Consider the following 102,186-nt stretch of genomic DNA (forward strand, 5'->3'; position numbering starts at 1 on the left):
AATTTAAACATGAACAACATAATCTAACACAAAGACGAATTACGTCAATTAATAAAGATAGTTCAAAGCCTACAAATGGAAATTTGATAATATTTAAGATTAATTTTTGTGATGAAAAATGATTGGATCAAAATTACAACATTTTGTGAAAACAGAAATTACATGAAACGTGTTATATCTAATAAAAAAAAGGGCAGCTGCTCTAGATTCTTTTTAATGATGAAAAATATCATCCACAACATTTATTTTATATAAAATATCCTTAGTCTTGATAGCATTTGTAACTGGTTCTTAACTTTACACAAAAATGTGAAAATGGCGCGAGTTAGGACAAAATTGATATATTTTGCTAACAAGCATGTCAGCTGTCAAAAAAAATTGGATGTCAAAAGTTTATTTCATCGCTTAGCCAACTTCACATAACGATATATAGATATTAGGAGTTTGACCTTAGATTAATCCCTTATCACTGCATTTTTAAATTAAAATTATTCATAATTTGAATAGATATATTCAATAACGACAATTATCAAAACAAGCTGCCGTCACAACATTTTATCAAAGTAAAATTATAACACCGTTAAATTATTTTAGAAGACAATCAATACAGTTTATACATTTTGCTCTAATTTTGAATTATCCATTATTTTGAATTTTTGCTTTAAAATACTGTAATCATTTTCTTGTAATTTTATTGTAAAGACGATATTTCCATGATAAAAAGGCATTTGAAAACATTGAAAAATGTAACCTTGAACTTAAAAAATTCTAGTTTTCCCCAATTATTCTGATATACCACCTTAACTTTATAAATAAACAGATAGTTGTACCTGTTGTCATTCAGCAACTCGATGAAATTAAAACAATGAAATAAATAGACATCTAGATGTGTCTCATCTAGATGTGTCTATAAAGTATAGGAATTTATCAATTGCTTCGAACCTCGAACTGTTCCGAAAAAAACAAAAGACCCTACCATCAACACCAGATTCAATAAAGGACAACCCCATCAACGTAAAACGAACAACAACCGCACAACGAGCGTACTGTCATGCACATATTGTACATTGGATGTTGGAGGTATGAACACAAGTATAGAAGTCGAACTAACGTGTAGAAACTGTAAATAAAGCATGTGCATCTTACACAAATAGATAATTTCAATGCATATAAAAAAGAAGATGTGGTATGATTGCCAATGAGACAACTGTCCACAAGAGACCAAAATAACACAGACATAAACAACTATAGGTCACCTTACGGCCTTCAACAATGAGCAAAGCCCATACCGCATAGTCAGCCGATAAGACAATGTAAAACAATTCAAACGAGAAAACTAACAGCCTTATTTTTATAAAAAAAGAAAATGAAAGAAAAACAAATATGTAACACATAAACAAACGACAACCACTGAATTACAGGCTCCTGACTTGGGACAGGCACATACATAAATAATGTGGCGGGGTTAAACATGTTAGCGGGATTCCCCTAACCTAGGACAGTGACATAACAGTACAACATAATAACGAACTTTAAAACTCAGTTGAAAAACATGTTCATTTAAGTCGAAGGGTGTGACCATAGTTTCCAGGACATGGATCCTTATTATATATTTTATAATGAAATTTGTCGGAAAAAAACCCATGCTATTCTTAAACGATGTTAACAGAAACATTATAGTATATTATGTGTATTGAGTATAATCTACACGGAAGCATTCAAAGAAAGACCTCAAAGATAAATTGCATTCATTTCGACTGTTTCAGGAGGTAGTGAAAAGTAAACATTTAGATTATATGAACTGCATATACAATTAATAAGACATTTAATGCTTTAGATTATTATCTACTCGTAATATCAATAAGTGATTTAAAATACATACAGGGTACGAGTATATATAGTAAGCAATGAATGTGGTTGTTAAATTTGATAGATGCATTTTGTGCTTCTTTGTTAAATATTTGTTTGTTTTTGTTCTAATATTGTGACACAGTGATGACTACTGTACCACTATTTTGACAATTTTACGTTTAAGGTCTGTATTGTTCACGCATCGATGTCAATATAACGGAATTTAATGCGAATGTCATACAATAGAGAGGCTTAGCGCTCCAAATGATGAAGTTGAAATCATCACTACGTAAATTTTACGGGCGCCATCACGAGTTGGTTGACCGTTATGGAAATCCGTTATACAGATGATATCGGATATGTTACTTATGTTGTAACTAAAATCCGGTTCCCTTCAGAATCATACTATTTACCGGCTTTGTCATATCTTGAGCAACACGACGAATGTTACATGTGTAGCAGGATCTGCTTACCCTTCCGGAGTATCTAAATTCACCCCAAGTTTTTGGTGGGGTTCGTGTTGTTGTTGTACCCCTATTTGTGACATTTGGTCTCGCATCGTTGTTAATATCATGGAATTTGATGCGGCTGTCATACAAAAGAGAGGCTTAGCACTATAAAACCAGGTTCCATCCACCATTTTCATTCCATTCTACATTTGAAAATGCCTGTATCAAGTCAGGAATATCACAGTTGTTGTTCATTCGTTAGATGTGTTTGAACTTTTGATTTTGTAATTTGATTAAGGACTTTCCGTTTTGAATTTTTTTCGGAGTTCGGTATTTTTGTAATTTTATACTTTTTTTCCTACTTTTTAGTTTAATATCTCTATCGAAATCAATTTAGTTTACTACCATTAGCTTTTTGTCTATGTTTTTCAAATATGAGGGTTTATTCCTCAAATTCCAACATCCTATGTTCATATGACAAATCAACTTGATACGTATAATACATTTATTTTATTGTCTTATTTCTGATGCATCATATAATTTTATCATGATAGATAATTTGGTGGGCGAAGGACCTGAAATATCAAGGCCACTTTGTTAAAAACAATAATTAAGAAATTCCTAATGCCATTGGACGTATCCGAAGAAATTGGAATTTCAATGAACCCGTTGTGTGGCTGAATGATGTCACATTCAGGTATAGCACCTTCCGTGTTGACAACGTGTATGTATGTGACATATCGTCACCTTTGTCGTCCCTTTTTGTCAGAAAATCAATATTTAATTAGTTTTGTTTTGATTAAAGTTATATAATACAACAGAATTCCTATGTTTAAAGATCAATGAACACGAGAGATGGAAGTTCATTTCTATACTTTATGTTATTCGTATCTGCGTGACGTCTATAACTCTCATTTAAAAATGCCCCAGTCATTTGACCAGTAACTTCAAACTTCTAATGTTTCGGATGATACATGATGCTAAAGCTTACTCCCCCTGTTTTATAAGGTTAAGTCAGCTTCACCTAATATGTCTGTTTGTTTTGTTCACAAATTGTTGTCAATGTAAGGGAATTGTATGCAACTGTCATACAAGGGAAAGTTCAGCTAGCTATAAAACCAGGTTCAATTCACCATTTTCTATATAAGACACTATATGCCGCTACGGAAAACCCGTGCCACAAATTATAAGCTTGGTATCTTTGATAATGTTTTACAACAATTGGTCGATGACATTGCCGTGGGTATCAACACCACTGTAGTAATCTTTTTCATTGATATGTTCATTTTCGTTGAGAATGCAATGTGCTTTTAGTATTTCTAAGTTAGATCTCAAAAGAGTTTGGTTCTAAATACTATTTATCAAATTATGGGCTACGATAGTAAACAAAAGAGAGCTTTTTACAGTTGCTTAAATATAAAAAAAAAAAGATTTGGTATGAATGCCGATTTGACAACTCTTTTCATGGGCAATATCATTGAATCTTAATGTATAGTTTTGAAATAAACAATTTTATGAAAAAAAAAAAAAAATAGAATTTCAACTTCGTATAGTGGTCCTAACTATGTTTCTCTTTTTACAATTTAAGAGATTGCATCATTTATGTGAAACAGACAAATATATGTATGAAATGATCAGATCATAATGAGAGAGTAAGCTCCTTTGGGTATTTTTCGATCTGCGAAAAAAAAAAAATTGAAAAGTTTTGTGTTTAAAACTCTTTCTCTTTAATGCGGATAGTTTCCAGTTGACACTGTCTTTGTTGATATTTCTGTGTTGGTACTAATACGTTTGACCCAGAGTGACCAATCTGCTTATTACAGGGGACAAGATTGCAACTTTTTTGTGGGGATAGGTATTGGTGAGTATCAATAGACTTAAAATATAGGTATGTGGATATCATCACATCTGTTTAAGAGCTGGACATATCAAGGAAGATGATTTTAGATTTAGATCTCTTATGAGTAAATTTGATACATGGATGTATGTTTTTAGAATGAAGGATGAGTGTATATATATTTTTTCCCACACCGCTTCCACTTTAATTTCTGCCAGACGACTGAAAACAATTCTATATATCATAGATCGAGGAAAGTCTAGACGATCTGAATATCTGACTTAAATCGTGACCAAATGTTAAAAACTACTTGATTTACTGATAAACAACACAACAAAAGCCAGAGGAGATTAAGTTCCAAAGTATCTGGCACAACATCAGATTTTACGGGAAGTTGTGTTTAATATTGTCGTCTGTTGATTATGCACATGTCCTTGTAAAAAGTAAAATAACAAAAATACCGAATTCCTAGGAAAATCAAAAGCTCACACACATCAAACTATTGCTAACAAGTGTCATGTTCCTGACTTGGTACAAATATTTTCTTATGTACAAAAATACCGAATTCCTAGGAAAATCAAAAGCTCATACACATCAAACTATTGCTAACAAGTGTCATGTTCCTGACTTGGTACAAATATTTTCTTATGAACAAAAAAAACCGAATTCCTAGGAAAATCAAAAGCTCACACACATCAAACTATTGCTAACAAGTGTCATGTTCCTGACTTGGTACAAATATTTTCTTTTGTACAAAAATACCGAATTCCTAGGAAAATCAAAAGCTCACACACATCAAACTATTGCTAACAAGTGTCAAGTTCCTGACTTGGTACAAATATTTTCTTATGTACAAAAATACCGAATTCCTAGGAAAATCAAAAGCTCACACACATCAAACTATTGCTAACAAGTGTCATGTTCCTGACTTGGTACACACATTTTCTTATGTACAAAAAATACCGAACTCATAGGAAAATCAAAAGCTGAAACCCCTCAAACTATTGCTAACAAGTGTCATGTTCCTGACTTGGTACAAACATTTTCTTATGTACAAAAAATACCGAATTCCTAGGAAAATCAAAAGCTGAAACACATCAAACTATTGCTAACAAGTGTCATGTTCCTGACTTGGTACAAATATTTTCTTATGTACAAAAATACCGAACTCATAGGAAAATTCAAAAACGGAAACTCCTTAATCAAATGGCAAAATCAAAAGCTCAAACACATCAATCGATGCTAACAAGTGTCATATTCCTGACAAGGTGCAAGCATTTTCTTATGTAGAAAATTGTGGATGAAACCTATATATAACTGCACGTCTATTTATCTGTGTCTTCTATGTTTTTTCGGCCTTGAAATGTCCTATGGAGTCTCCCGTTACTGATAATTAATATGATACATTTGGTAAAATTCTCATCTGGGCTTGCTTTGTATTGAATCACAAATATAAGCAAACATAAATGTTAAAATGAAAGAAAGAAACAAGGATATTCTTTATATTTTTTTTTTAGAATTTAACAAAAGTCATAAAAGGCCTTTGTTTTAAAGCGAAAACACATAACTGACAGATGTATTTACAATAAATTTAAAAAAAAATTATCTTTCTCTCTCTCGGTTCATGCATTCACATACTTTTCAAAATTAATTTCTCTATACATTTATGACCAGTTTGCGTTTGAACAGAATTTTATAATCTAGAAAAGGTATACAAATGTCTACCCTATTTCTTGATAACAGAAATCAATCATTCATTTTTGATACACCTAAGAACATTTTTCCAAAATCTTTCTTGTAACTCAGGTTCTTCGGCCCACGTAATGTACGTTGTCAAATCAACTAAGTCACGTAAGGAATGTGGCATATCTTTCTTCTGTATATTTTCAAGCATAATGATTATAAGAGATCCGTTGTCATCACTTAAAAACTTTCTCTGTGCAAGTCTAGTTTCAAATAAGCACCAATCGCTCGCCATCATGGTTCGAGATAATACTAATATAATTTTTCTACTTTGTGCAATACAATCGGCGATATTGTCAACAATGAGCTTCCCTACTTCGAAGTCGCGATGGTGAATGCACAATGTTTGATCGTTTTCTTCCTCCACTATTTTAAGAAACTTGGAAAAGACCCAATGTCTATCTTCGTCACTGTATACAACGAATCCAGAATACAGAGAACTGTCGCCACTATTTAGTGAAATGTATCCTTTTTGTTTGACGCGCTGTAGGTAGATCCAGTATCTAATATGCCATCTACCTTTATAAATTAAACTTACCAATATAACACTGAAGATGCCAATCAGTGATAACACTATGAACGACTGTAAGGCTGCGTTCATTTTTTCCGGGTAACACTCATAGTCGGACGGAAAATAATCTTTCAATTCAGTATGATATAATTCTGGCGGATTGATACAAAGATAATTAGCCGGATATCCTTTAAATATGTTTGGTCTTTTCAATCGCCAAGAATGAATCCACTTACGAAACCAGAGGTTCTTACAGCTGCAGAAAAAAGGATTTCCTGCCAAATCTATTGACTTAAGATTTGCCATAAAGGACTCTGGAAACGATGTATCGTTGAACACATTTATATAATTAAAGTCCAAACGCAGTGTCTTTAGTGACGATATGCTACCGAAAACGTCTGCTCCATTCCATTGTCCAATGTGATTTTTTGTCAAGTTTAACACTTCAAGTCTTTTCATTTTGCTAAAGATATCTGTTGGAATAGTTTGAAATTTACACGATTTTATCGTTATTCGTTTTAAATTTGTCAGATGCGATATCATTTCACGAAGAACACCATCGGTAAGATTAAAGTAGTTATCACTGAGGTCTATTGCTTCAAGGTTGGGAATTCCGCCAAATATTTCAGTACTGTTAAAGTATAAATACCTTGCAGATTTAAAAAAAGAAAAATGGTTCCTTGCAAATGACAATTCCTTTAAACTCTTACTTCGGAATGGAAACGCTTCTATATTATACAAACGATCACCTAAATGATTCAGATGTAGAACCTGCAATGACGGCAGATCTGCAAATGTGTCTTCTAGAATTTGCTTGACGGGATTTCTGTCTAGGACTAATACTTCTAGCTTGTCGAGACACGAAAAACGATTTTCAAAACGATTAACAAAATTTGACGTTAAATTGAAAACTTTCAAACTTGGAAAGTTACATGTTCCGGTAGAATTGAATAATGTGTAGTTGACATCAACATAGTTGTGGTGGATTCTCCATGTCTCAAGTTTCTTTAACTGACCAGGTATTACATGTTCTATATCATTATACGCCACATTTAATGAGGTCAAGTTTGGTACGTACTGTTCAAGTGCGCTCAGATTTAAAAGTTTGAAATTATTTCGGGACATTTGTAATTCAGTGATGTTGTACTTTGAAATTGTTTCATAAATGCTTATCGGTTCATTGTCCCAACCAAATGAATTAAGTTTTAAAATCGTTATATTTGGCGATTCAATATTCCCAAGGCATGCACCTAACTGTGTAAAATTAATTTGACCATTTCCACTTAAATCAAGATGACGCAGATGTATTAATTTACTGAGTGCATTATCTGTAATATTTTGTATACGATTATGTCTCAGAATAAGAACTTGTAAGTCTAAATCTTTAATTAGGTTAAATGTTTTCTTTTTCACTTCAGGTAAATTCATACCTGTATAGGTTAGACTAGTGATATAAGTTGGGAAAGCTGGGATACCGCTGTATAATGTATTTTGGCATTTAGCTTCACCCGTTGTTACGTTACAGGTGCAAAACTGTGGACATTCTATTGAAGAAGTAGTGTGAAGCATTGTAAGGGAGATCACTCCAAATAGATATACAGATATGATGATTTTCATTCTGGTCATGGTTGTAGGTTTAATATCTAAAAAAGAAAATAATGAACGTTGTTTCATGGTTGACAATAAGTTAGCTTATTTATTATATTCACCAGTTATATGGTGTTAAAGACCTAGTATGATATTTTGTTTTTAACACTTAACCTAATATACTTTGGTTTTATTTAAGATCAAATGAGGTTTTGTGTTGCCGATCGAGTTCATCATGTCAGGAACATGAAAGAAAGCCGCTTAAAAAATGGAAGTTCTAATGCAAAGTTTTTCTATTATCTTAAGGTGCATACCTTTATTGCACCCCTACTCCAAAAACACTTTTACACACAATATTTATATAAAGTGTAAAGTGATAAGAAAACACACAGAAACTAAGATTTAAACTCTCTCAGATAAAGTTGACCTAAGTTGAATTTTACTATTCTTTTTATTACCTTTTTGGTTATTATTATCCTAAAGTTTCTTCGTATTTATAGCTTATATCTCTGACTTTCATATTTTGGTTTGAATTTTCCCGATGAAGATATCATTGGGCTCTAGATACACGAAATCTATATAGGGTCGTTTCAATTGACTAGCATTGACTTATGGTTATTCAAGTCCAGTGAGATTGACGTTTGACCTAGAGAAAGTTGCAACAGAAAAAATAAAGACGTCAAAATATTTACTTTTCATCACTAAACAAGAAAGAAAAAAATCGACACCACATTGAAAATATACTGTTTTTCACATAAAATTAATTATTTCCAAGAATCTCCCTCTTTGTCAGATGTTTTTGTTGGGCGTTCCTGGTGAAGATAAATCAAGAAAAATGTAAAGGATGCTCGAAATTTATATAAAAAAGGTTTAATTTCTAGTTGATACATTTGTAAGTGTCCCTTGATTATAAAACCCCTAACGTATTTATACACCACTGGCTTTCAACATTTTGGGTTTGAGAGTTCCTGGTGAAGATGTATCAGTTCCAGAAAAGTTTCGGACGCACATAATTTACAGAGTGCTATATTCATTAACTACCACATGATCAATACTTCTTCTAGTGGACTGTTAGTCCCTCAGATTATCATCAACGTTCGGTCGTCAATGATTCTGTACGAACCTGATTTATAACGTATAATATTCCACGTTCATTATAAATTCTAGTAATTACTATGAAACCAATTTCCAAATTCCTCAGGCAAAATTGACAATAGATGAATTTAGCTTTTCCCAATGTTAATTTTTGTAATAAATAGATTCTAACGTTTGTACGTATTTATGTTTCCCCCATCATCAATTGTGTATTTTATGTAGGTTTGAAAATATGATATATTCATCCTTCGCTTTCCAAACATTATTATTGCATACATTTGTACTTAAAAGTCTTAATTTTAAACTAACTACGATAACACTATGTGTATCTCTACATGAAATGTAACATCAACCCCCGTCCCCGGGTAAACCAATATTGAACTTCTCTTACCTGAAAATGAATCTTTAAAACCGCCATTCACGAGTTATCAAAAGCATTGTAAACTGTCATTATAACCTTTACAACTGAAACATTCAATATATACATATCCCTTTAAGTATACTTCCTCATTTATCACAAGATCAATGCATTTAAAAAAGGGAAATATATCTTTTAAATACATGTTAAAAATAACTAAGCTATTTATACTCGGATAATTCAAGTTGATATAAAAGCAAACAGTTTTAACCACCTCAGATACCAAAACATTAAACTTCCCTTTGAAACTTAACACTCTCTTCAAATGATATAATACTTATACTAGTGTATTGAAGAGCAGTCGAGCAGTGTTCAGGACTGCATGTTTACTAAGATATCACAAAATATGTTCATTTGTTACACCGAATGCAGGCTCGTTATTCTGAATTTCCAGGAAGAAACCTGCAATTACGACTTATGTAAAGGGGGAGGGGTGTTATGTCACAGAACCTCTATTGGTTCGGAGCAATGTTTTGCATTATTGAAATTTCCAAAATAAATATTGACTGATGATATTGAGTGGTCTTGAAAGGGGTTGGTAGCTCTACCAGTTTAACCATTACCCATGTAGATTACTTTTGGAGTTTCTACTAAAGTTTACGCTTGATTCGGTTGATCAGTTCAAATACTTATACAAAATATTGTGTCCCCGAATTAATCAAATGTGTCCCATCTCATTAAGAACTCAAATAGTAGTAACAGATAATCTTAAACTCTCAATAATTATAGTTTATTATCATTAATCAAAATTGGTAATCAATTAATTAAAATTTACCTGATCTGTAAATGTCATATCTATAATTCTTGAATACTTCCTTATTTGCAATTTCCGTATTATTAAATGTGATAGACTGAATATGAAGGTCAGGTAGGTGTTTAGTTTAAATTAAACTAAATATAACTGTATATTGGTTTCGAAATTAAAAAAAAAAAATCATGAAATGCATTATATGAATAAGATTTGTTGGATTTTGCATCAACTTGCATATATTACATATTTGGTGATTAAGTTACTTATGTAGCATTGTAAATGAGGAAAAAACTCGTTTGTAAAACGAAATATGATGGAAAACATCATCCATACCTGGTGAAGCAAGTGATTTGATAGATAGAATGATTTTGACAATGTCTTACTGTTGAAATTGAAATTTATCTGATAAATATTTTTCTTTTAGATGGGTTTTTTGAATATTTTTATATACTGTACACGAAACGCGCGTCTGGCGCAACTTTAAAATTTGAAACCTTTTATCTATGATGAGTTTATTTACAACCACTGGGTCGATGTCAACGCTGGTGGAGTTTTTATTCCACGAGGGTATCACCAACCCAGTAGTCATCACTTCTGTGTTGACATTGATATGGTAATAAATTTAAATTAACTGTTATATTCCTTTATTACCTTAGCCGTATTTGGCACAACTTTTTGGAATTTTGGATCCTCAATGCTCTTCAACTTTGTATTTATTTGGCTTTTTAACTATTTTGATCTGAGCGTCACTGATGAGTCTTATGTAGACGAAACGCGCGTCGGGCGTTTAAAATTATAATCCTGGTACTTTTGATAACTGGTTATATAAAATTTGAATTTTGAAAATGCTATGGCTTTTCTACCTCAGGAGTAGATTACCTTAGCTGTATTTAGCAAATTTTTAGGAATGTTGGTGCTCATGCACTTCAATTCGTACTTTATTTGGCCCTTTTAACATTTTTTGATTCGAGTGTCATAGATGAGTCTTCTGTAGACAAAACGGGGGTCTGGCGCAAATATAAAATTCGAATCCTGGTATCTATGGTGAGTTTATTTACTATACTAATGATAATCAGTATGAGTTTAAGCTCTTGGATAGTTCATTATCATAAAAGTATAACTGAGGTATATCTACAATGAAAAATCAAAGTGAGATAAAAGGAGGCATAGAAGTTTTTATCTGCATATGCTCATATGCCAGTATATGTTTTTAACACTTCATGAAAGCATATAGTATTGTAATATAATCTTATTAAAGAAGAAACCTACTTGTGTAAAATATAACTGCTCACACTGAGTTGCCAGCTGCTCTGCTTTGTTATGAGAAAAATGACTATAATGGACACTACATTAGTCATATGGTCAATATCCCGGCATATTTCCGTAGTCTTGGGTCTTTAGATACCAGAAAAGTCGTCTTATTTGCTAACCGATTGCGTAGTATTAACTATTGTGACAATCACCAAGTCAGGAATATAACACATTTTTGCATTGGTTTGATGTTATTGAGCTTTTGATTTTGCCATTTGTAAAGCGACTTTCCTTTTTAATTTTCATTCAAGTTCGATATTTTTTGTTATTTTTCTATTGACTGAGTTTGGATTCGCATGGAGGGTGATGTATATGTCGTGTACAAGTTGCGATTTTGTACAGGTTATAACATAAACAAAAATATTGTACATGTTATAACTTGTATAATGCAAAAATACAAGTTATAACATGTACAAAAGTACCTCATACATGTTATAACCTGTACAAAATATTGCTAAAAATGGTTTTAACTTGTACAAAATTAAAGATTAATCTTAATGAAGTAAAATATACATTTACTCCAACTTCACCAATGCATAAAGAACAACAATAAATAGGCCAGAACACGTTTTTTTCTTTAGAGGACAATGATCACAAAGTTTCAGAAATATATGTTTCATGACTTATGTTGGCAAATTGTGTTTTCATGTAATTGGATGTTTCATGCATTCCATCATGGTTTAAATACGTGTGACACTATTTACCAAAAGTTTGCATTTCCTCAATGACAATTACATTATATACTAGTAACTAAATTCTTCCTAAAAATTTAAGAACAATGCCTAATAGTTTTGAGTAATACTCCTCCCTCTCGTTTTATAGCATACGAAGACTAAAACAATTTCTCATATGCTTACTCTGTAAAAGCAAGAGAAAGCTAAAAAAGTTACATTGGACCACGCTTCATTGTCAATATCTTTAGATTTACTCTTCAACTTTTTGGCCTTCAGCATGACTAATGAAAATTAATGACTCAATTTTTTTCATAAACTATAAGATCATTGCATGAGGCGAATGTCATTTTGATAGTTTTAAATATGTATCTTCGACTTTGGAAGCATGTATTTGTGGCCTTTGGATGTTGTCTGCTCCATGGGCGGGTTGTTATTTTTTAGACACATACCCAATTTTCATTCCCAATTTTATTTGTAGACACATCTATCTTGGCCATCCTCTTATGTCCTTATGAAGAATGAAGGTATTTTACTATTGCCCTCAAAGTGGACACTCACAATTATAATTCATCAAATAAAGATATGTCCATAGATAGTCATAAGAGAATCATAAGACATGTCCTTAGATATATCTTATAACAGGTCTTAGGAATGCTTCGTAATACCCACCCTGGACATTAACTGTTTCAAAAAAGGACAACAATGAAAATATTATTAAGGTTAATAACATCTGGTGCAATAATAGAAAGATATCCTGATTTTTGGATTTTGTACAAGTTAAAACCATTTTTAAGCAATATTTTGTACAGGTTATAATATGTACGAGGTACTTTTGTACATGTTATAACTTGTATTTTTGTATTATACAAGTTTTAACATGTACAATATTTTTGTACATGATATTTTTGTACATGTTATAACCTGTACAAAATTGCAACTTGTACACGACATATATACAACAAAACACGCTTATTCCTCATTCAAAATCCCATTTTTTGCAATTTTGCAGTTAAATAAAGCATGATATTCTACACTTTAAATAACTATTCCTCGTGCTTATTTTTAAGATTGACTACATTATCGCATTAAACGGACCCTTTTCTACATGAATGGGAAGCGTAGTTACCAATTCCTTGTTTTAGTTATGAAAAATTCTACTTCTTGAAGAATTAAACTGGTTTCAACACTAAATGCATCGAAGTTAATCTCATAAAAATGCTGAGGTCGTTGGTCGACATCTTATTTGACGAGTTTGGTAGATTGATATTTCAGCAGACTATCGGTATTCAAATGGGAACAAGTTGTGCACTTGTACTAGCCGGCTTTTTGTAGACTCATATGCAGCAAAATTTGTTTTTCCGAAAGTCAATTAAAAAAGCAACGTATTTCCGTCACTAAGAAATTACCAACATTTCAATTAAAGATCACATCTTATATATCACAGTGATTTTAACATCAGGATACTACCAAAAGTAGAATATCTGCTAAGTAACTGTCTCTTTTGAATATTCCTTAAGGTTCGGTATTTTTTTTTTAATCTATATTTTACAATTTCTTATCTTTTCCTAGACAGCTACATTTAATCTACTGTGGGTTCATTTTTTTTCGTTGGTACCAATTTTCGCGGTCTGAGGATAACTTGCATATTCGTGGATATTTAATTTGGTTGTTTTGGCAAAGTCTGTCTACATTCCTTAAGGAAATTTGTAATTTGTTGAACATTTAAATATATCGTTCCCTTGTTCCCACGAAATCAGCGAAATTGGTATCCAACAAATATCAATGAATCCACACTATATGTAGTGTTTATTACAAACTGTATCATTTCAACTTTCCAATTTACAATATCCCATTCCTCAGCAAATAAATACACCTGTTACATCAATTTAAGGTAAAAACACAATGTTGACTGCTGTTCCGCAATTTTTGTCATTTTTACCGATAATCTGTTTGTTTTGTTTACACATCGTTGTCAATATAAAGGATTTGTTTGCGACCGTCATTCGGGTGAGCGGTCTAGCTAGCTATAAAACCAGGAACACATTTTTCTGCATAAGAAATGCCTGAACAAAGTCAGGAATATGACAGTTGTTGTCCATTCGTTTGATGTGTGAAAACATTTCATTTTGCCATTTTATTAGCGACTTTTCGTTTTGAATTTCCTCGGAGGTTAGTATTTTAATGATTTTACTTTTTACGGCGTTAAGAAACAACTGTTAATACGTGCATGTTCACACTATACTGAATTCAAAGGGAATGTTCTCCTTACATAAAAACTTAGACAACAAAGTTATGAGGATGAAGCACAACAGTAACCTACACTATATAGTTTTACGATCACTATCACAAAACGGTTGACCGATACGATGTGTCTGTATCTAAATTTACTAGTAACATGTTTTTCGCGTTCTAAAAAAGATCTATAGATACCCGTACAGTCATGTGATATGTTATTTTACAGGTTTTTTTTCAGATTTTCAATAATAACAATTTGACTGAAAGTGATTTCGCATGGTGTATTGTGGATGCATGGCATCCTGGTTTCACTCCTTGTGGAGTTCATTAGATTTCCTCATTTTCATTTCTAACATTTTTTTCTGTTCCTTCTCGATTTACGAGATTTCCACATCGCTGTACTAATGTCGCCTTATTTTACCCCTTCGATGTATACGACAATAACAGTCCTTTTTTTTTTTAGTTCAAGCGGTTCCCTTCGTTTTTCATGTTATTCTAAATAATTTTCAACCAATTTAATGGATTTATGAGATAAGAACATCGGTTAATGCTTTGCCTCTAATTTGCTCTAATGTTATTTTAGAAAGAAATAGAGCTGATGGTAAGACATTTGAAAACCAAACACCGATGGTAGAGTAAAGTGATGATCTTTCTTAACAAAAAATTCTTAAAATTACGGAACAATATGTTGAAAATACCCTTGAATATAACAGATTAGGAGGATTAGTAATCTCCTTAAAATTTAAATGCAGGGATACGGATGCAACCGTATACTCAATATCATTGTACTAGAATAATTCCTTGTTTTCAATACACCTATTACATCTGAAATCATTTTGAATAAAGTAAAACTTTCAGTCATTAGATCATGACTTATGATAAAGGATATATATTTTGTTGCATGATACTGATATAAAGAGTTTCAATTGAATATTAATGTTCTAATATAACTATAGATACAAAAGAGGTACAGAAGATACCAGAGGGAGAGTCGAACTCATAAATCGAAAATAAACTGACAACGCCATGGCTAAAATGAAAATGTCAAACAGACAATTAATAGCACTCATGACATAACATAGAAAACTAAAAAATAAGTAACACGAACCCCATATATATATTTTTATACTGCACTCTGTTCTATTTGAGCAGTCAAAATTCGTTTAATGTATATTTCTATGTCATATACACACAGTCACTGACCCGATATCACTTTTCCTCATGACTATTTTAATAGAAATTGCCAAAATTATATTTAATTATTCATACGACCTCTTCAACATTTTCTTGTTTCCAATGTAAACAACGATGCGTTTTAACAACTGAAACTTGTTTCTTTTACAATTTTTGGAAAAAAGCATATTTCATATGTTTTTACATTTTGTTTACAACCTATAAATCATAATGTTATGATTATCGTTGATATTTTAGTCTATACGCAAACGAATTCGTTTACAATCGATTGTGGTTATCAACAGGTAATATACATTTCATCGTGTTGTATATTTCTCCGAGTGTATGAAATGAGGCCTTTTGGAAGGGGTTTTTTCCCCAATATTTTAATCAAATAAGTAGACAATAATAGTGCATTGACTGGACATATCAATGATATAAGGATGAGGCTTAGACACGGGGAAATGTGAGGCTGTGCCGAATCCTTATATCAGTGATATGTCAAGTCAATGCATTATAATTGTCTTTATACTGCAATCTAAAACAATACATTTTCAATTGTTGTTAAAGTGTGTTAATGTTATTTATACTGCACTCGTTCTATTTGAGCAGTCAAAATGTCAAGTCAATGCACTAATATTGTCTATTCATATATACAACTTGTCGGAAAATTTATTTTTTAAACGAAACAAGGAATCCAGTAAGTAAACCTTACGTGAATGATTAGAGCTCCTCACACCTTCCAAATCTGAATGGTGTGATTGATAAAAAACAGTTTAAGACAGATCAATTTGGAGTATGACAGTTATTATCAATTGGTTTGATGTGTTTGAGATTATTATTTTGCCGTTCGATTAGGGACTTCACTTTTTTTTATAATTTTGCTAGGAGTTCAGTAATTTTGTGATTTTACCTTTTTTGCATACCATGATACATCTTCATCAATATAACTATTAAATTATGCAAAATCGTTTTAAAAATGTAAAGTTGCTTAAACATGCATTAAGCGCATGACCTCTTAGAAATGCATACAAATCAGATGTCCGGCAGCTGGTACAACATTATTACAAATATCTAGGTATCTAAGTAAAAATTCAAAAATGAGGGTTTTAAAAGAAAAAGATAACAATTGTTGGTCACGAGGATTACCTTTATCTTATTTTTTATTCTAAAACAAATACTTCCCAAATAGATGTTTTTAACATCCAATTGTAAACTTTTTATTCAGGAACACGAATGAGAAGGAAGCACTTTGTAATTTTTGGATTTTCCAATTAAAGGACTAAAGAATCCAGATTTTCAATGAATGTCAGAAAAGATGGTCATATTTCAGAGTGTCATACCTACAATAAAATTAGTATTATATTTTTAAAGACATATCAGAGACAATAAAATATAACATGTATTTATGTAGATCTAGTAGTAAATAAACCCCAATGAGCAACGAATATAATTTTTACTTTTTACCTCGTATAATCTCGATAGCTGCAAGAAAAACATATGACAGCGTGGAATATTGACATGACAATTCTAGCTTCACAATATTTGAACAGGAAGAACTGGCGTCATATAGAAATCCTCTAAAAAGCTATAGAGCAATTATTTTGTTTAAACAGCAAATTCCAATTCAGAAATGAGCTGCATTTGAATAGAAATTTATCTTTTGCAAAAGTACTCGTATACATGTACATGTTTAACACTGATTGATTTTGGAACATTCAGATAAATTAAAAAAAAAGATGAATTTTGGTCAGTTTTGTGGATGTTCTTACAACTAAATTTCAAACAATTTTTTTTCTCTACCCGGCCAAATATGTAACAGTGACTTGACTGTTATTGTTGCTCTTCAACAATTGCGACCTATTTAAAATTCTGCATATATAATTGCATTTTGTTTTATCAAACCAAACTGTTCAACCGGTTAGAGTTTTAAACAAACTGTTGAGTCAAAATGTGAAAGTGCAAGGTAATACAATCAAACATACTTACTATATCCCATATGTTTTACGTCAACTTTAATATTGTTGTTTGACGCAATTTATTGAATGACGTCATTGTTGGCATGTGACGTCACAAACGTCGAGTTTTCATATACACGAAATGCAACTATTAAAAGCACTCAATGCAATGCAATACAATACAAAACACACACAAAACTTAAATAAACAAAATATTTTTTAAACATTAGCATGCAAATTGTAAGGTAATCAAGGTGCTTCGGATTAGAAATTGGGCAGTTCTTTTTAAGCTTTAAAACAAGACAAAAGTAGAACTGAAGGAAACCCAGGAGCTAGGGATCAAAAGCAGTTTATGTATACTCTCCTGTTGAAATATGTGATAAAGCGTATAAAACATGACAAAATCTGTAACAAATGCTGTGTCACCCTCGACCAATATCATCCCTCAGTCCTAAGTCCCTCGTGCTGATATTGGTATCTCTGGATGATACGGATTTTGGCATGTTTTATTCTCTATCTAATAGATCTACCCACAAGTGAAAAACTAAAATTCAATATCAGACATTTTTTTATCATTTGAAAAAATAAACTTCAATACAAGACATTTTATTATCATGGTAGTATAACTTCTTCAAAGGTGAGTAAAAGGAGAGGAAAGATACATTTGTATATGTCAATAAGACTGCAAATTAACAACACATTCAATCAAAAGATTAAAATAAAGGTCTATAAACAGTATTCAACAATACACAGGTGTCTATGCAATATGTCAATTTTTTTATGGAAACTTGTTATTATTATCAGACTACCAGATGGTAATTCCAGTAACAACAATATTACCTTTCAAAAATGAAAATAATATGCATTAAGATTGTCAATGAGACAACAATAGAAACTAGTATCTATGACATACCAAAGGATGAGAACGTAAGTAAACAACTTAATTTCACCATAGGGCCTTTAACAGTGAGCAAAACCAATACAAAAGAATGCTATTAAACACTTAAGGATGAGAAATCAAAAACCATTGTAAAGAGCAAAACAGCAGACTAGTTCATGCTTAAAATAATAAATAGAATATAGATAGAAACAAGTGGCAACACTGTTTCTAAGGCTCTTGATTTAGGACAAGCACATCAAGATTCTGGCATTTAAAAAGATGTGCGAGCACAAACCCTTCCCTAACCTTTAATAGTGACAGCACAACATAATAACTAACTGTAAAACCTTGTTGGAAATGAATTCATTCATATTGGATGTAAGCACAAACACATTTTCATTTATTTATATTAATTGATTGGTGAACAACATCACTTTCACCATTATTGCGCTATTTCATGGCAGTCATTTTCAATTTGTGCAGGATGTCAGTTCCCAGAGAATACCAACAACCTTCATGAATGCACTGGATTCCTGTTGCTCAGTCTATAGTTTTCTATGCTGTGTTTTGTGTACCATTGCTAGTCATTTTATCAACTTTTGTCTTTTGCAATGGCACTGTGGATTCATTTAGTTTCATGGGTACCAATTTTCGTGGATTTAGGGAAACTTACATATTCGTGGATATTTAATTTTGTGGTTTTACCAAAGTCTGCATACACACCTTCGTAAAATTTGTCATTCGTTGAACATTTAATTTCGTGGTTTGACTGTACCAACGAAATCCACAAAAATTGGTATCCCATGAATAATAATGAATCCACAGTATCGACAGTTTTTTTTTCAGTTGTGAGTTTGAATGTACCTTTGGTATCTTTCGCCTCTCTTTTATGAGAGAGATACTGGTAGTAATCAGCTTTTATTAGAAAAGGGGTTTCCTTGAAAGAAGATGCTATCGACTAAAAATCCTCTTTAACAAAAATTATCATGAAACAAAGAATAGAAAAGACATCTATGATTTTTGGTCTGTATAGTGTTGCTGGTGAATCAGAGATTTGAAATGATAAAAAATGTGGCTAAGGTGGTATGGGTGTCTTCCTCCATCTTGAATTGTAAAAAACAGAGAACCAAAGGTCCAGATTTTCTATCAAGTAAGCAAAATTTGATGCAGGAATGAAGTTTTTAAAATTGAATGTTCATTTAAAAGAATCAATTTATAAGAGTATAACTTAAAATTATTGAATACCTCTGCAAATGTTGATTATTTTTGGAGGTTTTTAATTTTTTTTTGTAATTGGCATTTTAAGGGGAAGTAACTCTTAAACTATGCATTTTCTGAAGGATTCTACATGGAATTTTCCTTTTTAGTATTTTAGCCGGGGAAAAAACATACAGTGACCCTATCTTTTCTTTTGATATTCTCAAATCATTGTCTGAAAGCTATCTTTTCCTAAAGTATTTAACAATTCTATCATTTTGTTTAGTTTCTAATAACAAAATGTTGTTTTTCCCTGTATAATCCATACAAAATGTGTCATTTTGTCACGTCCGGTAGCTTGAAAAAATGCGTGGTGACCTATCATTTTTATTATATTTTTCAACATATATCACTAGATACTACGTTTTGGCAAAGTATGAACAAATTCTATCATTTTTATTTTAGACTCCCATACCACCTTAAAAGGAGCACAGAATTGAATTGGTATTGGAACTTTTGTACATTTCAGGTTACTAGTATACTATTTATCTCAGTATCTTTGTCTTTGTTTTTCAATGTCAATGACCACATTTCTAAAATATCTTTTGTTTTGTCCACATCATCAAGTTTGAATATTCAGTATGGGTCAAAATTTGTAATAATGAAGAACTGTATGTATAATTTTATTCTTGTTCAAATTCTCTTTTGTCTGCTCTACCAACCAGTTTCTTTTTTATATTTGCATTGACATTGTGTAGTTCCTGGGATTTCCTGGCTGCAGTCTGAAACAGAAAAAATATCACTGTATGATATAATAAAGATAATATAGAAGCAAATCCTAAATTACTACAAGTGTTATCATCAAACTACTTGGTTTACTAATATAGGTTAATAAACATTGTTTGAATATGGTTGACTGGATTCATTAATTTTAATGAGTATTACTTGCCTTTGGTTGGAGATTCATAGATTTGCCCAAGTTGTAGGAAATTTATACTTATTTGAACATTTAAAATTTTTCTTTTGATTTGACATCTATGAACATTAGTATCCAAGTATAACAATGAATCCACAGTATATATTACTCTGTCATTGTTTAGTTAAACAACTTCTAACATTACTAAAAAGTTTCCAATTATCAGATCATGTGTGTTCAAATTTATCATTTCTGATTGAGTATGTTCATTATTCTAACATGACGTCCTTCAAACGCTTTGAGTACACATCCGTGGTAAAATATGAATATATTGGTTGGGCTGTTCCGATTGTACTCCCACGTCATATGATTGTTTATGAATGAAGTACACGACGTCATAGAATGATGACGTAATAATTTAAGCATTTTACGGGAAAATACATGCTGCTGATACCGAAAATCATCACAACAAGGAAACGTTAACAAACGATGCTAAAATGTGGTATAAGCCCTTTTTTTATGTACATAGAAGATATATAAAAAAAAAATATCATTAAAATTCATCCAAATCTATCTAAATATGTTATTGTAAATAGTTTGAGCATGTCACTAATTCTGTTTGCTCCGTTCTTTACCGCCAATCTAAAAGTGCGTTAATTTATGGGAACGGCAAATATTTGCCTACACCTAGAGCGCTTCGATCCAAAAGAATTGCCGTATTTGTCTTATTAGAATCGAAATAATTCATGGGGGCTTGAATATATCTAGATTTTACCACGGGTTGTCCCTTTATGCCGATATTTTACCCCTCGCTATCGCTCAGGGTAAAATATTTGTCATAAAGGGCCAACCCGTGGTAAAATCACGATATATTCAAGCCCCCATGAATTATTTCTTAATCATTGTTCCAGTTTACTGTAACAGATCTATCAATTGTTTGGGGTTATACCTGAGAGAAAACATTACTAATGGTCTTCCAGAAGTGTGATAGAAACTATCATTAAACTTAATATCAAAATGCTAGATTTTGATTCATTCATACAAGGGTGATAATACATCATATGACTTATATTCTATTACACTTCACAGACACACTTGATCAGTTATCACTTTATTTATATGTATGAGGGGGGCTAGGAGGGGTCCTGATCCCGAAATCCTGAGGTCCAAAATTTAAATAAATTTAAATCCTGACTTCCTGAAATTCAAAAAAAAGAATTCCCGGATCCTGAAAGGGTAAATCCTGAAATCCCGAGCTTAAAATCATCCAATCCCAGAGTCCTGATAAGGGTCCTATCCCCCCTGATGTGTGGTTGTTATCAACACCTCATAGTTTATTACTTTTGATTTGAAAATTTGATAACAAAATATTCAAAATAATGATTTAAATAATACATATCTGAAAGGGTGACAAGGCAGATTGTTATCCCTTGAAAAAAGGTCTTAACCTCTATTGACAAAGTTTTCTTGTTGTAACAACCTGCTCTATCATCCTCTTATCTATGTGTTATTTATAAACTGTAATTCATCAATAGTATTTCTATTTTGTACCTCTATATTCCACAGTAGGTCTACCTCCCAAGCATATGTAACAAAACTTGTGACTAGACCTTGAGTTTTGGAGCCAACTCGACCAACACGGCCAGCACGATGAATGTAGTCTGACATAAAATTAGGGAAGTCATAATTAATCACATGTTCTACCTGTGAATGGAAATAAAGTTTATATCAATATCAATAAAAAAATAATTACTGTAAATTCAGGAATTATTGCGTTTTTTATTATTTCGAAAATTGTGAAAAGGTAACAATCACAATAATTTAAACTCACATTTAAAAAAAATTTATTTGCATTAAACAGGATTTTTCTCAATATTGCAAAAATCAAAAAAGGAGTTTAGTCATAAATGAAAAAATTGCAACAATAAATGCATGCAATAATTCGCGATTTCAGAATCTAATGGATCCTGGGTAATATTTTTAAAAGTGCACATCAAAGCGTTTTGATTGGTTTAAAACGTTATAAACAATGAAAATTCAACCAATGGCCTAACGTTAGTTTCACTTTTGGGTACAAACAATGAAATTACCCATGATGCTTTAGATTCTGAAACGGCCAATTTATAAATTTACAGCAAAAGCTGTTGAAAATAACTTGATTGATTCTGCCATTGATTTACTTTCATTGTAAAATAAGGTCCTAATTAAAAATTTTGTTCCAAGATGGAAGTCTCATTTAAATGTTGGTGTAAGCTGAAAAGGTTTTAAGCAAAATACTGAAGAAGTAAAACCACACATACATCAGACAGGACGATAAACTCACCCTGACAGTGTCTAATCCTCTAGAGGCTATATCTGTACATACTAATATATCATTCTCTTCATTCTGGAATCTTTCAAATATATCTTTTCTCTCCTGTAGCATTAGAAGAGAATAATTAAAATAGCATACTGGAATGAGGGGGGATAGGAGGGGTCCTGATCCCAAAATCCTGGTCTTAAAAACATGAAATCCTGAGGTCCTGAATTTAATTAAAGTAAGTCCAGACGTCCCGAAAAATCAGAAAAAAAGAATTCCTGAATCCCGAAAGGGTCAATCCCAAAATCCCGAGCTTAAAAACACCTCATCCTGGAGTCCCTATAAAGATCCTATCCCCCCTCTGGAATGGCTAACAGTTACATAAAAACACTTTTGCAAGCCTTACTAATTCCAAACTGTCCATTCAAGTCCATGATGATGTATTTTTTGATGTTTTTGTGTTTAAGGATAGCATTTCTTTGAAACAAACAATCAAAGAAAGTATTTAATATCCTCCCCTCCCCCTCATATTACTAATTTTACAACAATTTTCAGAACACAAGGTATCTCGATAATGAGGGTACCATATACAGTTGAATTGTAAATAAGCTAACCTGAAAGGTCTTACACACAATTTTAATAAATTTGAACCCATTTACAGTGCTGCTACTGAACACATTTATGTTTTCGAAGTTAAATTAGTAAGACACAGAGTTTGTATCTAGCAACTCAATTACTTCATAATTTGAAACTGAAATGAAAATTAAGCTATAATATATATCAAGTGATTTTTTTTACATTGATGCTTTATACAGGATCTTTGAAAAACTTTTATAGACCAGCACTTCTATTATTTAAAGCAAATATGAACTTTTGAGTTCAATAAAAGAATAAATCAAGTATTTTGACTGTGAAAAAAGAATTCTTTTTTTCCAGCATTCAATTTGAAGGTACATCCAGAAAAAGCCTCAGACTTACCAAATTCATGTGTAAATTTCCTCTTCAAACACTAGTTTGATACCCCTGATGGCATTCTAATATTCCCTTATTTCTTAAGTATTTTTATTGGGTTAAGAAATACATTAAAGAATCAATTGTGATAATGTTAAACTATCAGGGCATGACAAGGAAAAACTGTACTTACATAAGGCGTCATCCTTGCATTCATAAGAACATTATCGATAGATTGTTCTTTTAAAAATCTTGACAACCAAACTGATCTAGCATGCTCGTTACAGAATATCATTGCTGGAGTGCCTTTCTTTGTTAATGTCTTTGACATTAAAACAATCTCCTCTGAAAAAAACAAAACAAGAAGTCATTTTGCTGAAGTTACTGATTTCAAAGATTAAAAAATATCTGTCAAGTAATAACAAGGTATTAATTCACCTACAGCGACAAAAGTTGAGAGTGTAGGTTATAGAAATTCATCTTGGGTGAAATTGAACATCAAGTCTATCCCTTAGCTTTCAAGAATGATTAAAATCGTGAAAAATTGTTCATTCATTTCAAGAAATTTTGGTGGTTCTTTTAATGATTGACGGGCCATAATTCTTTTTAAAACTGTTATGAGACCTTTGATTGGATAACTTTTTTTTTATTATCAATGGGACTTCTGAACATGTGCACTTGTTTCACAAGAGAAAACAACCTTTAAGTAGAGTAGAAACTGTGTATAACATGAGTTTACACAAGTTTTTTATAGGTTTATTTAACTTAATCTTTTATTTTTCTGTGGGTTGATTTTAATCCTCTAGATATTACACATTCTGGCTTTTGTATGATTTTGTATGATCTTGGGTTTTTTTTATGCATGAAACATTTTTTGATGTTACAGTTTCTTTATATTTGGCATTCTTTGAAACTTACTGCAGGTAGAATATAATGTCTAGTAATATTGCTACATTTATCATCTTGAGAAGCAATTTTTGTATATTGGGGGAAAATTATATTTTAATGGATAAATTATTTCTTAAGCCTATAGAAAATGTTTATTTTGTTGAATGTATAAATGTGTTGTTCCCCTTCACCCATGAATTTCCACAAAATTAATATCCTACGATTAACAATGCATTCACAGTATCAAATATTGTATATATATATTTACCTGCTTTTTGTGAAGGTTTCAGTCTTAAAAATTTCTGTGGAACATGTGGCATTAAGTGATGTAGAAAATCTGTTGTTACCTTTTCCATGTCTTCAATCTAAAACACAAATGGTTTTCATTAATTAGGAGTACAAATATACCTTTGAATGTTCATCGTTTTACTAAAGATCACAAAAATTTATTCCTTGACTGTTGATTCAAAAGAATGTTACTTTTCAAAACTTATTCATATGGTATATTGACTGATCAATGCACAATTATAACACTAACAGCAACAACATACAGTGGATTCTTAAGAAATAATTCATGGGGGCTTGAATATATCGTGATTTTACCACGGGTTGGCCCTTTATGACAAATATTTTACCATGAGCGATAGCGAGGGGTAATTATCGACATAAAGTGACAGACAACCCGTGGTAAAATCTAGATATATTCAAGCCCCCATGAATTATTTCGATTCTGATAGGACAAATACGGCAATTATTTTGGATCAAAGCGCTCTAGGTGATGGCATTTTTTGCCGTTCCAATAAATAAACACACAATTAAATTGACGTAAAATAACGGAACAAACTGAATAAGTGATGATGCTTAAACTATTTACAATAACATATTTGGATAATTTTAGACGAATCTAATCATTATTGTACTTATCTGTCTCATATGTATACAAAAATGACTAATATAACTCATTTTAGCATTGTTTGTTTACGTTTCCTTGTTGTGATGATTTTCCGTTTCACAAGCGTGTATTTTCCCGAAAATTGCTTATATTCTGACGTCATTGTTCTATGACGACGAGTAACTCATTCATAAAAAAACATATGACGTGGGAGAACAATCGAAACAGCCCTTACAATATATTCATATTTTACCACGAGTGTGTACTCAAAGTGTTTGAATTAAGTTTATTTTTACAAATAAACCTCCGACAAACTGATCCAATAAATTATCCTAACATTTGTCGAACAAGCTTCTTCAGAAAGCACTTACAAACCAAAGAAGACACTTGAATAAAAAACAACTTTTTCCCTGCATTAAAGTGAATTCAGAAATACTAGAAATAACATTTGTGTGTTTGAAGCAGTGACAGTGTTAAACACCAATTGACACATAACTATTGTAAATATTCCAATTTAGTAATCTTGAAATTAAAAGAATTAGACTATTTCAGACCAGTTGCTTCGCAGGGCGCAGCATTATACGACCGCAGATGTAGAACCCTGAACAGATGGGACAAGTATGGACACAACTTTTAAGTTTGATACAGCTTTAAATGTGGATTGTGATTAAAAAGTTGACACAACATAGGTTTATGTCACATTATGATTTTGGACCCTTTGGACCTTAATGTAGACCAATTTGAAAACTGGACCAAAAATTAATAAATAGTTGACACAGCATAGGTTTCTGACACAGAATAAATGTATTCAAATGAACTTAAAATTTTTGTTTTCTCTTAGAGCAATTCACTATGCTGTTGAATATTAATCCTCTCAAAAAAATGTTTGAAGAAATTTTCTTTTTATTTATGAAATTTCAAATGAGAAAAATTGAACCCAATTTTTTAATCACATCCCCCTTTCCCTTATTCCAAAACTAATTTCAATTAAAATATTCTAATGGAGTTTGCAACAATTACTACTCATTTAAATACATCATAAAATATTACAATGTAAAAAACTGCTTGTTATCACTGAATGGTAAAGATTATTTAAATTTATCAGTTGGTAGTAAAAAGTGAATATACATTGTATATTGTATATAACAAAGATTTAAGTTGATTCTGGACAAAGAAAGATAACTCCAATTAAAAAAAATTCTTGCAGATATTTCTTGCTTACTATACTGGACAAAGAAAGATAACTCTTAATTAAAAACAATTTGCTATTTCACAATATTGTGAAATTAGATATTTCTTGCCATTGCACAATACTGTGCAATTGAAAAGACTTGCTATTGCACAATACTTAATATAATAATTTTAGATCCTGATTTGGACCAACTTGAAAACTGGGCCCATAATCAAAAATCTAAGTACATGTTTAGATTCAGCATATCAAAGAGGCCCAAGAATTTAATTTTTGTTAAAATCAAACTTAGTTTAATTTTGGACCCTTTGCACTTTAATTTAGACCAATTTTAAAACTGGACCAAAAATTAAGAATCTACATACACAGTTAGATTTCGCATATCAAAGAATCCCAATTATTCAATTTTTGATGAAATCAAACAATGTTTAATTTTGGACCTCAATTTGGGCCAACTTGAAAACTGGGCCAATAATCAAAAATCTAAGTACATTTTTAGATTCAGCATATCAAAGAAACCCAAGGTTTCAATTTTTGTTCAAATCAAACTAAGTTTAATTTTGGACCCTTTGGACCTTAATGTAGACCAATTTGAAAACGGGACCAAAAATTAAGAATCTACATACACAGTTAGATTCGGCATATTAAAGAACCCCAATTATTCAATTTTGATGAAATCAAACAAAGTTTAATTTTGGACCCTTTGGGCCCCTTTTTCCTTAACTGTTGGAACCAAAACTCCCAAAATCTTTACCAACCTTCCTTTTATAGTCATAAACCTTGTGTTTAAATTTCATAGATTTCTATTTACTTATTCTAACGCTATGGTGCGAAAACCAAGAAAAATGCTTATTTGGGTCCCTTTTTGGCCCCTAATTCCTAAACTGTTGGGACCGAAACTCCCAAAATCAATACCAACCTTCCTTTTGTGGTCATAAACCTTGTGTTTAAATTTCATTGATTTCCATATACTTTAACTAAAGTTATTGTGCGAAAACCAAGAATAATGCTTATTTGGGCCCTTTTTTGGCCCCTAATTCCTAAACTGTTGAAACCAAAACTCCCAAAATCAATCCCAACCTTTCTTTTGTGGTCAAAAACCTTGTGTCAAAATATCATAGATTTCTATTAACTTAAACTAAAGTTATAGTGCGAAAACCAAGAAAATGCTTATTTGGGCCCTTTTTGGCCCCTAATTCCTAAAATGTTGGGACCAAAACTCCCAAAATCAATACCAGCCTTCCTTTTATGGTCATAAACCTTGTGTTAAAATTTCATAGATTTCTATTCACTTTTACTAAAGTTAGAGTGCGAAAACTAAAAGTATTCGGACGACGACGACGACGACGACGACGACGCCAACGTGATAGCAATATACGACGAAAATTTTTTCAAAATTTGCAGTCGTATAACAATATACGACGAAAATTTTTTCAAAATTTGCGGTCGTATAAAAAAGTGACTGTAATGGTTGCCAATGACTTTGCCAACCATGAATTAATGGCAATCATCATCAAATCAAAACTAACATAATATGTCATATTAAATTACAATTTTGAATCAGATTCAATCTGTTTTACTCACAGGAAATGAATCACCCAGTATAGTTTTCAAACTTCTTGGCATGGTAGCACTAACTAGTACTAGCTGCATTCCTGCTCCACTTGTCTCTGTAATAATATTCTCTGAAACCTGAGAAGAAAATTGAAATTCAGATTATTTTCTTACACAACACATAAAGGCTGTACAAGAATTAAACTCATGGGTATGGGAGGCATTTTTTGAAGACCCCAACCACCCATAAAACAAAAAATCATAAACTTTGCAAAATTCTCAGCAAAATACAGCAAATACCCATTTTTAACATGGAGTGCCTCCCATTCCTGAACCGATATATATATTGGAATAGCCCTTATATCTTTCTGCTCTTTGCATATATTAACTGATTGACATGATTTTTTGAAATACAAAACAACAGATGTTCCTGTATGTATCTGTCATCTTTACTTCCAGCCAATTATTAACTGATGGAGATCTTATGTTATCAGTTCAAGGAATTTTGTGTTGAATGTCAGAGAATAATAGCCTCGGCTGAATTAGTCTAGTCAAACTAAGTTTTAACCTCGAACTGATTGCAACAGAAAATGTTTCATTTCTTAGCTATAGCATTAAGCCCCAAATATACACAGAAAAAAGACCCATAAAATCTAAGGAAACTCAAATTTTGCATTTTTTATTTCTAAATTGAAATTAACATTGGAAAGGGAGATAACCCCACAAAAATGAGGGTTTATGTGTCAGTTTTTGGTTGATTTTCTTTAAATTATTCATGTAAAATATTATACTTTGATGGGATTATAAGTTTGTATTTGACTATATTTTATAATCTCCAAATGTAAAGTGTATAAATGTACAAAACTGAAGTGTTATGGGTATTTTTATTTTTTTTGGTACATTTTTTATTAAAGTAATTGAAAATTTATGGCTTTGTGACTATTTTGATAAATAATGTGAATATTTTATATTGTTTATATCTGTAAATTTTATTTGTTCAGCATCTACCTTGTATAAAGAAACTTTAAACCACAACAAGAATATATGCCTAATTAGTTTTATTCAATTTGAGATTCTTTACCTTAACATGCTGAAAAATCTAATAATTGGTCAACTAATGAATTATGAAATCTAGGTTGTAGCTTGATAAAAGATATGTAAACACCTTTGGAGTGGTTTCTTATACTCTACACACAACTAAAATATCAAGAATCAATACATTCTGTTGAACCGAAGTGGTAAATTGGATAAATTTTTATTGTTATTTCTAACTTGTTTGCAGAGTTATCTCCCATATCATTGCAAACTCCATAAGGAATTTAAAATCATCATTTATAGTTTTCCTCAAGTTGGTTTTTTGGGGATTTTTCCCTGTGTATATTTGGGTTATAATGCTAAAGATTAAAAACTTTAAATAAAAATCTTCTGTTGCAATTACATGTACTTCAAGGTTAGGGTCAAATTTATGCTAGATTGACTGGACTTAATTCATAAAATAGTATACTCAAGCAATTTATACATAGACATACGATATGGTCACCATGCATCATCAAAGATAGTACATTGTATTGTACATTCAGAATTTTTATGATGAAATGATTTAAACATTATTATGTTAACACCATTGTGATATTTAGTGTTTGTTGTGTATTTTTTTAATCCTGATATAAGCCCTGTCAAAGAAATTATGTAAAACTTACACCTAATTTATTTATAATATATTTGATTTCTGAATTAAAACTGTCATCCAGTAATGTGTCTGCCTCATCAATGACTAAATGTCTCACATGGGACGGTTTTATTATCCCTGAAAAGAAAAAAGGAAAAATTTAATTCATGATGTTTCTTTAAAAGGAGTAGGTTCAGTAATTATAAGCCCCCTTTTTGGCCCCAAAATATAGCAGTTTTACGAAATTGTTAAGATATAAAATTTTAGTTATTCATTGGAAAGTAAAATGCTTCTGCTACATAAATATGGGCTGTTTTTGACAATACAATGAACATATATATCGGGTACCATTATCATTAAGTCATGCTAAATTACTGAAATCTTCAAAATTTTAGAATTTTAGTTAAATTTATGACTGTTTCTGTCTTAAATGAATTGGCCACATTTGTGTGTATTCTTAATATTGAAATGTAAGTTGTATTTTATGATAATACATAACATTTATAAAGGTTGTGGATGAACACAGATGTGGCCACTTTCATTTTTGAGAAAAAATCATTTGAAAAGTGACATTTTTGGGCATATTTGATAGATTTTTCATATTTAAGCTAGAATCGGAGCGTTTTTAATGAGTAAATCAGTTATAATCTTTCACATAAACTTATTGAATCAACTGAAATAGACATTTAAGTGTTTAAAAAGTGTCTAAAATCTTTCGTCAGATGAACTTGAAATTTGTGGCCAACATCAGCCCTTAACAGACCTACTCCTTTAGAACAAAAAATCAAACAAACAGTTCTCTTGTTTTACAAGAGTCATGAGGTGAACATGAAAATGTAAGACCTTAAAGTCATTGCATACTTTAAAAGTGTCTGAATGTTACCTTTTAAAGTACAATATAAAACACTAAAATAAATAACTTTGAACTTGCATTGACATAACAAAACCACAGAAATTTGATGACACAAACATTCGCAAACTAATAACAATAACATATATTCTGAATGGTAATTTTCTTATGGCATGACATAAAATAAAAAGGGATATGTTGGCATCTTGTGTCTTAAGGTCCATGGATCCTGATATACAATAAATAATTCTAGCCATACTTACTGGCTCCTAAGAATTTCCTTAACATTCCTGTTGTTGATATCAGTATATCAATTTCAGATTTCTTTGGATAGGCCAACTTTTTCTATAGTAAAGAGAAAAGAAAACTAGAGGCTCTCAAGAGCCTGTATCGCTCACCTGATTCTACTTGGGTTTTTGAAATCATATAAAAAAATATAAAATTTGGCTAAAAGTGACAACACAACCTCATTTATAAGAAAAGGAACATGTTTAATTTCATTCAAAAGTCCCCCACTGGCGGCCATCTTGGATGACGGATCGGCTACAAAGTAACAACACTTGGTCAGCACCTCATAAGGAACATTCATGCCATGTTTGGTTTTATTCCATTCAGTGGTTCTCTAAAAGAAGTCATTTGTATGCATTTTCCATAGGGTCCTATGTTAAACTAAGTTCCCTGCTGGCGGCCATCTTGGATGATGCATCAGCTACAAAGTAACAACACTTGGTCAGCACCTCATAAGGAACATTCATGCAATGTTTGGTTTTATTCCATTCAGTGGTTCTCTAAAAGAAGTCATTTGTATGCATTTCCTTATAGGGTCCTATGTTAAACTAAGTCCCCCGCTGGCGGCAATCTTGGATAATGGATCGGCTACAAAGTAACAACACTTGGTCAGCACCACATTAGGAACATTCATGCCATGTTTGATTTCATTCCATTCAGTGGTTCTCTAAAAGAAGTCATTTGTATGCATTTCCCATAGGGTCCTATGTTAAACTAAGTCCCACGCTGGCGGCCATCTTGGATGATGGATCAGCTACAAAGTAACAACACTTGGTCAGCACCACATAAGGAACATTCATGCCATGTTTGGTTTCATTCCATTCAGTGGTTCACTAGAAGAAGTGATTTGTATGCATTTCCAATAGGGTCCTATGTTAAACTAAGTCCCCCGCTGGCTGCCTTCTTGGATAATGGATCAGCTACAAAGTAACAACACTTGGTCAGCACTCCATAAGGAACATTCATGCTATGTTTGGTTTCATTCCATTTAGTGGTTCTCTAGAAGAAGTCATTTGTATGCATTTCCCATAGGGTCCTATGTTAAACTAAGTCCCCCGCTGGCGGCCATCTTGGATGATGGATCGGCTAAAAAGTAACAACACTTGGTCAGCATCCCATAAGGAACATTCATGCTATGTTTGGTTTTATTCCATTCAGTGGTTCTCTAAAAGAAGTCATTTGTATGCATTTCCCATAGGGTCCTATGTTAAACTAAGTCCCCGGCTGGCGGCTATCTTGGATGATGGATCAGCAACAAAGTAACAACACTTGGTCAGCACCTCATAAGGAACATTCATGCCATGTTTGGTTTCATTCCATTCAGTGGTTCTCTAAAAGAAGTCATTTGTATGCATTTCCCATAGGGTCCTATGTTAAACTAAGTCCCCCGCTGGCGGCCATCTTGGATGATGGATCGGCTACAAAGTAACAACACTTGGTCAGCACCCCATAAGGAACATTCATGCTATGTTTGGTTTTATTCCATTCAGTGGTTCTCTAAAAGAAGTCATTTGTATGCATTTCCCATAGGGTCCTGTGTTAAACTAAGTCCCCTGCTGGCGGCCATCTTTGATGATGGATCGGCTACAAAGTAACAACACTTGGTCAGCACCACATAAGGAACATTCATGCCATGTTTGGTTTCATTCCATTCAGTGGTTCACTAAAAGAAGTCATTTGTATGCATTTCCAATAGGGTGCTATGTTAAACTAAGTCCCCGCTGGTGGCCATCTTGGATAATGGATCGGCTACAAAGTAACAACACTTGGTCAGCACTCCATAAGGAATGAATATTCATGCTATGTTTGGTTTCATTCCATTTAGTGGTTCTCTAGAAGAAGTCATTTGTATGCATTTCCCATAGGGTCCTATGTTAAACTAAGTCCCCCGCTGGCGGCCATCTTGGATGATGGATCGGCTACAAAGTAACAACACTTGGTCAGCACCCCATTAGGATAATTCATGCTATGTTTGGTTTTATTCCATTCAGTGGTTCTCTAAAAGAAGTCATTTGTATGCATTTCCCATAGGGTCCTATGTTAAACTAAGTCCCCGGCTGGCGGCCATCTTGGATGATGGATCGGCAACAAAGTAACAACACTTGGTCAGCACCTCATAAGGAACATTCATGCCATGTTTGGTTTCATTCCATTCAATGGTTCTCTAAAAGAAGTCATTTGTATGCATTTCCCATAGTGTCCTATGTTAAACTAAGTCCCCCGCTGGCGGCCATCTTGGATGATGGATCGGCTACAAAGTAACAACACTTGGTCAGCACCTCATAAGGAACATTCATGCCATGTTTGGTTCCATTCCATTCAGTGGTTCTCTAGAAGAAGTTCAAAATGTAAATTGTTAACGACGACGACGACGGACGACGACGGACGACGACGACGACGGACGACGGACGCCAAGTGGTGAGAAAAGCTCACTTGGCCCTTCGGGCCAGGTGAGCTAACAAATTATGTATAGTTAATATGTAATTTACAGGTATACCTATAGTCTGTCCTTCAATGTTGAAGGCTGTAGGGTGACCTAAAGTAACCCTCAATGTCATTTGGTGTCTGGTGAAGAGTTGTTTCATTGGCTATCATACCACATCTTCTTATTCTTATAAACATTTGATACCTGTTTATTTGGGTAAAATGGTATTTCTTCACTAAATTGAAAGTCCAGTATCATTTGAAAAATCATACAATTTCAATTAACAATTAAGGTGGCTCGGGCCTATTCGAAGTTTCTATCAGAAGTGCCGTATTTTTGGTTATTTTATTCTTTAAAGAAAATATATCAAATTGGTCGAAAAAAAATAGGGGGTCACAGACCATTTGAGCTCAAAATTTTACTTTTAAACAGGTATGTAAAATGGACCATTTTTCAATGAAATGATAGGGAAAATAGAGGTGTTGACATCTTTTTATCGGAATATCAAAAAAACGTTCTATGACAATTGGTCCAAAACTGTAATAAGAAAAGCTGTAATATAGCTTCAAAGAATGAGCCAATAAAAAACATAGGTCACCGATAAGGAAAAAAATTTATTTTGCCTTAAAACCCAAATTTTGGCCGGAAAATGGTGAAAATGGGTGAAATGTCATTTTGACCCTTTAACAAATACGGATAATAACGAAAATATTCTATTATTCACATAACTACAATGATTTTACATTTCTATTCATTCAAAATATTTAAAAAAATTATATCGAATTTACGACAAATACTTTTGTAATTCATGCGTGAAATTATGCGCAGTTGAATAGTCCCGAGCCACCTTAAATGAATGAAGTAGGAATTTATTCCATGAAATATGTAAATAGATATAAGAAGATGTGGTATAAGCGTCAATGAGACAACTCTCCATACAAGTCACAATTTGTAAAAGTAAACCATTATAGGTCAAAGTACGGTCTTCAACACGGAGTGTTGGTTTTGTATTTAACAAAGTTTTGTATTCTTCTTTAAAGAAACATTTAGAAAACAACACATGAAAATTCTTCCACCAACACAATAAAATATAAATGATTCTATTTGAAAGCTGATAATAAAAGACCTACTTTTGTTCCAAAGCTTCCTATCATAGTATCTACAGAAAAGTCCATCTGTGCAGCAAACTTGTCTGCAAGGACCTGAAAATATAAAAACATATGTTTTTGGTTTTAGTTAAATTTATGAAGGACAAAAAAAACTAATATTTTTTTCACTTCATGCACTGGAAATATTTTATATCATTTTTACAGACTTCCATACATTTGAAAAATCCAAATATTTCATTCCACAATTTATAAGTCAAGCAAAGCCTTGAATCTGAATTCAACACATTCAGCTTTAAAAAAATTGAAAAAAAATCTAAAGTATTACAATAACTAAAAATATTCACATGGTATGTAACTATTCACATGAACTTTTACCTTACTTAAGTTGGTACCTAACACTACAGGGAGATAACTCTGTAAGTTTAGCTAAACATTTTAATTACATTGTGTTGTTAAGGGAAATAAAAGCTTCTCAATGATCAAAATAAGTGTTTGTCAAACTGCTATATAACCAGTGTATTTTTTCTGATAAATTGGTTGGTTCAAATTTTTTGAATTTTTAATATTTTTGTCAAAAGGTCAATAAATACTTGTCAAAATTTAATGAAAATTAAACAAGCCAAACAAATTTAGTCAAGGTGTTGGGTACCACTTTAAAGAACCTAAGAAGAACTCAGTCAAGTATATTCAATTAATGAGAAAATACTTCAACTAATTCTGCTTTAAAATTGAAAAGAAGGCTTTGCTTTAAATGCTGTACCTTAACCTGTTGTACCAGTTCTTTAGTTGGAACCAATATGATACATCTTGGACTATTTTCTGGAATTTCTGTACCAAATTTAGCATCACTTTTTTTCTGTCTGGAAATCATTTCCATTATGGGTAATAAATAAGCTAATGTTTTACCACTACCTAAAATAAAGAGGAAATTATGAAAGTGGATCCAGTAGAACTAATATGTAATGCAAAGCAAAGATACATTTAACTAGGATGTTCCCTACTGAGTTTCAAAATATTTTTTTAACAGAATGTTGATAGTAGGTAAATAAAGGAACTAAAAAAGCAGAAAAAAATGAGGGTCTGCAGGCTTCTTTACAAGATATAAGGCAATGCAAATTTGGCAGGAAATAATTCTCTCTAGACTTTTCATACATCTAATATGGTTTTTCTTTTGCTTTAAAAAAATTACAATAAAATAACAAGGATTTTATAGGAATTTCAAAAATGGCTTTTAAAACTATATGTAATGAAATATTTGGGTTAGCAGGGATTTTTTTTAATGGCCATGTGTTGTTCGCTGTTGTCTGTCTTTGTTTATGCTTTCAATTATATACATTCATGCATTGCTCAGTTGGATAGTCTTTATTTGTGAATTTGTTTTTTCAATATGAAATGTTCATGGCTGGTATGCTTTCTGTTAAATTGTAGATTACAGTTATCTTTTTCTGAATTATTTATACAAAAGGATAGCCTGTATGTTATCACCATCCAACCTCTATTTCTTTAAAAGTAAAATCAAAATTTGGGCACATTGTGCAGCTGTGTCAAAATAATGTTGGGCCACATTTAAAAGAATTTCTGTTTCCCCTCCCTGGGTTTACCCTTTGTAAACAGACCAGGAAGGAAGGTTATTTTTTTTACTGGATGTCATAGCATGGTTAGTCAAGGCCAATTATCAGTTGAACGTGCTCAATATGAGTGTATTTATTTAGATTAACAATCCTTTGCTTTCAAGCTCTTTTAAAAAATGTAAACAAATTATTTTTTGAGGAAAACAATTTGTTGACCAGGGGCTTATATCTGACTCAGGTAAGGGAGGGAAACAAACATATTTTAAATTTTAGCCTTGCTACTAACTTAAGACTGATATTAACAGATGTTTGTTAAAAAGTAGAATTTTAAATCTCACCTGTTTCTGCAGCTATTTGAATATTTTCACCGTCTAAAACTTTGGCAATAGATTTACTCTGTAAATGGAAATTGAAAACAATGTAAATAAATAATTCATAAGAAATGTCAGAAACAAATTCAAAACTGTTTATATAAGAAACTCTATTAATCTAAGATAAAGTCATTGTAATTAAAATATGCTTGTAACCAGAAATGTCACTGCATGACTGTAGCAATTTTAAAATATATACGGCAACATGTAAATTGGTGTCTCAGCCTCAATAGTTATTCATGCAGCATGTTTATTTCAATGCTTTAACTATAAAGTTTTTTTTATTCCATTTGTAAAGGGGCATAACTCTAGATCAGTAAAAGTGACACCACCACCTCTCTTTTTGTCCTGTTTCTAAATTCCGTACAAATACATTTGATATTTTCCGACATTGACATCTGATGTTAATCTATATTTGCACATTGTTTGTCCTCATCAGTTTTATCACTATATTCAACTTTCTTTCAAACTGTATACCTGTATCACAGTTGGAGAGCTAATGTTCATACTTTCAAGCACAGGTAGAAATTCTGGGTTTATATCAAAGTCAGTAAAGTGTTGAATTTCTTCATCTCTCAGTAAGGCTGGATTCTGAAAAACAGACAATTCATCTTTTTTTGTTTGTTTCTGTATTAATTATTATTAGGCATGAACATACTCACCACTTTAAGCAGTTTAAGGTATTCTGCCAAACTTAAAATCAAACTTTAATCATTTTGGCACTATAACATCAACTTTTCCCTTACAATGTCTAACTTTTACAGGAATGTACTGTACTTGGGTATATAATATTTAGTAATTGTGGACAAAACATTCTGTAAGGTACAGGGTACTACATTGTATACACACTTTTTTCTTTAAAAAGAAAATTCAACAAAAAGTGTTATTTCGATGTGTATAATATTTTTCAGATATATATACAACTGTTTTCTGCTCTTTTGAAGGTTTGTTGTATTTTTGACACATTCTTTATTTCCATTCTAAAATTTATTCCAATTCTGAATTTATCTTGTTGAAAAAGATATATAATTGCTTCCTGTACCACAGATTGATCTCCAACTGCTACATAACTGAAAAAAAATCAAAACCTTTTTCTTACCTTTCCATAACTATTAATAGTGAAGTAATCTCCGGCAGATTTAGTGTTTTTCCATGCATGAGAAACCAGTACTTTAGGATCAAACTCACTGTATGTTTGTCCTTTATGGTGATTGTATTGAGAACGCTTGCATGAAATAATTAAAGGCGATTTGAATTTAATTTTTTTCTTCTTATTTTCTAATTCCTTTTTAAGTTTTTGTTTTTCTAAATTGAGCATCATCTTTTGAGGAACTGTTATTCTTGGCAATTCTCTGTCTCCTACTAGTGTCTGGAAAAAAGAATAGTAAACTGTAAAAAATCATACTAAAAAAACAGTCCGTTGTTACAACTGTTTCAAAAATTTATTGTGTGTTATGTGTTGAAAAAACAATTCCATTGTATGTTCAGTTTTGAGAATAGTATGTTAATCTTGGCCAATCCTTCAGACATTGTCAGAGGTGACTTAAATGGAAAAGGTCGAATAAATTTAGGTAAAAAATATCAATACTACACTAGGAGATTAAAATTTCAAACACAATTAAAAGTTAAATATAAACATGATAAAACACTTGATTGACACTTCAAACCCCCAAAATCTTAAATATTGTAGAATCTAACGTAACCAATGAAAACCATAGTTTCCTTCCAATGGGATATTTTATGGTTAAAAATCAAACATTAGCCGTGAAATGTTATAATCAAATCAAGAATATATTTTTTGTTATTTAACAATTATCTATAAAAATGAAACTGCTCTAATTGCTCTCATGTACTTCACTGGTACAAAGTATGCCATTATACAAGAATAAGCACTACTTCTTGGAAAACTTACACTGTACTGTTTTAACAGTATCAATATTTTCTGGAGTCTTCTGGTAGAGTATGCCATGTTGGCTTGTGTTATCTGAAAGAAAGAAGAATATGCTTAATTAATTGGAATTATTAACCATGTCACTGTTGTCTTTATACATTTGTATATTGCATCTCTTTGATAGGTTTGCTCAAAGATTTGACATGCATTTATAATGTAATCCATTTAGTGTTTAACATTTGGGAAAGGCACATCTGTTTTTCTAAAGAATCTGAACATATGTTTTTGTTAACGTCTAGATGTGTTTTGACTGGATGGGTTGCTGTCTCACTGATATATACCCCCTGGCCCACTTATGATCTTTTTTTCTCTATATGCAATCGATGATTTTTATAGTTAGACACATCCTTGATGCAATGTTTTATTTTATTTTTGGGATGTTAGAGGTTATAATACACAATTCACACTTCAAGATGATTCAAACTTATTTTTTTTCGAATTTTGTTTCACCAGATCTCATATGTGCTTTAGTTCTGCGAAAGTACATTTTATCATCTTTTTTTATTCTAACACAAAATGTAATGGGATCTAGTCAGAAATATATATGCAGTGTTGGGATCAGTTCGAAATCCTCTGCAAAAATACAACATACAAACAATATCACCTAACACAAATTTGTTTTCATTTGGGGTGAGGAAAAAAAAACTAGAACATGAACATTTGCTTAATTTACCTGTATAGAAATCTAAGTATGTGTACGTGGTGTATAGAAAAATAGAGATTGATACATTTTTTTCAATCTCAACATATGAACCATAACTATCATGAAGCTTTTCTTTTCATGCCCTTGACACAGTTTTGTATGCTCAAGAATGAAAAATGATGTGTGCTATAGACAGAGAGAGACATTTTTTAGGCAGTTAGGGTTTCAAGTCTAGTTCTGTGGTAAGGCCCAAGAGAGCATGTGTGTGCAGAGACAAATATGTACAACAACTACAGCTTTTAGGGGTCAATATTAGTAATATGGTGGTTTCTATTTCAAGAAAATATATAATAGACATGCTAGACATGTCATGATGTCTTTGACATTGCAAAGAAAATTAAACCAGTGCCTGTAAGTTACACTCAGGAAAATTGACACTATTTTTTTCATATACTTTTTTCTAATTTGAGTAAATTGGCTTTTACCAAGGATTTGTATAGTTAAAATCAAATACAAATCCTTGCTTTTTACTCAAAGTTGTTATTGAAATTAAAAAGTTTCATGCCTGCTAAAAATCTTTTTGGTATTTAGTTGAACCGGAAGTCTGAAATTATAATCACCGAAAGCAACCGGAGCAGAAGATAAACACGGATACAGCTGAACAGAAATGAATCACAACGATTATGATGTTCTTTTGGGGATTTCACCCGATATTCGACAGTTTGCAGAAACATTGATAGAACATTCATGTTTTGGTATATGTGGAGGCAAAGCTAGATTAACAGATGTTAGATCGGGGTAACTTATTTATACAAAATTGCTGTTTTTTGTCCTTCCTCCAAGAAGTGACAGAAGTAGTACTACACTTCTAGAATGTAATAGTTTTAACAATTATCATTATCGCTATTTGACTTAATTTTCCTTTGTTCTTACTGACTGATAATTTCCTTTCTCAGCGGAGTCGAGTGTTATGAAAATTATCGCTAGAAACTAATGGGGCATGCAGCTTTGCTAATAGGGCTCTTCACGGTTAGTTCGGCCATATTGGATAGGGGGCAGATTTTTTGGAAGAAGGTGGAAATAGTATGAAAGTGTGGGAAATCCTATGTGTGTTTCCAAGCAACAGCTCTGTTTTAATGATGTTTTCCCGTATTTTTCACACCATTTTTACCTCTATTATGAAATCTGCCCCCTATCCAATATGGCCGAACTAACCGTGAAGAGCCCTATTAAGGTTCATGTGGACCCTATGGCTAAAATGCCCGTATTTTCACCTAAAAAATTTCTCTGAGTACAGACAAACCTGTGCATCTGATAAGTTTTAAGGCATAGCATGCCCTAGATAAATAGAATTCAAATGCATTGTATGATTTAGAAAATTCATAACTTAACTGGATTTTGCCGTACACTTTTTTTCGTCTCTGCAGAAGATGATAAAATTAACAAACAGTTGAGTTTACCTTGATATGGTCCACTCAGGTACACAGTTTAAATAACCATTTTTTGTCAGGTATCTATTGTCCATCTAATGTCCATGTCAATTAAAAATGCTCACTTTAATTTTTACCTGTGGGGAAGTTCTCAAACCTGTTTCCCAACTTAGTTTATTTTGGCACCTTCTGAAGGAATGAAAAAAAGTGCACAGCAAAATCCTGGTAAGTTTTTATTTTTCTAAAACATAAAACATACTTACAATTCATTTATCTAGGGCATGCTATGCCTGATTTTTTTACAGACGCGCAGGTTTGTCTGTAAATTTTGAGGTGAAAATACGGCCATTTTAGCCATAGGGTCCACATGAACCTTAAATTGACATGAAATTGACAATGTCGTCATAGGTAAAATTGTGATAAACAGTTTATCATTGGTCATTTCAACTCAATTACTTTTCTGACCTTCGCCGTTCCGCTCAAGCGTGAAAATCAATCTTGTTTTTTATCAACGATAATCTATAATTTTGACTCCTTGGACAGTTCATTGAAAGAATATTCTATTTTTATGCTGTGATATTTTGTAGGATGGGGTCGTAGCAAAAATTTAAAGCTTCTTTTAAAAAAATAATTATTTGGAGTACACATGTATACTTTTATACTATTACTAACATGACTATCACTAATAGGCATATACATGTACGAGGGTCATAATTGGGATAACGATAACTAGAAAAATAACCAAATGTCGTTACTGGTAATTTTTGGTGCATGATGTTAAAATGTACGCTCTCTTTTAGCATGAATAGACTGATATCGACAAATCACATTAATATTTTTCCAAAAACAATGTTAAATAGCTATTTGAGACTCCTGAAGAATCATGATAAGGATATTTTATTAAACAAAGGTAAAATTTAACTGATTTGTCGATTACTGTAACTGAATTGATAATTTTATTACCCCAGATTTGTTTCTCTCAATCGATTGATGGCTTTTGAACAGCGGTATACTCCTGTTGCCTTTATTTATTATAAAAATTTCTTGAATGAAATCATGAGTTCACTCTGAATTTAATAATACATCCATGTTAGTAAAATAATTTAAGAACTATAAAAAGAATTAAACACACAAATTGACCTCACCTTTTACAATTTCAGCTCTATTTGTGAGCTTACATGTGTATATGAAAAATACAATTCCTGAAGGGAATCAGAGATTCAGAGTTCAGGACTAAAGATTAACGGTTTTATTTATGATTATGATGTCAAAGATTTCTTACATGTAAAAAGAATACGTACATGAACAGTTATAAATGATTATACATTTTATTTTTTTACAGGTCTGTGTCATACATTGCTGGTTGTGAAGGAGACAGATTCAAAGTACTATTGCCTTATGCTGGACAGACTTTAACATGTAAATATCCATCATGTCCATATTGGAAACAAACAAAAAACACTAGATTTGTTCCCACAGGTGTATACATTCTTATCTGTGTATCAATTAATTTAATAATTGTAGCTGCACAACAACAAAATATTGTTTAGCCTCTTGTAAGCTGTTGCATGTCAAGTAAAATATTTGCTTTTAAAGTTACTGGGAAGACCGTACAAATAACCATGATTATAACCAAAAAGACATTACATGTGGTAGATCTAAGAAACTTCATTTTTCCATACATCAGCTTACCAAAAACAATAAAAGGAGTTGTTAGATATAAACTTCAATGAGACAGCATACTTAACAAAGCACCTACATGTAGTAGCTTAAATGACCTTTCAGACTTCTACAATACAGGTGTCTGTATAATACATCCTCTAAAAGGTCTAAACTGGCTGAGTTTGAATAACTTGTTAATAAATTAAACAAAAAGTATAAGAAATTGGCTGTATACATTAAAATGATGAAAAAATACTCAAAATAACTACACAAAACCAATAGACTTCATATACAAGACTTAAGACAACTCCTGACTGCTTCATATACAAATGAATTCAACATTTCACAGATTATTTTTAAAGGAACATCCAACTATATTCCTCAATGGTTTAGACTATAATTGTATTTTGACATCAAGATAGTAAAAATATTCAATAAATTACAAGTATTGCTTATATTCAACAACAAAAAATCATTTTACATTTATAATATTAACAGGGGAGGTAATATTTGATAAATATAGTCCAGAAGAATCTCCAGATTTTATATTTGGATCAGAAGACACAGATTTTTCACCTGATATAGCTGATATTAAGGTTTGTCTTACATATAAAATAATACAAAAATATTAAATTTGCTATTTAACACAATGTATCTACAGGAAGTAAACCTATTTGATATGTCATGTATGTGTTCATTTGTGTCAATGTAAACTGCACACACAAAAAAAATACAAATGAAATGCATACAATTGATTTTATAAGTTATACATGTATGAAAAATTTGTCAGTTTTGATCAAAATGCCTGCAGAACTGTAGAAAGCCCAATTAAAGTAAAACACAAAAGAGGAAGACATTGCCTCAGCAAAAGACAAATGTCTATATAGAGTACCGTAAAACAACTTATTTTCACATACTTTCATGTGTTGATTATTTACATATTCATGTATTTATTTATAGACATTAGTAGATTGGGATTATCATAATCCTTATGCCCTGCTCCAAGTCATAGAAGAACTTCTAAAAATGTATAAGGTCCACCAGGAACGTATAGTAGAAGCTTATGACAGATTACAATTTGAATATTCATCACTAGTTAACCAATCAGATATCACATCACAACATGTAGAAGTACATATACTTAGGTTTGAGGTATGTAGCTGGTAATTGATAGAATGTAATCAAAGAAACAAAAAACAGCAGTCCTTCATAGATATTGGAAGATGTGGTATGAGTGCCAATGAAACAGCTCTCCTTCCAAGTAACAATTTATAAAGTAAACCATTTTAGGTCGAGGTACGTCTCTCAACATGGAGCCTTAGCTCACACCGAACAGCAAGCGATAACGGGCCCCAGAATAACTAGTGTTAAACTATTAAAACGGGAAAACCCACGATCTAATCTATTTAAAAATGAGAAATGAGAAACACTTATGAACTACATAAACATACAACAACCACTGTACATCAGACACCTGTTGTTAATTTCTTTGCCTTTTGTCTTTTGGTCTCTTGTGGAGAGTTTTCACATTGGCAATTATACCACATCTTATTTTATATAATGTAACTGAACAATTGTATGTTTACCCTCACTTTCATATTTTGATTTTTCCTGTAAATCCACTTTGATCTTAGAACTTGATATATACATGTAACCATGTTTAATGATTTATTTATAAAAAGAACTCTTCAAATTGATTGGTTTCATCATAATTATTACAATTATTTTTTTCCAGTCAAAAGTTGGACCAATTAGCTTTTTAATCAGATTACCAGTAGATTTTACCAGAATACCTCCATTTTTATCAAAGGTAAGTCTGTGACAGCATGTTTTAAATACACATTTATATTTGTGACTCAATATTCTTTTCTAGTTTTACTTAAAAATGACAGACCTCTATAAAAGCATGTTGATTATTCTAGAATAGTTTAGTTTGTGTTTCACTGTTACTTTATTTGTGATGGAAGTTCTTATTTGCTAGGTCTCATTAATTAAATAATGTTGTTTAAAAATTTGAGATATCAATACAATATTTAAGTTTCTAATTTACAAATGTTTACTTAAGGCTTCGTAAGAAAGATTAAATGTCAAAACTTTTGGACAACTATATGGTAGTAAATAATTTAATTAAATAAAAATAAACTTAAAATTTGTGCACAGAAAAAAAGAAGAGGCTATGAGTGTAAAAAGTTTTATGGCCAAGTACTCAGTGGATTGTCAGTGGTTGTTCACAACTGGATTTTACATATTTTTAATTTAACCATATATGTTTCAGGATAATCCTGGTGAAGATTCAGCCATCCTCCTCATAAGTTTTCTGTCTCCATCAAGTTCAAAGATCACACCACAGTTATATTTATCACCAAAAGTTGAGCAGTAAGTGACTTCATTATTACGAAAATGTGTGGAAAAATGTAGGATTATCTACCCTTGATTCCAAAATTTTGATTTTTATATTGGAGGATTAGCAGTTTAAAATAACCTGATCTTTGAATTAAAAAAAATATATTGAAAGGGTAAGTTAGGCTGAGGATAAGAGAACTAGATGTTTGATTCCCTTCTCAAATTAACCTATGTAAGGGAGATAACTGCTTAATATTTCTTGTGTTTTCTGTTTCAGTGCACTTGGTGGTGCTGCAAATTTAAGAATACCAGCCTTTCCATCAGATGGATGTCTGTTAGATTATGTACCAAATGTTTCTAATTTATTATCTAATAAGGTAGGAGTAGTTGTAAGATAAAATATCAGATAACTGTACAATTGAATATCTTACAGGTTAAGATATTCAAAATGCTCTTTTTTATGTTTAAGAAAAAAACTCTTCCAAATGAAAATAACACTTGATATATATTAAACGTTGAATAAATGTTCTGGATTTACCTTCATTGAAAACGCACAAGCCAAAACCGTTGAAAACTAGAGATGTAAAGATATGCAGATATGCAGAAGGGTTGGAGCTATTTGATCAAGAGACCTAAAATAATAGCCAACTTCAGTGATGGTCAACTTTGCCCTAGCTACAAATGTATATATAAGGAGTTTTGTGTAAAGCAAAGTCAACATACATGACATTTGCATTATTTTATCTCTTGAACTTACAAAAATTGTCACTCAGCATGAGAACATACTACTTATTTGTATTAAAATGATGCTTTTCAGTACTGATGACTTTTTTTTGATAGGTTGACCAAGTAGTTGCAAATTTTGATAGGAGAAAAGAATATATTGCAGCATTTTTAAGTCATTTTGGAAGGTAGGTTTATTAATAAAAACAGTTTTAAAGGAGAAAACACTCAATCTAAGAAAAATTCATTAATTTTACTATTTGAGGATATAAACCTATTAAAATAATGTGAATATAGAGTAAATCTGAATACAATATTTACTGTAAGCAGCTTATTTTTTCCATGATTCAGATTGATTTACATTTTGTTTGTACCATTTAGATAGTATTAATTTTTTTTATGGTTAATGGTTTTGTTTGTTTTTAAACAGATCTTTAAAGTGATGTATTTGTTTTCGGTTCATAAAAAAAGAAACAATGAGATCTTACCATTAATATGTATCGATATTCACAGACTATTTTATTCTGTTTATTTCACAGATCATTACTGGAATATGATGCAGATGCTTTTACAAAGATCAGCTTTTTGTTTGAATGGAATGATTTTTTCTTTATATTTTTAAGTAAGTAAAGATAATTTTCTCTAACTTTAACATCAAAACTTTGACAGTAGAAGTTTCTCAGGTTGAATGCTGTATCCTACATTGCAGAGGAAATTAAACTTTTTGTCTAAAAATTCTGCCAAAACTGAAGTCAAGGCAAAATTACACCTTTTATTTTTGCCTAGTTTTTGCAGTATTTGTATCACAATCTCTCATTATATACATTGCTGCTTTGAACAAAACAAATGAAATATTCATATTCATATTATAATAGGATCACTTTATTTATTTTAAACTCTTTTGCCTGATATAGTTTATTCCTTAGCTTATTGGGGAATCCAATTCAGTTTTTCAAATAGAAGGATGGGCACACAATAGTCATTTTTCATATCTTCACCCAGATAGGATGAAATATCATCATAAGTAACAGCATATTTTACACAACTAAATTTAGTAGAATATTGCATTAAGTTTCTAATCAAATCCAGGTGTTATGCTGTCAATAATAAATCTAATTACTTCATCTTGGTATTTGTTTTTATTCAAGTTGATTTGCCACAGTTTTTTCCACAAGAACAACCAGAATTCAAATTCCAGTCTATATATCATCAAGATGCCAAGCGAAAACCATTCATTCAACCTTTTGGGGATTACCCATACAGTCCAAGATGGACTGGGAATGAAATGGCACAAAGAGCAAAGTAAGTAGAGTTTTACAGTATATACCAACACAGTCAGTGAGAATGGTTTTGTTATAGCTGTTAACCATTACATTTCATATGTATTTAGATTTCAAGCAAAAAGTCATGAGTGTAAATGAAAAAAGATTTTTACAGAAACACTAATAATTGTATTCACAAATACAACTTACAGCTCCCTTTATCCCCATGTGTCAACAAACAATCTAAATGAAAGAAACCTTGAACAAACACTATCTGGCTCTCCAGGTTTTAGGATTGATAGACTTGTTCGACAACATTTCCTTATAAAAGAGAAGATACTGTTGCAGAAACACCAATTAAATTGCCTGTTAAGAAGTTGTTTTTTTTTGTTTTTTTTTTAGATATTTTTAAAAATATTTGTTGAACAGGTTCTGTTAAGATGTTGTAGCTCAATCTGGGCGATCAGTCAAATTGTACTAAATTATCTCCCTTAAATAAATTATAAAAAAAAAATCAATTATGATTTGGAAGTCTAATTAAAAAATTACAGACATATTTTATAAGCACTGATGACTATAATTTGAAGAATAATCAGTTTCACCCTAAAACTCATGAAAAAATGCATTCTTTTTGGACATTTTTGAAAAGAAGTTTTCATTTTTGCATCAATACTTTCAAAGGGCAGTGTAAAAAATATATACAGACATTACAAAGTTAGTATTCAGCAAATTTACTTTATAATGTCTGCATATATATATTGGACTGCTCTTCATAGTAAAATTCAAAATTTGAAATTTCGAAAAACGTTAAAGGGAGATAATTATATCAATAGAGATAATATAAATCAACCAAGCTATATGTTAAAGCTGAAATTGAAGCTAGATTTTATAGTAATGTGTTGCAAGCAGTCATTCATGTAAAAAGTCATACATTTAAATGGACAAACTGAACTGTTAGCTTTTGAGATTGTAAATACTGTTTATTTATATTTCCAGGTCTTTTATTTTGAACAACATCAGTGATTTTCAGAAAGCATCTGTCCACAGTGGATCATTGAACTGAAGAAAAAAAAATCTGATTCTATATACGGGCAAAGTGTTTTTATCTTCAGTTTAAAATTAGATCCAGGATTCCATTTTTGGGCATTGTGTTGATATCTTCAGTTTAGATTAGATCCAGAACTTCATTTCAAATAGAAGTAATGAAAAATAACACAAATGACTTTAATGATACAAAACTTTTAAGTAAACTTCAAGTATGGTCAATTTATAAAGAGACTAGATAGAACATGTATAGAATTAATCATCTAGTATTTGGAACAGGATTTATTTATGAACAAAAATGATTAATATTTAATCATATGATACATGTAGATATAATTATTCACTCATTTTCATACCTCAGCAAGTACTGTATACATTTTGAAATTTTTATATATTTTAAACTTTACTAACGGTTCATCATCAAACTCTCAATCAACAATATAATATCTTGAAAATCTCTCATTTACAACCATACAATTTATATTGTCTGTTATTGTTAATTTTTAACCAGTTATAATAAAAAATATTATATATATAAATGTGATTTGTTTCCAAACTTGTGTTATTTCTATCCTTCTGTCCAACATCAATGTAAACTATTTGTATGTAGCTTTATATTTCATAAGGTATACAACCTAGATGCTTCATACCTTGTATGCAGATACCTTATGTGACCAATTTTCTTTCATATGTCCATTGTCCTTGACCTTGTATTTCATGGTTCAGCAACTGCTTATTACTAGAAATAGTGAAGTAGAGCTGTATTTTACTAGACTGATTATAATGGAAAATAGTGTAGTAGTGCTATAGTTGGTAAATGGGTTCCTTGTAACGTCTTCATGTCCATCAGACAGGGTTCACCTGACCTCAACCTTATTTGCTTGATCAAGGTTCAAGTAATGTGATGAGGTCTGTTATTAAGATACTATAAACAGTAGGTTTTTGAGGGGTACATGTCAGCTGATATCATCTGACCTTCATTTTCAAGGTCTATTGGTCAATTTTAAGTTTTTGTGTTTTGGTCTGTTTTTCAATTACTGTAAGGAATATTAGAAGGTCAACTATATTGAATGTATGGATTAATTATAAGGTACATGTGTCTAACTGACAGGATTTATCTGACCTTGACCTCATTGTCCTTGATCTTGTTATGAGATACTTGAAGTGAAACCTTAATATATAAGACTTTCAACATAAAATTCAAGGGTTAGTAAAGCATGCAAGACATTTCAGCATGTGCACTTTTGATATAAATGTTCTTCAGTTATTAACCTGTAGAAACTGAATATCTGTTTTATCTGGTCAAAAACTGCAGGTCTGATGGGGTTTGGTTTAGACATGTTCCACTGTATTTCATTAAAATCTTTAGTTAAATATGAGAAGACTACACTTGTATGGTAATATCCATGGAAGGATCACATAACAGTGTTTATTAGAAAATTATATCACTGGTTCCAAAACAAGCACAAAAACACAAATAATCACACTCTGTAAATTTTATAGTATATGCCTTTCCATAGACTAACAGACACATATTTAAGTGCAATCCAACATCTCAAAATGTTTTGCACTTTAATATTTTTTTAGTGGAGTTTTCACTCAGCATTCTAAAAATCAAACAAGCTGATTTTTATTGGTTGATCAGTTTGACAGAATGGGGATGCACCTTAATTGCAACTTTAAGAGGTAAATACATTTTAACAGTACTGGAAAAGTGATTTTTATAAAGTTAACACTTAACTTCATACCTTCTAAAAGATTCTAAACCAAAACATATGTCTAGATGTACCCCTGAATTTTCATCAGTATATCAATATGTAACCAGATGCTCCGCAGGGCGTAGCTTTATATGACCGCAGAAGTTGAACCCTGAACGGTTGGGGCAAGTATGGACACAACATTCAAGCTGGATTTAGCTCTAAATTTGGATTGTGATTAAATAGTTGACACAGCATAGGTTTCTGACACAGAATGAATGTGTTCTAATGAACTTAAAAATTTTGTTTTCTCTTAGAGCAATTCACTATGCTGTTGAATATTAATCCTCTCAAAAGAATGTTTGAAGAAATTTTCTTTTTATTTATGAAATTTCAAATGAGAAAAATTGAACCAAATTTTTTAATCACATCCCCCTTTCCCTTATTCCAAAACTAATCTCAATTAAAATATTCTAATGGAGTTTGCAACAATAACTACTCATTTAAATACATCATAAATATTAAGATGTAAAAAAAACTGCTTGTTATCACTGAATGTTAAAGATTATTTAAATTTATCAGTTGGTAGTAAAAAGTGAATATACATTGTATATTGTATATAACAAAGATTTAAGTTGATTCTGGACAAAGAAAGATAACTCCAATTAAAAAAAAATCTTGCAATAAGATATTTCTTGCTTACTATTCTGGACAAAGAAAGATAACTCTAATTAAAAAAAATAATTGCTTTTTCACAATATTGTGAAATTAGATATTTCTTGCCATTGCACAATACTGTGCATTTGAAAAGACTTGCTATTGCACAATACTTAATATAATAATTTTAGATCCTGATTTGGACCAACTTGAAAACTGGGCCCATAATCAAAAATCTAAGTACATGTTTAGATTCAGCATATCAAAGAGGCCCAAGAATTTAATTTTTGTTAAAATCAAACTTAGTTTAATTTTGGACCCTTTGGACCTTAATGTAGGCCAATTTGAAAACGGGACCAAAAATGAAGAATCTACATACACAGTAAGATTTGGCATATCAAAGAACTCCAATTATTCAATTTTTTGATGAAATCAAATAAAGTTTAATTTTGGACCCAGATTTGGACCAACTTGAAAACTGGGCCAATAATCAAGAATCTAAGTACATTTTTAGATTCAACATATCAAAGAACCCAACCGATTCATTTTTTGTCAAAATCAAACTAAGTTTAATTTTGGACCCTTTGGACCTTAATGTAGACCAATTTGAAAACATGACCAAAAGTTAAGAATCTACATACACAGTTAGATTCGGCATATCAAAGAAACCCAATTATTCAATTTTGATGAAATCAAACAAAGTTTAATTTTGGACCCTTTGGGCCCCTAATTCCTAAACTGTTGGGACCAAAACTCCCAAAATCAATACCAACCTTCCTTTTATGGTCATAAACCTTGTGTTTAAATTTCATAGATTTCTATTTACTTATACTAACTTTGTGGTGCGAAAACCAAGAACAATGCTTATTTGGGTCCCTTTTTGGCCCCTAATTCCTAAACTGTTGGGACCTAAACTCCCAAAATCAATACCAATCTTCCTTTTGTGGTCATAAACATTGTGTTTAAATTTCATTGATTTCTATTTACTTAAACTAAAGTTATTGTGCAAAAACCAAGAATAATGCTTATTTGGGCCCTTTTTTGGCCCCTAATTCCTAAACTGTTGAAACCAAAACTCCCAAAATCAATCCCAACCTTTCTTATGTGGTCATAAACCTTGTGTCAAAATTTCATAGATTTCTATTAACTTAAACTAAAGTTATAGTGCGAAAACCAAGAAAATGCTTATTTGGGCCCTTTTTGGCCCCTAATTCCTAAAATGTTGGGACCAAAACTCCCAAAATCAATACCAACCTTCCTTTTATGGACATAAATCTTGTGTTAAAATTTCATAGATTTCTATTCACTTTTAGTAAAGTTAGAGTGCGAAAACTAAAAGTATTCCGACGACGACGCAAACGACAACGCCAACGTGATAGCAATATAAACGAAATTTTTTTCAAAATTTGCGGTCGTATAAAAATGCTTCCATGAGCGCAGTCTAATACAACCACAGAGATTGAACCCTGAGCAGTAGGGGCAAGTTTAAACACAATATTCAAGCTTGAAACTTTTTTGGCCCATTTTTGTCTCTTATCCCTGAACATTTGTCAATCCAAGGCTTTCCTTTGAAATATGGAACCTTGTGGTAAAATTTCAGAAAGATTCATACAATTACACACAAGTTATTATCCAGAAACTACAAAAATAAAATTGAGAATGGAAATGGGGAATGTGTCAGAGACAACAACCTGACCATAAGCACCAACAGGTCTGCAATGCACCCAGAGGCTTCCTTCAGCTGGACCCTAAACAAATATATATACTAGTTCCTGACTTTGGACAGGAGTAAAAATGCAAGGGGGTTTATGAGATCTCAACCCTCTCCCTATACCTCTAGCCAATGTAGAAAAGTAAATGCATAACAATATGTACATTAAAATTCAGTCCAAGAGAAGTCCAAGTCTGATGTCAGAAGATGTAACCAAAGAAAATAAACAAAATGACAATAATACATAAATAACAACAGACTACTAGCAGTTTACTGACATGCCAGCTCCAGACTTCAATTAAACTGATTGAAAGATTATGTCCTCATTCTATGAATATCAGGCACAATCCTTCCCCTTACGGGTTTAGTATCATACCATCATAACATATATGAGAAGAACATAACCTGTGTCATGCCAACTACTGGTTTTTAAATAAATGTATTTAGTTCTGATGCAAAGACCCTATAAGGGAATCAATATTAACACCAAAATAAGTAATCTTTTTGTCCCTAATTCCTTAACTGTTGCTTAAAAAAACCTTCATTTAGTGCTATTGAACCGTCTGTTCAAATTTCATAGAGTTCCATTCACTTCAACTTAAGTTATTGTCTGGAAACTAAATGCGTCTTCTGATGACGATGCAGACAACATGTAACCATTATACGAACCCAGTAAAAATGTTGTGGTCGTATAAAAACCAAACACCTCCCTAAATAAATAAAATCTTCAGACCGTACAAGTTCCATTCAGATGTAGTCCAACTTTACTTCTTATAAATTATTTGTTTACTACAGGATGTGCTGCAGATGGTATGATATTACTCATATATAGAGCACATTTAAGTTTTATAAGAAAATTCAACCACTGTTGTCAAGGGAAGCAATGAATATCACATCTATAAAAATAATTTTAATCATCCCAAAAATAAAGAAATAATACATAAAAAAAAAGATAATAAACAATAAATATATTATCTGATACACAACAATTACATCAAGGTTAATAACAGCAGTAACATATGAAACCCCCCCCCCCCCTCAAAAATAAGGAATGCAACATTTATTCTAGTTAAACTTTTCATAAATAATCTAGGGATTTAAATTGATAGTATACTGGAATGTTTGTCTTTGTTGTGAAAAAGAGTCCTTGGCCTAGAACCCCAAATGTACCAGATCTGTACCATAAATGACCACATGATCACTCAAAATACCAGGTGGATACAGAGATACACAGTTTATCACAAGTCTTAATTAAAAATTCCTTAAAATTTATTATCAACCTGCAAATGGTTAGTAAAAGTATGCTATGAATAAAATGTGTGGAGTTTTCATTGCAGCTTTACAAATAACTAAAAGACAATGCATTGAATATGTCTTATTTGAGTGACAGTCAACATCTCTTAATTTCTGTAATAAATGTATTACTGTGGATTCATTATTATTGGTTGTATACCAATTTTCGTGGGTTTCGTGGGTACAGGTGAACCACGAATTCAAATGTTCAACGAATGTCATATTTTCAATAGGCGTTGTATACGTAGATTGGGTTAACCACAAAATCAAGTATCCACGAATATGCAAGTTTTCAGCAATCCATGAAAATTGTTACCCACGAAAATAAATAAATCTACAGTACCATATTTTAATATGGTATGATAAACTTAAGGTCTTCCCCAGTTCTATAGATGAAAATTGTCCACCAAAATCAGCAAATATTACTCTTTACAAAGATTGAATGAAGATAACAACCCTATTATGGTCAGAAGTTTTTGAAACTTATAAAAATTATGCATAAATATAAATGAACACCACTTTTGTTTACAATACTAAATATATCCCCTGTAAATAATGACACATGATATCAATAATAATACAGACTTATTTTTATTGGTAATTGATAAGAAGGTTCACTTCTAGGTAGTTCAAATTGCATTAACATTGAAGACTGAACTAACAAAGTTAAATTCAATTTTGCAGAATTTTTACCTCTGCAGTCAGCAGTTTTATTTTCAATGGTTGAATTGCAGTATATAAAGAGTCTATACATTATATCAGATGAAAATTAATTTGTTCTCGACAACCCTCATATTAGCTCCTGATACTAAGCCTCATACAAAAAATATCTTTAATCTGACACAATGGGTATAATATGCTTATTCTAATAGGCAGATCCAGGTGGAGGTGGGCTGTTTTGTGGGGGAAATTTGGTTGATTATATAGGAAATCACTGGAGCATACCTGGAGTGGGCCTTAAGGTCAGTCAACGGACCCTCCCGTATGAAAAGTTCTGGATCCGCCACTGATTCTGTATATAATTTGATGAAAAAAGTACAACAGAACTGCATTTATTTCAATTGTTAGTTTAAACTTAAATCTTGTCTGCTATTAAATATCATATAACATACTTTACAGTGTCACTATTTTGCACATCTAAAAGTCAATTATTATCAACTAAGATACAATTTGAGTATATTATCTTTTATATTTTTATATTCCTCTTCTGGTAAGGCTGCTTCACGTACAGTGTCAGATATCAAATCTTCTGTCAGATCTTCATATAACTTCTCAACTGAAATGAAATGTTAAAAAATTTAAGGACCAGTTTTTCCTAAATATTTTTAAGGAAGATCATAACATTGATATTGAAAAAACAAATATTTAGTCAAACATGTATTGAAATAAAAAATTTAAATGTCATATACTTTGTATAATAATATGTTCATTGTGAACATTCAATGTCAAAGTGCTGCATTATCTTGGAAAGATATGAAATTAAAACAGAAGATTCCTCAATCCAAATTTTTTAAAACCATTTTAAAAGGGCTATTCCATAAAAATAAAATGGGGGTATAAAAAGAGGACTTAATAATTATGCATGGGGAATGAGGTCCACATCATTTTTCAGCATAAAAAGTGATTAGCCCCTTCTACTTTACATTTTTTCCAAGAATATCCTAAAATGTTTAATGTAAAACATATATTAAAACACATTTAAAAAATATTTCAAAGGAAATATTAATACAATCTCAGTTTTGTTTTAATGCTTGCATGTCTTAAAATCATTTGACACTGACTAAAAAGCAAAGCAAAATCAAAGATCTAGACCTCCATAAATGCTCTGTTGAAAGTGTTTATCTTCCACCGATGTACAGTTATAAAACCTTAAAATACACCACTTTTAAAAGTACATGTATAAACTATCTTCCTGTCCGGTGTAGATCTTGAATGGATTAACAATAAAAATAATTGTAATAATGACCAACCTTTGATTGGCAAATGTCCAGCAAGCTCTACTACAGCTACATTAAAGGCAGCTTCTTCTTTAACTCCTGAAATTACAGATAAAAAACTGCTTAAATATAGTTATTTAATATACTGTTTGAAAGTGTGCAGGTACTGATATGCGCTTTTTATTTCAATACAACTCATTTTAATAGCTGTAACTGCACTTTAACATAATTAATATTACCTAATACTGTAAATTTAGAAATTATCCAGATGTTTTGAATTCAAATATTGCAATAGTACCAGATTCAAAATAATAAAAGCTTCCATTCAAATTTTCGGTAGTGATAATCATTCATATTATTTTTGCAATTGCAATAGTTAAGGTATATTTAGCATTTTTGCCAGTACTAGTGGTTGGTCAAGGATTCACAATGGTAAATATATGCATTGATGTTTTGAATTTACAGTACCAGGAGCCAATTTGCCTTTTAATCCTCTTTCTTTTGTCATATTTCAGACATCCTTTATATAAATGTCTTTTTCTGTGTTGAAATTTATCATCAATTACTTTTAAATCTATTATGACAAATTGCAGCTAAAGAAAATTTCTCTTATTTGACTTTCACCAATAAGCTTCAAGTTTCCTGCTTCCCTCTGCATTGAATCTCTTGCCAAGTTATAATTTGTAAAGCAAATTGTTTGACACAATCCAAATTGCTGGCCCTTACAGTACTTCTTTAGTGTTTTAGTGTTAAGTCAAAACTTTATTTAATAGAATGAAACAATATGACTGAAGTCAATACTTGAACCATATCTTACCTATGAACTTTGCCCTTGGCCACACATATATTCTGATTGTATCTTCTTTGCTATTATCACCAAATGCTGTACCTCTTGTTATGAACACATTGTGTGCTACTTCATTACTTTGTAAATATTCTGTCATTTTTATAACATCTCTGAAATAAAATTATCAACAAAATAGAGAATGAAAAAAATCAAACTTTTGCAAATAAAATAGTCAAACATGCATTGTATATACATATACATCATTAAGGTCTAAAACCAACTTACTCACTGTCTCATCTAAGAAAGAAAAAAGAAAAGAGATAGAGAAAGGGAGAAAAAAAATACATCATTTCTTTTTTATGACAATCAGTTACTGTAAACAAATCTACCAAAAACTTTAAAAAAACAAAAACAAAAAACAATATAAAAATATATATTTAATTTTCTATTGCTCTACTGCATCTTCAAGATTTTTTTGTATCAGTGTTGTGAAAGCTTAATACTTAATTAAATTAAAAGATGTAGAGAACTGAGATAATAACTAACTTTGTAAGCTGGTCCACAGTAGTGCCGAACAATTGGAACACAAAACCTTTACATGGAATGACATCTAATTCATACACTGGTCCCTTTAAATGTTGGACAGGCTAAAAGAGAAAAAAAAATATTTTGGTTTATTTTCCTGAAACATACAAGAACATATACATTATAGAACAAAAAGTATTATATTTCAATATTAAATAGATTCTTATAGAAAGAACTGCAGAAATATATATAAACATAAAGCAATAGTTATGTATGTCTGTAAAAATCTACACAAGACTTTCCCAGATAATTTTGCTCAAGTTACAATGTTCTTTCAATGGAGACAACTATGAAAAAAATATTTTCGAACAAACTAAAAAAAAGTCTGTTTGAAAAGATGTTAGTCAATTTAAATATATAAAGAAACCATAAAGAAAAACCAAATGATACTTTTGTTGAATTATTTATTTTCATGGATTGAGGATATTTGATTTTATGATTTTGTCAAAGTCTGCATATATTTTTTTTAAATTTATAGTTTGTTGCCTGTAACCACAAAAATTTGTATCAAATGAATAATAATGAATCCACAGTACATTAAGATTCCAACTTACACATTTTTCTGCAAATATTTCTTGCTCTAAGTAATATGCATGTACATGTTGGTGATTGACTGAGGCAAAGGCACACAAACTGTTAAAGCCAAGTCTAAATCCCCTAAAACAAAAATTATGCATACATGTATATATTCAATGATATAAGACTGCTAAAATTATGAAAATTTTACATGATATTCATTCTATGTCAAAAATTGAAACAATGTTAACAGATTTTTTATGGAATTTAGCTCTAAATAGAGAGTTTCACTGAAAAAACATTTTTTTTTCAAAATTCCTAGACCTTCATGTCCCTCGCATGTAGGGAGTATGATTTTTGTATCTGGAGCCGATAGGTCCATAGCTGAAACTAGACCAACTATGTGCTATCATGGAGCAGATAGGTCCATAGCTAGAAACTTGACCAACTATGTGCTATCAGTGAAATAAAACAGCCCTTGCAACAGTAGCCCATAGAAGGCCGTTTTGTTAAAAAGTTGCAAAAATTTCAACTCCCCTCTGAAACAATGGTAATCAGTGGGATACTCAACACACCACATTTGTACCTTTCACTTCCAGGGTTAAGCATTTAGGCAGTTTTAATTCAATAAAATAAATGACATTTAATGTTAGATCTTTCCTTCCTGAATTCCTACAAACATATAAATGGCCAAATCCAGTAGTCCTGAAAAGATATTATTATAATCACTCCACCTCTCTATCAAACATAATGATGGTACATTCGTGTATTAAAAAAACCCGTAAAATACTTACTTATGTTTACTCAGTAGCTGACAGTTAATGGCTAGTTTAAGAGCATATTCATCTAATAGCTGAAATAGTAAACAGCTTCAATAAATAATATAACATGACTTGTGCATTCTTTCAATTTGTCAAAAGTATATAATATTATATTATAATAACATGATTTGGCCATTTTCTAGTCTATTTATTATTACTTTTATCCAGAGAATTTAAACCATCTGATCAAACAAATATTGCTCCTACAGGTTTAAATAAAAACTGTTTTTTGTCAGAAGTCATTACACAAGTTTCATCTCACCTTCTGGTATTTTGGTTTTAATACTTAACATTTTTTAAAACAGTTCTTGATAGATTTTGAATAGAACTTACCATTTGAATATAAATTTGGAATAATTTGGTTGGTTTAGTAGGTGAACGGACAGAAAGTCACAGGACAACCAGATGCTCCGCAGGGCAAAGCTTTATACGACTGCAGAGGTTGAACCCTGAACGGTTGGGGCAAATATGGACACAACATTCAAGCTGGATTCAGCTCTAAATTTGGATTGTGATTAAATAGTTGACACAGCATAGGTTTCTGACACAGAATGAATGTGTTCTAATGAACTTAAAATTTTTGTTTTCTCTTAGAGCAATTCACTATGCTGTTGAATATTAATCCTCTCAAAAAAATGTTTGAAGAAATTTTCTTTTTATTTATGAAATTTCAAATGAGAAAAATTGAACCCAATTTTTTAATCACATCCCCCTTTCCCTTATTCCAAAACTAATTTCAATTAAAATATTCTAATGGAGTTTGCAACAATAACTACTCATTTAAATAAATCATAAAATATTAAGATGTAAAAAAACTGCTTGTTATCACTGAATGGTAAAGATTATTTAAATTTATCAGTTGGTAGTAAAAAGTGAATATACATTGTATATTGTATATAACAAAGATTTAAGTTGATTCTGGACAAAGAAAGATAACTCCAATTAAAAAAAATTCTTGCAATAAGATATTTCTTGCTTACTATTCTGGACAAAGAAAGATAACTCTAATTAAAAAAAAAATTGCTATTTCACAATATTGTGAAATTAGATATTTCTTGCCATTGCACAATACTGTGCAATTGAAAAGACTTGCTATTGCACAATACTCAATATAATAATTTTAGATTCTGATTTGGACCAACTTGAAAACTGGGCCCATAATCAAAAATCTAAGTACATGTTTAGATTCAGCATATCAAAGAGGCCCAAGAATTTAATTTTTGTTAAAATCAAACTTAGTTTCATTTTGGACCCTTTGGACCTTCATGTAGGCCAATTTGAAAACGGGACCAAAAATGAAGAATCTACATACACAGTTAGATTTGGCATATCAAAGAACCCCATTTATTCAATTTTTGATGAAATCAAATAAAGTTTAATTTTGGACCCAGATTTGGACCAACTTGAAAACTGGGCCAATAATCAAGAATCTAAGTACATTTTTAGATTCAACATATCAAAGAACCCAACCGATTCATTTTTTGTCAAAATCAAACTAAGTTTAATTTTGGACCCTTTGGACCTTAATGTAGACCAATTTGAAAACATGACCAAAAGTTAAGAATCTACATACACAGTAGATTCGGCATATCAAAGAACCCCAATTATTCAATTTTGATGAAATCAAACAAAGTTTAATTTTGGACCCTTTGGGCCCCTTTTTCCTAAACTGTTGGGACCAAAACTCCCAAAATCCATACCAACCTTCCTTTTATGGTCATAAACCTTGTGTTTAAATTTCATAGATTTCTATTTACTCAAACTAAAGTTATGGTGCGAAAACCAAGAATAATGCTTATTTGGGCCCTTTTTTGGCCCCTAATTCCTAAACTGTTCAAACCAAAACTCCCAAAATCAATCCCAACCTTTCTTTTGTGGTCATAAACCTTGTGTCAAAATTTCATAGATTTCTATTAACTTAAACTAAAGTTATAGTGCGAAAACCAAGAAAATGCTTATTTGGGCCCTTTTTGGCCCCTAATTCCTAAAATGTTGGGACCAAAACTCCCAAAATCAATACCAACCTTCCTTTTATGGTCATAAACCTTGTGTTAAAATTTCATAGATTTCTATTCACTTTTACTAAAGTTAGAGTGCGAAAACTAAAAGTATTCGGACGACGACGACGACGCAGACGACGACACCAACGTGATAGCAATATACGACGAAATTTTTTTCAAAATTTGCGGTCGCATAAAAAGTCACAGGACATAAGTCACAAAATTGGTAGGACAAAAAGTCACAAATAATCTGTTGACAATTGTTTGAATATATAAGAGAAATATCTTGAAATATTTTTACTTTTTAATATTCATATATTCATATCAAAGTGTAGGAAATGTGCCATTATACTTGAAAATGAAGATTTATTCAATTTTAATCATGCAAAAGAAAGATTTCTTGGCACCATGAAGCCATTTAAGTGCCAAACCACTTTGACATTTGTTTTTTTAACAATTATAAAATTGGTCATCTTTGATATTTTGTTGCTAAATTTTGTATATATAGTTGGTTTATATACAATTGTTCAAAAAAATAAAAAAACATTTTTGTAGAAATAAGCATTTTTTATTTGAAGAAAATAATCAGAAAAAATGAATTGTGACTTTTTATCCTGTGACTTTTTGTGCGTTGACTTTTTGTCTGTGACCTTTTGTCCTGTGACTTTCTGTCCTACATTTATTTAGTATATACCAAAATTAATGTACTGTCATGAATATAAAACTAATATTTAACTTACTTGTGGTTTAGAAGCATCAATATCAGGACAGATCAATATATGGCCATACTCCAACGGACTAACATTTACCATTACAATATTTCTTTTCTGAAATGAAATGATGTAAAATTATCCATATGCCATATTTTTCCTTTCTTGGTCCTTTAAAGGGTCTATGTTGTTCTTTTTTTTTTTTTACATTTGTAATGTTTTTTTTATTGTTGCATGAATGTTTGTCTTTTTCCTCCTTGTGTTGTCGTCTTTCTTCGCCTCTGATTCTCTGTCCCTTGGTATCTTGATCCCCTCTTCCTGATCCCCTCTTAAGTTGGCATTTTGTTTGTAGATTTTTTGTGCAGTTCTTTCATTGAGTCTTTTTAATTTTACTTTATTATGTTCTTTATAGGTAAAAGATTTGAGGAACTCACCAAATGTCAGCATAGTGAGCATACATTATTTTGTACCTTCACAAAAGTCAAGCAAAAAAGAATTCTTTGTATTATCAATTATGTCAGGGAAAGTAGGTCTTCAATTTCGACAAATTTATTTTGTTATGAGAAACCTGTATAGAATTTGTTTTCATTTTTGATGGATGGGTTTTATTTTTTTGTATATGCATCACAAATCTCAATCATACAAAAGAATGTACATGTAGCTTCTTCAGAGCAAGCGTAAATCATTTTAATTTAAAGTCATATCAGTTCTCTGTCATATCTGTCAATGTCTTTCTACATGTATTGTTAATACATATATATGATGAAAAGACACAGGGTTGTCGTTTGTTTATGTGTTACATATTTGTTTTTCATTCATTTTTTTACATAAATAAGTCCGTTAGTTTTCTCGTTTGAATTGTTTTACATTGTTTTATCAGGGCCTTTTATAGCTGACTATGTGGTGTGGGCTTTGTTCATTGTTGAAGGCTGTACAGTGACCTATAGTTGTTGATGGTCTTTTGTGGATAGTTGTCTCATTGGCAATCATACCACATCTTCTTTTTTATAAAGACAGTCAATTACAAACCTACATCTTAAGGTCGCTGAAAGATCTTCAATCTTGAGCAAATATTTGAAAACTTACTTCATTCTTTGAATCTGTATGACCATTACACTGCTGTTGTCCATCATTGTCTGATTTCTCTAATCTAAATATAATCTCATCTTCTTTTACTTTCGTAAAATTAAATACTTTACTGTCAAATGGTTGATTCACTATTGTTATATTCTGAGGAGGTCTTCTTTCTGTAGCTCTCTTAACATTTAGCTGAAAGAAGATTATTAACAGTACAGTAAATATTGTCTATGCCTAAACAGACAGAAAAAATTAACAACTATAATTCACTGTACATGTACAGCCTTCAACAATGAGCAAAGCTCATTCCACATAGTCAGCTATAAAAAAAAAACAGCTCAAATTCTGAAAGTCATAATAAAACAAGATGTACAGTTAGCTATTACTCATAATTGATACAAAATACAGGAAATGTATGAGGGATGGATGTGAAAATGCACCATAAGAAATAGCATGTTCATAAAGCAAGAAGCATGATATCAAATTACAGCAAAGATTTTACTTGAAGTTCTTAAGAAAAATGTCATACATGGTTATGTTAGAATCTAAAATCAAGAGATCATTGGTTCTAACTGCTTATGGTCAATGAGATGATCTACTTCTTTTTTTGGTTATGTAGAAGGTAAAATAACAAGTAAAACAGTAAAGGCTCTTTCCAAGGGAGTCAATGTTAAAAGAATCATATCATGTATCAAATATCTTTTTGTTATCTTTTAAAACAAAAATGAAGAATTATTAGTTTTGACATATATACAAAAATGTAGTCAGAAATTAAAGATTGGATTTTACATCTTACAAATATAATGTATGTACATGTATATAAATGTATATCTCCTGTTAAGTAGCAAGTACAAATAAATTTTAGATTTTCCTACAATGTACATATATTGTTTTTATCCTGCAATTTACACCCTACACTTGAAACCTTAGTTGTTAAAATCCAAATAATTGTATCCAACTTTTCAAAGAAATCAACATAGTTTAAACGCGGACTGTGATGAGGACCCCAAAATGAACTGTTACGTTAAAAGAATTATCCACATTACTGCTTGCTCAACATGGAAGCAGGGTAACAGGACCTTATTTGTACAAGTTCTTGAAAAGCAAAAAATTATTTGTGTACCTGTTATTTGTACATTGGTTGGCTGATTGCAGGATAAAAAGAGATATCGTCAGATAATCTATACCTATATCCCTATAACAACTTCTCTTACCTGTGCTACATATTTCAATGAACCTGGTATAATCTTTGTTTCTACTTTGTCTAAATGATAACGGAAATGTCCATTTTTCATTTTATCATCCCAGCTCTTTCTCAGTTGGATGTCAAACTGAAACATAATGTAAACAAATAAGATTGACGAAATCAAAAGACGAAAAAAATCAAAAAGACTAGTACTGATCAGCTGACCTATCTGTGCTATGCTCCCAGGGTATTATTAACACTAAGAATCTGGCAGGGTTCTTACTAAGGAATTTTGAAGGCGAGTCCAGGGACTCATAATTTTTGTCCATGATGAGTCCAACAGGAAGAAGATAATATTTTATTGCAATATAATGTAATATTTTAGTCTCCATGGCCTAACAGAGCAATGAAATGACATTAAATTCAGATTACTTTTAAACTTTTGTTATGAAATGATGACATTTGTGTTTAACTGTGTTCAGTTTATACAATATATTTCAATCTTGATGCATCTGTGGACTCACCAGTTTTGATAATGGTGAGACCAGGACTCATGGACTCCCCTTAGTGAGAACCCTGATCTGGCAGCTTTTCTTGTACTTGTTGACAGGTGGCATACATGTAGTAAATTAAAACTTAAAACAGTGCCACAATTTTTCTCTGAATACTTCAAATATTTTGTGAGTCTAAAAGTTCAAAAGTCAATTTTAATTTAACATTGGCCATGCATAAAATCACAATAGTCAAATTACTTTAGATTGCTGCTAATTAAATTTGCATGTAATTCATCTGTTCCAGATCAGTATAATAATACTTCAAAATTCTCATTTATGTTTGCCCATAAAAGATTACGATATCACTCAGTCACATTTTATTTTGCACTAATTAATTATTAGACACAAAGTTAAAATAAATGAAACCTTGTCTAGATCTATATTTTTTAAATTTAGATCAGAAATCTAGGATAAATTTCATTATGACCTTTAATAAGTATTTATTTTCAACAGTGATAAAGTTAAACATGTTTAAAGTAGAAACACATATAAAGATATCATGAAAGTAGAATGATATCAAATCACATTTTTTTATATAGGTAAATTGCATTCTTGCTGGCGTTGAGTGATTCACTGTGAAACCAATTGATGCTGGTAATCAAATGTAATTTTACATCCTGTCATATATTGTTATATGTACATAAATGTAAATACACAACACCATAATGCTAGGTGATTCACCCACAATAAACATGATAAACAGTATTTATTGTTTAAATTCATCACAAAGAGTGACTTTCATCAAGATCATTTTCAAAGTATTGTACATGTGTGTCCTTCCTTAAGTCCAAAATAAAAAGGTCAGATACTTGTAATTCCTAAACATTTGTATTTATACTTACTTCACTAAGTTGATAATCTTTATCCAGTTGACAATTCTTTAAAAGATCATTTTCAGAATAAACAAAGCAGTCACTAGAATCCTGAAAATAAATGACAACATGACATGTATACGCCAAATCATAATATTGTTTGGTTTCCTTTCTAATCAACGTACATTTTTGTACTTAACTTCTTAATTAAATATCACACATGCACATTTATCAACATTTTCAGATCTTTGTCTGTTTTATTTGTTTCACATGTACATGTAGAACAATGACCACCTCAGAACAATGAGTGCACAAGGACATTCTGTTATTAATTAAGAAAGCCCAAGTAAAACATGTAGGTGAATCAGGGTCCATTCACCAAAAATCACGTTCCATCTCGCACGTTCACACCCGTGGCCTAGGAGAGAAACACAAAGTTGCTCTCAGGTAACACACAAACCAATGAGAAATTTGCAAATTGATCTCTAGGTCAAAGGGTAGAAAAGGAGGGGACTTAAACCAACCAAGCCTCAAAGTACATTGTACTGTATACATTCTAGAGATGTTTGTTGGGGGTATCAGGTCAGTTCGTGCTCAATGCACTCTCACACCTTGCATGTTCTCCACCCATGTCTGTTTGCACCCTACACATTCACTCTCAATTTTTATGCGAATTTCAGTTGAATAATTAGATATTTTTTATATGAATTACCAAACAATACTTTTTAAAACGTCAGAATCCAAATATATTTAGAAACAATGAAAAAAATATATTTAAAGCAATAGCCAATACACTTACCATTATTACCATTTATTTAATACCATGTAGGGTATGAGAGTGAAAGGCTTTCGAGACGCGACGGCCATACTTCCATGACGGCCCTAGGATGTGTCGGCCATACCGTCATATCGTCCATGGGACATATCGGCCACACATTGTGAGACGTATCGTCCACACTTTCAAATTTTTTTTATTGAGTTTATTACATAAAATAAAATACGAAAATTAAGTATTTGTACATAATAATAACATAAATATGATTGTGTAGTACTTTTTTCCTGTACAGAAGATCTTATTTATTCTTGTAAGAGCTATCTTTGCTTGATCATCAAAATGTACTATATTAAGATCATGAACTCATTAAAGTTACTATTTTAACAAAGCACTAGTATACACATAATAAGCACAACCAATAAGTTCATCAAGTCACTATAATTAACACTTAATCAGATTCGTAGTCGGAATCTACAAAAGAGTCGGACAGTCTTAGATCTTCAATATCTTCAAAAATAAGAGAAAACAGAAACGACTCAACGTTAAAATGCAACACACACACAGAAACGAACAATATTATAACAATGGCCATCTTCCTGCTTGGTACAGGACACTTTTAAGGGCATATCCAACAGTTTCAGGGGAGGTAATAACAAACGTAAACGTCGTCTATTGTTTCCCGTAATTTCACGGTGTTTCAACGACGTCATAATGGCCGTTTGGAAAGAGCGGTTTCTTTCCTCATTGGAAATGGCGCGGCGGGAATCGGCAAAAAAATCATACAGAATATTAGCAGAACTAGAATTCAAAACTAAAAGATATCTTTGTCCATTTGGTCTATTATAAAAGAACTGCAATTATCTTAATCATTACTAGACCATACTCACTTAAGTTTCCGTTTTATTAAATTATCTTCAATACAGTAGAAAACAACGAAAGCAAATGCATAATGATTATTATTGCATAAGAAAGTAACACAAATTGTTATTAGTTCTTTATCAACTTTTTCCGAGATTTTGTCATTCAGGATAGAAAACTTAAAGTTTGGTTTTACTTGAGAAAGATGAAAAAAAGGTTTCTTGAGAAAAAAAAATACGGCGTAAAATAGCATTTATCATGCATCTAGCTTTGCGTTGAAGTGCTAATAGATATACAGTAGCTCTTTAAATGAATATGAACTTTAACCGGTAAACAATGTAAAACAAAAGATGACACAGTAATAAAAAAATATTGAAATAGGAAAACATTGTAATATATACACTGACATACAAGAAGAAAATATCCGACGATGTTGGTGTTTACTTATGTATGAGGAAACAAATATAATTTAAAAATAAAACACAAAAAAAACAGTGTAGGTGTCTTTACTAATTAGACACGCCCTTTTCAGTCAGTAGGTCCATAACATGATGGGGAAAAAAAACAGCCTTTGACAAAATACCATAATTCAAAAAGGGGGGGGGGCTAATAGCTTTACTCACAATTTTGATCATCATTCAACTTTATCTAGTACGGCATACGTTTTACCGCTAGAACACTCTTTATATCTTGATAATGTATCAATCGATCCACTCTCGCCTCGTCGTAGATATGCGTGATATATTTGCCACTGGAGCACGGCAGCAATCAATTCATCAGTTTCATATAGTGATGCATAATCATTAGTTCTCAACTGATAATTGTCTCAAACAGTGTTCCAGTTTTTTATTTTTATTTTATATCTTATTTCAAAACGAAAATTTTAGAATTTCTTTCCGCATCTTTCTCTTTGAAATCACTTTTTTGAATAATCAATAATAATATAGAGTGGGGTGCTCAATTTCGCCATATCTTTCCATGTTTTCTTCAGTTTATGTTCAGGTCTTTATGTTTTTGAAGTATTTCTATATGAAAATAACTTCAAATGCAAATTATTCTTAGCTTGAAAACGTGTTTGTTTTGAGAAAAATCATCTAAAAAGTGTGATTAAAGGGTGTTTCCTGATTTTTTGTCAACGGGGGACACATATTCACCGTTTTTGCATATCTATTTTAAACCAAATAACTGCAGCTTTAAACAATATTTATCAAATAAATTTCATTATAGATGAATAGCAGACATTTGAAAGGTGTAAAAAAATGAAATTTTGGGCAATCAGTCAAGAAAATAACTAAGAAATATTTCTTTGATTTTTTTTTTCATTCAGGAAATTGGCTGTAAATCGATATCCGTTTTTCGGTCCTTTGCGGTTAGTTCCGAAATTATGTCTCATTTTCAAAAATAACCATATTTGTTTTAAAAATATAATTTATCGGCATATTTCTTCCATTTCAACCATCCTTTGAAGTTTTTACACCTTAAAATTATAAAACGGCGTAATTGTGTCCACGGCGAATATGAGCGCCCTACTCTAGTAGTCTACATCAGTGGTTACATTGTATACAGCCAAACTATGTAGAGGGCAGTAGAACAGAAAACAATTTCCATTGTGTATATATGCAATAACTCATATATTGAAGCGTAATACCACGGCAGTCAGGCTCGTTTAGGTGAAAAAAATACTGTCACAGTTTCAATTTCATATACTTAATATATACATTATAGTAAATATGTCATAAAAGCAAAAACACACGAAAAAATGTCCACAATTTATTTTAACATTCAACATTTTTCGGTCGTTTTGTTTATGCTCAAGTTAATGTCAAACTGATCTGTTTTGTTCATCAAAGTATGTTTTCATCTACAACTGCAAAAGGCGCAACTTCAATTTTCATCTGACCTTTGTTGTTGTTTATAGATTTTATTCGAAGTTCCTTTATCCCTCAATCATTTATTTAGATGGTATTTTAGCGTATAGATAGCGCGAAACTCTCCTTACTCTATGCATCTGATATTACATTTTTATTTCGACTAAATGATGCTGCAAATTTATACATCCGAGCAGCTAAACGGCCCCACCCAATTTTAGCAAATATATACACGTAACTGTCGGACAGGAGCAGTCCAGAGACGGAATATTTCTATACCCAATCAATCCATTTTTAATGATAAAGATTTTAAAGGTATACATTAATACGTCAGCAAACCAACGACACATATAATTCAAAACACTAAGAGTCAACATACAGATTTTTGTTATAGCTAGAAGCCTGTAAAGAGAAAGAGCCAAAACTGCAACAGGAAATAATACGGAGTGGGTGAGATTTTAGACAAGTGTTTGGTTGCAAAATTTCACGTGCTCTTTATTGATTTCGATATGTGAAATTATATAGACAGTGTAATGTAAATCAGTGTAAGACAATCACTTCTTTGTAAAGTAACGGTAAAATAAATAATGACGACGGACGTCAAGTGGCATATTAAATGAAAAACATCAAATGTAAATATAATATGAAAATTAACCCTGCTTTGTACTATAGACCGACACACAGAAACGGACTTCTAACGTGTAATTCGTTTGTTGTAAAAGAGGGATGAAATACCGTATACGATAGCCGGGGACTATTTTAATAGTTTGTTACTAGTATTCCATGGTTTGCTAAACCGAATAAGTCAGTACCTCCCCGTAATCGATCTCTCCTACTTGCTAGGTAGTAATCGTAGATCAGCGGAATATAACGACTGAATTATTCGGGTTAATGGTTTGCATGTTTCACACCCGGGTTTCACAATTTTGACGAACACTATAGTAGAGCTAACTGAATTATTATCTCGTTCATATACTGGTCCATTATAAAGAAGAAGAGGCAACATGACTGCTGTCGAGACAACTATCCAACAAAGTCACAGTGTAAAAATACATTTGTCTGCAACACCGTCGCACTGCCTATGAAAAATTAGCGGGAACTATAACGTTACGTTCCGAAACGTCTTATTTTTGGCGCAATTTGTGAGGCTTACGGAAGGGATTGAGTAAACAGTATGATATTACTCGATTTTTCTCAAAAACGAGTACGGTGACAAATATTTTTCAAAACGTTATGACGTTCCATTTTTTTCAAAGAATAACATATCTTACTTTGGTCAAATCGACACCGTTAGAAATATTTAAAAAATTCTAAAATGTGCATTTCAAATGTTCATTTCTTACCGTTTTTGGGGGTAACCATGACGTTTTTGGCTTTATTTGAGTAAGAATTAATTCTTTAAATGGTCAAGTTAGATTTTTCTAACCATCTTGAATTATTTTGCTTCAATTTGAGCCCAATTATATAAGTATATTTTGATTAAAAAATCATATTTAATTTTTTAAAATAAAAAACGTGTTTTACTCTTAAATTCCAAAAATGTTCAATTTTCAGCAGCATTTTTTGCAAAAACGAAATCGACAACATATATTTTTTGGGGCAAAATTCGATTCTCTGTCAATTGAAGAATAATATATCTTAAAGGGAAAAAATTCTCACCGTCAGAAATAAACTGTTGGATATGCCCTTAAAGGGGAATAAAAGTGGTGGGTTGAACCTGGTTTTAAACACATTCATTTACGATAAATATATAATGAGTAAACAAATGATATAACAAAAATTAGGATTAAAAATAATGTAAAAACAGTATAATTTATTCAAAAGTTATAATAACCATCTATAAGTATCAAAATAATTCATCTATAACATCTAAAAAAAAAAAAAAACCCATGGACGATACGTCTTTACAAAGTATGGCCGTTTTTGTACTATGGCCGTTTCATCTTTTCGGGGTATGGCCGTTTCATCCTATGGCCGTCATGGTAGTATGGCCGTTATGTCTTGCATCGAGTGAAAGAGGGTGAAAGTGAATGGACGAAAATGGACCTGGATTCTGTGTGTCATGTGTGTGGAGGGTAAACATCAACCATTTGATATTCTGAAATTTTCAGCGACGCAAGTCAAAATTAAACTCAATACCTTCAGCACTGTAACTATCGGCCTTTACTACTTCCAAACTAGACCAGGACAATTTACTCCAAAACGTCACAAGCCATTGAAGGATTTCATATTTTTTATAAATTATCCTTAATTTACTAAAAGGCTGGATCGATAATTAACTGTAGATAGCCTCTGTATCACTTGGTAAATTTGAACGATCAAATCATCTATTCATACCTGTAATGTCTGCAACATTGCGTGTATCTCCGATTACAAATGTATTTCCACGTTTCACTCTCTGTTTATTTTGGTAACGATATCAAAAAAATACTTTTTAAATAAAGATAAATTCATATGGTATAAAACGTTTGCATGAAACACAAAGCACCTGTGTAATAAATACAATACTGGATATATAAGGTCATTTTCCGGATTTTTAATAATCCGATTAGGCAAAATATCCTATCAACAGTGTTATTATATAGCTTAATATTTGAATTTTGTTTACACTAAAATGACATTTGTTGCTCTTTAAAAAGAAAAATAATAGTTAAAAAATGATACAAAAGCATGCATTTCATTTTTAGAATATCATTTTTCTTTTTGTATTATTAACGCTATTCTCCTCACAGCTAGGAATTAAGGATTAAATATAACTTTTGATTCAAAGGTCTTATCAGTCTCGATCTAGATCTCAAATCAAAGCCATCAAACTTTTGCATAACAATAGGAGTATTAAGTATATGAATATTTGCATTCCAAACGCTCAAAGTCTTGCGTTTTCTTAAAAAAAAAAGAGTATGGCAATAAACTCATCATAGATAACAAGATTGAAATTTTGAATTTGCGCCAGACGCACGTTTCGTCTACATATTAAAGATGACGCTCGATTCTATAAACAAATATTTTGAAAAGGTCAAACAAAGTACAAAGCTGAAGCACATTGAGAACCAAAATTTCCTAAAGTTTGAAAATTAGAGTTTTAAATAAATTTAATTGCTTATTAAAACACGTTGATTTCAAAAGTGGCGGATTGCTACATGTACTATGCCTTGGCAAAAAAACAAAACCAAAATGTCTCTGAAGAGTTAATCTACAAATCTAAATACTGAGCACCATGATTCCCACTGAAAAAAACCCGAGGGTGCATGACAACAGGAGCCTACGAAGGGAGCTTGCTATCTAATTTATATCGCCTCTGAACAGAAAGATTATGAAAACAAGGTTTTTCATTTGTGTTCATATTATATTTCATAACTGATATTATTACTTGTCTCTTTTTTCAACCAAACGTAATTGTATTTGTCACTGTTGATTGTTATTGATGAAGTAAATACAGAAAATTAGGACGCTTGATAGAGTTTAATTTTAATTTTTTGTATGCTAGTACAATCTTATTCGGGAATTTCTCTTTACAATTTGTAAATAATCCGTTGTCAGAATTTTTCTTTTAGATATTTTCAGAATGTGTATTTTCTCATTAACGAAATAGTTGTAAGGTATACGTTAGATTTACATTGAAATATGACTCCGTGTTGTATTTCATGACTGAAGTTAAATTGAACCTTTAAAAGTTTAAGGGAGCTACTATTTTAATTTTAGGGGGGGGGGGGGGGGGGGGGTTGCTAGAATGAGCTTGAAATTTTGTCTTGCATTTTTTAAAGTTGTAAATTAATCTTTGTCCCGATTTTTTTTTTATCCTTTTCAATCATGGTGTTGTCAGCTTATTTTCGCCTTATAAGTTCGAATGTTCTTTGGAATTTTTCGCCTCCCTTTTTGCTGTATTTTGAAAAACCTTTCAGGATTTGGGTCTCTAATGCTCGTCAACTTAATTTGCTTCGAGCGTCAAATTGTTGATGGGTCATTAACTGGTAGACGAAGCGCTTCTGGGGTACAAACTTTAAGCCTGGTATCTTTGATTTAGTTTATGTACAACCACTTGGTCGATACTACTGACGGTGGGTGTTTAATACTAGAGAGTATTACCATCCCAGTAGGTTTCAGGTTTCACTAATCATCAGTAATATGGTTATAATTATAAGTGAGCTGTTTCAGTACTTTGAATTTTTCGAAATACTAAAGATTTTCTAGTTGGTATTTATGATGGTTTTATCTGACCATTTTTTAATACTGTTTACAAGGAGCCAATTGACAAATTAAGCTATGTTGCCCTTTTGTAAACTATGTCATGTCAATTATTTTTGCCGTTAACAGCTTTTCTTTAACGAATATATGCAAGATAAGAAAAAAAATCACCACGAAAACGCAATAAATCCTATAATATGTTGATTAACAATTTCGACCCTTAGACATATTTTCATATTATCTTGACATGCTGATACATTTTGCTTTTCAAGTTTTTATTTTTGTATCATAGTTTTTAGGGTAATCGTAGAAAACGCAGAATAAATAAGGGCAATTACTTCTATAGAAAGTTCAATGACGAATTTGACCAGCTCATTTGTATATCTTGTCTTGGTGATATTTTTTTATAATTATAAATCAATTGTTTAAAACAATTTGAATTTTTGAAATACTAAGGCTTTTCTACCTCAGGAATTGATAAACTTAGATGTATTTGACAAAACTTGTAGGAATTTTCGGTCCTCAATGCTCTTCAACTTCGTACTTTTTTTGCATTTTATTTTTTTTCATTCGAGCGCCACTCATTAGTCTTTTGTAGACGAAACGCGCGTCTGCCGCAAATACAAAATTTCTATCCTAGTATCTATGATGAGTATATTTATGTGAAATAAATCCTACAAGAAGCTTAAGTCGGCTACCAATTTCAACAATTGACTTATTTGTAGATGTTGTATTGTTTATAATTTTTGTGATTAAAGTTTCTATCCTCCTATTATATTTTTTTCAAGAAAAATTGGCAAATATGACAAAGTGTCAAATTCCTCAAGCCCTAGTTAAAAGGCAAAAATTAAGTAAAAGGTTATTTGACAGTTTTGTTGTAATAGGAAGTTAGCTGATAGTTTTGTTGGAATAGACAGTAGGTAGATCTGAACATTAATAAGGTCCTCACCTACATATTTTCTACAATGATTTTCAAGAGAATAGACAGACCACTTCTGCTTATTCTTTAGTTTGAAAACTTAAACTAAAATTTATCATCACCAACTTTGACTGTGCGCACTATAGGTATTTCAATCCATGGTGCCACTTTCTCATTTAATTGTATCGTTATCATTGAAGTCTACCTATTTCTTTATATCTAATGAAATTATAAATTAATGGTGATGACTCAAAAACTCAAGAGGATATACATCTTAGAAATTTTAACCTGTTTATGATTCTTTGAAAGTGTTTGAATTTTCAAAAGCCGATGACACCGAATAGAATTTGAATGAAGAGTAAGTAAAGTAAATAGATCCGAAACTTAATCTTGAAGTTAGAAACAATCCTTTCGGTTCTGAATGCCCTTGAACGCACTTTTGGCGTTAACGTATAATTTGTAATACTATAATTGTCTTCCCACGAAGTTCTATGTAAGGCGGCTGGTTAACAAAGAGGTTTAATATTGAGTAATTTTTCTATATTTGTTGAATATCTGTCTTCTGATTTCTAAGTTAGAAGCTCCCTTAAAACATTTTATTTTATGTGTAATAGTATAAGGGGTTTAGTATCATACTATCAAAAAATATATATTTTTAACAAAAAGAGAAAAATAATATTTCAAAAATGAAATACTTTTAAATTCAACGCCATTCTCCTCACAGGACTGAATAGTAAAATTTGATTCAAATGTTTTATTAGCAATACCACGATTTAGATCTACAGGCAAAGCCACCAAAATTGCATAACAATAGAAATATTAAGTATATGATTATTTGCATTGCAACTTCTCAAACTCGTTCGTTTTAAAAACTTTTCCTTGTAAAAGGTATATGCAATGTTCATTAAAAACTGTTAGTAAAACAACATCTCTGAGTGATTCACTTATAGGGTCTTTGCATCGGAACTAAACACATTTATTTAAAAAAACAGTTGTTGGCATGACACGGGTTATGTTCTTCTCATATATTTTATGATAGTATGATACTAAACCCCTTATACTATTACACATAAAATAAAATGTTTTAAGGAAGCTTTAAGGTTTTGGTTTTAGCAATGACACAGTAGCAATCCGTGACTTTTAAACACAACAATATTAAAGCCAAAATATGCAATCTTTAATGACCTGACATCAGTATCGTAACTATATCCCTTCTTAATAAGACTGTTTAAAGGTTTTGTAATTTTAAGGTGAATACTGAAATTTTGTGGTTTGTAAAGAATATTACCATAAAAGATTGGATGTGAAATACCTGAACGTATAAGATGTCTGCATGTTGAGTTATATTTACGAATTATTTCCTTATACTGATGATAAAATTTAGTAAATGTTTTGACTAGATTGTGATATCGAATACCCTGGTGTAATAATTTTTTCAGTAATACATAAATTTCTCTCGCTAAAATCTAATACGTTGTTACATACACGAGCAAATCGGACAAGTTGAGATATATAAACACCATAAGATGGTGACAGGGGAACGTCACCATCTAAAAATGGAAAATTAACGATAGGAAATGAAAAATCATCTCTTTTATCCTAATTTTTTATATTAAGCTTCCCGTTAATGATATAGATATCAAGATCAAGGAAAGGGCAGTGGTCATGGTTAGTATTAGCTTTATTCAAAGTAAGTTTATCGGATAATTTCTTTAGTATACATACTGAAGTCGTCATTTTAGAATTCTCTTGGACTGATTTTAATGTGCATATTGTTATGCGTTTACTTTTCTACATTGACTAGAGGGATAGGGGGAGGGTTGAGATCTCATAAACATGTTTAATCCCGCCGCGCCTGTCCCAAGTCAGGAGCCTGCCTTTGTTAGTCTTGTATGATTTTTAATTTTAGTTTCTTGTGTATAATTCGGAGTTTAGTATGACGTTCATTTTCACTGTACTAGTATAATTTTTTAAGGGGTGCGGGAGTTTCTCGCTACATTGAAGACCCATTGGTGGCCTTCGGCTGTTGTCTGCTCTATGATCGGGTTGTTGTCGCTTTGACACATTCCCCATTTCCTTTCTCAATTTTATTTGAAAAATCTTTCCAATAATTTTTATGTAATATTTAAATCCGTTTCAGTTTCAACTTTTCTGAACCATATAGATTTAATCATAAATGTGTAGTGTTTATTGTCCTATATCAGTTTTCGTAATGATATAAAGATCCATGCACCTTTTTTTCTTTAGAATTGAAAACAAATTGTATTTATTTGAATATAGCAGGAAATGATTAACCGTATTACAAATACTAGGAACAGAGAAAGAAAGGAAGTGATTAACACTATTACAAATACTAGGAAAATTGAATCGATATATACTTATTTAATGACAACGTAAGCAACACCTGTTGTGTATGGTTTTACGCTGCGCAAATTATTTTTTGTTATATTTTTCTGACCTTGATTGTACAAGAAACATATTTGCAACTATAGCAAATTCTTATTTTCAGGATCGATTTAAAAAAAGTTATATTGTTTGGCTTCTTTTCTATCAATTCTCTCCCGTTTCCCGAATGAAAAAAAGTGATTCTAACCACTGAAATTTCACAAGGAGATGGCATCTCTTTAAGCAACTTCATATTCAACCAATAATGGTATAGAAAATGAGGCATTCGTAATATGAATTTGCCGATAAGTATAAAAAGTATGACAAAAATATCGAGCTCCATGAAATTCAAAAAGGGGAAGTCCATAAACACCGATAAAGTTAAACGTTTTCAACCAACGGAACAATTGGAAAACAACTGTCATATTCACCATTAATGCAGGCATTATCTGAACAAAATGGTGGGTTAATAACTAAACCAAACCTAAAATACAAGAACATGAAAATAGAGAACATCACAACCTTATTACACTACCTACTTAAGGTGAACAAATTATAGACAAATTTCATTTAAAGATGTAAGTATATATTGAAGAAATAAACAATGATTGTTAGTTTATATAAAAACAAATGAAATATGGAGCCAAAAAAAAACCCCAAATATCTATATATTGGTATACAGTCAGATGTTGTGAATAAATCCAGTTTTTATTGATCTGCCATCACAATACAATTCTCAAAATTCCAAAACATTGCAAGTACGCACTTGAAAATATGGTTGGTTTAAACTACGTTTTTAGATCCAATTCACCCTTTTAAACCTATATTTGTGAACAAACAAAATGCATTATGAAGCATACACTAGACATTGTTTTGTTCCAATAATTGATGAGATGGAAAATAAAAAGTCTAAATAAAAACTGTGTTGTGTTTTGTGTACTATTGTTTGTCTGTTTGTCTTTTTTTTTGTTTTTCAGCCATGTCGTTGCCAGTTTATTTTCTGTTTATGAGTTTGAATGTCCATTTGGTTTTCTTCAACTCTATTGGATCCACTAATAATTGCAAAAAGTTTATTTTTCTTTACTGAATATATATTTATTTTGCTGTATAAAATCTCTCTATTCGGTTCTTAACATATACCATTAAGAATTATAATTTTACCTAAGATTAAAATTTTACCTAATTTTTAATATCCTTGTTTTTTTTATATATAAATTATGTTATTTGGTGAGTTTATTTTTAGATGCAATTTTTAAATTGTAAAAATCGTTGATAAGTTTTCAGAGAATACGATTAAAAATTTCGATGACGACTATAAAAACCTGCATATGTGTCACTACATTAATGGGATCTGCGTCTTGCAATGCGCTCATATCTTACCGACGGCAAAGTAAGTAATTTTTAATTCAGAAATCACAGAAAACATTGTTAACTATTTCTTGCAGTTATTTGTTAAATCAGCATTGCCGTTACTTTAAATGGATAAATATTTTTCAGATGGAATTAAACCTATCAAGGAAACTAGTGTGGCCTAAGTTGATTATGGTTCTACTTGCATGCTATTGGGTACTAGTTACCGGAAATTTGGCGGGTGACAATGTAGTTCAAAGTAAGTAGGACTGTTGGATTTTTAATACGTTTTTATTTTCTCATAATGTTTTTTATTTGTTTTACAGTCGTCAATTTTATTATTTATACAATCATGCTTGAACCTTGACCCTGTCAAACATATCAATTTTGTCCTACCCACACATTTTGACCCAAAACAGTTTATATTGTACTTCTTTCGTTCTCAAATACAGGCCATCAATCTTTGATTAGTTTTCTTTGCTTTGTCTTAATTCTATTTTGCTCAATCTTATCGACAATTTGGCTTTTTTTATCTATTGATAATGATTATGATACAATGGTTACTGCTGTTCCCCTTTTTTTTACATGTTCACCTATTATTATTTTTTTTTTCACACATTGTTGTCAATAAACTGAATTTTATTACCAATTTAGGCGACTGTCATAAAAGTGAGAGGTTTATCTAGCTATAAAACCAGGTTCAATTCACCATTTTCTTTATAAGTACGAAGTCGGAAATATGACAGTTGTTTACATTCGTTTGAAGTGTTTTTCATATTATTTGGGGGAAACTGACATATAAATTAAGAAACTTTTGGAGCTTCATATATTGTGATTTAATTTGCAAGTATCAAATTGAATCAAAATAAGGACGTCAAAGCTTCATGAAGTACATTTATAATTTGTGTAATTCAACAAATTTAATCGAATCGTAAGATGGCATAGCACTTAATTGAAGTTCTAAAGTATAAAATTATATATTTTTTTTCTTTTAATGCCTCGACTCCACTGATAAACTGTAGACAATTATTACATCATCACATTCCTGCTTAAGGGTTCTACTGATGAAAGATATTATTTTAAGAATGTGCTATTTTCAATTCTTTGTATTACAAATTTTTGTGAACAAGTAAGAAATGGCAAATTGAACCTTTCATACTCTTGTTCATTGATCAGTGTCCAGTATTATAGTTTTTCAAAATAATGAATGCGTGGGTGTTGTAAGAAACATTCAAATAAACCTGTTTTCCAATAACAAGTTTATCATATACAAACTGATATACGGGATATATAAGATCTATATATTTATTAGTCCCAGGTCGTATAATAATATGATTTATTTTTAAAATGATACTAGGATCATCGAAACACTTGAAAATGAAGATAATCATATTGAGTTAAAGAGCATTGTTTTTACAAATGTATAATATAACATCGATGTATAATTGTTTTCGGCTTGTACATTCGGTTTAAAAAAGGACTATTGTTATCAAAGGTACCAGGATTATAATTTAATACGCCAGACGCGCGTTTCGTCTACATAAGACTCATCAGTGACGTTCATATAACAGGAAATTTTTTAAAATTACCATATAATTGATATTCATGTCAACGCCGAAGTGCTGACTACTGAGCTGGTGATACCATCGGGGATGAAACGTCCACCAGCAGTGGCATCGAACCAGTGGTGTAAATAGTTATCGAAGTTACCAGAATTATAATTTAATATGCCAGACGCGCGTTTCGTCTACATAAGACTCATCAGTGACGCTCAGATCAAAATAGTTGTAAAGCCAAACAAGTACAAAGTTGAAGATCATTAAGGACCCAGAAATAAAAAAAGGTGTTCCAAATACGACTACGGTAATCTTTTCGGGGATGAGAAATCCTAAGTTTATCGAAAAATTCAAAGTTTTGTAACACGAAATCTATAAGAATGACATGAACATGACAATATAATTGATATTCATGTCAACACTGAAGGACTACTGGACTGATGATACCCTCGGGGACGAAACGTTAAATGCCAAACAAAATTTATTTTCTTATTTCTTTAACCATTTTCAGAGTTGTCATCCCTGTTTAAATAAAAAGTCGCCAAAACAAAAACGAATACCAACGTAAATCCAAAGGGTATATCCATAAAAACAGACAAAATAGTTGAAGTTCATCAACCAACGGATTTCCTGACTTCGTACAAACATTGGGCAAATGGGAGTTTATTGCTAGCTAACTAAAACTCTAACTTGTATGACAGCTGTTTAAAGATTGACAATAACGTGTGCCAGAGCAACCAAAACATACATTATAAGTTCATGAAACCACTAGGACTCGTTCATTTAAATGTTTACTAGTAAGACCCATGGCGAATAAAGTACTGTAATTGGCTATGTAAAAGCTTTCAGCGTCTGTTAGTAGTCTTATAAAGGTGTGTTGGTCTTTTGTTTTTACATTAATTATTTTTGTGCTCGAACCATTCTTTTGTGTTTAGCTATTTGTAACTGATTTATACAGTATGTTATTATGCTGAGCTGTTACACTAATGTAAGTGTAGGTTGGGCGCTTACAAACTTGTTTCACCCTCAGAATTCTTTATGTACCTATTCAATGTGAGTAGCATGTAAGTGGTTGGCATTGGTTTTTATATACGTAATGTTTGTTTTTCGTACTTTGTATTGCTGTAATAAAGACCGTTAGATTCTCGTTTTAATTGATTCGCATTTATTTGGTGTCAGGCCATTTTTTGCTCAAATACGATATGGGGTTTTCATATTGTTTAAGGCTGCCCGATGACGTATAATTGCTTATATTCAAGTTATTTGAAATCTGGTGAATATTTGTCTTCTTAGAAATCATACCACATCTATTTTTACGCTTGTTGATTTGTTGGCTTCTGTGTTTTCCATTAAGAATTATTTGCATCTCGTAACAACACTCAAATAAAATCTGATAAATCGATTATCAGCTGATTTCCTTTCAAAAAATGGGTCATGTCATGACTCGAAACTGTTACCTGAGATCACCCCTAGTTTTTGGAGGGGTTCGTGTTGTTTATTCTTTAGTTTTCAATGTTGTGTCATGTGTACTATTGTTTGTCTTTTTGTCTTTTTCATTTTTAGCCATGGCGTTGTAAGTTTGTTTTAGATTTATGAGTTTGACTGTCCCTTTGGTATCTTTCGTCCCCCTTTTACTTAACAGTATATCAATATGCAGAAAACCTAGACTCAGACAGATTGATTGATTAATTAATTCGAAAACATAAATTGTTTCTACTAAAAATAGCCGTTTCTTATTATTAATTGCAGAATTTGACAGGGCAATAGGTGCTTATGTTTCGAAAACAGCTTCGGAGAAAATGCAAGCTTTAACTAAAAAGATGAACGAAAGCAAATCAACATGTGATGCAAAAATAAAAGGAGAATACCAACGCTGTGAAATCTGTTTAAAGCTTTGCGGTGTCACAGTGACACCAAAGTGAGTAATATTTTTTTATGTTTGTATTGATGATTTCAATATGATGATCTTCTTATTAGAGTGTTTTCAAGAAGTCAGTTACTTTTCGCGTAGTTCCATATTTTGCAAAGATATATTTTGTCTATTTCAGTATCTTGCAAATGTAACACCAAGATTAATGTATGGTATTTTCTATCTTAAAGGAAATATCTTCCAGTCACTTGGATAACAAACTATCAGTTATGAGTGGCAATGTATCTATGTTTATCATGTAATCGACCTTTCCATCCAACGAATACATGTTGAAAGATAGCAGGAAGCTATAAACATTGACTTCAAGTTGATAGTTTCCTTGGTCAGCTATCTTGCGTCTGTTGCTTAAGTATTTCAATAACTGCATACATCGCAATTCAATTTGTGGTCCGAGTTTGAGTCATGTCGATTTCATTCAAAAAAAAATTCAACGACTGGGATTGAAAACACCATACGTATAAGCTTACTTTTAGTCGTGGAATTGTCAGTTTATTTTCAGTATATGAGTTTGACTGTCCTTCTGGTACCTTTCGACCCTCTTTTGTTTAATTACAGACTAAAACAATATTCATGTCTTGTGCAGGAAAATATAGATTTTTTGTTTTCGCTACGAAAGAAAAGAAAAACTATGCAATACTTGCTTATTTGTAATAGTCGTAAGAGGTTTGTTGTCAAAATCTCTTCAAAATGTCAGTTTCGAAACCAGGAAGCACCTGGCACATAATATGAAGATCACTCTTCGATACTATAAACCGTTAACAAATATCTTTTTGTTTTAATAAGGGCAATTGTAGTATACCGCTATTTAATAGTCATAAATCGATTTAACAGAAACAAATATGGGTCACAAACTAAATCTGAGGGAAACAAATCAACTATAAGAGGAAACAAATCGGAACAACCAAACACGAATATCTTCATGATCCTTACTGTCGAAATGATATAATCTTGACTACATTTATATAAGTACACTGAGCATAACGATCCTTGCACCTGGCGGATACCATCCAGCTATTTGCTCTTACGTTAGTTATAGTTTAAGATCGGTAAGTTGATAATTAGACTATAAAATATTTTTCTATGTTAAGTTTGCTTAACAAAATAAAAAAATGTATTGTAAATTCATTTTTTCTTTTCTTTCAGATACCTTTCAAAACAGTTACTGCATAAAATTAAGCCTCCTATAAACTCAATTTTGGAAGATGTGGTGAATGGTATCAAAAATACGTTATCACACACAACCAAGTATGTGGAGGATTCTCTTAAAAACATGCTACAACCCCTAAAGAACCCTTTCCCACGGATACGTCTGCCTACTCCACGGATACGTATTCCTACACCACGGATACGTATCCCTACTCCAAGGATACGTCTTCCTACTCCACGAATACGACTCCCTAGGATATCTTACCGTGCTCCACGTATATCCTTTCGTGCTCCAAGTAAGTAAATTTACTAAGTTTCTTTTTCTCAAAATGAAATAATGCAAAGTAAACGAATTTAAATTCGATTATTATAATATATAGATAAAACGAGGGCTGATTGAGCAAAAATATCAAATATAACATTGAAAATAATTGCCAATTCATTATCAGGAAAAAAGACGAATACGTGTATGTCTCACTAATAATGTACATCTGCTTTAACATATAAACATGTTTGTAACAAAATATGCTTCCAGGGTTTAGTCGTGGCTGGGGCAAAAAACGAGGTGTACAGAAAGCGGTACGTGATATGAATTGTTCATGTACTATGTGTGACACTTTCAAGAACGTTTCTTTAACAGAAAGGACAAAAAGAGGTATGTACACTACAACATTGATTATATTTGTTGCCTATGACTCTACCTTAATTTGAAGTGACGAAAACTTTAGTCATATTTGTTATAAGATTAAACATAAATTAGTTATCATTATAACTATTGTATCATTGTTATGTTATCGATGTTTTTTTTTATTGTCTGCTCTTATGGTTCTTTTTTCTTCTTTTTTTTTGTTCTTTGAATTCTTAAATTTAACGTTCCAAACTCTGGATTTATATCAGGAACACAAAAAACTTAAATTGTCTTAAATTGTTTCAGACACTTTCAATATATTTCTATATTATATAATTAATCCTATGTCTTGAAATTGACAAAGATTTATATTTGTTTTACAAAAGGTTAATTATAAAATGTTAAACTAATACATCATAAAGTGTATGGCGTTAACGTTTAGAAAATCTGAATGAACTTTTGATAATAAACAGTAGGGTGATCTATGTATTTTTATATTTCTGTGTAATAACTTAATTTGATTACGTTGCAGTATGTGGATCAAATTTCTACTCAGAGAAAAATAAACTCCTAATGGAACATAACGATTTAGGCAAGATCAAAAATTTTACAGATAATCAATTTGTTAAAAAGGTAAAATATAAAATGTCAATCCTGGTATCAATGAATGAGTTAATTTAGTATGCTGTAACTAAAATATAAGAATTTGAGTCAAATTGGTGAACATAAATTTGATAGCTTTTGCCCTCTTGAAATGAAAGAAAAAATAGATAAAGGAAGCTAACTCGGGATTCTTTGAATTAATGAATAATTTTACTGGAAATTTACACATTTTGAAATGAGGCAAGAAAGCAAGTTCGCTTATCTTCACATTTATGTTTATATTCTTTGAAGTTTTAATGAAAACTAACTCTTCGAACTTTATATATTTTTTTCTTTCACAGTTTCATCTATTTGATAAAAATGTGTGTTTCTCCTATGTAATCTTTATGACATAAAAAAATTGCGGTACTGTAGCTTGAAAATAAGCTACGTGAAATGGATGGTTTATTTATAAATTTAGTTGGCAAACTTTAAAATAATTTTATTTTGTATATATCTCAAACTATCTGAATTTGGTATTTTGATAGAGAAGTAATTGAAAGAAGTAAAAAAGACTGCGTTTCAGTTTTTTTTAGTGTAATTGCAACGTGAACGTGATTAATAATATTTCTCGACATTTGGAATGATTGCCTATACTGCAAATGTGCTACTTTCGCAGTCAAATTTTTATGACGTCAATAAAAAAAATAGCTTTGCGGAATTTTACGTCGTCCAGTTCAAATGCAAATTAAAGTTAACACACAATATCTCTTTTGAAACTTGTTAAAGTTATAGTATAAGAATTAATACCATACATTGTCTCGAAATATATATAATACTTTTGTACTGTAAACGAACACACTTATTAACTGTCTATGTAGACAATTAGAATTGTATCAAGTTGTCCTGATTGTCAACAAATAAGGGTACAATGTTAATTAAAAAAATTTTCGACTATATTTAAATAGAAATAAACTTTCATTTTTTAAAAGATTTTCATGGAATTAGCGTCGCTTGAAAATATCAACAACACGTTATACCTGACCAACTCAATTATAACGTTTTCAACACCAAACGGAAGTGAATTCAACTTGAAGATGACTAGAGGAATGCCGATTGGATTTGAGTCATTAAATACTACAGAAATTGTGAGTCTGGAAGGACCAAAAGTTTTCGCGTTACTGAGAAAGAATTCTTAAAAGCAGCGTTAAAATACATAATATAAATATGATATCTGATTATTAAAAATGTATTGACTGATTGATATTCAATTGTTTTTATTCAACTAAAAAGAAAGATACCATATACTTGGTGATGGATGAGTGTTTTAGTATACCCATACACAATTGTTTTAGGAATGCAGACTAAGTAAATAGTTACTACAATCTTTATCGAAAAACGATGACTTATATCTTTCATTAGAAATTTAGATTTGATTGTCATATATACTAATTTAAACCTTTATCGTGCTACCAGCCTATTAATTTACCGTGGTTTCTTTTTCCAAGAATCAACGCTCCCTAAATATGTTGATGAAATAGACTGACCTAATTATATTCAATAGATTCCTTTGTTTGCCTTATTTCTTTAAGTTTGAAATGTGTAATTGACTGATTTTTGTTCACTAGTTGAATTTATTTTAAAAAAATATTTTTAATTTTTTATATTTTTATTATGTATTAAATTGAAATGAAACCCCTTCGTGAAATCTGTTATAAGTTTAGCTGGCATCAAAACATCGACGATAAATCTCGGCTTTCAATGGGTTCAAATTTGGATGTCTAATTTAATATACATAAATGAACATAGAATTTCTATGATACACATCGGTACAACGGACACAAAGGCTTGTTCCTGTACCATTGTACCAGATGCATTGACGTATACGTATCTGGGAACATACTAAATAATTTGGCGTACTATCTTGTAGTGATTATTTCCACTCGCCTAATATTTACAGCCCTTCTGGCCATATTTTTTCTGATGAACTCAACATAATTCAACATGAACATTTCGAAAGGTGATATATCCTGGTTCTAAGTTAAGAGATCCCTAACATATCTATTGGAACCATAACTTCAAAATAATTATGGATTCCTTTGAGGACTACAGCAGAGTATGGGATAAACGAATAGAAATAGAACTGGACACTATGTCAAAATGGGTCATAACAAACAGGTCTCTGATAAAATGTCGCATTCATAAGATGAAAAACTGTGTGAATAATCGACCAAAGTCTGTTTTCAGAAACAAAGAGTCTGTGAAATTTTATCATCTCTTCACGATACGTATGTTGTTGATCCTGTGGACAAAGCTTTAAATAATATTGTCTTTGTATGTAAATCGTACTATTACAAGTGTCTTGTAAAAGAAATAGGAATAAATTAGCACTCAGGTAATCCTACCTACAAAAAACATATAATTTGACATGGATGAGATTTTGGTGAATCATGCGTCCTTCATAGCCTCAATCAACATTACACTAAACAGCAAATCAGAGAATTTAACTTGTTTATAGTGGGTACCTAAACTTCATAAACAACGATATATTGCCGGCTTATATTCATGTTAGACTAAATAATTATTAGATTAACAAAACTCATGTCCGCAGAGACAGAGGGTCTGAAGAAATACTGTGGAACTGTTTACTCGCGTAGTGTTATTAACCATATGTGGATTCTAAAAACTCAAAAGAAGTTCTGGATAATAATAAATCTCGATCTTTTTCTGAAATTGGTTTTATCAAAACGTTTGATTTTTAAAGCATGTTTACCTCAATTACCAATGTGAAATTGAAAAATCATCTAAAGGCAATACTCCATAATGCTATTTAACATCTAAAAGGTACCTTAGTTTTAAATTATTTACTTTGGGATACCATACGTCATATTTTATTGATAGTGAAAAAAGTAAAACATGCTACACAGATGAACAAGTGACGAGTATGCTGGAGTTTCTTAATGACAAAATTGTTAAAACCTGATGAAGACTTCAATCAATTGTCGGCATTCCTATGAGAATAAATTGTGCGCCTCTACTAGGTGACATCTTTTTAGTCAGAGTTCCTTCAGACACTTGTCATAAACCATCAGATCATAGAATCCATGTCATTTAATTTCACATTCAGGTATATAAATGACAAAATGACAAAAAAAAAAAAAAATAACGACAACCACTCATTACAGGTTCAGTAAATGAGTATACGAGTATCATTTACTTTGACAATACATTAAAGGTTATTTAATTTTACGTTCAGACATATTAATGATGTTCCTTCCATTAACAATCCAAACTTGTCTTATTGGATTCCTTTAATATCTCCCCCAGAACAAGAAATTAAAGAAATAACAGACACGGCTTCCTCCTTCTTATCTTTTCATTTTAGACTTATATCTTGAACTTGACATACATGGTCATTTCAGTACGAGAATTTATGACAAACAAGACGATTTTAATTTTGAAATTATCAATTTACCCCACCTTAGTAGCAATATACCACATTCATCTGCATGTGGGATATACCTTTCTCAACTTATTCCGTAATCAAGAGCTTGCAGCTGCGTCACCAGTGTCAAAGCAGAAAGTTGATGAACCAGGGGTATGCCAAAGAACGCCTCGTCCTTTTACTAAACAAAAATTCAACAGGAGGTACCAACACTTAATTGATAAATATTCCATATCAACTTTACTCTTTGTTTGACTCTCCCTCTGGTATCTTTCGTCCCTCTTTTACAAATAATACACGATGGTCTTGAAGTATGGGTTCTGGGTACTGACGTTGTTTATCATCTTAACAGCGTGTTATAAATTACTTTTATTTTTCGTTTTCAATATAAGTTTTCCTGTTGATATAAAAAGAAGATTTGGTATGATTGCCAGACAACTCATAATAAGTTTACAGCTATAGGTTACCGTACGGCCTTCAACAATAAGCAAATCCCAAACCTCATAGTCAGCTTCAAGAGGTCTCGAAATCAAATTTATCAAACAATTCAACTGAAAAAACTAATTCCAATATAATGTACTAATACAAATATATAACACAGCAACAAACGACAACAACCGATCCTGACTTGGGACAGGCACATACAAACATAGAGTGGCGGGGTTAAACATATCACCGGGATCCCAACCCTTCCTTACCTTGAAAAGTAATATAATAATACAACTTAAGAGCGAAATATAAAAGTCAGTTGAAAAGGCTTAACTCATCATATGGACGCAAATAGAAATACATATTACAAAAACAAAGTGTGGACGGGATCGCGTTATTGTGCATCCAAACAACAAAAAGACACTAAGAACAGTTCTGAGAATACTCTCGGTTAATAACACTTAGTTCAAGGCCAATAACAACTATTAAATATATCACCTGAGATCCCCCCGTATTTGGTGGGGTTCGTGTTGCTTAGTCTTTAGTTTTCTATTTTATGTCTTGTGTTCTATAATTTGTCTGTTTGTCTTTTCATTTTTTAGCCATGGCGTTGTCAGTTAATTTTGGATGTATGAGTTTTGCTGTCCCTCTGATACATTTGGCCCCTCTTTTAAAATAATCATGCATCTAAGACTAAGTTATTAATATGTTCTCAACCAACATTCAATATATTCAGTGTAATGACGTCATACACAGTCAGAGAAAAACACGACCACAGACAGCACATGCCATCACAAATAGTTAAGTATTTGAAAAACGAATAAGACATTGTTTCAATCCCTTCCTGTTTGACTAGTGAACGCTTAAGTAAATGCTTTTATAATTAGCTAGAAATTTAAATGTGTGACCTACCCAGTTCATTTTACTGTTGATAGCTTTAGTTTTTATTTCTGCCCCATAATTGGACATGTGGTGTTTCAGATGACTAATGGAAATCTAGTTTCTCTGTATGGAAGTGAAACACATTGTTACACATCTAATTAGTTCCCTAACGACATAACAACTAAACAATGGAAATCAAATGGATTGTGACAATTTGTCACGATTTCATCTTTATTTTCTCGACAAGTTATTTGCTATGATTAAAGTTTTTATAAGTCGAAAGTTTCACAAAAAAAAAAATCCAAATTAATTTCTTTGTTTATTAACTTTGTTAGTATTAGGTAAAAGAAACCGATAAACAATCTTTGCAAATTTAATAACGTGATGAACGTGATTTATTTTAGGTAAATTTTAGAGACCAAAAAAAATCTTTAAAGAACATAACATTCTACGAGTAACAAAACACAACTGAATAAAGGAAAACTAAAGTAATATACGAGTATCACTTTCATTGACAATTAACTACAACAGTATTCAATACAAGTTTAAGTTTTCGTATGATCAAAAAGATTCGAAAATATGAACCTCCTTCTTTTAATGGATACTTTGTTAGTTGGATTATTTTTTATCAATACGTGTAAATAAAGGCAACAGTACTATACTGATGTTCAAAAGTCATAAATAGATTGAGAGAAAACTAATCCGGGTTACAAACTAAAACCGAGGGAAGCACATCGACTTTAAGAGGAAAACAACTAAACAAAAAGTAAAATCACAAAAATACGGAACTTAAAGGAAAATCAATTCGGAAAGTCCATAATCACATAGCAAATTCAAATAACAAAACGCATCAAAAACGAATGGACAAGAACTGTCATATTTCTGACAGAAACACTGAAGTGCAACAAAAAACAAACGGCAATGCAACATAGGAAGAAAATACTATTAGATAACAACTGCCATATTCCTAATTTGGTACAGGACATTCTAAGAAAAAAAAGGGTGGGTTGAACGCGCTTCGTGGCAACGCTAAATAAAACGCCAAAATGAAAACATTACATAGCAGGAATACAGTACAAATAAACCAAAGAATACTCAGGACAGAAAAAAACAAATCACCAATTTTTTTTGATACTTTGCAAAGCATTCCAGAGTCGGTATTCGCACCATCGTACACTCCATTATACCACTAACCCTTTTAGAAAAGGGATTCATTTACAATACAACGAACTAGTTAACAACGACAGACGATAGATGACAACAGAAAACGAAGGACGACGGACGATAGGTGATGTCATAAGCTCATATGTGGACCTTTCGGTTCGTTGAGTTAAAAGGAGAATGACAATTTTAAACAAAATTTAGAATCAAATGAGTGTTTGAGCAAGCATATTGAACAAGAACAAAAACAGTACAAAGCAAACATAAAAAGGCTAAATTAGAATTGGAAGCATTTGAAAAAACATGTATTTAAAAATGAAATGAACCATGAATAGGCATGGCCTAGCGAATTACTACTTAATGCACATAAAAGTTTTAACAAACCTGAACGTCAACAATCGTATGCAACGATAGTTATACCACACATTCTAACATGACGTGTAACACACCCGTAATAAAATATGAATAGATTGCAGGGGCTGTTATGATCGTTCTCCCACGTCATATGCTTTTTTATGAATGTGTTTCCCGACGTCATAGAACAATGACATAAGAATATAAGCACTTTACGGGATATTACACGCTTGTTTATCCGAAAATCATCACAACAATGAAATGTAAATAAATGATTGCCGGAGGGACACATATGTCCATGGATAAATTTATGCAAGCTACTCATCAATGCTGTATCTCTTTCAATTAAAAGACCGAAGATTAAACAGGGTTATGTTTTTCTCCGATGGGTCCCAAATGTAGTGGTCATTATTTCGTGACGTCATATATCGAATGACGTCGTTATTTGGCATGTTACGTCACAGACGTTGAGCTGTCGTATTTTCCGGCATATGAAATGCAACCTTGAAAAACGGTCGGCAGCAAGAGGGTTAAGGGCATACGATACAGTTTTGATCCTGTATTTTTTAGATGATTAAATCAAATATGTAATAAAAAATATACCTTCATGTGCTACTTTTTGAGTAAAATGAGGTCGAAATTTTGTATATTTGCTCAAAATTCAGATTTGTGGCCGTAATTTCTTTTTCGAAAGGAAGACATAACTTTTTTATAATAAAAGATAAACACAATTTTTTTTTAGTTAAATAATCGGTAATTTCTGTATTTTATAAGTATCTTAAAAAATTATGGATTTTTTATTAAAAAATAACTCATATTTATCCAATGTTCATGAATTGAGGAAAATACGTAATTTTTTGCTGCATGTATATCAAAATTAAAAAAAATCCTCTATTTACAGTTTTTTAAAATTTGGGACACATAATCTCCCTGCAAAATGAAACAAATTGCTGTTTTGAAAAATAGGGGTCCATGAACTCGTTTTCAAATTAAATCAGTTTGAATGATAAAAATCAGTCGAAAAATACATCTCTTCCCGATATGTCACAGTTTGACGTCGCGAAAATAACATTTTACGTTAGCAACGTCATTACCTCCCCCTGTAACTGTATCGTATGCCCTTAAACAGCCGATGAAATTACGTTTAATAACATCGTATTATAAATTTTACATGTAAAAATTCAGGTAGCAAACATTGATTTTTTGATGTTTATTTGACATTTTTTATGGCTGTTGTGTGACAATTTTGATTGTTTTACACGGAGCTTCACCATTCTAAGGAAAACGTTTGGATGCATATATCTTTCTTATTATTTTATTGGTTCATATTTACATAAAGAATGTTACTTGAAACAGAAACGTTTTACAGTAGCATAAGAGTTCATCAAAGTTTCCATCAAGCAACTGTTATTTTGCAAATGTCGGAGCCCCGCTTGACAGTCTCCCGAATGAGCAAATTATTAGAGAACCGTACAGTTCCGTTCCCACACTGTGTTGAAGACATATAAGAATATTATCATTTAAGGCATCCGAAACTATCTAAATACGTTATTGTTAATAGTTGAAGCATGTCACTAATTTAGTTTGCTCCGTTATTGTACGCCAACTTAATAGTGCGGTTATTTATGGGAAGGGCAACTATTTGCCTCCACCTAGAGCGCTTCGATCCTAAAGAATTGCCGTACTTGTCCCATCAGAATCGTAATAATGCACGGGGGCTTGAATATATCGTGATTTTATCACGAGTTGCCCCTTTATGTCGATATATTACTCCTCCCTTTCGCTCAGGGTAAAATATTTTGCATAAAGGGACAATCCGTGGTTAAATCACGATATATTCAAACCCCAGGAATTATTTCTTAATTATTCCAGATAGCGATCCGGCGACTTCTACTGATAGTTCAGCTCAGAGGTATAATTCATAATGCTATCACCAGATTCGAGATGTTTAACGGCAACTCAAATGAATCGTAACCAGACTTAAACAGTCGTAATATTCCGACTCAATATCGATCGTTACATTAACGAGATTACACTAACAGATAGAGGGTGCAGAATCAATCGAGTTGAACAAAATAGAGTTCTGAAATTATATTGAACTTATGACTTTTTAAATAAAGTTATAATTTGCTATTTAACTGAAAACTGTCACAAAACGGCCTTACTGAATTTTTGAGGCTTATATTTTACTTTTCATCTTCAGTTTTGATCAATGGGGGATAAAGCAACTATATGCAAAATAAGAAACCAATACAAAAAATCAAAAATGCCCTTTTTTCAATAGTTATTAAAGGTACCAGGATTATAATTTAGTACGCCAGATGCGCATGTCGTCTACATAGGACTCATAAGTGACGCCCATATCAAAATAGTTATAAAACAAAACAAGTACAAAGTTGAAGAGCATTTAGGATCCAAAAATCCAAACAGTTGTGCCAAATACGACTAAGGTCATCTATGCCTGGGATAATAAAATCCTTAATTTTTCGACAAGTTCAAAGTTTTATAAACAGGAAATTTATAAAAATGACCACATAATTGATATTCATGTCAAAACCGAAGTGCTGACTACTGGGCTGGTGATACCCTCGCGGACGAAACGCCCACCAGCAGAGGCATCGACCCAGTGGTGTAAATAGTTATCAAAGGTACCAGGATTATAATTTAGTACGCCAGACGTATCAATGTTAGAGTCAAGTCGCCCTATATTCTGACACATGCCTTTGCATTAATATATACTGTTTTGTACAATGGCTATTGACATGAGGAGCTTATAGACAGTTTTTGATACTCTTGTTAATCATTGCAATTTGCGAACCATCATCTAAAGCCAACTAACACATTATTAATGTATGTGCCTGTCCCAAGTCAGGAGCCTGTAATTCATTGTTTTATCGGGGCTTTTTATAGCTGACTATGCGGTATGGGCTTTGCTTAGTGTTGAAGGCCACACAGTGACCTATAGTTGTTAATGTCTGTGTAATTTTGGTCTTTTGTGTGGATAGTTGATTCATTAGCAATCATACCATATCTTCTTTTTTATAAGTTATAAATATGGCCTTTTTAGGGTTTTTCTTGTCATATAACATACTGAGGGGTGTCAGGATTGACCAAACAAAAGACCGACCGGAGGATGTCTATATTTGGTTAATCCTGACACCCCGGGGTGTACAATATGTATGATATGACTTACGTACCGCTAAAAAATATTATTATTTGCAAAAAAATGCAGGGTTGCATCAAATTTTACCGACCAGATTATACAGAGCTAATAAGCGACACCACTAAAACATGTCATTATTTTATGCCTTGAAGCAAATTTCTTGAAACTTGGCTTCGTTATGATTGATTCTTCGACAGAAAGACATCGTTCTAAAAGAAAATAACTCTATATAGGTATATTGTATGTTTTTTTACGTAATTTGTACGTGTTTCTCGTTTCCCCTTTTTGTTTATAGATAAGACCGTTGTTTTTCACGTTTGAACGGTTTTACACTAGTAATTTTTGGGCCCTTTATAGCTTGTTATTTGGTGTGCGCCAAGGCTCCGTGTTGAAGGCCGTACCTTGAACTGTAATGGTTTACTTTTTTTTTAATTGTTATTCGGATGGAGAGTTGCCTCATTGGCACTAACACCAAATCTTCCTTTATCCATATATTAATATTATTGATAAGCATAATACATTTATGTATTCCGATTTGCTATGTATGTGAAATGACCAAAAACGACATTCCCATGTTATTGAGCATTGATTACTATGGGTATCGGAAAATTGTTTCCTTACTCAGTTTATGACAGGAAGATAGAAAGTCAAATACAAATTTGTAATCGTGTATTTAAGAACGCAATCTTCTATTAAATTCACTAATCGCAGGAAACTTTTCAAGGTGAGTGTATTTAATTGGCGTTGGGTTAATTTTTGTATGCTTTTGTAAATGCAAATAAATTGTATAATTTATATAAAGTCAATTCCGAACCTTTTGGTCTTAAACGATAAAGGAAAAAATATCATTATTCGTCTACACAGTGTCAAATAAAGATCCTTCAATACGAAACATTTGCTTGAAATGGTTTGTTTTATAGAACAGTGAATAACATAATAAAAACCTCAACAGTATTAATGAAACGTTTTGTAACTTTAGATTGACAACTTATTCTGGAAAGTATTGCTAATTTTTAATATCAACTTTATATAGTCAGTCTCCTTAAAGCGTTTGTATATAATGTGTTCGATCAGTTACGAAAAGAGGTTTTACCACTGCTGGTCCTATACTTTTGTACAATGCATTATTTGGATGGAGAGTTGTCTCATTGGCACTCGCACCACATCTTCCTATATCTATTAAACAATTATTCAGTTATACTTGCTTGTTTCTTCAGATAATAAAAAATGCAGTCTAGTGTAAATGTAGTATGTGTTTTGATATACATATATGTCGTACATTCCATCGTACGAAAAAGGACAGACAGCTCCGTGCAAATTTGATGAGCGATGTCGTAGTAGTACAACGAAAAAACAATATGTAGATGTTGGTTGCTCGTGGAAAAATATAACAAGAATACCGAATTTACCAGAGTTTACTTTACATTTAAACGTATCCCACAATTTGATTGACTACATCGGCAGAGAATTATTAAATGCTGCAAACCATCTCTTAACATTAGACTTGTCGTTAAATAGTTTATCTTCAATAAACGTTACCACGTTCACTGGTCTCAGCAAATTACGTTACCTTTTTCTTGACAATAATAAACTGGTTTACAGCATCCGTACTTTTCCAAAAGGAATCTTTAAACCATTGAAATCTCTTTCACATCTAAGTTTAAAATATAACAACAAAAGGTCTTCTTGCTGTGCAACTTTTTTTAATTTAGAGTACATACAATCTAACTCTCTTTCATCTTGTAACAGTATTAAAACATTTGACTTTTCTACTCTTTACACAAATATTCCACATTTCAAACTAAAAGACAAATTTAAAGAGTTGGTATTACTTTGCTTCATAAAAAAGAATGGCCAACGCAGATACAAGTATCTTGTCTTAGAGAGGGATAAATCCTACTTTGTAAAGAATCACTCTGATTCAAACAAAAAATTCTCTGAAACCGATATTATCAAGATGCTTGATTTCTTGATTGACAACATATTTGTTACGTTCGGAGGACGTGTTTTTCAACAGACTGTCGGCATCCCAATGGGAACAAACTATGCCCCTCTACTTGCCGACTTGTTATTAGGCTGACTTCATGCAGGAACTTCTTAGGAAGAAAGATAAGAAGTTAGCAATATCCTTTAACTCTACTTTCCGCTATATAGATGACGTTCTTTCACTAAACAATTCAAAATTTGGTGACTATGTGGAACGCATCTATCCCATCGAATTGGAGATAAAGGATACTACAGATACAGTTAAGTCGGCTTCCTATCTTGACTTACATCTAGAAATTGACAATGAGGGTCGGTTGAAAACAAAACTTTACGACAAGAGAGATGATTTCAGCTTTCCAAGTGTCAACTTTCCATTTTTAAGTAGCAACATTCCAGCAGCACCTGCATACGGGGTATATATCTCCCAATTGATACGATATTCCCGTGCTTGCATTTCCTATCATGATTTTCTTGATAGAGGGTTACTGCTCACAAGGAAGATATTAAACCAAGAGTTCCAAATGGTGAAGTTGAAATCATCCCTTCGTAAATTTTACGGACGCCATCACGAGTTGGTTGACCGTTATGGAACAATCGTTTCACAAATGATATTGGATATGTTCCTTACGTCGTAACTACAATCCCCTTCCCTTTCATGAATGTGACCTACCGAATTAGACTATTTACCAGATTTGTAATCACATAAGCAACACGACGGGTGCCACATATGAAGCAGGATCTGCTTACCCTTCCGGAGCACCTGAGATAACCCCTAGTTTTTGGTGGGGTTCGTGTTGTTTATTCTTTAGTTTTCTATGTTGTGTCATGTGTACTATGGTTTTTCTGTTTGTCTTTTTCATTTTTAGCCATGGCGTTGTCAGTTTGTTTTAGATTTGTGAGTTTGACTGTCCCTTTGGTATCTTTCGTCCCTCTTTTTTCAGGATAAAACAATTTCAGATTTAATTGATCTAGAAACACTGGAATTAGACGCAACAAGCTATGGTTTCGGAAAAGAATTCGATGAGCTACTACAGTTGAAATCATTGATATAAGGGTATAGTCTTTTATTCTCAATGTCAAATAGCACATTCGGAAATACCAGACATCTGCAAAATATTATATTACATGGTATTGACGAAATTTTCTTTACAAAAGAAACATTCTGAAGCTGAAAGTATCTGAAGCATCTGGAGTTTTCTTTCGATTCAATATTAGGCGGAATAATCTCGCCAATAGAGTATATCGCAGAAGATTTAAAATTCACCTCAATCGAAACTTTAAAACTGGGCCAGTCAGCAACGCGTTTTCAAACGTTTCCTTTTGGATATTCTTAATAAAGAACTGTATTCTACTAATATCACTGAAATATACATTACAGACAATGCGGGAAAAGCAGGATATTTTCCAGTACCTACTACTTCTACTCTACCAACTCTTCAAATGTTGGATTTATCAAACAACGGTCTCACTCGATTTATTCTTGATATAAGATTTATTGACCGACTTATTTTAAAGAAAAAATAACTAGGAGATTTTTTATCGACACATCCTTATTATGATGTGAAAACTTTCTCTGTTTTCAGTATGATTGGTTATATCGATTTATCTCAAACTGACATAAAAGAACTTGCATCATTCACATTTGATTCGCAACCATTATTGTATCATATTGATTTAAGAAAACAATAAAATACAAGACATTACATTCGATTTGTCGGTTTTGGAGGCACTTGAATTTCTGAATCTCTCGAATAATAGAATCCAGTTTTTTAACGAAAGCATTATACGTACTATTAACACTTTGGTGTTAGACAGACAGCTTACTATAGATCTATCCAAAAATATTTTGCAATGTACATGCAAGACAATTTCAAATTTTACGATGGATGATCGGAAGTAATGTCTTATTTGTTGATCTTCTAGAGTACAGCTGTTCTTTAGAGAATGGTAGCGTAGTTATCAGGAATCCGTTCGAGTACAAAGTCCTTGAGCTAGAAAAATCTTGCAAATCGTTCCTAGGGCTGATAATAGGTGTATCTATAGCACTCCTAGCTATTAAAATCACCGTTACCGGAAGTTTAGTGTATCGATATCGTTGGAAAATACGATACATGTACTATATGACAAAAGGAAAGTACAGCTATCAGAAAATATCACCCGATCACGACGATGAATATACGTATGATGCATTCATATCATACTCCGATGATGATAGTAGCTTTGTCCTTAAAGATTGCATTGAGAAACTTGAAAAAGAAGAAAATTTCAGGCTATGCATACATCAACGTGATTTTATGCCCGGACAAGACATCACAGTTAACATAACAAATAGCATCCACACAAGTAAAACAACTGTATGTCTTATAACAAGAAAATTTCTCGAGTCATATTACTGCATGTTCGAATTCAACATGGCACGTATGGAGAGTATTTATTCACGCAATGGCAGAAATATATTATTCCTCATATTCTATGAACATCTACAGCCTAATGAAATTCCACTAGTCATGCTAGAACTAGTCCAGAAAGAGTCTTACATTGAATACCCTAATGACGAACAAGGAAATGTATTTTGGCAGAAAATAAAAGAAACGTTAAGAACAAATGTTCGGGCATGAGTGTTTGCATTAAACGAAAATCAAAAAGTTTCAAGTTTTGAGATATATATGAAACTTATCATCTGTAATGTAGTGTTGAATGATAGTCTTTGGTGGGTTAATTAACTCCAAAAACTCATCTGACTGCATGAAAAAATATAGGTAAACGCTACATCGTGTGAACTGTAGCTTCCAATAAAATAGAATTATCCCAATATCTCGTGAACATTTGTTGTTCCGTTCAAAGTTTAGGAAACTTTATTCTTTTTTTATTTGTAATTGTTATATAATATTTATGTATTGTAATTTTGTTTAGATTTATTGTATAATTCTAGTTGTATATAATAACAAGGCAACACAGCCAATGTCAAATGCACCAATTAAAAACCTAAATAATTACAAACGCGAAATTATTTAATATGAATCCAACCAGTGCTTTGACGTTAACCTGCTTAGTTACCATGTTTCCCTTTACTTAAATCAAAGTTAATCATACCTGGTCCCTAAGAGTATCATAAAATCAGTAGTCAGTGCTTTGGTACTGACAGGTTTTGTTACAAACTTTTCTTACATACTTCGTTGATAAATGAATGAAATCATATAGAATTAAGGTTCCAACTCACTCAGGTAAAGTTGAATCATATATAGAGGTATTTTAGCTAGCGGAGCTCACTGTGTCCGCAAGAACAACCAGTTACGACGAAAAATAAAAACGAAGGTTTATCATCACATACGTTTGTTTCAAGTGTATGTTATTTATAACTAGCAACGATGATGAAGGTTTTTGATAAGAATAAACCAAACATAGCCCGATGCCTCTGAAATGTAATCTTTTTGAGTTACAAACTGTGCGTCATGTCAAATTACTATTGGTATTTTTAATGAAGTATAAAGTTAAGGAAGGAAAACCAGTAAGTGAATTACGAAAAGAATTTCTAAACTCTAAGGTATAATTTAAGATTATAGCTCTTCATCTTTTATATAAGCTTTGGATTTCAAATATTTTGGCCACGAGCATTACTGAAGAGACACGTATTGTCGAAATGCGCATCTGGTGCAGGAAAATGGGTACCGTTAATGTTATTAAGACCATAAACCATTACAAAATAAAACGTGACTATATTAACAAATGAAACCAATGGAAAACCACTGTCATATTCCTAAATTTATTCATGCTTTTTTGAAGAACAAATGGATTTAAACTGGTTGACAACTAGCTAAACCTGCCTCTCAAAAAATCAAACAAATATTCAAATTCAATAGAAGTCGTTGAAAGATCATGCACTATATAAAACATTATGCCATACTGAAAAAAGACTTTTACAATACAAACGAATTAAGAAAAAAATAAACAAAAACAGTTATCATAATGAGACCAACCCGGAACGACAAAAGCCAAATCAAATAATAGTTGGATGAAAGTCGATGGTATAACGACCAAGAGGGTCATTCTATCAAAAAAAAAAAAAAAAAAAGGAAAATTGAAAAGTAAAGAAGACACAAATAAGTGTTGACACAACATATTAATCGCATTTTGTATTTTGATGGAATAATACAAATGGTAAAACTACAATGGTATCATTTTAAAATGTAAGCAATGCAAATCATTAGGAGTCAGGGCCAAATATCTTCCATGGTACTGTGAGATGCAAATGCTTGTACGTCTGGCGTACTAAAATAAAGTCTTGGTACCTTTGATAACTATTTACACCACTGGGTCGATGTCACTGCTGGTGGACGTTTCGTCCCCGAGGGTATCACCAGCCCAGTAGTCAACACTCCGGTGTTGACATGAATATCAATAATGTGGTCATTTTAACAAATTTCCTGTTTACAAAACATTGAATGTTTCGAAAAACTAAGGATTTTTTTTATCCCAGGCAAAGATTACCTTAGCTATATTTGGCACAACTTGTTGGAAATTTTGCACCCTCAATGCTCTTTAACTTTGAACTTGTTTGGCTTTATAAATACATTGATATGAGCGTCAATGATGGGTCTTATGTAGACGAAACGCGCGTCTGGCGTACTAAATTATAATTCTAGTACTTTTGATAACTAATTATACAACTGCATATCAAATTCAATAAACCTATCACAAATGTCTCCCTCAAACATTAGCACAAACTTAAACTTTTAAACTATGTAAATTTGTTAAAGATGTGTCAATATAATTTCGATTGAAATGACAATTGCAATTGTCAATATAATGGTACTCAATATCATTGAGTGAACATTATCAGTTCATTTTAAACTGATGTAATGTTGACAAGCATAAACATGTAAATAATGCAAAACATTCAAAGTCAATGATCTAAAAAAGGGGGGACCAAATGATCCCCATGTGTGTTTTTTTTTTCAGGTCGTGAATTCACATAGTTTTAAGATGAACTAAATATAAAAAAGAAACTGTGGAATGATTGACAATGAGACAACTCTCCACAAGAGAACAAATGAAACAAAAATTAACACATATAATTCACCGTATGGCCTTCAACAATGAGCATAGCCTATACCGCATAGTCAGCTATAAAAAGCCCCGAAATGACAAATGTAAAACAATTTAAACAAGAAAACTAACGGCCTAATTTTATTTCAATGTTATTTTAAACGATATTCAGAAATATTGATCGGTAGAATATAAAGAGGGGCGAAAGATACCAGAGGGACATTCAAACTCGAAGATCGAACATGAACTGACAACGCCATGGCTAAAAAGACAATGACACACAGAAAAATTATAGTACACAAAATACAACATAGAAAACTAAAGACTAAGCAACACGACCTCCACAAAAAACTAGGGTGACTTCAGGTGCTCCGGAAGGGTAGGTAGATACTGCTCCACATGTGACACCAATCGTGTTGATCATGTTATTACAAAACCGTTAAATAGTCTAATTAGTAGGTCACATTCGTGAAAAGGGGACGGAACTGTACTTACGACATAAAGAAAATATCCGATATCATCTGTAAAACGGATATTCCACAACAGTTAACCAACTCGTGATGGCGTCTGTAACATTTACAAAGGGATGATTTCACACCATTCGGAACTCTTGGTGTAATAGCTTCCTTGTGATAAGCAACCCTCTATCAAGAAAATCTTGATATGAAATACAAGCCGGGGAATATCGTAACAATTGGGAGATATATACTCCGTATGCAGGCGCTGCTTCAATGTTGATACATACACATGGAAAGTTCGAAATTGGGAAGCTGAAATCATCTCTTTTTGTAGTACTGAGTTGTTTTCAATCGATCGTCCTTGTCAATTTCGTGATATAAGTCAAGATAGGAGGTGAGATTAACTGTATCTGTTGTATCCTTAGTCGCCAGTACGATGGAATAAAAATATTCAACATTGTCATCTAATTCAGGAATATGTAGTTAGAGATATCACCTATATAGGGGACAGTAAAGTTAAAGGATATTGCTTACTTCTTTTCTTACTTTCTAAGAGGTTCATGTATGGAGTCAGCCTCATAAGAATAAAAGAACAAGTTGGCAAGTAGATGGGACACAATTGGTTCCAATGAAAATGTCGATAACTTTTATATAAACACGTCCTCCAAACGTATTAAATATGTTGTCAATCAAGAAATCAAGCATTTTGATAATGTTAGTTTTAGAGAATTGTATCCCTCCCTAAGACAAGATAAAATTTAGAATGGAAATGAGGAATGTGTCAAAGAGACAACAACCCGACCACAGAACAGACAACAACAGAAGGTCACCAATAGGTCTTCAATGAAGCGAGAATTCCCACACCCGAGGCGTCATTCAGCTGGCCCCTAAACAAATATATATACTCAGATACTTGTTTTAACGTTATCCAATCTTTTTATGAAACAAAGCGTTTGTTTATGTAATATATACGTGTTTCTCGTTTCTCGTTTTGTTTATATAGATTAGACCGTTGGTTTTCCCGTTTGAATGGTTTTACACTAGTAATTTTGGGGCCCTTTATAGCTTGTTGTTCGGTGTGAGCCAAGGCTCCGTGTTGAAGGCCGTACTTTAACCTATAATGGTTTAATTTTTAAATTGTTATTTGGATGGAGAGTTGTCTCATTGGCACTCACACCACATCTTCCTATATCCATTACCAACTCTTTCAATATGTCTTTTCGTGTGGAATGGTTAATACTTGTGTAAAGAGTAGAAAAGTCAATAATTTTAATACTTTGGCAAAAAGAAAGATGTATGTACACTAAAAGATCTTTTGATATTTTTAGTATCCACATCTGATTCATTCCACCTCTCAAATAGGCAGTTTCACAAAAACTTTGAAGCCCGGCTTTGATTGCTGATAAAATTGATGTTAATGATGGCAAAACATTTAGGAATTTTAGTCCTCAATGCTCTTCAACTTTGTGCTTTATTTGGCTTTTTAACTTTATTGGATTCGAGCGTCACTGATGAGTCTTTTGTAGACGAAACGCGCGTCTGGCGTATATACAAAATTTAGTCCTGATATGTATGATGAGAGTTTATTTACAACCACTGGGTCGATGCCACTGCTGGTGGAGATTTATTTCTCCGGGGGTATCACCAGCCCAGTAGTCAGCACTGTTTGTGCTGACATGAATTATCATTGATATGGTTACATTTATAAATTAACTGTTTTCAAAATATTACATTTTTGAAACACTAAGGCTTTTCTACTTCAGGCATAAATTACCTTAGCTAAATTTGGCAAAACATATAGGAATTTTGGTCATCAATGCTCTTCAACTTCGTGCTTTATTTGGCCCTTTTTTACTTTATTGGATTCGAGCGTCACTGATGAGTCTTTTGTAGACGAAACGCGCGTCTGGCGTATATACAAAATTTAGTCTTGGTATTTATGATGAGTTTATTTAGAAAGAGGTTTAGTGGAGCACTTGAATTTCACAATCACTTTGAATAAAATTATGAATGGAAATGGGGAATGTGCCAAAGAGACAACAACCCGACCATAGAGCAGACAACAGCAGAAGGCCACCAACAGGTCTTCAATGCAACGAGAAATTCCCGCACCCGGAAGCCCGGATTTGATTTTTGATAAAATTGCTGTAGAGCACTTGAGTTTCACAATAACTATGAAGCCCGGCTTTGATTGTTGATAAAATTGATATTAAAAATTAAAAGAGGTTTAGTTGAGCACTTGGAAGACCAGCAGTATACCGTTGTTTGAAAGGACATTTATATATTTTATGTATTCAATACAGTGATGAAAGATCTGTTTCTTCTTCTTTGGTTAAACTTAATATAATTGTACACGCAACTTTAAGTAACAGGTTTTCATTGCCATCCAAATCATTCATGGGTCGAAATTAGATAATGACTGGCAAATAAAGGCAACCTTAGTATACCGATGTTCAAAAGTCATAAATCGTTTTGAGGAATACAAATTTACAAATTCGGTTTACAAACTAAAACCTAGGGAAACACATAAATCATAAATGGAAAACAAAGAAACAATAGAAACATTGAAGTTCAACAAAAACAAACGTCAACCTATATATAATCTTGTGATTTGAATCCTTAAATGTTCAAATATCTTTAGTCTGAGAAGACCCTTGCCATTATGAATTGAGAAAGTATTTGAAAGTATTTAGATTATCATTTACCAACTGTTTGTTCTTGGTGCCAATTCAAACTTTAAAATGCCCACCACCATGTAACAAAGTTTAACATAGAATCCCATAAGAAAAACACATACAAACAACAAATATCTTCTTCTCAAATACATCTATATACACAATATACATTGTAATACACCCAATGCCATTCTTTCACCAGCATTAATTTATTGAATGATGCTAGAGTCTAGAGCAAATACTTTTTCTGTTTTGATAATCTGTCATAAAATATGACGAAATCTATCTCACTTGGGACATAAATCGATATGAATAAATTAAGATCAAAGATCTGCTAGGTACTGAAATTGCTTGAAAAATTA

General features: G+C 31.7%; 5 protein-coding genes across 6 annotated transcripts; 2 read left to right on the forward strand and 3 right to left on the reverse strand.

Moving 5' to 3' along the window:
• Window positions 1-5,750: 5,750 nt before the first annotated feature.
• On the reverse strand, window positions 5,751-9,611 carry LOC134711309 (toll-like receptor 2). Its single transcript, XM_063571841.1, has 2 exons — window positions 9,465-9,611; window positions 5,751-8,034 (listed from the first exon to the last, which is right to left on the reverse strand). Exon 2 carries the CDS (start codon window positions 8,015-8,017, stop codon window positions 5,888-5,890), a length of 2,130 nt encoding a protein of 709 aa, XP_063427911.1. The 5' UTR covers window positions 8,018-8,034; window positions 9,465-9,611; the 3' UTR covers window positions 5,751-5,887.
• A 10,663-nt stretch (window positions 9,612-20,274) lies between these two features.
• LOC134711310 (probable ATP-dependent RNA helicase DDX28) lies at window positions 20,275-39,834 on the reverse strand. 2 transcript variants are annotated; one of them, XM_063571843.1, is made up of 15 exons: window positions 39,802-39,834; window positions 38,555-38,626; window positions 37,742-38,011; window positions 37,120-37,233; window positions 36,610-36,667; window positions 35,461-35,612; window positions 34,722-34,793; window positions 31,142-31,223; window positions 30,060-30,166; window positions 28,390-28,497; window positions 24,993-25,089; window positions 24,030-24,181; window positions 22,910-23,002; window positions 22,138-22,290; window positions 20,275-20,452 (listed from the first exon to the last, which is right to left on the reverse strand). In XM_063571843.1, exons 2-15 carry the CDS (start codon window positions 38,609-38,611, stop codon window positions 20,354-20,356), a joined length of 1,614 nt encoding a protein of 537 aa, XP_063427913.1. In that variant the 5' UTR covers window positions 38,612-38,626; window positions 39,802-39,834; the 3' UTR covers window positions 20,275-20,353. The 2 variants fall into 2 exon arrangements, with proteins under 2 accessions (XP_063427913.1, XP_063427912.1); XM_063571842.1 differs by lacking the exon at window positions 39,802-39,834 and adding an exon at window positions 39,722-39,744.
• A 7-nt stretch (window positions 39,835-39,841) lies between these two features.
• On the forward strand, window positions 39,842-48,244 carry LOC134711311 (BRISC and BRCA1-A complex member 2-like). Its single transcript, XM_063571844.1, has 11 exons — window positions 39,842-40,034; window positions 42,009-42,085; window positions 42,827-42,924; window positions 43,289-43,480; window positions 44,064-44,138; window positions 44,604-44,704; window positions 44,949-45,048; window positions 45,512-45,582; window positions 45,934-46,016; window positions 46,543-46,696; window positions 47,653-48,244. Exons 1-11 carry the CDS (start codon window positions 39,904-39,906, stop codon window positions 47,717-47,719), a joined length of 1,149 nt encoding a protein of 382 aa, XP_063427914.1. The 5' UTR covers window positions 39,842-39,903; the 3' UTR covers window positions 47,720-48,244.
• Window positions 48,245-53,628: 5,384 nt separating this feature from the next.
• On the reverse strand, window positions 53,629-70,006 carry LOC134711313 (GDP-D-glucose phosphorylase 1-like). The gene is made up of 11 exons (XM_063571845.1): window positions 69,882-70,006; window positions 64,074-64,154; window positions 62,706-62,822; window positions 61,501-61,683; window positions 60,445-60,531; window positions 57,678-57,736; window positions 56,922-57,024; window positions 56,329-56,429; window positions 55,813-55,952; window positions 55,029-55,094; window positions 53,629-54,334 (listed from the first exon to the last, which is right to left on the reverse strand). Exons 1-11 carry the CDS (start codon window positions 69,897-69,899, stop codon window positions 54,213-54,215), a joined length of 1,077 nt encoding a protein of 358 aa, XP_063427915.1. The 5' UTR covers window positions 69,900-70,006; the 3' UTR covers window positions 53,629-54,212.
• An 11,012-nt stretch (window positions 70,007-81,018) lies between these two features.
• Window positions 81,019-83,425, forward strand: LOC134709380 (uncharacterized). Its single transcript, XM_063569547.1, has 4 exons — window positions 81,019-81,311; window positions 81,551-81,670; window positions 82,176-82,276; window positions 83,218-83,425. The coding sequence occupies exons 1-4, from the start codon at window positions 81,140-81,142 to the stop codon at window positions 83,422-83,424; spliced, it is 600 nt and encodes a 199-aa protein (XP_063425617.1). The 5' UTR covers window positions 81,019-81,139; the 3' UTR covers window position 83,425.
• Window positions 83,426-102,186: the final 18,761 nt, after the last annotated feature.

This window comes from Mytilus trossulus, chromosome 3 (assembly GCF_036588685.1).
Source record: "Mytilus trossulus isolate FHL-02 chromosome 3, PNRI_Mtr1.1.1.hap1, whole genome shotgun sequence".
In the NCBI taxonomy this organism is placed as follows: Eukaryota; Metazoa; Mollusca; class Bivalvia; order Mytilida; family Mytilidae; genus Mytilus; species Mytilus trossulus.

What these genes read in the sequence shown, in the direction of transcription:
- LOC134711310 (XM_063571843.1), bottom strand. Translation starts at nt 38,611, where the DNA reads ATGGCATACTCTACCAGAAGACTCCAGAAAATATTGATACTGTTAAAA. An exon ending in CTATTAATAGTTATGGAAAG is followed by an intron (nt 37,234 to 37,741) that starts GTAAGAAAAAGG and finishes TCTGTTTTTCAG; the next exon opens with AATCCAGCCTTACTGAGAGA. An exon ending in TCAAATAGCTGCAGAAACAG is followed by an intron (nt 35,613 to 36,609) that starts GTGAGATTTAAA and finishes TCTTTATTTTAG; the next exon opens with GTAGTGGTAAAACATTAGCT.
- LOC134711311 (XM_063571844.1), top strand. Translation starts at nt 39,904, where the DNA reads ATGAATCACAACGATTATGATGTTCTTTTGGGGATTTCACCCGATATT. An exon ending in TTAACAGATGTTAGATCGGG is followed by an intron (nt 40,035 to 42,008) that starts GTAACTTATTTA and finishes ATTTTTTTACAG; the next exon opens with GTCTGTGTCATACATTGCTG. An exon ending in CTAATTTATTATCTAATAAG is followed by an intron (nt 45,049 to 45,511) that starts GTAGGAGTAGTT and finishes TTTTTTTGATAG; the next exon opens with GTTGACCAAGTAGTTGCAAA.
- LOC134711309 (XM_063571841.1), bottom strand. Translation starts at nt 8,017, where the DNA reads ATGACCAGAATGAAAATCATCATATCTGTATATCTATTTGGAGTGATC.
- LOC134709380 (XM_063569547.1), top strand. Translation starts at nt 81,140, where the DNA reads ATGCTACAACCCCTAAAGAACCCTTTCCCACGGATACGTCTGCCTACT. An exon ending in TATATCCTTTCGTGCTCCAA is followed by an intron (nt 81,312 to 81,550) that starts GTAAGTAAATTT and finishes ATATGCTTCCAG; the next exon opens with GGTTTAGTCGTGGCTGGGGC. An exon ending in AACAGAAAGGACAAAAAGAG is followed by an intron (nt 81,671 to 82,175) that starts GTATGTACACTA and finishes ATTACGTTGCAG; the next exon opens with TATGTGGATCAAATTTCTAC.
- LOC134711313 (XM_063571845.1), bottom strand. An exon ending in ATACAGATTCAAAGAATGAA is followed by an intron (nt 60,532 to 61,500) that starts GTAAGTTTTCAA and finishes ATTTCATTTCAG; the next exon opens with AAAAGAAATATTGTAATGGT. An exon ending in CAGCTACTGAGTAAACATAA is followed by an intron (nt 57,025 to 57,677) that starts GTAAGTATTTTA and finishes TTTTTGTTTTAG; the next exon opens with GGGATTTAGACTTGGCTTTA.